Source organism: Perca flavescens, chromosome 4 (genome assembly GCF_004354835.1).
Source record: "Perca flavescens isolate YP-PL-M2 chromosome 4, PFLA_1.0, whole genome shotgun sequence".
Classification (NCBI taxonomy): Eukaryota; Metazoa; Chordata; class Actinopteri; order Perciformes; family Percidae; genus Perca; species Perca flavescens.
This window is the reverse complement of record NC_041334.1, coordinates 19,609,028-19,753,206: the sequence shown is the minus strand read 5'-3', so window position 1 is coordinate 19,753,206 and position 144,179 is coordinate 19,609,028. Positions and strand designations below refer to the sequence as shown.

The 144,179-nt window shown below is 40.0% G+C and overlaps 5 protein-coding genes across 13 annotated transcripts in view; 3 read left to right on the top strand and 2 right to left on the bottom strand.

Moving 5' to 3' along the window:
* The first annotated feature begins 12,278 nt into the window (after positions 1–12,278).
* igsf8 (immunoglobulin superfamily, member 8) lies at positions 12,279–28,745 on the top strand. Of its 4 annotated transcripts, none has more exons than XM_028576879.1 (8): positions 12,279–12,408; positions 13,009–13,170; positions 16,067–16,447; positions 17,901–18,362; positions 22,639–22,817; positions 23,464–23,716; positions 24,033–24,491; positions 26,090–28,745. In XM_028576879.1, exons 2-8 carry the CDS (start codon positions 13,116–13,118, stop codon positions 26,215–26,217), a joined length of 1,917 nt encoding a protein of 638 aa, XP_028432680.1. In that variant the 5' UTR covers positions 12,279–12,408; positions 13,009–13,115; the 3' UTR covers positions 26,218–28,745. The 4 variants fall into 4 exon arrangements, with proteins under 4 accessions (XP_028432680.1, XP_028432678.1, XP_028432679.1 ...); XM_028576877.1 differs by having other exon boundaries at positions 13,005–13,170; XM_028576878.1 differs by lacking the exon at positions 12,279–12,408 and adding an exon at positions 12,605–12,825.
* A 2,850-nt stretch (positions 28,746–31,595) lies between these two features.
* On the bottom strand, positions 31,596–42,589 carry soat2 (sterol O-acyltransferase 2). Its single transcript, XM_028576749.1, has 15 exons — positions 42,511–42,589; positions 41,991–42,049; positions 41,633–41,748; positions 41,450–41,503; positions 40,835–40,942; positions 39,760–40,042; positions 37,902–37,977; positions 36,911–36,995; positions 36,425–36,470; positions 36,038–36,167; positions 35,135–35,232; positions 34,372–34,470; positions 33,996–34,131; positions 33,289–33,434; positions 31,596–31,944 (listed from the first exon to the last, which is right to left on the bottom strand). Exons 1-15 carry the CDS (start codon positions 42,587–42,589, stop codon positions 31,888–31,890), a joined length of 1,572 nt encoding a protein of 523 aa, XP_028432550.1. The 3' UTR covers positions 31,596–31,887.
* A 7,865-nt stretch (positions 42,590–50,454) lies between these two features.
* On the bottom strand, positions 50,455–119,754 carry kif5ab (kinesin family member 5A, b). Of its 4 annotated transcripts, XM_028576141.1 has the most exons (29): positions 119,256–119,754; positions 98,247–98,334; positions 96,336–96,409; positions 95,909–96,013; positions 95,469–95,517; positions 91,837–91,892; positions 90,781–90,868; positions 90,430–90,554; positions 87,769–87,873; positions 86,777–86,925; positions 85,281–85,429; positions 79,472–79,680; positions 78,525–78,593; positions 77,096–77,302; positions 73,054–73,200; positions 69,959–70,147; positions 69,242–69,359; positions 67,724–67,788; positions 65,720–65,829; positions 64,092–64,193; positions 63,549–63,609; positions 63,364–63,435; positions 63,082–63,186; positions 61,509–61,725; positions 59,670–59,913; positions 57,484–57,548; positions 54,876–54,903; positions 54,152–54,264; positions 50,455–51,281 (listed from the first exon to the last, which is right to left on the bottom strand). In XM_028576141.1, exons 1-28 carry the CDS (start codon positions 119,382–119,384, stop codon positions 54,165–54,167), a joined length of 3,225 nt encoding a protein of 1,074 aa, XP_028431942.1. In that variant the 5' UTR covers positions 119,385–119,754; the 3' UTR covers positions 50,455–51,281; positions 54,152–54,164. The 4 variants fall into 4 exon arrangements, 2 of the variants coding, with proteins under 2 accessions (XP_028431942.1, XP_028431941.1); XR_003692408.1 differs by lacking the exons at positions 50,455–51,281; positions 54,152–54,264; positions 54,876–54,903; positions 57,484–57,548; positions 59,670–59,913 and adding an exon at positions 62,104–62,435 and having other exon boundaries at positions 61,644–61,725; XR_003692409.1 differs by lacking the exons at positions 50,455–51,281; positions 54,152–54,264; positions 54,876–54,903; positions 57,484–57,548; positions 59,670–59,913 and adding an exon at positions 62,230–62,435 and having other exon boundaries at positions 61,656–61,725.
* A 1,357-nt stretch (positions 119,755–121,111) lies between these two features.
* dctn2 (dynactin 2 (p50)) lies at positions 121,112–135,077 on the top strand. Of its 2 annotated transcripts, XM_028575638.1 has the most exons (15): positions 121,112–121,451; positions 121,771–121,839; positions 122,680–122,688; positions 125,243–125,339; positions 125,798–125,859; positions 126,036–126,134; positions 128,002–128,162; positions 128,786–128,939; positions 129,190–129,255; positions 129,507–129,545; positions 129,773–129,850; positions 130,248–130,319; positions 131,155–131,257; positions 132,366–132,457; positions 134,276–135,077. In XM_028575638.1, the coding sequence occupies exons 1-15, from the start codon at positions 121,416–121,418 to the stop codon at positions 134,360–134,362; spliced, it is 1,224 nt and encodes a 407-aa protein (XP_028431439.1). In that variant the 5' UTR covers positions 121,112–121,415; the 3' UTR covers positions 134,363–135,077. The 2 variants fall into 2 exon arrangements, with proteins under 2 accessions (XP_028431439.1, XP_028431440.1); XM_028575639.1 differs by lacking the exon at positions 122,680–122,688 and having other exon boundaries at positions 121,116–121,451.
* A 5,456-nt stretch (positions 135,078–140,533) lies between these two features.
* The window catches only part of ddit3 (DNA-damage-inducible transcript 3), a 4,392-nt gene continuing 746 nt past the window's right edge, over positions 140,534–144,179 (top strand). Inside the window, exons 1-4 of one of the 2 annotated variants that reach the window (XM_028575384.1) lie at positions 140,534–140,692; positions 142,165–142,226; positions 142,699–142,907; positions 143,120–144,179. The exon at positions 143,120–144,179 is cut by the window's right edge and continues 746 nt beyond it. In XM_028575384.1, the coding sequence (XP_028431185.1) occupies positions 142,752–142,907; positions 143,120–143,896 (933 nt within the window). In that variant the 5' untranslated portion in view covers positions 140,534–140,692; positions 142,165–142,226; positions 142,699–142,751 and the 3' untranslated portion in view covers positions 143,897–144,179. Of the gene's footprint in view, positions 140,693–142,164; positions 142,227–142,693; positions 142,908–143,119 lie in introns of both variants that reach the window. The other variant, XM_028575383.1, reaches the window with a different exon arrangement.

Genomic DNA, 144,179 nt, shown 5'->3' with positions numbered 1-144,179 from the left:
GTTGACACAAATGTATGCACAGTCACAAACTTCTCCATGTGTTCTTTTTATGAATCCTCCCTCAGAATGACTTATGTATCCACTAAAATATTTTTGTATCATAAAACAATTTCATTCTGGACAGTAGTTTGTTTTTCAAAAGTAAAAGGACCCAAAACCAGTTCTCTGGCTCTTTGTGAGCACCCGTTTAGCCATATCCTAACGTTTGCTTTCTTTATTGCTCTTTTCCTCCCCCTGGGCTGTCACTCCCCCTCAGCTCCTCCTGTTCTATACCATCTACCGTTTCCTGTCTCTTTACTTCTTCCTGTCTTCCATCCCTCCTTCAGTCTCTCCATCCCTACCACCCCCTCTGTCTCTCTCTCCCAGTCTTTCTCCCTCTCAGTTGGACTCATGTGGGACTGATTGAGCTTGAGGATCCAGCCCTCATCAAAGGCTGAGTGTGGTTGAATGCGAGCAAGCCACTGAGGCTCCAATCTCGCACTGGTTAATGAGCCCCCCTCCCCCTTCCTCCTCCTCCTCTTCTTCCTCAACCCAACAGCCCCCCTCCGGAATCCCTCCAGCGGCAAACTCATACAACATTACCCCCCCCCTTCCTTCTCTTTTTCCTTTTTCTCCTCCCTCCTTCCTCCTCCCACCAGCCGCTCCACACTTCAGTATTCTCATATCTCTCTTCTTTGCAGCTGCGTCTCTCTGCTCTTTCAGCTCATTCATTGCTAATTCAGCTTCCTCTATCATTCATCTATATTTCAGCATTTCAATCCCCACATTTTGTCCTTCTTTCCTCTTCTCCCTCGCTCCCTCGTTCCCCAGTCCCTCGCTCCATCAGCCACAGTCCCTCCTCAGGCTCAGTTCCAAACCAAGGCTGGCGTCTGTCTCTCTGTGTCCAACCCCCTCCTCCTCCTCCTCCTCATCCTCTTCTAACCACCACCACCATCACCGCACTGATGATACATACACTCTTTCACTCTCTCGCTGCGGACCCTGACTTTAATCACTGCACGCACTTCAGCCGCACACTTGTGCAAGTGCACATCCAGTGTGCACACACATTTAACAGAAAGCTGTACACAGGTGGGCAACTTGCAAACTGCTACATTTATGCACACGTCCTTGTAAACACACATTGGCATAATTTTGCTTAAGCATACATGAATAATTCATCATTTCCGCCTTCGGTTTTGTTTTTTCCATAGTGAAGCAAGAAAAATGCCACAATAATTTACATGAATATAGTAAGTCAGTGGTACAAAGGAACCACTTTTGATTTTATTCCAGATGGCAACTGGGTTTTTGGTCATTAAAATTCAAAAATGACTTTACTAAACTTTACAGGAAAGCAGTGAAAAGATGGTACAAACTGATTAACTATTATATTATTATAAATAACTGCTGGAGAAGTGAGAAAAGCTTTGGTGGTGAAAAAAGAGATACAGTAGTTTAAACATGAAGAGATAAAGCATCCATAAATTCCAAATATTATATTTCAGTAGGTCAATGTACAATAGCTGAGGCTCAGCAAGCCTTTTAATTACTGTAATGAGTCACACCAGGTTGTGCTGCATGACATTATCACTGTGAGCGAGTAGAACAAGTCAACAGTACAGAAAAGTTCTTATACATTCTTGTTTTTTCACTAATAGTAATAAAATGTTCTCTTGTTTGTGTATTTAGTGTATTGTTATGCACAACTTTAACACATAATTCATCCAGTATTGCAAGGGTTACCACAACTGGTCATAATATGCAACAAAACTAAAAACTGATTGCTTAGAAATATAACAATACATACAAATGTGAAGTGTCCAAAATTTTCATTTAATCATTTAAATTCTTTGTAAATCTTAGATTTCACAAACATGAAGATTCTAAACTTTATAGATGTTTGGAGACAAAGACAGGCTCATATCTCCACAGTGTATCAATCAAACAATGTACAAAGCCTCATATAGAATCACACATTACTACTAGAAATGTAGTTTATTCAGACATTTTTGTGAAGATTTTAGATTTCATATTAATATAGGCCACATTTACGGCTGCAACCTAAACTAGCAACAGGTTGTAACAGCAGAATGTATTTTATTAGAATATACACTGCACATATGTCAGGCTGCATATGTACAATAGTCAGATGCTCTTTAGAAGTTAGTATCACATCCAATAGTCCAAGCAAGTCTAAGAAACAAATGGCATGCATTCTCACACATCATTGCTTCTTTTAATGCAATAAATAACCTGGTTTACCTTTTTGATGATTTTTATAGAAATGGTACAATTTTGAATAATTAATAAATCATGTAAATAATTTAGAAATGAGTCATTTGAAAAATAATGAAATTTAAAAAAGTCAAAAATTACATAATTGGCTGCTGTTTAGTTTGTCTGCATGAGATAACATAATAGACTGATGAGCTACTTCATAGACCCAAATCTCAGAGATTTAAATTTTGGGCTATATAAGCTAAAATATTGATATGGCATTGTTAAAAGGTTTACCTGAGTGACTCCAATCCCTGTCAGTAACATTTGACTACCACCTAACTAGTTTCTATCATATCTTTCCTAGGCATGTTTACCACCACTTTGTGCCTGAAATGATGAGTCGTGATCTAACTGATTCAAAATGTGATGTGTCATTTTCATGCTTATAGATGCAGTTAGATTATTATTGGAGAGACATAACTTTTGACTCACCACTGTCGGTTGTTTTTTGGGACAACAAAAACACACTCCAGTCTGGTGAGTCTTTCTTTAGGGATCCATCTTTGGCAGAAGAAACAGACCGACATCAGCATGCAGAGCACATTTGACAAACAACAGCCAAGGGCTTCATTTTGTAAATTTGGCCAACTCACCAAATTAATTAGTTACAGCTGATGAATCCAATGGCATTCAATGTCATGTATAAATGTGATAGATGTCAAAAAGAATACTTTTCAATGCACAGATGTGTAGCTACAATTATCAGAGTTGATGCATATAAGCACAACCATTTTCCCCTCCATACAATAGTTGTTGTTTTTTTGTTTGGTGTTATTCAGTCATTAAACAATACATACATACCACACTTGAAAAAAAAATATACACAATACACAATGCAAAACCCCAGTTAATACTTCCATGCAATACTGGTCCATTCTGTCATCTGCATTTGTTTAACGTTTGCTAGTTGCCATCTTTCTTCCATAAAATACTGCCAGTCCGCTTCAAAACACTGCCCATGTATCATCACCTTCGCACTCAGGCTCACACCATTTCTGGCCCATCTCCCGTCTTTGTTGTGTGTGGTTGTCTGGATGAGGCAGAGGGGGGAAGACCAGCAGTCAGACCACTGCATATGTTTCCAATTCCCCCCTTGCAGACCTTCCCTCTCCTCTCTTGGCCTCCTAATGCCCTCTCCTCTCCTCTCCTCTCCTCTCCTCTCCTCTCCTCTCCTCTCCTCTCCCTGTGTTTTTTCTTTCTACATTTCCAGCAAATTGCCCATTAGACTTTCTATTTGTCTATCTGCTGGCCTGCCTGTCTGTGGCGTGGCAGCCAGCTAAAACTATCTTCCAGACCATGCCAATTACACCATGGGAGACCACTTCTAACATGTTATACTACATGGCTACTAGAAGCCAACTTCCCACACACACACACACACACACACACACACATGCCTTAGAATAAACTATTTATTGGGATCATGCAACATGCGTATATCTTTGCATTTTTGTAACATCCACAAAATTCACTCCCACGAATAAACTCTACTCTTTTGTGTTGTAAATGGCTTTAGCTGATTTGTACAAATAAATTGTACATATGTGGACAATGAATCTCTTCTGTCCTGCTTTCGGGTTTACATGTTCAGCATGTAGCTGAACAAAACTGTAAAAAGGGTATGACATTACATCTGGTTTTACTGTCATGGAGTCTTACATATATGTTCTAAATGTGTTCTCACTTCTTTTTTTAACGTCTCTTTTAACAGACATTTGAAAAAGAGAAAAGATCTTTATTCCAATAAAAACTGACTGATCAACCTCACACATTTCCAGTCCCAGACAGTGACCAAAAAAAGTCAAACGATGCGGTCAAATGCTTAGCTAAACATTGTTGTTGCATTCTGTAATAAAGAGAGGAAACCTACAAAACCAAAGGCCCTCTGAGAGAAAGTTATTAATATGCTTTCAGCAGTAAATTAGCTCTACGTGTACATGTCCCTGCTCATTCTCTTTGTTTTGTCTTGTAGTCGTTCTTCCATCACCCCCACTGGCTGAGTGTGTGTCCCTTGTAGCGGTGAGACTGAGACAGCATGGTGATAAAACTGCAGACGGAACGGGAGAACAAATGGAGCACATATATAGAACACATGTGTTTGACTTGTGGAAGGATGAGCTATAGTCGGTACCAGGATGGGATTGTATGTACTGTGTCTATATGTGAGGGAAATAAACCAAGGAAGCATTTAGACCATACTAAAAAAACATGGCTGACATGAGACACCAAGAGACAGCAGCAGTGTCTGTCTGTGCCAATGAAAATAATTTCAGTGCCAATCTATGTCTGTACCTACGGTACAATGTGAACCGATGCCACACACAGTGACAGGATCTTCTTGACAGTATGGTGAGGTCCCTCCGATGAGAGGGGTGTTTTCCTGACTGTTGCACAAAGTAATTAGAGACAGTCTCCAGGAGGTCACCGTTTAGTCTGTAGTGGTCTTAAAAGAGACCGAGTGGGAGTAAGTGCGCAAAGAAGAAGGTGAGAAAAAGAACCAGTATGAAAACTGGAAGTAAGACAGATAATTTATCGTGATGGAAGATAGATTCAGCTCACTGGATTAGATAACTAATGTTAAAGGAGCTCAGTCTGATACTGTTAGCTAGACCAGGTGCTTTAACCCCTAGTGACCTGGCTGACGCTCTGCCTAATGTTAACATGCCGCGTAGCGGTTAAGAATCGTCAGATGATGTTGCGTTGCAGAATAATAATACGTTTATTTGGTTTACCATGCAGCATGGAAATGACCATTCTCTCAGTTTTCAGCGTTAAAGCAACACCAAAAATTCTTTTGTACCTTAAAGTAATGTTGCAAAATCATTTCAGTGGTTCATCAACTCGTAACAGGGTGAACGGCACATCTGCATTCGCTTTGCGGCCCTCTATCAGCTATAACCGCACTATGCAAGTTTGCCAGATCAGGTAGCTGATCTGTAGTTCTAATGAGACGTAAGGGTTACGGTAATAGGCAATTCCGCTTCCAACCTGTAGGGGGACCGAAGAGGAAAAGTGCTTTGATGTTGCTTTAAATCCATAAATAATAAGACAACATTTTGCACAAAGGTTTGGCGCCAATGTGCTCCACCATCACAACGTTCAGTGCACTCAGACTTGATGTCTTTCTAAACAATGGATCAAATGACTACATCTAATGTGAATGTGTCTTTTGTAAAGATGAACAAAAAAAGAATAACCAACCGACTCTACAGTTCCCCAACTGTGTTCTTATCAACTTCATTTCCAGCAGCAGCAGGCAGCTGTTCAGCAAAATAAAAAAAGCTGACAAACTTCACAGACAGACAAAGTTACCGACGAGCTGGTGAAGGTAGCCAAACAACCAGCAAGCTAGAGACCCAACCAAAAGATAGCTAAAAAGAAGGTGAATATTTGACTTATTTGTCAGATGGGCAGAAAGAGATCTCCAAATATGTCTGCTGAATGTGTAAATAGGCAATTATTTGCTAAAATGTGTTGCCATAACACCTTTATAAGGTGATAATATGTCAGATAGTGTCAGGGACGGACTGGGCCTAAAAAATCAGCCCTGGACTTTCTCCCAAATAGGCCCATCATCCGGCTATTCGCCCCTAGCCGTGTGCGACAGACACCAGCCAGTGACTATCTGACTTGAGCCGTTTGAAATATTGTGATGTAGAACATCCTGGGACATCCTGGCACTTCCCTGCACTCTCCCTGTCATCTTTTGTGCTGCAACTATCTTCAACCTGAATAAAGAAATTATTTTAAGTTATTAGCTAGTATTGATATATGTGTTGCTTTGTGTTAAAGAATTAGCATTGAATAACCTATTTTATATTTTATCAATGTCATATTACACTTTTGATTCATATTAAGCCTTTAAAATGATGAAAATGACTAGGCCCTATCAATTTTGTCTGTGAAGCGTTCACAACCAACCACCAGTTCCACAATAGTAAACGCAAATATGAAAGACAAGGAAAAACTGCACTCTGATGTAAGACAGACAGAAAGTGCAAGCTAGGATTTTTTGGTTAAACTTTTGGTTAGATTTGGTGAATTATTTAGCCCCCTTCCCTGTTTGTTAGCACGTTTAGAGTGGTACTGCATGCCTGATGTTTTCCCGTTTATTCATAGTCTTCATCCTAGCAGCAAAAGTGAGCTCACTACAACCTCTCATATACAACCAAGTGAAATCGCGGTCAAGATTTATTTCGCGTTTAATGTTTCAAATTAACCTAACAGAAATTATTAAACACTTTAAGTTTAACAGCACTAAATGGCACGATACTTTTCATAATCATGATGCACACCCATGTTGATAGCTGACTATGCAATTCGATAAGATAGAGATAAAGGCAGCCTATTATAATGTGTCCTGTACCAGTATCTCTTGCTGATGTGAAATTAACTCTGCTGTCTGTCCCTCATCATGACCAGGCTGTGGATTGGTGATAGCCAGACATTGTAGCCAGACTAGGCCTACTCTTCTTCCTCTGTTTCTTTTACACGTAGCATATAAGTAAGTGATCGTATTAGCGCCCCCTGCTGTTGGCTGTTAATATCGCTTTATTAGACTTTTTTTGTACCGACGGCCATCGGTTGGACAGCTGTTCTGGACTTCTCCAGAACGCACAGATTGTCAGTCCGTCCCTGGATAATGTGGTATCAGTTGGTGCTGTTGCCCCCAAGTGGCCAGAAAATCAAATAATGTAGCTTTAAGTAAAAGTAGTAATACCGCAATGTAAAAGAGAAAGAAAGAAAGAAAGAAAGAAAAAAACTCAACAATGAATGCTTCAATGCATCATATTTTATATGCTTATAGTAGGTTTTTAAAATTGCCATCTGTAAAGTAATTAGTAACTATAACTGTCAAATAAATGTAGTGGAGTAAAAAGTACAATACTCAGAAATGTGGTGGAATAGAAGTTTAAATAGCAAAATGAAAAAGTAAAAAAGTAAAGTATATATATATATATACTAGTATATATAGTAGTATATACACACCTTAAAATGTTCTTAAGTATAGTACTTTAAATGTACTTAGTTACATTCTGACTGGATATTATACTAATATTAATATAATAACATTTGATAAGCATTAGACAAAGTTAATGTTGGAATTAAACAACTTTAACAGCAGAGTTTGGGATTTTAAGATTGCCTGTCATACATAATACACATACATGTGCACAACAAACAGAGTGGAGCTTTCAGAGGTTTATTTCCCTGGAAGTGAATCAGACTACATCATGCTCTAATTGCCCAACTCTGTTAAAAAAAATGTATATATTGGAGGCCATAAGACTTTACTCTGCACGAGTGCCATCCCTCAGTGCTGGTGTAGGCTCCTGCTGAAGTCTGCATATCCTGCTTGCCGCCTTGTTAACCCAGAATACCCTAATGACTTCCCCTCTCTTGCTGCAGAGCCACACTGTGAAGTCATCCATGTTTCCATGTAGCCTAAAGTGAGGAGAGGATTGAGGAGGAGAGGAAAGGCAACTAGACAGTATGGAGGACAACCGGTACCACTAATGAGGTGTGCTCTGATGGCATAAATCCTCTTTAGAGTAAGCCGCATCTGAGTGGCTTGAGCCACCAATGAACATACATTATAATCATAATAACCATGTAGGAGCATATATCCTGCCCCACTCAGCTGTAATGTTTCTCATATTTTCTACTCTAAATAGCTTTAATATTTCTTCTGACTTCACTTAAAGTGTGGAAAAATAGTTAAATAACTGATTAGACTCAGTTATTGCCTTTTTTTTTAGGGAAACAAAAAAAAAGGAGACAGAGAAGGCGGGAATGTAGCAGCGCTGCCTTTGCAGGCCACAGAAATGTTAGTTGGGTTTTATCGCTGTTTTACATCACTGTCAGCTCGTGAACATTGTTGTTGCAGAAACCTCACATACTGTTTGGATGATTCAGGGTTTAGGAACCAAGAACTAAAAATAGTTGGATATCAATATATAGTATACGTTCACTAAAAGTTGTCTTCATTATCAATCAGTATCTTCATATATTATCATTCTAAGGGTAACACTGTCAGACAGCAAATCTGAAGTAAGTCTTTTTTATATTCTAATGTTTATTATTTTGAAGTAATTACTATGTCCTTAACGTAGATGATTTGAGCTCTCAGTATGGCAATCGGTTGGCGCCATCTTGTGGTTGAATAAAACAGTCTCCAACTGCAATTTTTCATGTCCATGATAAATGAATGCATCACACAAATATGAGCAAGCTTTCAAACACACAAATGTCCAAATACATAAAAACACACAAGGCACGTGTATAAAAAAATACACACAAATATATTCTCCGTGAACCATCACCTTATTGTGGTGGAGAGGTTTGTGTGTCTCTGTGAACCTGAGGGCTGTGTTGTCTGGAGCTTTGTGCTCCTGGTAGGGTCTCCCAAGGCAAAGTGGTCTCAGGTGAGGGGCCAGACAAAGAATGGTTCAAAAACCCTATGGAAAAACAAGGTAGAGATGGAGTGACCCTGCCTGGTGGACGAGAGGGTCGCCTCCCTATGCCTGCGGGTTGTGGGAGGGAAAACTCTGACTGTTGTTTGTGCATATGCACCAAACAGGAGTTCGGAGTATTCAGCCTTCTTGGAGACCTTGAGTGGAGTCCTGCATGGGGCGCCAGTGGGGGACTCCATTGTTCTGCTGGGGGACTTCAACGCACACGTGGGCAATGATGGAGACACCTGGAGAGGCGGGATTGGGAGGAACGGCCTCCCTGATCTAAACCAGAGTGGTTGTTTGTTGTTGGATTTCTGTGCTAGTCATGGATTGTCTATAACGAACACCATGTTCGAACATAGGGATGCTCATAAGTGTACCTGGTACCAGAGCACCCTAGGCCGAAGGTCAATGATCGATTTCATAATCGTTTCATCTGATCTGAGGCCGTATGTTTTGGACACTCGGGTGAAGAGAGGGGCAAAGCTGTCAACCGATCACCATCTGGTGGTGAGTTGGGTCAGGGGGTGGGGGAAGACTCTGGACAGACCTGGTAAGCCAAAACGTGTAGTGCGGGTAAATTGGGAACGTCTGGAGGAGGCCCCTGTCCGACAAACTTTCAACTCACACCTCCGGCGGAGCTTTTTGTGCATCCCTGTGGAGGCTGGGGGCATTGAACCCGAGTGGACAATGTTCAAAGTTTCCATTGCTGAAGCTGCGGCGAGGAGCTGTGGTCTTAGGGTCTTAGGTGCCTCAAGGGGCGGTAACCCACGAACACCGTGGTGGACACCGGTGGTCAGGGAAGGGATATGTTATCCCGGAGGACTCCGGAGGCAGTTGCAGGGTACCGAAGGGCCCGAAGGGCTGCAGCCTCTGCCGTGAAAGAGGCAAAGCAGCGGGTGTGGGAGAAGTTTGGAGAAGACATGGAGAAGGACTTTCGGTCGGCACCAAAGTGCTTCTGGAAAACTGTTTGCCACCTCAGGAGGGGGAAGCGGGGAACCATCCAAGCTGTGTACAGTAAGGATGGGACACTGTTGAACTCAACTGAGGAGGTAATAGGGCGGTGGAAGGAGCACTTTGAGGAACTCCTGAATCCGACTAATACGCCCTATAATAGTCAAACAACTCCACAGTGGCAAAGCCCCGGGGATTGATGAGATCCGTCCAGAAATGCTCAAGGCTCTGGGTGTGGAGGGGCTGTCCTGGTTGACACGCCTCTTCAACATTGCGTGGAAGTCTGGGACGGTGCCAAAGGAGTGGCAGACTGGGGGGGTGGTTCCCCTTTTTAAAAAGGGGGACCAGAGGGTGTGTGCCAATTACAGGGGTATCACACTTCTCAGCCTCCCTGGTAAAGTCTACTCCAAGGTGCTGGAAAGGAGGGTTCGGCTGATAGTCGAACCTCGGGTTGAGGAGGAACAATGCGGATTCTGTCCTGGTTGTGGAACAACGGACCAGCTCTTCACTCTCGCAAGGATCCTGGAGGGAGCCTGGGAGTATGCCCAACCGGTCTACATGTGTTTTGTGGATTTGGAGAAGGCGTGTGACCGGGTCCCCCGGGAGATACTGTGGGAGGTGCTGCGGGAGTATGGGGTGAGGGGGTCTCTACTCAGGGCCATCCAATCTCTTTACGACCAAAGTGAGAGCTGTGTCCGTTTCTCGGTGGTAAGTCGGACTCGTTTCAGGTGAGGGTTGGCCTCCGCCAGGGCTGCGCTTTGTCACCAATACTGTTTGTAATATTTATGGACAGGATATCAAGGCGTAGTCGGGGTGGGGAAGGGTTGCAGTTCGGTGAGCTGGGGATCTCATCGCTGCTCTTTGCAGATGATGTGGTCCTGATGGCATCATCGGCCTGTGACCTTCAGCACTCACTGGATCGGTTCGCAACCGAGTGTGAAGCGGTTGGGATGAGGATCAGCACCTCTAAATCGGAGGCCATGGTTCTCAGCAGGAAACCGATGGAATGCCTTCTCCAGGTAGGGAATGAGTCCTTACCCCAAGTGAAGGAGTTCAAGTACCTTGGGGTTTTGTTCGCGAGTGAGGGGACAATGGAGCGGGAGATTGGTCGGAGAATCGGGCGCAGCGGGTGCGGTATTACATTCAATCTATCGCACCGCCAGGACGAAAAGAGAGCTGAGCCAGAAGGCAAAGCTCTCGATCTACCGGTCAGTTTTCGTTCCTACCCTCACCTATGGTCATGAAGGCTGGGTCATGACCGAAAGAACGAGATCCAGGGTACAAGCGGCCGAAATGGGTTTCCTCAGGAGGGTGGCTGGCGTCTCCCTTAGAGATAGGGTGAGAAGCTCAGTCATCCGTGAGGAGCTCGGAGTAGAGCTGCTGCTCCTTTGCGTCGAAAGGAGCCAGTTTAGGTGGTTCGGGCATCTGGTAAGGATGCCCTCTGGGCGCCTCCCTAGGGAGGTGTTCCAGGCAAATCCAGCTGGGAGGAGGCCTCGGGAAAGACCCAGGACTAGGTGGAGGGATTATATCTCCAACCTGGCCTGGGAACGCCTTGGGATCCCCCAGTCGGAACTGGTTAATATTGCTCGGGAAAGGGAAGTTTGGGGTCCCCTGCTGGAGCTGCTCCCCCGCGACCCGACACCGGATAAGCGGACGAAGATGGATGGATGGATGGACACAAATATAAGAAAAATGCACACTTGCGTGACGGCATACATATACACACAAATACAAAAATAACACATTCACATGCACAGAGCTAACTGTGAGCAACAGGTCTTTTTGTCAGCAGACATTTTTACTTATTATAGAAAGAAAAGCAGGTGTTACTAATAACATTAACAATGGCTTTGTTCTATTGCCCCAGTAAGCCACAACAGTGGGACAGTAAGCCATGCACAACACCAGGACCCTGAAACTGAAGCACCTAAATGGGATTCAGCCATCATTCATTTTGTTATTTAACACCTGTGCTTTGTACTGTACCTACTGTGCCTTTATTTTGGATTGATTATCAATCAGACAGTAGAATAATTTCCTTTGACTTCAGCCAAATGAATATTATGTGTATCCTGCGTACTGGTTTTGATGGGTATAGTGACAGAGCATCTCTTGAACTGCTATTGTCATTTTATTTTTTTATTTGCAATTAGATAAAATCATGCAATTCAAATAGAAAAAAAAACAAGTTTGCATTGTTAGGTAGGTTCTGTCTGCCAATTTGAAAATGACAATGTAAACTCAATTTCCCATTTAATTTCATTATAGAATGGATACACTTGGGAGTAGCTACTCTATTATCCACAGAGTCTCTATTTTAATTTTCAGTTTTGGCAGCAATGATGCCTTTTAAAACATGAATATTTGTATTATATTTCCAGACCTGAAAAGGACAGAGACATTGTTGCAGCTTTAAGCAGTTTCCGTTTTACCGCCAGGAGCAAGTAGAGGCGCCAAACAACAGCTAATTAATACCAGGTGGCGATATTTTTTTCCCCACTATGGCCACGCCAAGACCCGCCCTTCAATAGCTACTATTGGCCAGACCACTCGAGGTGAAATGACTAACCCCAACCAATCAAGCTGCTTCGTAGGGCGGGACTTGGCGTGGCCATAGTGGGATCCGTTTTTGCTAACAGGTGTGCCAGCATTGTGTGCCAGCTGATGCTCCAGACTCGCTTGTCCAGGTGGCTCCTTTCCTGCAGAAAAAGGGCTTTTTTGCAAATACTTCACCATGGTAAAAGTATAGTATATTTGCATGTGCGCCCCCTCGCGGTTTGACGTTACTGTTTCAACCTCTTTACAACACTCTATTATCATTGGTTCAAAATGTCACCGTCGCTTTCTTGACCAATGGCACCAATTTGGCCTTTCTCTCAGGATGGGGCCTTTTTTGCATGCATGCTCCTCCTTTTTTTGGAACCACTCCTACTACTCCTCTTCCTCCTCCTCCTCCACCACCACACACACACACGCGCGCGCGCGCGCACGCCAACCCTTCCGTGGCTGGGCTGGACCAGAGTGATAGAGAAAGATATATCTCTATGGCTCTGGGCTGGACGGAATGCTTGTCGAGGCGGTATAATCTAAAACCAAACCGGGAAACTATGGAGCAGACGGTGTGTTGTCGGAGATGCGAAAGTGCATGAAAAAGGTGATTCAATTTGCAGCGTTGCCCGTTTACACCTACTAATATCCATCCGCCTTGCAGTTATAGCTGATGGCGCTAACTCTCTCCTCTCTGTGTAATCGGTGTATTGCTACTGTTGCACGTTATCATTTATTTTCCTTCACAAAATAATCCGATCATGTCTGTCGTTCCGTTTTTTCAAGACAGTTGGCCTCCGCGGCGGGATGAAGTATGATAGGCGATAAACGCTCAGAGCAACACGGAGAGAGAAATCTGAGTCAACATAATCCATCAGGACATCGTGGAGGGGGGAGATGAGGACCATGATGGCTTCGATGAAAACAGCATTGCTAGTATTTCTACACTGGGGTGAGTACAGCGCGTGCAGTCTGCATTGTACCTGTTTGCTCTGCACACAATGGCTAAAACCGCCTCGCCATCTGTCACATATGGAGATGCATTTGCATGATTGTTTCTTCTGACCGACCAGTCCGACTATTCATTTAGATATCCTTTACAGATTTATTCTCATGAGTTGGACCTTTTTCTGTGCATGTAAACCTAGGGCAGCTTCTATGGGACACGTTATCGCAAGTCTGTGGTCTGCAATTTGATTACATAACAATCCAAATGCAAAAGTGACAGATAGGACAGTCCACTGACTATCAAACAAAAAGCACTGAGGACTACGGGCTATTTGATGGATGTGGAGCTGGTTGTGTTAGAGAAACAGGTGTTTTGGGCCAATAAAAATGAGGTCCTGGTGGCATCCAGGAAGTCCCAAGCAAAAGTGATAACATCAAGGACCGCTATTAAGCTATTTACACAACGCTTTTTTTGTTACCCTTTTTAGTTCCTCTAGTTTTATTGTTTGACTTCTATCATTTTAAGTTTTTATCACTTGTTTTATCTCCTTAGTGTGTTTTGTTTTAGGTTACTTCACCAAAAGCAAATTCCTATCAGCTGTGATTGAAATGGCAATAAAGTGTGGAATGTTGGATACTTTAAAGGGTGACAAAGATGCTGAAAAGGTCAGCACGACTACACAAATAAGACTTTATTTTAGAATATGACACTCAACCATACCAAGCAGAGAAAGATAAAGATGACCTCACATTTTAGATAAATCTTCTTCATTTTTTGACCAAACAGTTTATACATAACATGTGAAATTGAATTTATCTCCCTGCTCACATTAATACTAATTCTATGAATCGTATCTAATAACCAAATAGACAGGGTTCCTTGTATCAGTCCTGTGGTCCAACATGCATCTGGGTTCTTAATAAGAAAATTGGGGCTTCTCCGTTTTGCACAGTTTCTACTCCAGACAGAATTGAGCATTATCACGTGCCGCGGTGTCTCCCAGCCCTATCAGTCTGAGCCCAATGTTAATTAGGACTTGATCCGCTTAAGTCTCCCACTAGTCTCCCATGTCATTATCTATGGGCGTGTTGTTATCGGGCCGTAGCTCAGCCTGTGAGAAAGCTCCAGTTGTTTTTAGGTCTGACTCACACACACTCACACACAGACACACACAGACACAGACAGACAGGCATGGAGTGCCAAAACACACCCATCTAGTATTTCGAGTTGTTCAGGTAGTTTGATCAGCTTTAGGTTAGGGTTTAAAGGGTGTGTGTTAGTTTGGTGCTGATCCTTTCTTCAGTGTCAGTTTGTGGGTGTATGTTTGTTGGCTGTTATGTTGGGATAATTACCTCTTATTTGCATTTTGAGATGATGAGTTTATTTCTCAGCTTTTGGCACCACTTGTAAATTTTTTTTTTTTATGGTTTCTTCCCACAATATGTAATAAGATATTTAAGAGATCAGTTATGTGACCTCTGGCTGGCCGTCCACTTTAATAACTAAATGTCAATACATATCCAGTTATATCAATCTCAACTTGCGTGAGCTATTGGGGTTTTCTAGCTTTGAATTTATTTAATTATCTTACACCATGTTTTTAATAGGAATTCTGATACTCACCTCTGATGTGACCAATCCACAGTAAATACAGTTTCTGTTTTAATGTCCTTATAAAATAATCAGTGTTTCTTCTTTTTGCTTTTTAATTTGGGGGAAAAGAGAGCACTGCTACTTGGTATCAGCTAATGCCCTGAGTTAAGGCATCTGAATCGAAAAAAAGACCATTGCATCCCTAGTTTTTAATGTACACAACTTCCATAGTTTGTTGTAGAGCTACTCTTAAATTCTTCTTTTATCTTATGTCCATTTTGTTATCATTTGGCCTCTTCATCAGTTGGTTAAAATGACCAGAAATGTGTGTATTAAATAATAAATAAATAAATAATAATACAGATCTATAAAGAAATCAAGTCTGTAAAGCCAGTCGAAAAACAATGCTTGATGACGTCTCAGATTACTCTTCTCAGCTTATTACTTTATGTACATACCCTTATCATGAGAGAATAGTAATGGCATGAGAAGTTTCAGTGCCTTTTTCTGAAAGAAGGTTTCAGTATTTCAGTAACCGAGCTCTATAGCTATTTCAGAGGAGTTCCAGGGGAAGTGCGGTATGCTGCCAGACAATGAGACTCAGTGAAATACAATGATGCTTGAACCTGGAAGTTTGGAGATATTAACTTCAGCTCATTCTAAAACAATGCACTCAGTGACCTTCCGTTTTTGCTGTATTTTAACATTTCTAAATACTGTATAATCACACAGCTGCTCACACTAAAACTTGAGGATCTTAAAATGAGCATATCAATATTTTCTGACCTTTTTTATAGACCGATTCATTAATTTTTTGAGAATATAATTGGAATTGGAATCAATAACGAAAATAATTATTGTTATTCACAGCATTAGCACTTTTTGAATGTTATTTTCCCTGTATTGGAGTGAGATACAACCAGTTTCAGCTGAAACTAGCTCAATGTAGCACTGTGAGAGAACAAGCTAGGTTTATTCTGTTTGATAGTGAACTGTTACCCAAATAATAATTTATGCCAGGAATCCAACTAAGAGAATTGTATTTCATTTATAAAAAATGTCATTGTATTCAGATGAAGCTGGCCCACTCCTAGCCCCAGCTTGAGTGTTTTTTCTCCTATGCTGTTTAATGTATTGATTCCCTGTTAGCCGATCATCAGCTCAGGATATTGATCTGTGAGTCTATGTACCAAACATGCTGCACGTTGATACTGTGACCCACAGAAATTGACATTGTTTCCAATTTCTCCTGCCCATTCGTCACCATCTTTCACACTCTTGCTGTCTCTCAATTTTTCTTTCACAGTGCTCCAGTACGCTGTGTGTCGCGATGTATTTGTTCCTGCTGGGACCCTCTACCGCGTCGCAGGGTTCCCCCTCTCCCTGCCCTGCGCTGTATCAGGGTACGAAGGCCCACGTACGCAGGACTTTGAGTGGTTCCTGTACAGGGATGATGCTGCTGGGAGGCAGATGGGAGTGGTGTCCACCAGGGACAAGGGCTTCCCTTACGCCCCTTTCCAGGCCCGGGTGAGGAGTGGGGAGGTGAGGGTGGAGAGGGACTCAGGGGATAAAGTCCGGCTAGTGATCCAGAGGCTCCGGGCTGAAGACCAGGGGAAGTACGAGTGCTACACACCCAGCACAGACAGCACCTACCAGGGAAACTACAGCGCCACAGTGCCTGTCAAAGGTAAGAGAGATATATGTAATAAGTGCAATTGCTCTTCGGGGAATTGTTGGGTTTCTGTAAATGTATATGTGGTATAGATGTACACTATCTAGAAAGTGTCCTGAGATAACTTCTGTTATAATTTGACACTATTAATACAATTGAATGAAATGGAATATATATTGAATAGTTTTGGGGGGAACAATGGAGTTCTATGGCACACAGGAATAAGATGCATCATAATTGTTAGTAAAATCTATTCATTGTTGGTTTTAGTCTTTTTGTGGGATTTGTTGAACATAAAATAAATAGATATCACTACAGAGGGGCCTCTCTGGGATTAGAATTCTCTTTCACAGGAGAGCCAAGATAGCAGCAGCAGCAGCAGCAGTATATAGAACGTATAACAGAGGTCACAAAACATACAACACCGACATAAAATAGATGAAGAAAGTAAGCAGGGATCAGTAATACAGATGAGATCAGAATGATTGAGTAGAATTGATAGAATATTAACAGTCACATTACCTTTAGAAAGATATGAAAACAGAGATACAATAAATATATTAAAATGCATGAAATAAATGTGAACTTATTCTTTGATCAGATCGTTCCTGAGTTAAGTGTATTATTTAGGTTCTTGTACGGCTGCTTATGTTCAAACAACATTCAACATCTGAGAACACTGGTTTCTTTTCTTAATTGAAATTGGTTTTTTTGTAGAAAACATGTAAATATTTATAACACTAATGCATTGGAAAATAATTGTTTAGGTATCGGTACCAAAACCCTTGTATTATATCACCAACTACGACTGCAACTTTTTCAAACAATTCCCAAACCTAGTCCCAAACTCAATCATAGTTCAGTTGTGACGTAAAGTGGAAACCAGCAAACTGTATTCCAGTTCTGTCATGGGGGTTACCGTATGAGAAGATGCTATCAGCAACTCTGCACTATGTCAGCCAGATGGATGACATTTATTAATTATTATTATGTGTTTAACTTGGTGCACAATGACATTCCTAATGTCTGAGCTGTTATTTATACTTGCCATCTGGATCTTTTCTTTCTGTTACTCTTTCTATTTACGAAGATCCATTTGCTCACGCTATCCAACATATTTTGACAATTTTCCACATGGTTACCAACTCTGTTTCTACCTTGTGTACCACTAAGTTTGTGTTTGTAAGATGCTGGGTGTAGGTTTTGCTGCTAAAGTGTGTTATCTTCATCATAGCCAGCTAATCCCCCTTTCTTTGGCAAAGCTAGTGCCCAAATCTAAAGGTGGTAAACTGCTTGCAGTCACTCTCAGCAACCCATTTCATGATTTGCCTTCGTGTTCTAAACATAAATGTCTCAACAGCACACAAGCAATAGAAATTAAATTTGACATATTTTTTCCTCCCATCTGGCTCCTGTAGCCTCTTGTTGTAATGTAATTGTCTGTCTCTGTCTCTTTGTTCACCTGCAGTGATCCCTGACACACTCCAGATTAGCTATTCCCGCGTACTTGCAGGCCAGCCTGTGCCAGAGGGGGTTGAATTAAAGCTGACATGCTCAGCCGGCATCCAATCGGAGCAGCTCACCCATCTGTCAATCATGTTTGGGAAGCGTAGTGATGGAGAGGGTTTGGGAAGTGGAGCAGGAGGGGTGGTCAGCACCGTTAGAGAGATTATCTCCATTGATAAGCTGCTGGGGGTCGTCCCCGGACATTTGTACAAGAAGCGGTACAATGATGAAGAGATCACATTGGAGAAGAGGAACGGGGAGGCTGGACAGGATGTGTACGTGATGAAGATGAGAGCGGTGCAGCCGGACGACACCGGCTCGTATTTCTGTGAGGCCACGCAGTGGATTCTGGACCCTGATCGATCGTGGCAGAAGATAGCACAGAGGACACTGGATATTGGCAACTTGACCGTTCAGCAACTAGGTTAGTGTGACTTTGAAACTGTGCCAGTTATTTAGGCTAACATTTGCCAAAACTATATGACAGCATGTGGCAAATGCCATAGTCATACTGCAACAAGCATATTGCACATTATTTTGTTCAGTGATCATTGTTTAAACAACATACATTTGAAGGATAATGAAGGTAGTAATCAAATCTTACAGCACGCTGTGGAAACACTGTTATCAAATAAAGTTGGTTGCTCCAGTTACAGAATAAACCAGAGACAACAATAGCAAAACAGTCAAAGTTTGGTTTGTACTTGTCAGTTCAAGACTCTATATGCTTTCTCAGTGACGTCAGTCGGCCTGGACTTGTAGTGCAATGTAGTACATTGGACTCTTTCCAGATTTCAGGCTAAAGCCCTGAATGTTTGTGTTACTTACAGCTCAACTGAATGGCTGACAGAGCAGTGTACCAACTAGTTAGGTAGGGGGGCTGATTAAACACGTAACTGGATACACATCTCTAGTCAAGTTGTTGCCTAGTTTGTTGGCTGATTAAGTGCTTTCTGATTAGCTGCCTGGATGGCTGGGTTTGTCCTCCCTTGCTGGGTGAATGGATGGACATCTTACTATTAGAGCTGCAAGTACGATTATTCTCGTTATCGATTCATCTGCTGATTATTTTCTTGATTAATCATTTAATCTTTTTGTCTATAAAACAATGAAAGATGCCCATCACAATACTTAGAGCCCAAGGTGACTTTATCAAATATCTGGTATTGTTGTACTATACAATTTTACTATAATGTAAGACTAAGAAAAACAGCAAATTCTCACATTTGAGAACCTAAAACTATTCTAACTAACTAAATTCAACTCACTTTGTGTTCATGATGTCTGCTGTCAAACCGCTTGACTGAAAAGCTCTCTTGCTGATTATCCAGCTGGATTTGACCGGTCGATAGCTGGCTGCCGCTTGGGTCAATTTAAATTCTAAAGAGCTTGTGTAGATCTGAAGGATTAAGTAATCTTTCCTCCCACCTTGGCTTCTTGTAGCCCGCAAAGAGGATGACTATCTTTCTGTCAGACTGATGTGTCCATTACTGTGAGAACAGCTTCCTAAAATATTTTTTACATCTTGGATAGGAAAGTTAACAGCAGAGACACTTGGCTTCCAGCATAAACCCCGTAACAATAATATGTATGTATGTGTGTGTATGTGTGTGTATGTGTGTGTATATGTGTGTGTATATATATATATATATATATATATATATATATATATATATATATATATATATATATATATATATATATATATATATATATATATATATATATATATGTGTGTGTGTGTGTATGTATGTATGTATATGTGTATGTATGTATGTATATATAATATAATGTATATGTGTGTGTGTATACATACATACAGTACAGGCCAAAAGTTTGGACACACCTTCTCATTTAATGTGTTTCTTTATTTTCATGACTATTTACATTGTAGATTCTCACTGAAGTCATCAAAACTATGAATGAACACATATAGATATATGTACTTAACAAAAAAGTGTGAAATAACTGAAAACATGTCTTATATTTTAGATTCTTCAAAGTAGCCACCCTTTGCTTTTTTGCTAACTCTGCAAACCCTTGGTGTTCTCTCAATGAGCTTCATGAGGTAGTCACCTGAAATGGTTTTCACTTCACAGGAGTGCTTTGTCAGGGTTAATTAGTGGAATTTTTTCCCCTCTATTAATAAAAAAGCAAAGGGTGGCTACTTTGAAGAATCTAAAATATAAGACATGTTTTCAGTTATTTCACACTTTTTTTTGTTAAGTACATAATTCCATATGTGTTCATTCATAGTTTTGATGCCTTCAGTGAAAATCTACAATGTAAATTGTCATGAAAATAAAAAGGAAACGCATTGAATGAGAAGGTGTGTCCAAACCTTTGGCCTGTACTATACATACATACATACATACATACATACATACATACATACATACAGTGCTCAGCATAAGTGAATACACCCATGCTAAAGTTGGCCCACCTAAGGGAAAAAGAGAAATAAAGTTTGCCGAAGCACGGAAGGGAGGAGAGGGGACGGGATGAGGAGGAGGGAGGGGCGAGCTAGTCTCGTTTTGTTTGAAAATACTTTGAACGTCAACAAGAATAATGTCACCCAACATCGCTTAGAGCACCTTTTAAGCACACCAATTTTCTTTGTGAATGAATGATGTATCGTAAATAAATAAATGTTCTTCCTTAAAATACAGGGGGCATAAGTAAGTACACCCCTATGTTAACATACCCTTCACCATACTTAGAGATTGGCATGGGGTGCTTTACATAAAATCATCTCTCAATGCAAATCAAACCAGCTATTAGGCTAACTGAAATTAAACCATGCCAATCTCTAGGTATGGTGAAGGGTATGTGATGATGTGGGGCTACTTTAATTCCAAAGGCCAAGGGAACTTTATCAGGATGCATAGTATCCTGGATCCATGAAATAACTGGCCTTTTAAAAATAAAAATCTGCCTTCCTCTATGGGAATTTAACATAGGGGTGTACTTACTTATGCCCCCTGTATTTTAAAGGGACACTCCACCGTTTGTTGAAATAGGGCTTATCACGGTCTCCCCTAGCTGTAGATAGGTGGGCCAACACACTTTTTGTGCATGCATCGTTTTAGTCCGGTGCAACACCGGCAGCGCCGCCGCTAGTTAGCTTAGCGTAGTGAAGGGAATGTTGCCGGTTAGCATGTTGTGAGTAAAAGTGAGCCAACCAAAGACAAAAAAACAACCTAATTACTTGCACTGAGACAAAAAATGCATTGGCCCACCTATCTACAGCCAGGGTAGACCGTGATAAGCCCTATTTCAACAAACTGTGGCGTATTCCTTTTAAGGAAGAACATTTATTTATTTACGATGCATTATTCATTCACAAAGAAAATTGGGGTCCTTAAAGGTTGAATTTTTCCTCGTTTTTTTTAATTAAGGCATTAAGATCAATTTCCAAAAGATGATTTTATTTATTCCTCTTTTTAGTCAACTTTAGCATGGGTGTATTCACTTATGCTGAGCACTGTATATTTTTAATATGTTTACTCATAGGAAAATACTGTGTGTAAGTTTAATATTGAATTATTGTAACCACATTTTTTTTATAATTATTCTTTTTATGTTGCTGATGAGGTAAAAACAACTTCTTAGTAATAAGTATTGGAACTAAAATGTATTTAGGTCAATTGGTTTCTCTTCTGTAATAAAATTGAAGCAGAAGTTGAAGCATTGAATGTCATTAATGCATGCATTGTTTTTTTCCCGACACTCGCTGACCAGCACTATTTAGTTCTGTATTTTCTGGCCCCTGTTGTCTGACTAATACAATAGTCTGATGAGTCTCCTTTTGTTTCCATAAATAATGTGTCTATTATTCTAGATCGATCTTTGTCTAGAGAAGTGTTAAATGTGACTTCGCTCACACAATGGACCAGTGTTTATATCTTCTAATTATACCAGGTTATTAATATCAAAACCCCTTTAATTAATTACACAAAGTTGCTGTTATGCTTTATTTGTATCTCCACACAGTAATTTCATCAATATGCAAGTCTCTCTTTCATTGATTAATAATAGAAAATTGCAGTACAAGTTTAATATAATTATAATATAATAACATTATTACAATCATAGTGGGAATTCCTGTTATGCTGTATTATAGTTTATGGTTTTTGATTATTTCTCTGTTGTTGTAAAAGTGAGTGTGCATCAGGTTAGTAATATTTTCTTGTGATCGCTCATCACTGATTGCATATAATCTATCTATAGTGTGTCAGTTCAACCAACATGTAATCAAGATTAGAGGAAAGTCTTAAAAAAAGAAAAAAAAGAAAAACTGATGCACACTCACTTTTTTTAGACTAATTGTTAAAGTCTAAAAAGTCCTCAGATTTATTTTTGTAACACTTTTGGGGGTCACTGATCGGGAAAATCTAATACAGTAGGCTATATACAGAAAATATAATTTTTTAATATAATAATTCTTTTTTATTGTGTTCCATTTTGTTACATGCTGTAATAACCAATATCTAATGTTTGCTTTGTGGTTGAGGTGGTAATCCATTTTAACCTGAGCAATACATATGTAATGTACTACAGAGGCCACTCCAGCTTTCCCGATGAAATGATACTCCTTTTATATTGCTTCCTGTGAAGACATTTACTGTGCTCCATGACAGAGGATTTCCTGTACTTTCACTTTTACTAAGCTGTCTCCCGTTACCTCTTTAATTCACCAGCGGAGTCTCTGAGTATAACATCCTCACCCAGAGGGGAGGTGACCCTGCAAGTTGGTTCCCCTCTTATGCTGACCTGTGAGGTGTTGGGGCTGCCGTCTGAAGTAAACTCGGGCCTGCTGGTTCAGTGGATGAAGAGGGGATCAGTAAGCAGCGATGTAACTGGGACCGGGGGAGTTGAGGTACTGTGTCTCATTCTGCTGACTTATTTATATTATATTGCTCAATGTGTGCGATTGTATATAGTGGGACAATGTAGAGGTGTTGGTGTTTGTTTTGCACTGGCACAGTATAACTGAGGCTTAAGTATGTAAGTTAATGCATCAATTGTACAAACACATATCATCGAAAGAGGGAATGTGAAATATTTCAATCAGTTTGTAATACCTATGTTTAAAAAAAAAACAAAAAAAAACTTTCTTAATTTTATTACTTTTTTTTTTAAAATCAGTGCAATATGAAAATCAGTTTGCAAAAGATTTGCGTGGGTAATCCATCACAGTCACCATTAAGTCCAATTTATTCTCTGTCAAAGTTGCATTAAAGATAGATTTCAAATATTTTCATGTGTGGTGCATTCAAGTGCTGGAGGCAAAGTTCTGATAAATGATACTTGAGAATTGGCTTTCAAACAGCAGCAGCAGTCATAAAATTGACGTTATGGTTTTCATGACATTGGCGTTTGATCAACGTTATCATCCTGGCAACACTTTAGGCAACTGTCTGCAATAATGATAAAATATTCACAGTTTCTAGCAAACTGCCTAAAATAAATCACATTTCGATTCACAATCCAACACATACTGACGGATTGTATTTTACATTAAGGTGGAGGTGGCCCGGATGAGCCCAGACGGTGTTGTGAGCTGGGGGGACGACCTCAGCCGAGGTAGCGGGGGCTCTCTGGAGAAAGTGGCTGAGGGGAAGTACTCTCTGAAGCTGTTCTCAGCCAGGCCCTTAGACTCAGGGGTGTATCGGTGTGTGGTCAGTGTGTACGCTGGAACAGGAAACCCTGGCCCCGCTACTCCTGCAACACTCACCCAGAGGTCTGAGGGAGTCACCGTGAACCTCAAGAGCAAAGGTAAGAGGTGTACTCACGTCCTCAGTGACACACAGGCTTCATATATCAGTGATTCCCCTTTTCTCTCTACTGTTGATAACATTTTCTGTTGGTTTGGTCCAAGAAATTCTAGTAAATTTATAAAACTTTCAGTTTTTTCTGAAAAATGCTTTTTTTACCGAAAGCGGAACATCAGGGATAAATAATAAGTTAGTGTAGTATTCCAGTTCTCAAGGTGGACTGCCCAAACTGGAATCTGTGGTTTGATTCTCTTCATATTTATAGAAGTTCAGTTTACCCTCTATAAACAGTTTGAATGTACCACTTCCCTCTACAGATGTGCTAGTTGCAGCTGTGGCTCAGCTCCCTCGAGGCCCCCTGTTAAAAAGAGGCAGCACCATCACCCTGATCTGCAACGCCACCGTGACAACCACAGGTCCCGCCCAGGCACAGGTGCAGTGGCTGCGGTGGCCAATCCCTGAACGAGTTATCAAGAAGGAACAGAGCCCAGCATCTGATGTTACTCTCCCAGACCCCCCTGTGGAAGAAAAACCCAGGCTGGTAGCCAGCCTCAGGTACGATGGTGTTGCAGAAATCTACACCAATGGTAGCGAGGTCAGTGTCGACCGCCTGTCAGCTATCAGCTACAGACTGAGGGTCCACGCAGCAACAATGGATGATCAGGGCATGTATGCGTGTCATGCCCAGGCGTGGGGTCAGGACCCACATGGACTCTGGTACGACACGGGGGCCAAAGCAGAGTCAAATCCAGTGACTGTGTACCTGTATGCTAGAGGTAAGAGTCTCCCAAGGATGTTTTGTAATGATCATATGATTGTGGAGAAATGTAACAGATTAAAAATAGACCCACTTTATGAACTATCCGAGCATGGCTCTCCTTCCCACTCCCACAATTAAACACATTCACATCTGGAAGCTGCCCAGTACAACTACAGGCTGATCTGTCGGCTGTCCACTGGAGCAATTCAGGGTTAAGGGGCAAGTGTTGCTCTTTCACCTTCCCTATTCAGATTTATTTTGGTGGTCCCGGAATCGAACAGGAGGATCGAAATGATGTGCTTAAAGGGATTCTTTGCCGATTTTAAACCAGCACGGTGTCATCTTTGTGTGGGCAGTGTGTTTTTAGATGAACTGTGTTTGGGTGGGGGACCGAAGCGGGAAAAGTTCTCTAGTGTTGCTTTAAGTACATTGTGTTGATAATACTCTATATTTTTATCAAGTGAAATTTTGGATGCAGGACTTTTACTTGTAATGAAATGGAGTATTTTTATACTGTGGTATTACTACTTTTACTTAAGTTAGTGATTTAAATACTTCTTCCACCACTGACCTTAGATCACAAGCTGGAGGGTAGCCTGTGTACTTTTCAAACATTTACTCTCGACCTTGAGAAGTGTCGGTACATTTTATGCAGATTGATTCTTCTCTACATCCTTCCCTAGCAGAAAGCAGGGCATGGTTCCCCTGCGTTTACATCTTAAATATGTACAAATGCACTTTGTCACTTGTTTCTATTCTGCAATTTAATTCGGTTGAATTCTAAACTCAAGGACCCTAAGGACCATTTTCTCAATTGATCTGCTGATTATTTTCTCGATTAATCGTTTAATCTATTATATGTCAAAAAATTGTGAAAAGTGCCCATTAGGATTTCCCCAGTTGTCCAACTAACACTCCAAACCCCAACGCTATTTTATCTTTGGCATTTTTGCTTGACAATTACAATTAATCAATTGTAATAACTTACAATAACTCCTGCATCCCGTACATACAGTTTAACCACCACGCTGAGCAAACAGGGACGAGAAATAACTGGATATAATCTCCTCTCATTCATCTAAAATGCTTGTTGCTTTCATATGTCAACACTTTCACTAACCTTAGGTTGGAGACCTAATTTACCTGTTGGCCAACAGACTAAAGAAAATGACACCACCCAAACCAGCAATAGATTTTTGTGTTAGCGCGACGTCACAGTTAATCAGTCTATAGAACATTTGTCAGAAGCCCAACAGAGATATGTTCAGCGCAGTGATCATCTTTACACTTAAACATGGTAGCAAAGTTAGTTGTGGACTTTCTCTCTCTGTTCTACATCGGTTTCCGACACTAGAGGACTGAATCACCAGAGCAAACTGTGCTTTTAGTTTATCCAGCAGGACAGTCCATTAACTTGCTTTTCATCAATATGTGTGCTGCCTGAATGTTTAAAGTACTATATAAAACGTCTATCTGTATTGTTTTGAACCAATTAACAAATCCAATTTTTTTTCCTAAATGACACTTTTCTACTGAATGTAGCCTAATGCATATATTTCTCTCTTTTCTTTTACAAATTTTTACAAATTTCTCTCTCATTTTTTCTTCTCCCAGCTGCTGACCTCCTCCTCATCCCTTTGGTTATTGGAGTCTCCTCTGCCTTGTTTGTGGGCATCTTCATCATAGCGACAGTAACTTGTTGCTTCATGAAGCGACTGGCAAGGCAGCGCACCCCAAAATAGGTGTCCACTGTCACCGCCTGTCTGAAGTCTGAATGTTCCGCAAAGAGGTGATGCACAGAACACAATGGATGGAAATGCAAAGAAATAACTTCTCAACAAAAATGAAGTGAAAAATGACTGTCAACCTGTTACCTATTTTTCTGTGTTTTGACCTACCTGTTTAACAATCAATGCCAAAAGATTCTGTTTTATATTCTCTCATATTTTTATATCTGAACCTTCTCTGAAAACACACACACGTTAGTGATTGCTGCATCACGCACCAGTAGGCATAATAATCTAGATTTTTTTAATCTCCCATCCAATGAACCCTAGTGGTCAAAGACTTACACATTTTTGGGTCTGTTTCCACCTTAACAGTAAAAGCTTAACCCACCTTTGTCCCAGCCTGTCATTCTGTTTCAAATGGAAAAGGGTAAAGATACACAAGATTCGCAAGATTTTTGTGATGAGGTCAAAAGTAAAGGAGGTACTGCAGGTTTGTTTTGAGTCTCTCAGATGTGAGGAATCCTGTTGATACCATAAAAGTATTGTTTCTATAGAAAAGAAAAGAAAACTGCCCCCTCAGAAGTCATAGTATGATTGTTAAACTATCAAAGTACCAAATGGTTTCATAGGCTGTCAGATGTTTTGTATAATACTGGTAATGCAGACCATCCTACAGTACATAGAGTAATGGTTCTATCTTCACACAAACAATATTCTGTGGTTTTAAAAATCGTTAATATTGTTCCAGTTGTTTCTTCCCTCAAACTGCATGTTTTTCTTTTATTACATGTTTAAATGTCTGTGCATGGTTAAGCCTCTAGCACTACCACCACTGACAGTCACATGAATGCTGATGGCAGCAGTTCAGCCTCCAGAAATGTAATATGAGTAGGGACCTTCCACCACTCTGCATGTTAACAAAGCCGCTGGCTCGGGGCTTTCTGATGCCAAGACCAATTGAGTACCAATTCTAAACAAATGCATTCCTTGCCTGGGATGCCTCACGCTGAAGTGAGATTTCTATACGGACTTTAGATTTGACAAAGAGAAATGGAAGAGATATCCATTATGCACTGAGCTAAAATGTAAATATTGTATGGAGTTTAGCTGTTTTATTTTTCTTAATGTGAGCAAGACTATGCTGTCTTTGGCAAAGCACCTTTTGTTTAACATTCTGCAGCAGTCTGTTCTCCTCTTTTGAAGCACTTGGACAGAAATGGGACTGGGACCAAAGCCCCTCGGCATCCTTCTTTGACTTGATTTTATTCCAGCTTAAAAGTCACTTCTTTGCTGTACTTGAGTGAATACTTTTGTGTGTGTTTTTTCTCTTTTGTGCGATTTATGGTTTCTTTGCTCTTGTGACTGAGACAGAAAAACAATACTGTGAAAAAGAATCCCCTGTTTGTTACACTAAGTAACAGAAAAACTGTTATTGTTCACACTGTTTGGGTTACTTATCCCCAAGGTGAAAATCTCCTAAGCAGCGCATATGACCTGATCGTTTAGTCAAGTCTCACTATCATAGTCATGTGGTTCAAGCCACATATTTCTGCAGCCAAGACTTATTATGACTATAGCCCCTGCTGCTAGCCCACAGAAATCTGTTGGACAGATTTACTGTGTCTACTCTCTGATGAGTGAAATCCATCCTCCTTTTCCTGTCCAAAGTAACACTTAAAAAAAGTTTGGTCATGTGAGCGTGCCCACATTGTGTGATCCCTTAAAGTTAGATACATGTTCGTGGAAAGGAGAAAGAAAGTAACATTTGTTGTATTCAGCTTTTGGCTCTAACGTGCAATTATTCCAGGTCATTTTTTCTGCTATGCTGTACTTACTTACATATGGTATCAGTCTGTCTTTGCTGTCTGTCTCTGTGTCCTGGTGGGTTTTCGATTTGAGAGTCCCTCTAAATCTGCCTGTCCTCCCCAAACCTGTGCGCTCTAACCCCCGATTATAAATGTTCACGAACATTAGGGAATAAAATCACAACTCTGCTTGCTTCCTGAGCCACTTTGTTCCAGATCAACTACTCAAAGCTGATTTGTTCCCCCACATACCCACCAACCACATGATTACACATTTGCACACAGATGCATGTGCACACACAGCACAGGCACAGCAGTAGCAGCAGCACAGTGCTGGCTGGCTGGTATTTCAGATGAAAGTAAGTAGGTATCTGCGTGTTCATCTCTAATCCCTGTTTATGGCTGCAGTCTCTGCCCTTCCCCCTCTCTCATTTTCTAACTGAGTAAGTGTGGCTTGCATTCGATTCTTTTCAATTTCTGTTTCCTGAAAAATTCAGCCAGCTGTTGAAAAATGTAAAAGCTGCTGTCTAAGTAGTGCTTATGTTTGAGGATATATTAAACCCTTTCATGAAGGTGTTATGTTTTGTTTGGACTGTTTACTCATGCTTTAGTACCACTGTTACTGAATACATCTTGCTGCCATCGAAATATAAAGAGGCGGTCTAATGCTCATCGTTTCTTATGGTGCTTCGGCGAACCTGCCAGTTAATAAACCACTCTGGATTAATAATGTCACTTTGGTTTTATTTATTACTTTATTTTCTACTGCTAAAGACAAGTCTGTTTTCAGCATAGTACCTCGAAATCTGGAGACAGCTGAGGTATTGCAGGACATTCTGTGTGGAGGGAAATAATCCAGTCTGTCTGAAGTGTTCATGTGCTATTTGAGCATATTTTCCATCTATCTAGTATGAAAAAAACAAAACACAACATATCTTGTGGTTGCTGCAGTTTCCAAGTTAGGACCAGCCAAGCAGAGGTTTGTATTTCAGCTCAAGTTGATTGATTCTCAGCACTTTGTGATGCAGTTATGGACAGTTTAACAGGCAGAACAATTGTCCAGGTCCTAATAAATATATTGTACATGGCTCTTGTTGGGGGGAGAAATTCCTGATAGAAATACTGCACAAAAAGAAGAAAACATGATCTCACCCGGAACAAAAACACTGGACACTTAAACTGCAAGACTAAGCCAAAGTCCATCCATCCATCCATCTTCGTCCGCTTATCCGGTGTCGGGTCGCGGGGGGAGCAGCTCCAGCAGGGGACCCCAAACTTCCCTTTCCCGAGCAACATTAACCAGCTCCGACTGGGGGATCCCGAGGCGTTCCCAGGCCAGGTTGGAGATATAATCCCTCCACCTAGTCCTGGGTCTTCCCCGAGGCCTCCTCCCAGCTGAGCCAAAGTCATGGAGGCTTTTACAGTATAGTGAGAAAGCCTGATGGTTGAGCAATAATCTTGATGCATCTATACTGGCTTCATTACATGCTCAATATCGCATATGACCGCTTTCATTTAATTCATTTATTGTGTAATTCACCAATTAACATGTAATTTAAAGTGCATCACAGCTGCAGAATCAATTAACAAATGAAAATATATTTCTACCATCAGTATACCGACTAAACATTTTTGAATCTGTTGCTGGATGATTCAGTTCCATTTGCAAAGCTAAATTAAAGCTGCAATAATCAATATTTTAATATTGACAGTGAATCAAATTTATAAAGTAACAGGGTTCACTCTGCCCCTTTTAACACATGCAGTCTTTCCCTGAAATGTGTAGGGACATTTCCCGCATGGTGTCATGTGTGAATGGGAGCAGGGATCGATATGCAGGGAAATCTGTCCCACCAATGTTTCACCTCAGGACCTAATAACATTACAGGGACAATGCTGATATGGCTGTGGTGAGGTTGCAAGCAGAAATATTGCAGGGATAAGCACTGTTGGGCTGTCCTATCCCCCATCTATTCTGGCATTGCCATGGCAAGTGTGAAAAGGTGCAAGGCAGAAATGTTCCTGAATGTGGGAACTGTGAAAATCACTACCGGTGCCTGAAAGGTTATTTTAGTAATTTAGCAGGAACTATGTGTGGAAGAGGCTGACAAACCAACAGATAACTATCCCCCGACTTTGCAGTTTACCTTCAGCTCTACAGTGTTTTAGCATATTTCAGCTCATTGTTTTGGTTTACTCTCACTGCTCTCATCAACCTTCTTTCTAGCCACAGCAGAGCTGTTTTCAGCTAAGAAGCCACAGTGTGCTACTTGCCCAGCACCAAACAGCAGACAGACAAAGTTGGCCACTAGCTAGTTAACACAGTGGAGCATTTAGCCTTTATAATTGTCAGATGGCCAGAAACCGAACTCCAAATGAATTACAATGTTGCTCCATGTCTACTGGGTGTGTGAAAAGGCTAAATTCTGCTTTAATGAGGGGGCATTAAGTAATGTACATTTTGCATTCATCCAGCAAAGATATAATTTCAAATTGGAGAAGAAGATGGAGAAGTTGGCTCAATAATGGCTAACATAGACAACTGCATCCATCAAAGAAAGAAGCACTTTATTTATGAATACCTCAATGAAGAAATTCAATTTTTAAAACATGATAGCTCCTTTTATGTAGAATTTAAAAGAAAGCTGGAGATAAAAAAGATGTCTAACAAAATGTAAAATGAAAAAAATAAAAATACAAGAAACAGGTGATTTCATTTTCAAGTATAACATTTGATTAACTATGTCAAATGGAAACACAACTATATGAAATTCTACTATTAACACTGTATCTGTCCTGCTGTGCCTCTTTGAGCTGCCTTGGTATTACAGTATATCAGTTTACAGAGCATTACGTCACTAATGCAAACACTGTACCAATGTTAATCCTCTTCTTCCTGTATGACTTTAGAGGGACGTGGCAGGCAGACAAACAGAGGCTTTGTGGCAGACTGATAAGACGCTGCGCTGCCTGTGGTTGGTTGGTACCAACATACCTTCCCTCCCAACCAATCCCTGACAGCTGAACCAACGCTGGGCCAAGGCAGGATTAAACATGCAACACACACTGCAGGCCCTTACTGTGGCAAAGCTTGTTCGAAGTTGTCACTGATTTCACCTGTCTTCTGGGAAACATTTTCTACAACCATGACCAACTTTGATATAAATAATTCTATAAAATGCAATTATACATTTTATTTACAGTGTTCCGAGTTCCTGGGGGCTTATTATTACAACATTTAAATACATTTAATATTTCAAAGAATTGGCTTCAGTAAAATAGCATATAACTTGTGAAAAATATATACAGTACATACTGTATTTTCCCCCTATTGATTATGTTGTGCATTACCTAGAAGCCGGGAGGTGTGTAGCCTAGCTTAGCATTAAGACTGGTAACGGGGAAACAGCTAGCCTGTCAGGACTCTGCCTACCAGAACCTATTAAGCTCAAATGTCAAATCTTGTTAGTTTGATCCGTACACAGAAAATGGACACATTTGCTCAAAACTTTGCACATAGAGACTTTGTCTGCCAATACATTTTATTAATGTGCAACAGTTTACAGTACAATATTCTATCAGCCAATTACAATAATCTTTAAAGGACATTTTACACAGCCTGAATTATTAAAGAGTATTACTACTACAGTGCAAATAGGAATAATTCAGAGGTGATAGACTTGTGGATAACATCACACCTAAATAACAACATAAAGACAAAGGTAAGGACAAAGAAATCTTTGCACACTAAAAACAGAAAACCTTATATATTTACATGTCTTCCAAGTTCCTTGCTCTCTCCTGTGTTCAGTCAATCATGGTTTTCAGATCTTCATCCTTTCATCATTTATCCCTTCAGCCCAGGAGAAAAACAGCATTATCTCTGGTAGCTGCAGAACCATGATCGAGGCGTCACCAACTCCCAGAAGCTATTCTGTTGAGACAGAGTAGAAGAATTGGTCTAAATATGGTAACATTATCTGTAACCCTTTTATACATTGCATCTGTATGATGTAAACATCCATTTATCATCACTTAATCTAATTGACCGGATGTCACCTCTATTTTTAGAATGCAGTTATATGTGTTAAGCCATTGTGTGTGTGTGTGAATGACGCCACTGGCTTTAGAGGATGCCTTAGCTGGTAGTTCATAGTGGAATAAGTATGTTAAGTACATCTGTGCCCATCTGTCAGGCTAATCCTTTACATCTGTGACTTCATCAAACACTTTGGGAATGAAGGGCAGCTTTTTAAAGGTAAAATATATGTCAGATCTTTTACAAACGTGCTGTTACTCAAAACAAGCGGCTTACCTACAAGGGCTTATGTATGTGAATTGGGTGTGTCGTCTCTTTAAGAACAAGTTTATGCACTTATGTGTGTCTACATAAGCACATAGTCTGTGTAGTAACAGATGCTCATGAATGACTGGACATGAGAACAGATAGCAAAGCCAGGATGATGAGACAGTGAAAGGAGTTATGGTCAGATTCATTTGGTTACTGGACTCTGTATGATGTCCAACATAAAAGTACTCAAGCACCAGTCATGTTTTAGGTAGTATTTATCTTTTTTTCTAGTCTTTTAGTCTATTTATTTGTATTTTAAGTTTATTCACCCGCTGGCCTTTTTTCCATTAAAGTACCTCAGAAACTGGGGTTCAAAGTGCTATTCAATGAGGTCATTGTAGTGCAGCACACTATAAATAAACTGCTGTTTCTTTTAAAATCCTCATACATGCGGTCACATGTATCTGTTTATGTATCTGTAGCTCTGTCTATTTTTGATCTTTTTCAATCATGCAGCTTCTCACTGAGCCTAAATCCAGTCCAGTGGGATAGTTTTTCAAGCCTACAAACACCATAATAAATCTCTCAGAGGAATGTCACAGTTTAGTTACATATGTTTTTATATCTTCTGCTGATACATTTTTTTAACTTTCTGTCAGGTTTAATTGATTTTATTTTAAGAAAAATCTCTGTTTCTGTTGCCAAGAAAACCACAAGTTTAATAAAACCTGAGAGAGAAAGCATGTTTGTGTCACTATAAAATAGAGTGATGTCTGTCTTGTGGAGCTTTTTGAAGGCCTGACTGATTGACCCACTGGACATGTGCAAGCCTACGAAGAAGCAGGTCTGGTATCATAAAAAGTAGAGCTATATGAAAGAGTAGAATCAACATCATCCAGATATGAAGAAATGAGTTAAACAAGTATAAGTCTGTTCATAGCATGGCCTCATCAGTACTAGCAGTACACATGTAGGTGGAGTACGTACCCCTGTCCGAGGGCAGTGTATCTGGGCGTACCACTCCTGGCAGTACAAACACACCTGGACGCCCTGACCAAGGAAGAGACACGCCCACATGATGACGTTAAACACAGGGCTCTGTCGCTTGTCGTTCATGGTAAAGTTGAACATCACTAAGAGAGGATGAGATGATGGAATGTTGTTGTTGATGACTGTTTTTTGTGTATGAAGGAATAAATCTGTAGTTAAATAGTAAGTATGTGAGGCTGCTAGTACATGTAACAGGGCCAGTGGCAAACAGTAAGATCATGAAAAGTGAAAAAAATTCAACATTTTGTCAGATTGACAACCCATAGGAAAAGGACACAATGCACAAGTGTACTCTATTTAAATATAATGACAGTCGTCCTCTGAAAACAGCTACTCAATGGGTGTTGGAGTGAATAATTACTGATTTTAACTTTGAAGGCTTGAAGGCACAGTCCAGAATGTAGAAGGGGAAATTTACATATTTTTAACAAGCCATTAAATTCAGAGACAGTGTTTTAATTTTAGCAATGGCAATGAGGTTGACTTTCAATATGTTTCTCTCTTTGCTGTCTCCTCTTCCTTTATTTGAAAGGCATGTATGTTATCAAATGTTTTCCAGCAGCCAGGTCAGAGCACCGGATACCAATAATTTCTGTGTTTATTATTGTGAAGATTGTTCCCTGAATAATGAGTACAACCCTCACCTCCAAAGAGGGCAAAGAGACAGAACATGACGGGATAGAAGAAGCCGAAGCCAATGGCCAAGGCGTACTCATGGACGACAGCAGAGACGATGAACACAGAGAGCATGGCAGCTGTTCGGAATTTCCTATTTGACAGCTGCAGGGATCAGAGGAAGAACAGGGAGAGGGTTTGGCTCAGAGTTCATAGGTCAGGCTGCTTTAGTAGGGAATTTGTGTGACAAGAATTACAGGACAAGTTAAACTACTATCTGCACTTTATCATGTAACGTGCTGCTTTGGAAATACAGATGAAATTTACTGGGACATTACGTCATTGTTTTGTTTAATATTATTCATTGTATGTAATTATAGTTTACTGTAATGGAACTCTACTCACCCAGAGGAAGTCTCTGTATCCGTAGTAATAAAGCCAGTCATGAACCACTACATTCCAGGTACGGTAATAGTTGGCGAAAGACGTCGAGTTCCACCAGTCCTAAAAAATCACAGTAAAATGAGATGACTGCTGTTAAATAATTCATAATGATTTTTATAAGTTAAACTGGTGTGAGCCAAACTTGTATGATCTTCTTAAATTTAATATGGCCATCATCAACTAGATTTTTAGAGTTTGTAGCGCTGATAGCATACAGTGCTTACAACTACTTTTGAGGTAAAAAGTTTGGACTCAAAGTTAGAGGGAGTCTTTTAAAGATCTCATTCGTTTGTAATGCAGAAAAACACAATCTCTTTTAAACAGATAAGTGGTGTCAGGTGCACATAATCATAAAGATACAGTAGGGCACCTAGAGCAGTGGCCACGGTGTGGCCACATTATCATCACAGAAAAATAAATAAATATACAGCAAATGAAAGCTTCAAAAGACTACTTCTTTGTTCACAACTTCGGACTTTCAGAAACACATCAGTCATCAGTCAAAGCAGTAAGTCACAGAAGTAAGTAATTGCTTGTTCAAGAGCAAACTGTATCAACAGAATCTAATGATGGAAATGTTAAACTATTTTGGGACCATCAGGCCACCCTGCTGTAATCTCACTTGTCATTAATCAAAATGTCCCCATCTGGAAAAGCAAGCATATCTGAAAGTAATGGGTTCACAGGAGATATGATGCCACACAAAATGAGCCATGCCACACACCTTGTAAAACATTCTGTCAGCAAAACACAGCAGCTCTCCGAAGAGGTTGAGCCAGCAGTGCAGGAAGGCAAAGAAACACAACAGAAGGAGCATTATACCTGAGACAGAAGAGAGAGAGAGAGAGAGAGAGAGAGAGAGAGAGAGAGAGAGAGAGAGAGAGAGAGAAATTTTATGAGGAACACTTTTATTCTGGGCATTGCTCCCAGCTTTCTCATAAGAACTGCAATTTGACACTGATGCTCTTATATCAGCTCCTACTCAGAAAGCTATTCACTTAAGGGGAGTAATAAATATGCCAGACTTTAATACCTGTATCTGATTACATAATAGCATCTTTAATCTTATCACTGACTTCAAAACACTAGAGACATGTTTCCTCTATTTTCATATTAAGCAATACATTAACCAGCACTGACTCATGCTGATAAGAGATTGTAGAGGTTGTAAGTAGAAGTGATGTTACAAATAAAGATGAACTGCAAGTTACTGGCTATGTTAGCCTTATGCTCACTCTGCATTTGTATTTGTTCATATATTTATCTACAATGTAGATTTTATATTATCCATAGTAATCATTATTCTTGCAGTGTTTTTACTTTTTTAATTACTTTTTAATCAACTTAGATTTGCACTACCTCTATTAGTACATACTGTTTACTCTATTATAGTGACAGCTCTCTGTTTTCGTTTTAGTGGCTAGACTATAATTTCACGGCTGTGTTTTTATCCTTATGTTTCTATTCTTTATTCCTATGAGTATCAGTGTTTTGTTTATGTGTCGTATAAGCTACTGGATGCCTAAATTTCCCCCGTGATCAATCGATCGATCAATTGATCAATCAATCAATCAATCAATCAATAAATCAATCAAGCAATCAGTCTAAAGAGTAGAAAGTAGAGTACCTGGTAATATTGAGTTGAACACCGCCAGAACCATTGATCGTTTACTCAGAGGCATGTTGGTCTCAGGTCTGAAGACGGGCACACAAAGACGGACCAAGATGAAGTAGCCGTAAAACAGGCATCCTAAGATCTGCAAATTGAGCATTACCGTAGAAGGAAAAGGAAATGAAATATGGAGCAAACTTGAGAATCAGCACTAGAAAACCAAAGATAGTGGTGTGATCTGAGATATCGGAGATTAAAGCTGTTACGTTATCACACGAGTGCTGTGAACAATTTAGGTCAGATCTTTTCTAAAAGCTAGGTCATTAACCCCACGTAGAGCTTTGTTTTCTTACTCAATCCGAATGATAGGTAAGAACTGTAAAAGTAAAAATGAACTCATACCATGCCAAGTGTGATGCCAACATACTTCCATCTTATGTGGGTATTCCTGCGAAGAACAGAGAGGATATCATGTGAAATTAGCTGTAATTGCCCACTCAGTATAAAAAATAGGCCTTTTTTTAGCAAATATTTTGGCTTGTCATAGCAGGAAAAGAAAAGGTGTTACTCATAACATTAACAATGGCTCTGTTCTTTTCAAGTGTCCCCATAAACTGTAAAATAACAGTGTGATAGTGAGCCCACATGCACAATACCAGGATCCTGAAACAGAAACAGCTAAAAGGAATTCAGTCATTATGAATCTTTCTCTGCGACATGCCAATGTCTTACTTGAAAAAGGCCTAAAATGCCACCAGCCCATTGTTGGTTTGTGGAACAAAGTTAATAGGACACTGGTACATGTCAGTTGCACTCACATTAATAGTATCACTAATTAGAATAATATAAAGAAGGATAAGCCAAAGGAATCCAGGTCAAAGGTCTTACCGAGGGTATGATTCCCTGTAGATAAGTGTTGGACAGAAGAGGAAGTACAAATAGCTGGAAAATGTTGGGAATCTGGGACTTTGTCCTGAAAAGCAAAGACATTTCAGTGAGTAAGACCATCAAAGTGGATGGGTCCAGTTTTGAGTCCTAAAATCTGGCAGTAAAATATCTTATTAGCAGTCACAAGTTGTCTTGAATGATTTAAAAAAAAAAGGGGTTCAGTAAAAAATAGCTCACTTATGGCCTGTGGTTCATACATAAGCTTCTCATTGTATTTTTCTTGTTTCATTATGTAGCATAATACCATTGCCTTTAAAAGCTTTAGTTTTACCATTGCGTTTAACACCAGTTACACTAAAGCTTAACTGTGCCCTAATGTAGGGACCTTCTAACAAATGGCTGCCTTTAAAATTAAACAACAGTGGGTTTATCACAAAATCATTAAGCCATTATGTGAAGGTGTGTGCCGTAAAGCCTCTAATCTCTTTCGCTGAGTTATTAGCTGTACTTCAGTCAAGCTTCAACTTTTTAGTAATGACATTTAAAAAATGGTTTTAAAAAAAAGTTATGCAATGTTTTGTAAAAATGTTATCTTAACAAGACACTGTAAATCTGTGTTTAAAAAAAAAGAACTAATATCCAACTCATTCCAAAACTACATTCAAACCATGGACACACATGGACATAAAAACTGTATTATTCAGGACTATACAGTTTTTTTTATTTACGTTCATTACAACAGTCAAAGGAGAGACACATTCTTCACCACAAACAGACTTTTACAATAGAATCTCGAGAGGCTGCACATTCTCGAGGTTATTTATTGCATGGGTTAATTCATTGTTAGTTTAACTTCAGCATGAATCATGTGGTGGTAACCTGCTGAGGTCTGTTTTACTCATTTTTCTCTGGTGTCTGGGAGTGTCACCGTGAGTAATGGTACTACCTGAGGAGTAAATATACCTGACATCAATACAATACAGCACAGTACCTTCCTTTGCTGTATTCTTCATAATAACAGGAGCGGTTTCTCTCATGAATGAGTAGCTCTTCATCAGGAATCGAATCTGGGGGAAATTGATACAATTATTATGTGAAGTTAGACGCAATGTATCAATGCTAACAGCTTCAATGTCTGTCTTTATTGCATGAATTGAGAGGTGTCTGAAGGGAACAACCAACATCTTTTTGGCCTCAATCTCATGTTTCTGTGTTTGTATGCATTGACCCAATGATGCATTATTTAGCTTACTTCTGTAATAAATCGGGAGGAAGTACAACAATGGAAAACTGTATATCATGACAGAAACACAGTTGGAGAACTGGTTTATCATTTTAGCCTGTCAAAAACTGCAGTTCAGACATGATGCGTCATCAATCTGCATACAGCAGAGAACCACTTTCTCTTTCTGGGAAATTTAGTAAAGGAAACACATTCAATTACGCATTTAAAATCAATAAAATACACTTTACTTATGAGACGGACAGCATCAGAATTACAAATATATATAAATAAATATAAATATAAAAAATAATATAAATTTTGTGGAACCAAGTCAGACGGGGATCAGGACTGTGTTTCCCAAAAGCATCTAAGCACTGAGATTAATTCACTCCAATGGTGCTAAACTCATTTTCCTAAGATGGTTTTAGGAGACCGGGGCCGGTGTGATAAAGAGGATGAGGAGGTATTACAATGTTGGCTACATTGAGATCTACTGTCTCTTTTGGTGCCCTTCCAGTTCACAATGTTCTTGCTGATGGCACTTAAGGGCTGCATTTATAATTTAGGTTGTTTTCTTTTTTTATTATATTTAGTTTATTGGATTTTTATGCTGAGCAGCAGTAAACACTTTAATTATACTGCAGGAGTTATTAATTAAAAGAAATGTGACACTATTGGAAGTCTAAACAACCTTTAAACAACCTACATTTGCTTAGGAGAACTGTTCAGTGTCAGCTGTTTCATTCATATTTATTGTCATAGGGTGGCCTTTACAATCTGTCAGTTCTCACTTTTACTCTGCTTGCTGCCACAGCTCCCTCTAGTCCTCCAAAACCCAAACCTCCTCCTTATGTGATTTAAGCTTGGCATTGCTGTCTTGCTAAGCTCTAAACATCAAGTGTGTTAACAGCTATCTCTGATTCTGTACCATTACTGTATCATGTGTTAAAATTTAATATCTAGGCCTCATCGCTATATGATACTACTGTATCTTTTCCCTAGAGGGAAGGGAAGACTCAGAGGCTTCAGGCAGAGGAAACAGGTGGAGGTGGGGCTTTTGCAATGCTGTATGAACAGAAGTAACGGCTGCATCAAGCGACAGAGTGAACAGAGCACTGATGGCTTAAGTACACAGTTAAAAGGGTGCGTTGGATATATGTTTCTGTGAGAGGAGTATGCCATGTGGATCTTACTATTCTAGTCACTGATGTGATGTCTCACACATTTGACTACAGTAGGTAATCAGTGCACCTGTGCATACTGTAGTTCATGTATTTAGTGTGGTAACGAAGAATTGTGACTAAGATTTGTCTACAGCAGGACATTTTGCAGTTAAACAATAGTGCGCTCTGATGGACAAATGAAATTGAGACATGGTTTTTAAATTAGAAAAAATGTGTGCAAAACAAATTCCCCTCGGGGCAATAAAGGTTTCATTCATTCATTCATTTTTTACAAAGCAGCAAACACCAATCCCAATACATTACATCTGTGATACATGCTGATGAATGAGTAAGGCTCTAATGTGGATGGCATTTTCACTTTATGCAGCTTGCGGAATTCCAAAACATTTGCACCCTGTTCTCAATAAATGACAGCATTTACTACTCAAACACTTACTCACCTGCTCCAGTATCACAATGAACCGTGAGGCTGGTGGAAGCTGGTAGTGCACAGCCACATAGATAGGGAACAGTCCCAGTACGCAGGTCTGCACTACAGACAGGACCAGGCCCGTGCCGAGAGAGAGCCCCAATTTAGAGGGGAAGCTGTGATACAAAGATCCCCAAAACACCAGGGTGTAGTAGGGAACAAGCAGGGTGTAGACAAACATCACAAACCAGGCACAGGTGACCGTCCCCAGCTTCCCAAAGGCGAAGAACAACAGGTCAAACTCCAAGACCAACCTGAGATTGCATAAAGAAATACAAAGTATTAATCATTACATGAAAGCAATGGTTATTATATGTAATTCCTAATAATTAATTAGTTTTATTAGGAAGAAATTAACCAAATAAAATTAAGTTGAAATTATAGACATTCATGATGCGCTCCATTAGCACCTTTGGTTTGTTTTAGTTTTGAACAGGGTTTTGAATAACCATTTTAATTGTATTAAAGCATGACTGGCATAGTTCAACGCCTTAAATATCTTCCCCATTACTTTCTCTGAAAAGACCCCTCTGGTGATAAGAATAACAAATTTAAAATGCCCACTCATGCAGCATGTCAAAGGGTATGTCTAATTTAACATGGCCACTTGAATATTATTATTTTTCCATTCCATTAATTTTCTCCATATTAAAATTAAAATTAACTGTGGGTGGATGTATCGAGTAATTTGCAATTTGTCGTGTTTCCCGTTGGAGAAACATATGAATTAAACTCACAATCCAACCGAATCATTACTGAGCTGCCCAAAGCAACAGCAGGAATACTCAGAGGGATTGATTGCTCTACTGTATCTTTCTGCTGCCAGATGAGCAGAGAGGCAGGGAGAGAAGGATGGAGGGACCCCATAAGGAAGAAAAGGAAGATAAGAAGTTTTTAAAGGCTTTGGGGTAATTGAGTTTTTATTAGATTTAGTTCAGGGTCATAGAGTTTGAGAGGTGTCATCGTTGTAAACATACACACCTCTATACACACACACACACACACACACACACACAAACACACATAATTGCACATGTCACACTGACCTGCCCTGGTCGATGTAGTCGACAGCCAGCGTGCTCAGACAGAAGATGAGGAGTACGGCGATGAACATGTGGTAGATGGTCCTGATGTGGTTGATCTCAAACAGCTCACTGATGAAGAGGAGGATAACTGTCATTAAAACAGCTCTATGTGGTATTCATGTAAATATCTCTTACGCCGTATACATGTTAGAGGTTTATTCATATAAAATACACACAAACATGCCCACTGGAATATCTGAATGATCTGTATTTGTGTCATGTATACAGTATGCAGACCACATAACCATAGATCTCTGTTGTAGATTTAGATTGTCTGTTAGCAAGTTGCATGACTCCTCTCCAACATACCATGCATATATCTGCATTTCTCAAACATGTTCAGCTATTTTGCCCTCATCAGGTTGGTATATACTGTAAATATGAGGTTGTTTGTAGATTCTTTATATACAATCTGTTGTTTAGTGACTTTAAAAGAGAAATTTGAAGGACAATAAATACAGAACATACAAAATTCCAAATGCATACAAAAATTGCATTTGGAAAAAAGATTTTGTAAAGATACTGCCCTGATCTTTAGGTATGGTACATTGGAGACGACTTGTCTTTCACACTTACTCCAGCAGTGACGGTCTTTCCATAAACACCTTGCCGTCATCCATTCTCTGAGATCTAAAACAATTGACACGGAATAATGGACAAACATTTTAGTGCAGTTAATGAGAGGATAAATATATCTCCCAGATCAATAAGGAATAATAAGTGTGCTAGTAAAAGTTGCCGCCTCCTCCTTTTCCTTACCTGGATGGCATTTTTTTCTGTATTTGGGTAACAGGCTGGACTGACTCAGTCAGAGCTTTGTCAAGTAAATCACTGAGCTGATCATGGACCTGCTCCAAGATCTTCTCCTTCACCTTCTACAGGACACACAGGAGAAAATGTAGTTTTAGCTTTTTCAACTTAAAGCCTACTCTATTTGTTTACCCCAAGTACAGTATAAGTTGCATCCCATATTTTGAAATATCTCTTTATGCTGTACCCTGTTTACTCTGCACAACCTTGGCTTCTGTATTTTCTCTGAGTAAGACAGAGGAAGGACAGCATAATTGAGGAACTGTGGCAAGTTAAGATACTGGGTGGAAGTGGAGTTATGTGTTACCTGTGCATGTTTCTGCCACTGTCTTAGATCTTCTTCATTTTGTACTTTATGACCCCCAACTGCAGAGAGAAGAACATACGCTGCATATGATTATTAACCAGTACAATATATATGAATATATTGAACTTGAATTTATATTCAGTGCAAAACGAAGAAAAGAGTTAACTTGGAATCTCACACTCTGCACATATGTATTATATATAACTAATATATATCTACAATATTCCTACATATAGCAACTTCAGAAAATCAAACAATGATTCCATCTTGGTCCAGCTACTACTACTGTGGAAGTCTACAGTAAATGTTCTTGTTTTTATTCTTACCACCTATCAAAAACAATGACTGTATATATGGAACTTTAAATTTGTCTGCAAGCAATTACTCAAACAATTATGCAAAAAGACCACTAAATATGCAATTACTTACTATAACACAGCAAAACCCAATACAACTTAATATCACACATTAAAACATTTTCCATAAATGGGTGGGGAAATAAATATATTATTAACCATACCATGGCCGGAGGTCTCATCTGACTGACGGGCCTTGATGTTTCGGTGCCACAGTCCATTAGGTTGCTCCGCAGTCGTCATGTTTACTACCAGACCACGCCACAACACTTAGGACTATCTACTGAGACTCAAGTGGACAATCCTGTGCATATCAAAGTTGTATGTTAGTCTTTCATACACATTATCTTGCTTCCCTGAGGATAAATCCATACTGGATCACTTAGAACTAAAACACGCTGGTTCATGGCCCTCTATAGACAGAGAGACCCCAATAAGTGATCATGTTTTCAGCTGCGAAAGAGCTATGACATCACAGGACAGAAGTGCAACATGATCGAAACTTTCTACCCATGGAGGGTTTTTACCCTATGTAATTTACTGTGAATTTACCCTTTGTTGAGGCTTGACGATGTCGACTAGAGAATCTTCCACTATAAATTGAGAGATTAAATAAGGTCACAGACTCCTTGCTGGCAGGTTGCCTCATGCAAAAAAGCATTAATATTCCTGATGAGTCTTAGCCCCGACAAGGTGAGCTTTCTCGTGTGAATCCCAAACTGAAAAAGTGCACAAACTATTGGTCTTTTGGGTGGTGGTGATGGCGCAATGGATATGACACATTCGATACATCTGCGATACATCAACCGATGTGTCCCTGAGCAAGATACATAACCCTAGTTGCTCCAGAGTTGTGCGACCTCTGACATATGTAGCAATTGTAAGTCACTTTGGATAAAAGCATCAGCTAAATGACATGTAATGTAATGACTGCAGAATAATGTAGTGGGTCAGAGGTTTTGAACTGTAGTTACCTAGAGTGCTCTTCCATTACAAGAATGTTATCACCAGTCATTTAAACTCAAGCAAACAATGTAAACACATGATAAAGCTGGTCTACCTGTGTAAGTTCACATACACTATAGATAAGATACACAGAAGACTGACGGAGAGGTAAGAGACACAGAGTAACCTCATTTTCTAATCAAAGCTGTTTGATCATTCCTCAGAAGACAACACAGCAGAAAAGCTTTGCTCAAAGACAGATTATACATTATCTCATTACCTTAGATGATGAGATGGAAGAGAAAGAGATGAAGAGAAACACGTTTTTGCCCACTTGCAGCCTGACTTTCCTCTCATGTACTAATAATGAGAGACTTTACCATTAAAGGGGCTACAGTATATACAACATTCAGAGCCTGGGCCAGGATTGTCCAATATGGTCTGCACACAGTTCTCAATTCTGTCGTCACAGCCACGCTAATAGTGCTAAAAGCCACTAACAGTGCTACCAGAGGCCAAGCAATCGACCCGTTCCTAACAGGCCCTTTTTGAACGGGCACTGCACTAGTAACGTTGAGGATGACTAACATCAATATTTCAGATGGATTACCAGAGAAATGAAAGCTACGGTGAAATAAATTAATTTTGTCAGTAAGATAAAAAAGACAATTTATTCATATTATGCTAATCAGATGTCACAGCTGTATTGAAGTATTAACTGAATGATTACAATAAATGCTGTCGATGCACATTATCAGTCATCTTGAGGTCAACTGTGGTTATTGGAAGTCACATTTCAGAAATGAACCTTTGAAACAGCTCCCTTGTGTTTTGTTTATAGTTGAGTGGTTTACAACCTATAAGGAGAATTAATCAGTCTGTAAAGTCGATATTGGACATTCACAAACTAAATCATGCCTTCCCTTCAGTGATCAGAAAATCAGAAAACTTGAAACCTGGTCATGATCTTTTACTTATCAATACATATGCAACTTTTGTTTTATCACTTTCTGTTTGCAGTGTCTACATTTGGAGAACATACTACTAAACTACTATGATATTTCAGCAGTCATGAAGTTCACTCTATTCTGTATTTTTGTCATTTTATAAAACTATAACTTCTTTACTTATACAAAATTGTAGATAGAAGAAACTGTGGAATTAAAATTATAAAGGTGACAGATGTCAGATACACGTCAGGCAGACATCCATGTGTCAGACTTATACTCACAGTCTTCCAGCCTCGGGCTCAGTCAGAGGTCCACAGGCTGAGAGGCAGTGTTTCAATCGATGATACCTGCTAAGAGAGAGCTGCTGGATTGTTTTTAAGTAAGCCTGTGTCACAGTTCCTGTAATCTGTGTCCTCTCCTTTCCTCGGCTGCTATTTTGCACTTTGCCCTTTTGGCTCCTGGCCCTGGGTAGGACAGGTCCCCCCTTCACCTCCTCTCCTGGACGTATGAGGTTATGCAGTAGAACAGTGGAGTTTGTCCCGAAGCTTCGTCTAGTCACAGAAAATGACTTGTCGCAAAACGTATTCATAGCATGTATTTCATTTTTGTGTTCTTCTGTGCACAGTTTAAAACGAGTACATACGAGATGAGACATATTTTGATATTCACAGATGCTGGATTTTTAATGGAGAAGGAGAAGATGTAATTATAAGAATGTTTAACACAACTCATTAATGAAAGCAGAGTATTTCTATACTGTATGTCTTAAAACATGTGCTGAGAGGATTGATAAAGATGACCTTCCAGTGGAAATAAACCTATTTGTTAACTTTCCTCTTTGTGGAAACATTATTTCTCATTGATCATATCAGCAATATATGTACCTCATAAAGCTACAACTTCGACAAATACAGGAAGACTAGTCATGCATGATGGTATGCGTAATAAAACTAGGTGAGCAGAGTGATAGCAGAGGTCATTAACTCTGAGGCCAAATACACAGTGTTTGACACATTTGAATACACAGTGTCCTGTGATGTCCAAAATAAAAATAAAAAGTTTGTTTTTAGCAGCTTGTCCCAAACATACAGTACAAACGTACAATCAGTTTGTGTTGAGCAAACTAAAGAAAATGTACATTCAGAAATTACAGTTAACACAGAAAATCATCAACAGTATTATTTCTTTACAACATGTGATATATGTTTAAGTAAACAGTTAACTAATGAGCAGCCTAATGTTTCATGGACACAAGAATGTAAATGATCAGTTTAGTGACCGAGTGGGCTCAAACTCACAATACATCATCATCACGTCAACCTTAATCTTATGTCATTTGCACAAAAACTGTATTAACTTATACTGATTATGCGACTGATTAATAAAATCAAAGCCACAGCAGAAAGCAAAGCAAATCGTAGCTTCTGTCAGAGGGCTGCCTGAGAGCACTTCCCCCTCTGGGTCCTGAGTTGCTCTACTTATCAATTTGTTTTGGTTGTCACTGTCTCACTGTTGGCTCATGTGTTTTTCTCTCCTTTTCACAGTAATTCAAAGCCTACGAATTGCAATCTTAATAGAAGAAAGTTCAAGCAAATAAATATCTAGTTTTTCTTTTACAGTTTCTAGATAACACTGACCCCTCTGTTACAGATGTTTTTTACAGCTGTGTTTTCTCTCCTGGTTCCTTGTCAACCTGTATCTGGATTTACTGACATCATACTGTACCATTTGGATGTGTTTTTCTGAGGTAAAGGACTGTAGAAGAGGGAGGAGGGGGGATATATATCATTTTATGAAAAAGCAGGACCCTCCCGAGCATTGGTGATATTTTCATATTAAATTAGAAGAAACTGCAATACCCAATATCTTAAGTCTATATATTTATAGCAACTATACACTCTCTCTCTAATTTCTCTTCAATACATTGTAACTTCAGTATTTTTTACTTTACTGTGAGTAAGTGCTTAAAGGGTAAAAATATCACACAATTAGAGTTGCAGAGTAATAACAGTTTAATAATGATATGTACACAGAATCATCTTTATTGAAAGTAGTGTCATGAGATACAACACTACTGTTTCTCAGCAGTTACAGAAGAAAGTACTGCATGCACTAAATCACACGCCATAAACAAACCAACCAACGCACACATGTACAAACAAACGAACACAGACATTTTGCATCTGATTTTTTCTTCTTTAAACCACCCTAGCATTCTTGTCATAGTTATATTTCTGCATATTGAGGCTACAGTATCACATATTATTTTTCCTTGCCAGAAAATTTTCAATTCGGCTACAATTACTGTAAGACAAAACAGAACAATAAGTTCCACACTCATCCAAACATTCACAGCTCAGTATACAACCATACTGTAGTGCATGTCAGAGGAATAGTTGTTTTCTTTGTGGTTTTGATTGACTAACAGCAAATTGACGACAAAAGAAAGGCCATTCACATTTCAAAGCATGGTTTCTATAGGTTATGTAAACACACTCTATATGCTAAATGATAATGAAAGGGTTCTCAAGTTCAATGACATTTTTTTACCCTTTGAGAAAGCCAAACTGAAATACTGCAGTATTAGATACTCAGTGTAAAGTCTTGTGATAAGGAACAAAGACAGAAACCATAAAGAAAATAATGTGATAAAGTGCTTCATGCATTTCTGATTAGCATTAAAATGATGAGAAGTGAGGGTCTGCCTGTAACGCTTGAGATTACAGCTCGCAATTTATGTAACATAATAATTTAGTATTTACAGGGTATCAGTAAAATACTTACTGGGTAACTTTAAGAGACAGATATGGGAAAGAAAGTACAGGGAAAGAAGACAAGATGTTAAAGTATAAGGGGGTAACAACTTTGTGTTTAATTGGAAAACAGGACAACAGTGCCAATAATACAATAACATTTTTAGTCATAATTTATTTTAAAATGATAATATATTAACAAAGACTATTTAGTTTGGGGAATTATATTGTAAAAATAATTTAAATACAAAGTACTTATTATTATAAATATGGTGTGGATTATGTGTCACTAGCTAGGCAACAAAACTTTAGGCTTTACAGCCATTACAGCTGTAGCTATAAAATAACGATGTATATGTTTTTAAAAAATACTGAAGAACAGTAGCTTTGGAATCCAGAAACAATTGTGGAGCCATTGAGAAAGATACTGAAGTTTTGTTGAAAAAGATACAGTATAAAGTACAATGTGATGAGCTACTCCCCCTTTTCAGGTGTGTGCACTATGAAAGTCTATATATAAATCATATTTGATGCTTATTATAAAAGTACTTTTATACTATGTTAAAGGGCCAAACAAAGTTTAGCCCCTTTTCATGACACAGTTATTGTAAAACAACATACTGTATGTGCTAAGTCTGATGGTCCCCTGTCTGTATATTTCCAGGTCCCCCCTAAACACAAATTTGTAACTCTCTTATGTAGGCCTACTTCTCCCCTTGTGCCTACTCAGTAAATAGTCCATAAGTATTACAAAATCTCTACATTATAATTTGCAGGCTGTAATCTAAAGCATTACTGGTCTGTTTTGTTAAAAGGATTGCAAAAAGTCAAAGAGTGAGATACTCTGCTAAGAAGAAACAGCCCCTGTTCTCTCAAAATAAACACATAAACACACACACACACACACACACACACACACACACACACACACACACATGCATATACAGTCTGTCTACTGTACCCTTGACTCTCTCATCCTGACTGGCTGATCAGGAGGTCACTGACAGAGTTTAAAGGGCGCTGTGACTAGGGTTGCACAGGGTTGGAACATTTTCAGTAAATTTCCATTAGAAATTAAGCTTGGGAATTTTGGATGTTTGTGCACAATTTCAATTAAAAAAGTCCTACCTTTTAATATTGAACTTATTTGGGTTCAGTTCATTTAACTGAATTGTAACCATGCAGTGCATTCAGCAGCACACTTTCCCATCACATGTACAGATCATTTGCCAAAGTACTTTTCCCAACAGATTATTTCTGGTCATGATAAATAATGGTTGGTTTTCAATCTGCATATGAGATGATGAATTTAGCCTAAGCAGATAACCCCTATATTTCCATTTTATTCCCATTATTTACCATACATTCCAGGTAATTCCCATGAAAAGTTTCCACTTTGAATAATCCTGGAATTTTGCAACCCTAGGCATGGCCATCGGTGTGTGTGTGTGTGTGTGTGTGTGTGTGTGTGTGTGTGTGTGTGTGTGTGTGTGTGTGTGTGTGCAGACAGTCAATCAACTTATCTGCTCAGATAACTCAGACTGCACCCAAGTAACACAGGATATGTAATAAATCTGTATGTTGGGGTCAAAGGTCAAACACCTCATTGGCTGATGAGGTCAATAAATGAGAAAATGACTCATTACAATCAGGGCTTTGGTTTATAACTGAGGTGGTTGCTAAAGAACGGTAGGTTTAGTCATCTCCTAAACAAATTCATATCGGAAGGGCAGCTGCACACATGCACACATTTTCCTTCAATGACAAAATGTTGGACATCTGAAATCCAAAACATTCAAAGCACACATCAAAACAAATGCAAACGCTTCACATTCAACAACTGCTGTAAATTAAGATTACGTAGCAAATACATAACATTTAAAATAGAGCAAATGATAAATTATATATATATATATATATATATATATTTCTTTAAATTAGCACTAGCAGTATAAAAATAGTTGCTACGCAATTATTCTTTTCCACACTGGCACTGCCATGCTTTTGGATGACATGACAATGACTGAATATCTCGACGATCCCTGACAGGCAGTTTTTTTGTAATTTACAGCTTAAAATTGTAAAATTGTAAATTCTATTGTATTGTTATACTGTACACTTAACAGTATTTTTTTTATATTTGTTACTGTCATCTCTGTTTTTATTCTTTATATGTTAAGTGAGTGTTGTACTTTGAGAGCAAAGATTAACCAGAGTCAAATTCCTTGTTTGTTTATGCAAACCTGGCCAATAAAGCTTATTCTGATTCTGATTAAAGGTCTCTCTACCACAACACAGTCAGTCTTTTAAAAACAATCAGGATATTGTGTTTTGGACTTTACTTGTGGGTCAGACAAAGTTGCTTTTCAGAAACCAGTGCAGTGTACCAAAAGCCAGACATGCTGTGGTGACTGATGTTAAACTCTGAATATTTGAGTGTTTTATTTTAAACAATGTTCTAACCAACTTTCTCATTTAGCACAATGAAGAACCATTGTGCTAAATGAGGAAGTGTGCTTGGTGAGATGATGCCGCTATCAGAGCCATCTGAAGCTTTGACATTGAAAATGTCTTTACGAAAAGTGTGATCTAAAAACTTGCTAGACTGTATATGGATATAGGGGTTATTTGGTAAACTATTTCTCTTAATCTAACAAGAGAAAAACTTTTTATTATGGAATGTAAGTATCTGAAATATATCCTCCAAGGGTACCAAAATACAAAACTGTTGTGTCTTGAAGAGTATTTAGGAGTTAAAGACTGTACTGTATATATAAACTTAATATCCTTTGTTTAATTTGAGTAAAAAAGGTCAAATGTGAGAAATTGTCTAAATTAAGGCTTGGCCAAGTTTCAACAGTGGCAGGTGTGCGTATGTGTATTTTAGTTTAGTGTGTGCTGGTCTACCTACATGGCAACAGTAGTCGACAAAACATAATGGACTATATTGTTACTATGACTACTGACAATCATTCAAAAATCCAGACAGTATTGTAAGTAGCCTGGTGTTTTGGGGATGGAAGGATAATATTCACAAATTAGCAATATTGCTTTCACTTTTGACTGAAACTTTCAAATGTTTCACGTTGAAGGAGAAGTCTGGTGATATTCTATATGTTTCTTATTGTCAACAAATCCCATGAAAAGAAACAAACCAACAATACGTGTGGTCTCTAAAGCCTGATATAAAGTAGTTTTTTTCACTGTGCCAACGGCCTCCGTTGTTTACAAAAAATACATCAATGAACCACACTGCTGCATTGGATTGCATGAATCTTCCTTACTATGAATATAGCCACTGCAGTTTAGTTTTCCCTGCTGCTGTGAAAACTCACTAGAACACCAAATGTGTATTAGTCTACAGCTGAAAATAGTCCCCAACAACACTATTTACTCCTGTTTTAGTAGTGATTGCTAAAAACTACAGTGCCTTATGTTGTTTTTTTACTGAGCCTTTTAGTACAAATTAAACAATATATTTAAGGCCTGTTTTTTAGGGTGTATGTCTTCAATTGGCTTTGGACTGAGAGCCACAGGCAGGCTGGGCAAGTCGGAAAATACTAAGACAGTAACGCATTGTAACGCAATAACAAAAATATTGAATAATACCAACCTTATCCTTACAAAAAAAGACTGAATTCCCCATTGACATTGACTTACAGTGCAATTTTAGACTGAAACATTTCATAGTAATCCTCCACTTTCTCTCTTTCTCTACCTCATGTATTTTCCGAGAAAAGCTGAAAACCAACATCAAAAATCATCATGCACAGTCAAAAGTGTAATTAGTAAAGTGAGCTCAAGGTTCACCTTTTTCATGTTGTTTTCATGTAGTTTAACTTGGAGTTTTCAGATCCATACATGTTAAATAATAGTAATAATTATGAAGACTAACCTCAGCTTGAATGTACTGGGTTTATGTCCACTGTGATACACTCTCTGAGACAAACAGCACACCCTAGTGGCTACCTACTGTACTGCAGCTTCTCTTTCCCACCTACTATTTATGGTCCCTTTGTTTTCATGAGTGTGTGCAGCAATATGGGTGTCAGCTGCCATTTGAGATGCAGTGCTTGCTATGGATTTTACTGATACCCACATACACCCCACATTATTGTAAAGGAAGGAGAAGGGATTGAAGAGGAGCAAGCAGGGAAAGGAAAGGGGACACGAGAGAGATAGAGGTCTGTTTACAGCAGATGAGGGTGAGAGAGGAAGGGGAGGCTCGGAGGACAGTGACCAGCTGCATGCAGATTTACAGAGGATGCCTCAGAAAAAAACGTCTGCCTGGAAAGAGAGACACACAGAGAAACAGAAAATAAGAGCAACAGTCAGATTCATTTGAGAGAAACAGGGAGAGCGAGACAGCCGCCAGTGAGTCATGCTAACATTGCCAGAAGGAACACGTCTTGAATCATTTTATTTCTTGTGTCTTCACTGAGAGCTAGCTGTGTTTGGAAACTGCATGGAACACTCTGGGGCCATATTTACACTTTATAGGATGTAAACTTTGACAGCTCTGTGCAAAACTTGCTTTGCACCATATAACATAGCACTTCTGAGTCTGCGGGTTGAGTGTTTTATAGTGTCAGCACTTTACAGATTACTAGCTTTACCTAAAGAAGAAAATGATATGGGTTTGAATTAAATTACAGCACCAGTTCTGCAAATTAGGTCTTACATTTCCAAATTAATTTACTGATGTAACGGTGACAAGTGGTGTTGAATATTATTAACTTGAACATACGTACATGAAAATTTAACCAAAATAAAGCCTGTAAAAGTAAAAACCCAGAGTTGGTTATGATTTAATTCCCCTTTCTCATATGGGGTCTTTCCCAGAGAAATAATTATATGTTACTATATAATCTTTAACCCTCGGCTGGGATTTATAAAAAATAAATAAATAAGAGTGCCAAGACAGATGCTCAGTGAGTGTAGTTATTTTTAGTGTGGAAGGCCCCACAAATAAAAACTCCTGTACAGCACCTGATAGCCAAGACACAATAACCTCTAAAGTCATAATGATGTTTCATAAGACAGGGTCTGCTCCATATCCAATAAATCTATTCTATAAAAGTATACATTATATTAGAAAAAATTATTCAAGTAATGTTGGCTGAGCAGCAGGGCTGTTTTATTTAATGCCCAGGGGTCCGTTTCAACACTGCAACTTGCAACATTATGATTATTTCTTTTCTGGTTATTTTTTACATGTTTTAATAATCAAAACAAATGTCAAACTTGCGATTCCATTCAGGTATGTAGCATGCAGGAGCCCTGTAGGAGTCACACATTATTTGCAACTTGCAATCAATCATGTGTGGGATTTGTGAGTCCTCATGTAAGCAGTTCATGAAATAGCTTTTGTGACTCACATATCTATAGAACGGCAAGGTCTTCAGCTTTCCATCGGTGCATTTCTCTTTTCATTAGCAGTACAATTGACAGAGATATCCCTGGATGAAGTTCAGGGTCACCGGTGTGATACTGAACTTTGTTTGGTAGAACTTTGGGTTGTTTTGTTAACTAGCCATCAGTTAGCTAGCATATCAGCATGATATATGCCCAACTCAAGGTATAGGTTGTAATCAGTTGCTCCTATGATCAGATATGATTGGTTAGGTTTTTTCTCTCTCTCTAGTCACTCCAATTGCTAGCAAAAGAGGTCAGGTCTCTAAATCACACTTGGAGCATATACATGAACTTTTATAAAGCAAATTCTACAAACATGTAAAAATGTGAGTTCTGTTGCATACAATTAATCGCTTATTTATAATTTTTAGTAAAGGTACAGTACTATTTTCTTACCAAAGATGCAGTTATATGCAAGCCACCACTCCATTTGTCCTCTCTGTCTCCATGCAGCCACGAGGAGGCTGATAGTGGGATAGTACTACATGTTTCACAGCCATCAGACAATACTGATTTGTATTGTTAATTCAGATGTTCTTGTGCTAGCTGTTTCTGTGGTGCAAAGTCTTAAATTAGGTTCAGAACTTTGGCTTGCATTCGGAAGACAAACATTTTACAGACCCTGCAGCACATGATATTTTGAAAGGGCCTTGGATCTGAAAAGGCATGTGCACTCCCATTGTTCCATGCTCACACTGGGTATGTCCAGCTTTGTTGGTCATAGCCGTTTTCTATATTATACAACTCTACAAAATGTACATATTTTTAAAAAAGCAATGGGAGTGAATAGAGAAAGAATTATAGCTGCTCCACAACAATGGTCGGGGCAGAGCATTCTGAGCAGGAAAAGAAAAAGGCGGTGGATGGAGAAGAGGAGAAAAATGGCTTGATTTTTGATATACAGTATTTAAAAAAAAAGGTCAATTTGTGGGGGATAGTCTGGAGATGAAATTCCCAGAGTTTGGTGTCAATAGAGCCACAAATGTGGGAGGAGATAGGCTTAAGAAGTTTTGCAGTTTTTGCAAAAAGTAAAGTGATGGACTTGAAAATTGCTAATGGGTAAAAGCAGGCACAAGTTTCTGCTCTATTGGGGCTACAGTTTGACTAAGTTGCAACATTGTAACATGTACGGTTGATTTGTTAGTCTGGAATTTAGGATGGCAATAGCCATTGATGACGATTTTTCCTAGTTGGGCATATATCATGGCTAGATAGCAAAACAACCCAAAGTTCTATCAAAGTTTAGTATCTCTTTAACTGTGGTTAGACCGGTGATCCTAAACTTAATCCAGCAGTATCTCTATTGTACTGCTGATAAAAAGAGAAATGCATTGATGGAAAGCTGAAGACCTTGCCGTTCTGAGTCATTCAAGTTTGAACCTGAAGTGGCCATGCTCCTTTTATTTGGATTCTGGGTTGGGTTAGGGTGTTGCCATTTGAGGCTAGAGTTTTAGGCAATACATGTGTTTATATGTAGTATTGAAGCACATTCTAAAAGCACCCTACTGTATGGTAATTAAAAAAAACTGATCAAAATCATTTATATGATTGTTGTACAACTTTACTCACAGTCACAATGTTTAAATCAACCATTCAAAAGCTTTCAGGTTTTCACAACATTTGGTCATTTATGGATGTAAGTCCATAAGTTTAGTAGAAATAGAACAATTAAAACTAATAACTGATGGAGGAAAGCTGCTCAATGTGATCTGTAGTACAAAGTGGAGGAGTTGTGTTCTTACCTGCTCAGGACTATTAGCTGGCTGAGGTCTCCGGCTGCAGACTGTAGAGTTTGGCTGGGTCCTGATTGTCACAGACGTCAGTTCTGGACACAGAATTCACATTCAGACACATGCTATCCAGCACACCAGAATCCAGGTGGCCGCAGCACCATCACCAGATTCATCAGCAGCAGCAGCATCCACAGCAGCAGCAGTAGCGGTGACAGCAACAAGGGGGCAGCGATGGAGCAGAGAGACACAGCAGTGAGGGAAGCAAATCAGTGAGGTTATACACTAAATGGTCTTAAAACCCAGGAGGGGTCGGTGCATGCAAGGTGAATGTGGCAATGCCATATTTCCACATGTTCTTTGCCTATAACTATTACCAAACATGCTAGAGATATTTAATGAATTACTTCTCACTCTACTTTTGCCATTAATTCTGAGATTTTTGAGACAGCTGATTATCTCCTATTAAAATATTTCAGTAGCCTCAGTTGAAGCGTGTGTTTTGCAGTGATTAAAGAGCAGAGGTGTCAATTCCAGGTCCAGAGAGTAAAAGTCCTGCCATGTGTTTATTCCACCAATGAACTCAGCCAGCTGATTTTACTAATTAGCAGCTGATTTCACTAATTAGTAGTGAAATCAGCTGGCTGAGTTCATTGGTGGAATAAACACATGGCAGGACTTTTACTTTCTGGACCTGGAATTGACACCTCTGTTAAAGAGGGTGCAGCAGTCTTACCTGTTGTCATTGATATCTGTGGTGTTTCCTGCGGACAGAAAGAGGTGCATAAGGAGGCAGGCAGGTGCACAGTGAGAGGGTTGTGGTGGTGTGTAAATTAGAGAAGAAGTGGGTCACAGACACATTTGGGTTTAATTGAAACGGCCCAAAGCCATTGGTGAAAGATGGCTTTTGAACAAGCAGCTGCATAACGTGTTAGTTCTAAATCAACAAGTCGTTATTCACAAATACCTAAATAGGCATTTGTGAATAAGGACTGAGTCATTTAAAAAAAAAGACTCATGATCTGCATTTTACTGATCTTGTGACCCACTCAGCTCTGAGAAGACACATTTTACATTTTACAAGCAACTGAAACTATGTGGTTAAGGTGAGAGACAGATGGTGGTCATGGCCATTAAATCACTGTTCACATACAGTTACATTTGTACAAGTAAAATAAAGTAAAAACAAGTCAAATCATTTTTTTTTAAGTTTAGAAAAGGATGGTGGTGATGGTTTCAAGAAAGCAACGTTGACTGTTTGTTGGAGTCTTTGTACCCTTTGTAACCAACAATCCACCACCACCTTCTGAAGAGCTCGCTCAGTGAATTTATGCTACTAAACATAGGCAAATTCACATTTGAACAAATGACCAATGCTGTTGTTATTCTAGAGAGGTTTTTATTTGCATGACTGCCAGAGCTTGCTTGTCAGAAAAATGTAAACATGATTCATTTTACACTGTTTGAACAAACAACCAATTCTGTCGTGTTTCTGATTAGGACAGTCATTATACTACCAACACAGCTAATAATAACATAACTCTCCCACCCAGAAAAACGTTGTTGCATAAAAGCACAAGGCCCATATTAACTGTCCTCACAGGTCGACCAACAGTGCCATATAACAAAAACTGGACCTTTATGATGGCTCTATTTATAGTTCCTGGATCATTACATTCTGTGGATTATCTGCATGAATATTCCAGGTTTTTTAATGACAAGTGCGATGTCAAATGTCCTCCTACTCCTAGCAGCTACTGTCGAACTACAAGCCTTAGAGGTCTCTGCTTTCCCTGAACCTTCCTGACAGGGATTAATCTCACAAAATATTTACATGGCATTTTATGTGGCAAAACATATTGACCAAATGTATCAAGATGCTTCAGTCTTTTGTCAATCTCCAGATATTAGGAAGTCTATGTGCATTTATTCATTGTTAAGTTTACTTAATTTGTGTGCTTCAGTTTGATAACTTGGCTATTATCAAGGAACCTCATGCGTGACTGGATTATAAAGCTGCTCAGTTTAATCTCTTTGAAAAAAGGTTTGGCAAAAATCTTACCTTTACAGGAGCTGTCAAGGCTACACCTCAACAGACTCAAAGTACATAAAAAAGTAAGACATTCAGGGTCCAGGCCTTGCAGAGATATTTGGTTTTGCATTTCACACTTTCCCATAAGCTCTTATTTAAATTCATGACACTGAGTAGAATTATATCCCAGAGTTAAAATTACTATTAATGGATCAGAAGTAAATTTACCTTCGAGTTTGACTTCAGAATATATTACAGGGCACAAGCACCTTCATTCCAAAAATGCCTTTTGTATATTTTGGGGAAAAATACTAAATAAAATATTGAAAATGAAATAAAACTGATAAAAAAATAAAAAAAATAAAAGGTTTCACAGTAATAATATCCTTAACAGTCCAACTATTTACAAATATCTTGAAATGACTCATAGCATCTGAACAGCTGCTTGTATTAAGCCTGAGTATTTTTGTGCCAAAAAGAGACAAATACTGTATCAGTGTTTTTCGCAGTATGTTCTTGTTGGCAGAGTTAAAAACCCTTTGAAACAGGATCATGAGAAGCAAAAACTAAAGCCAGCATGATTACATTTTTAAGGGGTTCTCTGGAAAACATCACTGATATCTGCTATTTAATAAAAGGCAGGTACTGTTGCAACAGATTGATATGCTGGCTCTGTGACCCAGTTTCTGACTTTTATTGATATGCCTGGAGAATCGAAGAGGGGTGTTGTTGTTACACAAGTCTACAACTGTCATCACTGGGTCAGAGGCTGAGGTGGGCACTACGCCTGTCTGGCCGGCTATCTGTCTGGCTGAGTAATGACACTGCAAGCCTAATCTATCTCCTCCAGAGTCTGCTGCTGATCAGAGCAGACACACAAACATGGAGGTGCAGAAAAGCCTCAAGTAGCAGCAGCAGTATCATGTAATAAACTAAGCGAATTTCCTTAGTGAATTTTTAAGATGAGGCTATATTCCATAAATTTATAGAAGTTTTATCAAAAGGCCGACGACCTATATGAAACCCTTCTCCACGCTCACCAATGGCTCTAAATAACAGTTAAGACTGCTGACTACGAGCCCATTAAATGAAGATTCTGAAAAATTCTTATTATAGCAGTAGGGCAATCACTGTAAACCTTTTTTACAGCCACCATTCTGTAAGACTATATAAAACAACATTCAAACATAACAGCCGGTATGATAGTATAATGGCAACCACTAAAAAATAAGAGGGAATGGAATTTACCCCCGCTGATCTTGATTATAATATTTCAAATTATCTTAACAGGCGTCATCTGAAGAGGGCTCACCATTTTCTGAATCAAGCATCTCTGCAGTGTTCTTGTCTCCTTGGCTTGGTGGTTCAGCTGGAAGGCTGCAAACAAGAGGAAAGAGATGTTTATGCAAACGTACCTGTGGGATTTGTGTTTCAAAATCTTGATCTCTAGATCGATATGGTCGGTATGATAAGTAAAAAAAAAAAAGTTATAAAAAAAAATAACTTAAATGATCACTCAGTCACTAAAATTCCTGGAGATTGGAAATCCGCAGCAGTCGTCCCTCTCTTCGAAGGGGGAAGACACCCTCGACCCAAACTGCTATAGACCCATATCTATCTTGCCCTGTCTTTCGAAAGTCTTCGAAAGCTTAGTCAATAAACAGATCACCTACCATCTCGAATCCCACTGTGTCCTTTTCGCCATACAATCTGGCTTCTGTGCTGGTGATGGCTGCACCACAGCCACCCTCAAGGTCATAAACAACATCACAGTTGCCATCGACAAAAAGTATTACTGTGCAGCCGTTTACATTGATCTGTCCAAGGAATTTTACTCTGTTAACCATCATATTCTCATCGACAGACTCAACAAGCTTGGGTTTTCCCATGACTGCCTCGCGTGGTTCAGTAACCACTTTTCTGATAGGGTCCAGTGCGTTAAATCTGAGGGCCTGTTGTCTGGACCTAAGACTGTTTTCATGGGGGTGCCACAAGGTTCGATTCTCGGACCGACACTTTTCTCCCTTTACATCAGTGACGTAGCTCTTGCTGCAGGGCCCTCACAAATCCACCTCTATGCAGACAACACCATCCTGTACACATCTGGCCCCTCACTCACGCTGCCAAACTCATTTTGGTGAAAATGACAAGCTTACCAATTCTCGATTTCAGGGATGTTATTTACAGAATCGCCTCAAACTGTCTCCTAAAAACATTGGATGTTCTCTATCACAGTGCCCTACGTTTTGTGACCAGAGCCCATTATAAAACCCACCACTGCAAACTCTATGCTTTAATTGGCTCGCCCTCGTTACACACTCGACACCTAACCCACTATTACCAACTAATTTACAAGTCCGTGCTAGGCAAAGCCCCGCTGTACCTACGCTCACTGGTCACTAAAGCTTTACCCACCCGCAGCCTTTGCTCAAGCAGTTACATTTCCTTGGTCACTCCAAAAGCCCACACCTACTGTATACTGTGTTATTACTGATCTTGATTACTACCTAGGCCACACTTTGCTCTAACTGTACTCTGACTCTTTACTTCATCTCAGCATTTATATAGACAGTCTATTCTTGCATATTGTATAATTCCTGATCTACATCATTTAATAGACCGCAACTTGCACTAACTGTATATTGACTCTTCACTACACTTCAGCATTTATCTAGACTGTCTATTCATATACATTGTGTTATAACTGATCTACTTCACTAACTAGACCACTAGACTAACTGTTTATTGACTCTTTACACTATCGACTCTTTACACCATCTCAGCAGTGATATAGACTCTTTGTTCATGTATATTGCATAGCCATCGACTTACTTACACCTCACTACGTGCCAGCATTTGTAATGCCCATTTATTCTGCAGTTTATGTAGCATATTGTATTCTGTATTCTTGTACTGTATTGAATGTGAAACTATTTGTTGTCTTGCACGCCTACGCTTTTCTTGGCCAGGTCGCCGTTGCAAATGAGAACCTGTTCTCAACGGCCTACCTGGTTAAATAAAGGTTAAATAAAAATAAAAATAAAATAAATCAATGTCAAAACAGATTAAAGCAAAATGCGTGTGCTACGCATACATCTACACTACACTGTAGAATGCTGGATTGTTTAAGCTTTTTAAAAGTAGTTTCAAGGCAGATATTATTTGATAGATGCTGTACAATTGTTATTAAAAAAATAATTACTTTTCTCTGAGCGTGAATATTTATTGTTGATCTTAGCAAAAGTAGTTTGACAAAATAATCTTGACTCCAGATCCACTTTCTAGCTGTTTCTGGACAACGCATTCTCAGGTTCTGGAGCATTTAACTGCATTTCACAGTCTTCATCAACAGATTATTTTCATGACAACTGTACTGCAATTGAAAGCTCCCTGAAAAAGCTAGTAAGTGGATCTTGAGTTTAGTAGGCCAAATATGTGTGGTGTCATAAGCACTGGCAGTTTGTTAGTCATGATGTTATTGATTGTGGATTTACTCACATGTTGTCCTGAGCGTTGTTTTGGGAGTTGAGGTGTTTGGTGGGGCTGTTCTGTTTGGAGTTGGTCTCGGGTAACCTGGGCTCACCCTCTGGTGTTGCAGGAGCAGCAGGAGCAGCAGCGTGTTGGTTGTTGCTGTTGTGGAAATCAGCTTTGTAGAAGGCAATGGGGTGATCACTGTAGCCTCGGATGAAGAAGGGATTGGTGGGAGAGCATGCTGGGTAGTGGCCAGCACGCACAGGCTTGGCTGTTAAGGATAAAACAGAATTGATCAATTAATCTATTATCCATAAAAATACAAAAACATCATATTCATACTGCCCTTAAGGGATAGGGCTACACTGTTGTCTGTAGCACAAAATAATAGATTTTAATGTAACTGGAATATATATAAGTCCAAACTTTAGTTTCATGATAGTTTTCTACGTAGACAGAGACCTTGTTTCCATACAGCCAATCAAATCTTACACAAGTACGCAGTAACGTCACTATTCTATCTGCCTGCTATACAACACAAGAGCCACACATTAGGTCTTGTCCTGCACCACTAACAACACGCTCTCTGCCCATGACATGTAGGCTACAGCACTTTGTCTCTTATTAACTACGGTGTAACACCAACACTCTGGCAGCCTGCCAGCTGCTGTCAATCACACACAGACACTGACACTTTCCTCCAGCCAGCTGAAGGAAATTACTATTTCCTCAAAGACCTTTTTTCTTCTTTTAAATTTAATAATGAAAAAACTCTCAACAATACACTAAAAAATACATTGACAAGGGATGACGAAATGTGATTTCAGTTGGATTTTAATATACACCACAATATCACAGCTATTCTCAGTTGCTTTAGTATGATCCTCTAATGAAAATCATTATTCTAAAAACACTCTCAAATCAATAGCTAATTTTCACACAGCAGCATAGGCATCTCTCATTTCTTTCACAGAATTCCAACCCATCAGTGCAATTATCTTCAATAGACACAAAGATGAAGTCTTAAAATTGAGTACACTGCTTTTTTAATACATTGTATTTATCTCAGAAGATCTCATTGTGTAAATTCTTACATGCAAAATATTCCAGCCACATCACACCATTATCCATCTGATATATATATATATATATATATATATATATATATATATATATATAGAGAGAGAGAGAGAGAGAGAGAGAGAGAGAGAGAGAGAGAGAGAGAGAGAGAGAGATATACATATCAATATATATATAAGATATGAAGCAGATTATTAGTGTGGCCAGATAGTGAAGTGTGTTTACGTGTGCAACATAATTTCACTGGACTCATATTGACATATACTTAGACATATGCTGCCTTTGTTTTAGCAATGAGGACGCATTGAAATGCACTGGCTGAATTCACTTAATTTCAACATATGAGTTGGGGCTATTTGCAGGTGTTGTGCTACACAGTATAAACTACTGTGGTGATTGAACTTATTGTTTTGAGAAGAAATTTAAAAAAACATACTCGTATAAACTTTACATGTATATAAACTGAAATGGAAAGGCTTGTAGACATAAAAGCAGTTGTGTGTGATTTGATTGCAGACGGAATTAGATTAGATTCAGCTTCATTGTCATTCCACAGACAAGTACTGAGACAACAAAATGCAGTTGTGAGAATTATAAGGAAGCTATTAATGTCCTAAACAGGAAGGTAATTGTAACACTGGAATATTGCATGTTATCATGCTAATACCCGCAGATCAAATATTAATGGAGGGATGCAATGGATCACTGCCTACCTACAGATTAGAAGGCCATTTTATCTGATTACATAGCTTCTACTGAAATGACACATGCAGCCACATGTGTTACCTATCTGTGCAGCATGGGGCCGGCGGAAGGGATTGCGAGCCCTCATCACATCTTTGATACGCTCCACCTCCTGCTGGTAGTGGTGGCGGTCCTTCATGGCTCCTTCCTTCGCCTCCTTCAGCGCACCCTCCAGCGCCTTAACTCGCTCAGCTGTAGACCGAAGACGTTTCTCCAGTTTTGGAAGCTCACAGCGAAGATCTGCATTGTCACGTACCAGCTGTCACACACACACACACACACACACACACACACACACACACACACACACACACACACACACACACACACACACACACACACACACACACACACACACACACACACACACACACACACACACACACACAAAGTAAGCCCAGGCATTGACTTTTATGTTGAGGAAACATGCTTAACAGCTACCTCAAATTGAAGGCTAGCTCACCTGAAAAATACGGTAAACACACTTTGCACCAAACTGCCAGCTAGCTACTTTGAGTTAACAGTAGTTAAACACAGAGAATCTGCTGCTATGTAATCATCCAAACTAATCCTCATTCTGCAGAGATACTGAGGGTTTAGCGAGCAGGCAAAGGATTCAGGAATTCAATAGACCCACCAGAATTTTTATTGTTTGGTGGTGAGTCATTTTAAAGAAAGAAAACAAAAACCTGGAGGCAGGACTTTCACAGGAGGTGTGTGAATGACAGGCAGACATTACTACATCTGTACAAGGGCAGAGAACCTCATACATAGCCCCAGTGCACTTTCCACTGTCTGTCTTTGGGAGTCTTATCACTTTCCACTGGGAGCTTGCTGATTTATGACCATGACTTTCATCTTCCATTCCCACAGTATCAGCAGGTGGTGGATGGGATGGAGTTTCCCAGCAGTCACTTTAGGATTGGTTTTCTGCCTGACACTGCTGCAGTGCAGCTCTCACCAATCTGCCTGCATGAGTATATGTGCCAGTCAGTACAACGTTTAGAACATCAACACTTAGTCTACTTCTGTAGTCCATTTAGGAATATTAAAAGAAAGGTGTAAAGTGTGTGTGTGTGTGTGTGTGTGTGTTGGCTAATCATTAAGCATGAGGTTGGTTTTGAAAGTTTTTGCGCATCATCTAGCAAAACAGGGAAAGACTGAGCATATTTGTATGCACCTGCATTAGAAATTAATTTGTGTTAATCAAATCTGAGTAACTATTTTATGCTGTGTGCCTTCCTTTTCCTGAAAACAGCGTGGTGTAACACCTCCTGCTGCTCTGTTTTCAAGGAGACTGTCATGTGAAGTTGCAGTAGTAAGATGATTGATGATACTAGCGTTACTTTTGCCCATAGGAAAACAATGACAGCAGTGCACACTGCTATGTATTTTAATTTGACTCGCTCTTTTTGTCCTCCTTACATATTCTATCCAACAAAGAGGTTTCTGCTAAGAGGTTTTGCTGTGCTACGGCACAGTGATAATCAGACTTCCAGGCCAAGGGAAACCAAATGATTTGTCCTAATTTTTAAAGAAACGGTGGACGGGTAAAATGTTATTTTCTGTCTCCTTTAACATAATTTATAGTTTTATATCTGCTGCTCATTGTTACCTGTTTGTGAACTTTTGTAAGCTGGTCCAGGTTGTTTTCAAGAAAGGAAATCTTCTGCTTCTGGGTCATATATCCCCCACTATCATCAGGCTCCATCTGTGCACTCTGTTGACAGAAACAATGGAGATCTTTTACTGTATCTATCATCGCAAATACTGCAGTTTCAAAACTTTAATTTGCATACAGTCTAGGTAGCGCCACATGATTATATGTGAGGAAATAAAGATTTTAAGTGTAATATTGTTAAGCATGTCGTGTGTAGTTGAGTTGTGTCTTGCTTACCTTTCTAACTCGAGATGTGAGGTCTTGAACAAAAAGCTTGCGGAGGTTGTGCAGGGTGTAGAGCTCACGAGCCTTCAGTATGAAGAGAGAGGGGAAATAGTGCCGTTAAAGCAGTTAGAGAGTATTTAGTGGATCAGTAGCCTCTGAGGGAGCCAAGTGAATCGTGACAGCAAATAATGACTTACAACAGTCTCCTCCAGCCCTTTGAGGTCCCGCTTTGACTGTTCATGCCGCTCATGGAGAAATCTATAGATACACAGGTAGATAGTCAGACAGATTTTTACCTCAAATGAGTACCACGTTCTTGACAGAATACTTCATGAATAAAGAACAAAGCATAGACTGGCTGCCCCAACGTGGGATGTTTCTCCTCTGCAATCTGATGCAATACGCTGCTAAGGTCAGTGCAGAAAGAGGGCCTATTAGCAGACAGCTGCTTCTTTATTGCAAATCTCCATAAGGGAGTAAAGAGTAAAGAGTTACACAGAAAAAAAGAGAGAAAGAGGTATAGAGATAGTAAAAGGGTTAATTTTAGCCACAAACTGTATGACATGTACTGTAAATAAGATGAAAGAACTGCAGAGCAAGAGGAAAACAAATAGACAAAGGGAAGAGACATGACAGAGAGAAATGGAAGACGTGAATCCAAAGAGGCAGCTCGCCCCCGGGCCTCCATATGGTTTGAAAAGTGTTTGAAAGCTGGCCAGGACAGTAAAGCAGAGACTCACGTCAGTTCCTCCAGCTGCCGGCTCTTGTGATGCTCTTGGCTCCTGAGACGTTCAAAGTCACAGTGCAGTTGCTCCAACTCCAGCTGCTGCTTCTGGTTACAACTGAAAATGGTGAATAATGGCTCATCAGGGATTCAATGGATAGGTTCAAAATGTTTTAATAAAACGTAACTTGTTTCTCTCTCCTAAAGGAAGTCTAAGAATTTAGCGTGTTGGTGAAATGCTAAAAATGTGAATCTGTAATACAATTAATGCAATCTGGAAGTATAGGTCAGCTCCACAAAATCACATTTGGAAACCTTCCCTTTTTTATTTAACTTCTATTAACTTAATGCCCATTTTAGATTTGTACTACTACTGTCTTAGCTATTTTACATTAGATATCAGAGAGGTTTAATAGTGTTTTTTTTTTACCTGGTAAAGGAATGCTATTTAATAGGATTATTACTTGTATTGTGATTTTGGCCTTGGAGTAGCTTGACAGCCAACTCACTGTCACATGAGAAAAATCAATTGTCTTTTCTGAGTCTGAGGAGAGATACCATTTTTGTATGCAGGGTAAGGATGTATTTTTTCCTTAAAGTCACATCTGAGCTGTATAGCAAGACAGGCATTTGGGCTGAGTGGGCCAAGTGCATCATCAGGTAAAAACTGCCAATTTACATTGAGGTACAGATATTTCTTGTTTTTAAAACAAAAGTGGCATTTCATTTGGCAAAAAACTGCACATCTGTACATGCCACTGAGTGTCCCATCAATTTAAACCATTTTCTGATCCCCTGTTCTGATCATTAGAAGAACATTTATTGTATATACCCACTTTTCCCGCTCTGCTTCAAGGATCTGAAGGGCTAAACTGCTCCTATTAGCTTTCTACCCCACTGACATCCCTCCATCAATCCATTTTTCAAGCTGCTTATCCAAATCACGTCATGCTAGCAGCACAAGCAGAGCAGCCCCAAATGTGTTTTCATTCAGAAAATCTCTGTAGCTGCTCCTTGGGTGTTAGCAGACACTGCCCAGGCCTGCTGGGAAATGTACTTTAGTTCCTTAAGAGGGTCTGCCCTGCAATCTGCTCCCAGACGGTCATGTCTGGTACAGAACGTCTTCGTAATGAGGAACCTGAAAGGGCATGTTTTCAAACAAGCCCAGTGGCTCCTTACAGTAGGGTTCAGCAGCAACTTGGCTCTAAAGTCCTCCCACGCTGCAGTTTCCTCAACATATCAGCCACCCACACATATTGAATTCAGCCCCTTATGCAGCTAGATCCAGGCTTAAGACTTTTTTGAGAACTCAACTACTGAGACGATGTATCCCCAATTTTAGCATTTGCACACTGCTTATGAGGATAGAATTGAATTTCAGATTTGAGCCCACAGACAGTTGAAAGAGTGGGTAAGCTGTCTGCTTCTGGAACCATGTACGACCTGCATTGTATAGTGCCACACAGTCCAGTCTCAAAGACAGAAGTAAATATGCCTTCTCCATGACATTTTTCTGTCCTTGATTGATTGATCTTTTACTCATGTACAAGTTAAGTTAAGTTCTAAAGTCCTAAGTGGACTCTTGATTTAGAAAGCCTGATTCAGTATATCGGAGGAGGTTAAGAATTATAAATAAGCACTGACTCGGTTAAGTCATCGATGATCTTCTGCTTCTCATTCATCTCGTCTCGCAGGCGGCCAAGCTGTTTGCTGTGCGACTCACGGTGTGACTCCATCTGCTGCTCCAAAGCCATCTGAGGTATGGGCAACAAGAGGGGGTGAGAGACATACATATACAGTATAATAAGAGAGAGAGAAAGAGAGAGAGAGCGTTCCGAGGGGTGGAAACAAAAGGAAAACTAAATGATTAAATAACGAGAGAATAGAATTACACACACCAGTGCACATGTGGACATAGAAGGCCACATGGGCATTAAACACACACGCAGAGCAGGCTGTGTCATACGCTGCCACTGAGTATGAAGTGAGACAAGGATATTGAAACTGGTATGTGTCAAACACACTGACATGCAAAAACAAACCTCATGAACATGTGCACAAATACAGCACAGGGCAGATAATAAAAAAATACAAATACTGCCAACCATACAGGTGTTGCATATTTACTTACAGGCTGGATTACCAGCTGGGCAAAGCGAACAAATGCCCCGGCGCCCCAGCCCTCCACTGGCCTCAAAAGCCTAAGCTTCACTGTGTGTCAGTTGCTTTTAGGTTTTTTGATGTTGTATTTTGATATTGTTTGGGACTAAAGATGAGACTTACCTTTATTGATCCCCAGAGGGGAAAATTCAGGAGGAGACATTCAGAATTTGCACCACTAAAGTACAACATGAACTGGATCCTGCACTCCCTTATCTGAAAAGGGGCCTTTTCGTGTATCAAATTATTATTATTTCAGAGTATATTGTGCACATGGTAAATTTTCCTAAATAAAGTTGTCGTTCATCAAGTTACTACAAACTAACTGACATACAGAAAACCAGAAGCCTGGTAGTATTCCAGTATACTGGTGTGTTTCTTTGCAAAATACAATAAAGCTGCTGGCTTTAGTGCACTTTGTACACCAGGAGCTTGGAGGTAACAGAGGCTCAATAGCAAATGTTTGACCTGGGGCCCCCAAAAAGGTTAATCCGGGCATCTTAGTGCTGAAACGATTTGTCGAAAATTTGATTATCGATTAATTCATTTATCAATGAAAAATACCTAACATTGTTTTCAACATCTCAAATGTGAGGATTTGCTTCTTTTCTCTATTTTGTTTCACTGTAAATGAAATATTTTTGGATTTTGGACTGTTGCCTTGACATAAGGTATTTCAAGATCTAGCATTAGGCTCTGGCAAACTGTGATGGGCATATTTTTTGAAATTCTTATGACATTGAAGGAATAGATCAACATTATGGGAAATTTCTTTCTTGCCAAAAGCTAGATGACAAAATTGATACTTAGCATAAACACTGGAAATGGGGAAAGTGTTAGCCCGGCTCTGTCCAAAGATAACAAAATATGTCTACCAGCACCTCTTAAGTTCACTAATTAGGAATTAATATCATGCTTGATTAAAATGTCAAATTGGCTGAGACAAAGTTGCAAGGCAGCGAGCAAACAAGACTCCAGGAAGTCATGTGTCCCGACCAATAAACAGTTAGACACATAAACCTCCCTGTTAAATAGCAAATTTTACATTACAATTTTGTTACCTTGGACTGAACCAGGCTAACGGTTTCCAGTCTTTATGCTAAGCTAAGCTAACTGGCTGCTGACTCCAGCTTCATATTTATCATACAGATGTGTGAGTGGCATGGATCTTCTCATCTAACCATCAGGAAAATAAGCAAATAAGCATATTTCCCAAAATATCAAACGATCTTTTAAAACAAGTTGACAGATTCATCTATAATGGTAAATAACTGTTAGTTGCAGCCCTTATGACCAGACTCATGATCTGATGTACAAGCACAGACACGGTATGCTGCTGACACATGAATGCACACACACACACACACACACACACACACACACACACACACACACACACACACACACACACACACACACACACACACACACACCTGCAGTTAGCTGAGTGCTAAGGCTGTGTGAGAAACTCGCTGTAGTCATGGTTACCTTTATATAACAGGAATCCTGGACAGACGACAGATTCTCCCCGCTGGTCACCTGTGACATGCTCTCTGAAACAAACACACAAATTTAAGAGAATGGCAGTGAGAGAAACCAAAAGAGACAGAGAGAGAGAGAAAAAAACAAGTGGAAGAGAAAAGCAGGCAGTGAAAGATACTGATGTAGATGAAAGAAGTGACAGTGACCTGACTTTGACAGCACAGCAGTACCATCGCTTCATGTTGACAGCGAGGTCAGTGTGATCTAAATCATGCCTCAGGTGTAATAATATCTATTATTGAAAATGACAGTTATATCAGGCTGATCTGATCTGTTATTAACTCATTGCTGTTCCTGGTGTCTGATGATGAAATAATCGAGCTCTCTACCTTGCAGCAGGCTGTGTGATCAACACGACCTGCAGCACTTTGTATTTATTTACTTCTGTAATGACTCGGGGACCGCTTGGCTCAGGTGTGGAGTAAGTCCAAAATTGATTTCCCTGCCCTAAAATCCTTCAGTTATTTAATGCAGTTCTGTGGGAACTCCTCAGTAAGAGTGACTTGAGAATTGTGTCCTGGGAGTTTCTGCAGTTAGATGGACCTCGCACAAATTTCAAATGTACCATTAATCTATATGTGCTGGTGCTGTAAATATCTTTGGGAGCCTAAGCTGTCGGTCAGTGTTTACCCTGGTTTTTCTTATTCTTGACAGGACAAAAAGACCTCTGGCACAGACTAAAACTCTCAATTGAAGCCAATAAAATTGTTTTAAGTGGCACTTCCTCCCAGTTCCAGTTGGGTGGCACTTTTCTTGTTTTTTTATGTTTTACTTTGTCCAGACATTGTAATGTTTCGCTGTGTCAGAACATTAACCTTATATTCGACTTTGGCTTCTAACGTCAGCAATTTAGCTTAAGATTTACAATGTAGCTCAATCAACATATTGTCCTTCACTGTGCAGTGAGTAAGAAAGTCTCAGATCATCATTTATCATTTTATTTCCTTAAGCACAATGTCATCTTAAAAACGTGTGCTCTCTATTGCAGTATGTTTGGATTTATTGAGCATAGATCTATTTTGCTGACTGTTTTGAATGGATTTGCTCTTGGAGCTTTGTATTTTGTGTGATTTAGCAACTATAAATCTGTTGTTTTGCTTGTCTGACCACATTGATATTTCCCTTCTTTCCTAAGAGTCTGAATACATATTAAACACTTTCACTGTTCCTGGTTTGTTATTTCGATCACGTAGGTAAAATATTTAGACCTGAGCCCGGAGCAAAGACATTTTTATTACAAATACAGAACCTGTACATTTTATATGTGCTGCACTGACCGTGTTTATTCACTATTGATCCTTACGTTAGCATTTAGCTCAAAGCACCGCTGTGCTGAAGTAAAGCCAAGAATGCATGTAGATGTACGTCTTGTTTGTTGGCTGGGTGACTACATTGAGGAAGCCACTGTTGTACTTCAATTATGGTGGATTTAATTTACTATATTGATACATTACATTAGTCTACCTTGAGCTTGGAGTTTGGCCAACTCCTCGCTCAGAGAGTCATAGCTGTCCTCCAGCTTCCTCCTCTTCAGCTCCACATTATGCATGTAGTCCGTCAGAGAGCGGATCTTTGCCTCGTGCTGAAAGTCAGAACACAGCGTCTCAGATGCAGAAAGTATACTGATGAGCATAGGACTTCGACCCAAGACAACACTCTACACCAGGGATAAAACATACTTTTTACTCACTGTAAAATGGATATGATCTACATTGAATATTTATGATGTTTCAAAATTCATTAGGGAAATTAATTTAAACACCAACAGCAAAACTCACAGCATGATGGCTTCAGTCAACCACATCAACACAAAAAATACAAAACATGCAATCCTTTGAAAGAATCAGGACAGTTTGCACAATTAAAGCTTCTGATGTGTTGTTGCCACAAACAGTTGAGTGACGTTTCGAGCACACTGCTCTTCATCAGAGTAATTAATATCAAACAAAGGCCCACGTTAGTATTTGTGATGTTAATTAGTTTGATGAAGACGAGTGCGCTTGAAACGTCGATCACTCATTTGTGGTGATGATTAAAATTTTGCACTGGGAGGTTTCAGTGTAGATTGTCCTACTTTTTCCACATCAACACCAAAAGTTCCTGCTGGAGTGACAGACGTACTAACCTTTTTCCGACACAGGATGTTTTCAGATGTTGCTAATTCCTCCATTAGTCCCTCACCTGTGAAATTAGGAGGTGACATGAGGACAGCTCTCTGCCCGTTTCCTCCATCTTGCGGTGACAATCCATCTGAAGGTTCTCCAAGTGGCGGCAGCGCTTCACCATTGACTTCACCTCTGACTTTATCTTACTGATGTAGAGCCGGGCCACTGTGAACTCCTCCTCGATCGCACCAGTGATCTCCATGGGCTGGAGACAAATGAGGAAGAGAGGAGGAGAGACTGTTAAATGAATAGTGGAGACGTTTGGTAAAGATTGAGTGGGGAAGATTTAAAGACAGCTGGGAAGTTAAAGAGGGAGGGAGGCATCTTAGAAACTCTTTCTGCCATTTTGTAGGCACATCCATTAGGTAAGAAGTATCATTTAGCAGATGCTGTGCTCAGATGCTCTGAAATGAACTGTGGAGGATACATCCACATATCAAAATCTATCTAAATATTACAGCCAAGATATGTCAGCGGATTTGTCTATTAGAGTACCTATCCTCAGGGTATACATATACTGACTATGTTGTATAATGTGTGGCCCTTCAGCTGGGTCACACACAGCCACAAACACATCAACATTCATGAATTCCCATAGATGTCAAACATGTCAGGTTGTATTAGAGAGAAGAATGTATAAAATTATGCACGAGACATTTTGAATTTTCCACTCTGTCTTGGGTATTAATATTTCACTCAGTGCATGTGTGATAAAGCTTTACTAAAGATCTTGAACAATCAGACACAAAATGTACACATGCATACTGTACAGTACAGGCCAAAAGTTTGGACACACCTTCTCATTCAATGTGTTTCTTTATTTTCATGACTATTTACATTGTAGATTCTCACTGAAGGCATCAAAACTATGAATGAACACATATGGAATCATGTACTTAACAAAAAAGTGTGAAATAACTGAAAACATGTCTTATATTTTAGATTCTTCAAAGTAGCCACCCTTTGCTTTTTTGCTAACTCTGCAAACCCTTGGTGTTCTCTCAATGAGCTTCATGAGGTAGTCACCTGAAATGGTTTTCACTTCACAGGTGTGCTTTGTCAGGGTTAATTAGTGGAATTTTTTTCCTTATTAATAAAAAAAGCAAAGGGTGGCTACTTTGAAGAATCTAAAATATAAGACATGTTTTCAGTTATTTCACACTTTTTTGTTAAGTACATAATTCCATATGTGTTCATTCATAGTTTTGATGCCTTCAGTGAGAATCTACAATGTAAATAGTCATGAAAATAAATAAAGAAATGCATTGAATGAGAAGGTGTGTCCAAATTTTTGGCCTGTACTGTATATATTTGACATTGCTGTTGCAGAAGAAAATGAATTACCCAACAGTTTTAGTCTCATTTTATCCTGATATACTCTTTCCTGTTATTTAACCTGATCGACAACTTTTATTGTCTCCTGATTTAATTAAGTATGTCTGCCTTTGCTTTAGTTTAGTGTTAAAACAAAGCATTTGCTTGATCACTGTGAGTGAGACCAGAAACTGACACCTATACTAACCAAAGCACTTTTCATCAGTTGAAGCAGACAGTATTGAGTCTGTGCAAATCTACTCAGACAGACATGTGAGTTGGATGTCTTCTCAGCTTCTGTTTATTCTGTTTTTTTCCTGTAACCTATTATAAAAGTCTGGCTAGAAACTCATTCTGGTCAGAGAGAATCCTTATCCTTCAGCTGCTTGTGAGCTTCTTGTGAGCATCTTTCTCCACTGCACAGTAACTAAAACTCATCTGAACCAGCCACTGAATTGGACCTGAGAGAACCTTTTCTTCCACACTGTACACGGTGTGAACATTTTAATTCTTATCTGTTTTTGCTTGGCTTTTTTCTCCTATATTTACAGGCTACATGTCTATATCCATATATCCATATGTTGTTATTTTCAGAATTAGTTAGGATATTCAGTTGTGTCACAATTTGGCATGTGAGTGGTACTATACATGTTGCAAAACAGTGGTTTCCTTTTTTTATGTACACCCACGATGAGCTCAACTTGTCCAACCACCCTCTGGGGTACAAGTAACCTTGTTTGGGAATCCCTGTTGTGGGACACATGAAATGAGATTTTTTTTTTTTTACACAATTTGAAATTGTCTGGGTTTCTGCCTGTATGTCCACAGGTTTTTAAGAAAGAATAAAACAATAAATAAAAAGAAAAAGAAATCAACCAGTCAGGATGCAGATAACATCCATGTGTGTCCAGACTCATGTAATACATGTAGTCATAATTGGTGTAGGAATTATTGAGTCATGGTCAAAAACGCATTTTATAAGGTCACAGACCTTGAGCTTTGACTTTTAACCACCAAAATATAATCAGTTCATCCTTGACTGCAAGTAGATGTTTTTGTCAAATATGACAAAATTCCCTCCAGGGGGTCCTAAAATATTGCATTCACAAGAATGTGACGAACACATTGAAACACTGAGAAATATCAAAAATGTCACTGCATGCGCTTGTTAATAAATGTCTCATTGCTTGTATTAAATGTGTCATCGTTTGTCAGAGACACTATCTGTTTTGTTTTAAAGTGCTCATATTACGCTCATTTTCAGGTTCATAATTGTATTTAGAGGTTGTACCAGAATAGGTTTATGTGGTTTAATTTTCAGAAAACACCATACGTATATTTGTTGTACTGAACATTGCTGTAGCTCCTCTTTTCACCCTGTCTGTTGAGCTCTCCGTTTTAGCTACAGAATGAGACATCTCACTTCTGTTCCATTTTGTTGGGAGTCGCACATGCTCAGTAAGTACTGCTAGCTTGTCAATTGCAGAGTATGAGGGAGTGCCATGCAGCAGCTAGGCGAGCATTATAACATGCATTACAAAGTGACGCACGTTCATCACGGAAGTAAAAGCTGGACTACAACAGAGCTGTTTGCAGCAGTTTGTTTTCTCTGGAAGATGGTAAGTCCCTTTGGGATAGAGTTTGGGCTTTTTCACTTTGGAAACCTATAATGTGCACAAAAAGATATATAACACAATAAAGGAAAAGGGAAAAGCCAAAAAGCACAATATGAGCCCTTTAAACATCTTTGGGAAGTGAAGACAATGTCTCCAAGCCTGCATTTTGCGTCCCACTTACCAGCTTGATGTCCCCGTTTCCAACGATGGTGCTGAACTCACTCAGGTCCCTCATCAGGGCGTTGAGAATCTCAGTGATGCGTTTCCTTTGGTGGCTGCTCACTTCCTGGATACGGGACAGCTCCGCCTCTAAACCCATTAGGTGAGCCTGTGGGAGGAGAGGAGGGAATCGACAGAATGAACACAGAGGAAGATGACAAAGGAGAGGAGTACAGGGGAGTGAGGAAAAAAAGATGACGAAGAGAAGATTGAGAGGGTGAGGGTGGGGGGGGTGTACCTTTAACCTGTGAGCACATACAGCTGCGAGACACACTTAAACCCCTGACTTCATTCTCATCCAAGAAATGCGAGTACCAAAAACATAATGGCAGCTAAATTACAAATCAATAAACTACTGAGATAGGGGCTGATGGCGTTGGATGAAAGAATCTGGGAGAGCGAATGATGGAGCTTACTTTATCCTTCTCTATTTTGTACAGCAGACAGCTTCTAAACAATGCTGTAACCCAATGGCTCGAACACAATTAAACAATTTGGGTTGAATTGATACTATGCAGGGCTGAAGAAATAAAGTAAATTCAGTCCTGCAAAACTTAGAATTAAATTTTCAAAATAATGAACATAAGGAACACATGATTGAGACAGAGAAACCTGTTGTTGGTGGTCAGGGCTGTAGCCAGGATTTTAAAAGTGATGAGCTAAAATTCCACCAACCCCATTCCCCCAAGACATGCTTCACTAGCCATAATAAAAAATGTAAAAACTATAGATTCTCCACAGTGACAGGATCAAATTTTGGTGGAGAAATACTAAATCCGTAATTTTAATTAATTTAATAGTGGGGATTTTTGCCTAGAAATAGCAAAAAATAAAATATTGTCTTGTCAATTTTTTTTAAATCTGCCTTCTACTGCTTCATTTATTTGTATAATAGCAGCATGTAAAACTACTCCTCCTCAAGTGGCCTAAACCCCCACATTTCCCCCCCAAAATTAGAAGAAATTATTAGAAATGATTCTAGGGGGATCATCTATTTTTTCACAGAAATAATGGACTTATGCTCTTTTTTTAATGGCACATTTTAGTTTATTGCCGCCATGGATCACCAGTCAAGTGAAAGCACCATTAACCACCTTCTGAAATACAGGAACATTTACTCTTTTATCAAACTCTCCATCTTCATCTCCTTCATTAACTTCAAGTACCCGTGATCATTTTCCAGGTCACTTCCCATGTCAAAACATTGACTTAGCATAAAAAGCAGTAAATTATTAACCAGTAGGCCTAAGTAAAACAATGGAGAAGAGAGATCAATGAAAAATGCTTAGTTAGTTGAAGAAAGACTTATGAAGACATATCGAAGAGATGGTTTGTCGAAAGATGAATGGAGTTAATCATAATGATAGAAAGGGGCTTAAACGGACGGATGGATTAAAGACGGTGTTTAAAAGAGCAGAGGAATGGCAGTGACAGGGAGCAATGGCATGGCCTCCTGCGGAAGAAGACAGCTGAGAAGAGACGGTGGGCTAAAGACAGTGATGAATGTACTCCATTGGACCATTTTTCTAGGTCAACGCTGTTCCGTTTCTACTGTAGATATGGTACATTTTAATAAAACCGCAACACTGCACATTAGCGTAACAGCTGGGATGCAGAAAGTGGCGAATTAGAACTAAAGAGTCAGGGGGGATGGAGCTGGAAAAGGCCCTGAGAGGCTAGAATAATGGGTTTCTTTTTTTTAATCACTGTATGTTTTTTTGTATTCAGTTTCACATCTTCTCAGACTGTTAGTCCCTGAGAGGACGTTGTACCACGTGAGAGGTCAGGGCAGACAGACTGAAACGTCCACAGAGAAGGCGCACTAAGTGAGATGACTGGGGAAAGAAAGAGGTTCCAGCTGGCTTTAAGCAGACTAAACTGTGCAGTGAGTAGTTATATTGTCAGCTCCTTTCATCAATTTCTGGACAGATTCTGAGAGAGACAGCGAGGGAGGAGAGGACAACGGGGCAGGTTGTAAAACGGTGCATGAAATATTGAATTGTTTTAGGAAGGTGAATAATGGTCCACTCTGTCCACTGAGCCAGTCACAATAACTTCATTAACGACTGACCAGCTCTTCCAAGGGTCTTTCTTTTACTGTTGTCTCTGTGCACATACAAACCTTCATCAAAACATACTGTAAGTAGAGCTGTACTATTTCAAAAATATGCTTCTCTGATGAACTAATCTCACATTTTACAGTCCCCGAAAACTCTTCTTAATTATTTCTCAATAACACTTAATACTCATGATTAAGTAAGCAACAATTAAAGTTTAAAAAAGTTGGTAACACTTTACTTGAAGTTTTCTACATAAGAGTGACATGACACAGTCATGAAACATGAACCCTAACCTAACCATAACCATAACTTGTCATGAAAAAATCGAATGACACTTACTAAAAGAAGCATTATGTCATAACCGTTTATGACATATGTCACTCTTATGTAGAAAACTTCAAGTAAAGTGTAACCAAAAAGTTTAACGGTAAAAAATACACTTTCATAAATGAGACAGAACTCGCCCACAAACCAGTAAGAAGAGCACACAGGAAAACATACAGAAATCTCTAAAGTGAAATAACCAAAACTGTTCAAACTTTGGTAGATATAATGTTCATGTAGGACCTTAACACTCATACTAAGAAGCTGTAATAGGAAAAAGTTTTCAGTGCATTCAAGCTCTCATTACTTCAGAAATAAAACATCTTCAGACCACTAATTGAAAATGCAATTTTTAAGACTTTTCACAACCTTAAAGCCGACATGAATATATGACTGGTGCTATACACAGTGAATGAAAGGATTGTCTTAATAAAAGTAGAATACCATTTATAATTACATTTTACAGGTTTTTGCTGATAAACTATGCCAGATTTAATTAACTGCAATGTATTCTTTGTCAACATTGAATGTTGTCTGAAGTACATTTATGAGATTACTTTGCAGTTTTGAAGTTTATTTGTAGTCATAGTGTAGTTATACAACATAGTCAGTATATGTATACCCTGAGGATAGGTACTCTAATAGACAAATCCGCTGACATATCTTGGCTGTAATATTTAGATAGATTTTGATATGTGGATGTATCCTCCACAGTTCATTTCAGAGCATCTGAGCACAGCATCTGCTAAATGATACTTCTTACCTAATGGATGTGCCTACAAAATGGCAGAAAGAGTTTCTAAGATGCCCCCCTCCCTCTTTAACTTCCCAGCTGTCTTTAAATCTTCCCCACTCAATCTTTACCAAACGTCTCCACTATTCATTTAACAGTCTCTCCTCCTCTCTTCCTCATTTGTCTCCAGCCCATGGAGATCACTGGTGCGATCGAGGAGGAGTTCACAGTGGCCCGGCTCTACATCAGTAAGATAAAGTCAGAGGTGAAGTCAATGGTGAAGCGCTGCCGCCACTTGGAGAACCTTCAGATGGATTGTCACCGCAAGATGGAGGAAACGGGCAGAGAGCTGTCCTCATGTCACCTCCTAATTTCACAGGTGAGGGACTAATGGAGGAATTAGCAACAACCAACCACGTCTCAGGAAATTAATAATTCATAGCTTTTGTTGTTGACTTATGTCAAGTTGTTCATTAATGTCTGGAGTGATTAATAAAATAAAAAATACCCTGTTCATGGCTGCTTGCTGCACAATTTATCAGAATTCTCTCTTATCTTTCCTTTCACACTGCTCTCTAATTGCACTCTCTAATTGCATTTTAACCAGTAGTGCTACATATTCTTGAAAGACAGGGACTTAAATGGATAGATTATTTTATACATAAATGCTCCTTTTATCTATTTTTTTCAAAAGTGCTTTCTTACTATATAGCACGGGCAGACATGTCCATGCCTTTATCAGCTAATCCTTCTCTGTTACTGCCCCTTTACTGCCCCTTTTTCTCTTCATCATACTTTCTCTTTTTCTTGTTCGATCATTTTCAGCGGCAATGTTTTTTTTCACCTATAAATGCATGAAACTGAGCCTCCAGAAATCAAAAACCCACCATTTTTTTTGCAAGCTCTTCAGCCAGCAGCTTGTTCTGCACGCTCTTCTCCTCGACCTCCAGGCTCTTCTGGTCGTAGTTGACCGCGAGCTCCTCCAGGGCCTGGAGGACCTCCTTCACCTCGGCTTTAGCACATTCATTCTCTGTCTGCAGCCTGCCGAGCTCTGACTGCACCTTCTCGCTGTCACCCCTGGATGATGCTAGAAGCTGAGGGACACAGAGATTTAACTTAATATAAACTGTAAATACAGAAATATTTGATTTAAAAAGGGAACAGCGAAATGTAACTTTATAGGAGCATTGTGTACAGCAGTGTCTTCATTATTCACAAGCCAGAGCTGCTGGGTTTTATTAAAACATAATTGTGGTGTTTATCTTGTTCTCTTGGTAATAACAGATAAGCACACGCATAAACCCTTGTACACAATATGATGCAATTTATCAGATGAAACACTAAATATTTATCTTAGAATATCACTTGAAGCTGTAAGAGCTTCCATTATTTTGACACCATGGTGTTTGCTTGCTTGTGCACTGTTGCAGCCCACTGTGGGTCATTTTACTGAATGGATGTCATTAAACGTAGATGTTGCTCTACCCAGGGTGCCTGCTTGTTTGCACTAAAACATACAGCTTCTGTTTGGCCAAATGGATGTAAAATAATGTTAATGTACACAAAGCTAAGGTTGGCTGGTTACCATCATGTCAGCTCAACCCACAGCAGGCCCATTTTGGGATATGAATGACCTAATTTTGCAAATGTGGAGTATTTTACATGCCAAACGCTTGGTTCAGGCTGTTTAGCCCACTGGTTTAACCACTGTTATGAATAAATGCTGTAAATACTGTTTGTAATTGCATTTTAATGGAGTCTTTTAATTGTTGTTCTTCCTACAATAGTAGCATATACAGTCAGACAAACCTGTTAACTGTAGATTGGTGTGAGGAAAGGTTGTTAACAATTTTCTACTACATAAAAGGTCTCCAAATTCACAAAAATGGTGGAGGTGGCTCAACCACAGCATTTTAAATCACACATCAGATCAACAAAGGGCATTTGGTTGTTTGCTTATCAGCTACAATGTTAGCCATGCTGAAAAAAATAGGCAACAATGGACTTTCCCTTCTCACACATAAATCTTTGTATTGATCATTCTCTCCAATAATTTGTGTCTGAGCAGTCACTGAAATCTATTCTATTCTATTCTAAACTGCCGTTAACATGCAGGTACACTTACGATTAAACAATAATGCTTTATGTTCTTTAAGTGCTTTCTGGCACCTGGAAAAAATAATCTCATCCATCTCAAGGGATATAAACCTCACGCGGCTGAATTCTATTCAAAGTGTGGTATTGATTGCTACATGCAGCCTACCGTTACACATTTAAGCAAACTGATGAAAAGGATGTAAAACCAAAGTCTTTTACCTCCTCCTGGTTCAGCATCTGCTCCTTCAGTTTCTCCACCATCTGGCTCTGGTGGTTTATCTCATCATCCTTCAGTGGCAAAGAGACATGTGGAGTAGAAACAGTGCATTTACTGTTATGTATTACACACACTGGTACAGTACAGATACTTTGGACACTGGATTCTTGTGTACTTTGGGTTCGATGTCCAACCACAATTATAAGTTTTGAGCTTGCACTTAACAGTATAAATGGCAGATATATATCTCATATGTTAACTGATCATGCATACCATAGTGGAAAAAGAAAGCTCTCTTAATAAGGTGGAGGGGTGGGGGTGTGGCCTTGACCAACTGCCACTTTGCTTGTTTGCAAGCCATTATGTCTCTGTCTTTCTCATGGACGGGCCAAATTCTCTGAGCGGACAAAGCAGAGAAAGGGGAGGTAACCTTGCTCCTTATGACCTCATAAGGAGCATATTCCAGATCGGCCCATCTGAGCTTTCATTTTCTCAAAGGCAGAGCAGGATACCCAGGGCTCAGTTTACACCTATCACCATTTCTAGCCACTGGCGGACCATAGACAGGCTGGGGGAACTCAAATTAATGTTAAAAAAAAACCTCATAAAGTGAGATTTTCATGCCATGGGACCTTTAATAAAAGCAATAAGAATTCACACTATAGCACCGTGGAGAACAGCATACATGAGCACATATGATGTGTTAAATAAATTAAAGCTTTAATGCCTCTCAATGTAGAACATTACCATTTCCCCAATGACATCTTTTCCTAAGAGTTGCTACATTAGTCACTACTATGTCGGATCCTGAACTCATTCATATGAATAATATATGCCTTTTGTGTTAATGTGTGAATACTGCATATCATTACAAAAATCTAATTCATTGTGTGTACACAGATCTACATTCATGCACACAAATGGTCCTGATGCGGCATTTGTTCAACACCTTATCATCCAGCTGTTTGTAAAGCTTGCGGATCTCCTCCTCATACTTCTGCCGTTCCTCCTCAGAGATGTGAACCACAATGGAGGAAGCAACTGAGCAAGGGCTGCAAGGGCTGCAGATGTCGAGTAGCGGATCCTCAGATTCGGGAGGCCCCAAGGGGATGTCCTCTGATCCAGGACTCAGATGCTCAAACGCAACAACATCCTCACCTAAAGATGTAAGACAAAATATTGGATTTTTTTTGTAAATGTGCTCTTATCGCAGGCAAATCCTCTACTATGGATTAATGCAAAAAAATGTGTGGGAGCTAATCTTTAACATATTTTCCTTTCCTTACTCCTGAAGACATTTAAATCTCGGGTTTAAGGTACTGTATGTCTGTGCCACAAATGAGCTTACTTTTCTACGGACTCAACAGCAGTACAAAATACCAGACCCTTATATCAGTTGTCTTGTGTCTGGCTGTGGCTCAGATTCTCTGAGTTGTTCACAAAGAAAAAAGTAGTAGAGCTGCTGAATGCAAGAAAGTGAGAAAATTCAGCATGCTAATTGTGCACAACTGCAGGCACTTAATGCCATGGAAAACAAAGAAAAATACTTGGACTGACAGCTATTTTGGATTTGAAGGCATTATAATTGTAATGCTCTTCCTCGGGCAGCATCAAGAGGGTTTATGCTGACTGGTTTTTGTGTGACTCCAGTAAGTCACAGCTCTGACTTGACTGGTATAATGTAGCTGGAAAGAAAAGGATCAATTGGGAAATTTAGTGGTTTGCCCCTTTAGGTCAAAGTAATCCATAGTTAAGACAATAAACCCAGCTGACAACTTTCACTGATAAGGTCTTCTTGTCTAGTTGAATCAATAAAAAACATCTGCCTAACCTGTAGATCAACCCTATGGGAAGCTATTCAAGGCCAGATTATCTCCTACTTGTCTAACGTCAAGAAACAGGAGGTTTCTAAATTCAAAGAGCTGTCACAGGCTATCCTGAGGCTCGGTGAACAGTATGCTGTTCCCTGATATGTATAAGGAAAGGCTACGTCTTCAAACTGAAGACAATCTACTATCCACAATAAAGGAAGAATGATTGCTATTAAAAACATGGAGAGAAAGCTAGCAAGCTTTTAGCATCTCAAGCTCGACAATCCATCTCTTCCCGACTGATATGTCAGATAACCCACATTAAATCCACCCTGAGTATTTAAACCAACCACAAAGACATTTATGATTGTTTTTTCTACATTTTACTATATTCATGCCAAATGACAAATTAGCAAGTCCACTTAGGCACAGTGGTGCTTTGCTCCTTCACCGATCCCTGATTGACGCCTTCTTAATTAACAGAATAAGTATCAGTTGGGGACCAACTCAATCATAGCTATGCAGAGTGGGAAAACCCAATGTCCTCATGGATTTCCTGCTGAAATTGTTAAGACGTTTTCCACATTACTATCACCTCTACTTCTAGTCATGTTTACTGAATCCTTTGACCATGGCTCTTTTCCCACAACACTAACCAAGCGTCAATGTCCCTGTTAGCCAAAGAAGATGAAGATCCAACCAACCCACTGTGAATCTTACATACCTATGTTGCTTCTAGATGTAGATTTCAAAATCCTAGCCAAGGCTCTTGCTCTTCAGATGGAGACAGACCTTCAATTAATTTCCTCAGCTCATCAAACTGGTTTTATTCAGGGGCGTAACTCTTTTCATAATCTGCAATGGCTATTTAATATCATTTATACACCCTCCCCACCTGAAACTTAAGAAATAATTGTCGCTTTTAATGCTGAGAAAGCATTTGACCAGGTTGACTGTAAATACCTCTTTGTCACTATGCAAAGATTTTGCCTTTCACCTGAATTTTTGTCCTGGGTGAAGATGCTGTATTCATCACCTCCAGCCTCCATCTGCTCCAACAATATTCACTCTCCTTATTTTCAGCTCCAACGGGGTACGAGACGCTGCCCACTTTCCCCTCTTTTATTTGTGATAGCTATTGAGCTGCTAGCCATATACTTACGACATTCCCCATACCAAATTATTCAAAAAGGCACTGAGAATAAGGTCTAATTACATGCAAATGATTTACTTTGTTACTTTTCCAACCCTATTTCTTCTGTTCTGAATATTCTTACTATTCAGCAGAATGTTGATGAATTTTCAGGTTGTAAAACTCAATTTGTTTAAAAGTAAATACTGTCCTATCCTATCAATCCATCAGCTAACCCGCCAACTCCATCAGTCAACAAAAGTCCATTAGTCGATGCAACATAATCCTGAAAACACATGATTAACTAATAGGAGATCTCCACTCTAGACTGTAGAGGCAGGAGATGGGGTGGAATTTATGGTATGAGACTGCTGCTGGAGGTCAACAGCTTTCGTCTTAGAGAGTTTCTGGCCTGAGGTTGGCAACAATATGGGGAGCAACAACGGGGAAGGGTGAGGGCAACAATGTTGTCAAAATGATCCATTAGTAAATTAAAAATACTAAATTGTGAGAAAGAAACAGAAAGAGTGGAGGGAGGTGTGTGTGTGTGTGTGTGTGTGTGTGTGTGTGTGTGTGTGTGTGCGTGCGTGCATGCGTGCGTGAAGGAGAGTAACTGAGAGGGATGAAGCAGTAAAAAGAATAATTTTCACTGATACTGACGGTGTTCAATGAAGATGTGTTACAGCATTGATTAATTTCAGGTCAAGCACAGAGGGAAGGCTCTCCAAGAAAAACATCAGGATCCATTCAAATGACTGGATTCATTACGCAGCTCGAATACCAACCGATCACTACGATTGAGTGCACTGACATTTGAATTGACCTACAGCCCAGCAGAAGAGGATGCCTAGAAGTGTGTGTGTGTGTGTGTGTGTGTGTGTGTGTGTGTGTGTGTGTGTGTGTGTGTGTGTGTGTGTGTGTGTGTGTGTGCATGTAACTAAGAGTGAAGGTTTGTGGGTTTAGTGCTTTAGTGCTTGTGTTTTTGCATGTGCACTGGCACAGGAGTGTGTTTGTGTGTGCTGACATGGAAGAATACAGACATAAGTTACGACTTCTCTGTAGAAGTGATTAGCCCAGGGACGGACTGACAATCTGTGCGTTCGGGAAAAGTCCAGAACAGCTGTCCAACCGACGGCCGTCAGCACAAAAAAAGTCTAATAAAGCGATATTAACAGCCAACATCAAGGGGCGCTAATACGATCACTTATATGCTAAGTTTAAAAAAAACTGAAGAAGAAGAGTAGGCCTACGTGACTGGTCATGATGAGGGACAGACAGCAGAGTTAATTTCACATCAGCAAAAGGTACTGATAAGTGCCAGGAGCAGTACACATTATAATAGGCTGCCTTTATCCGTATCTTAGCAAATTGCATAGTCAGCTATCAACATGGGTGTGCGTCATGATTAATAAAATTATCGTGCCATTTAGTGTGTTTCATAATTTCTGTTAGGTTAATTTGAAACATTAAACGCGTTAGAAATGAATCACGGGTTGACCGCGATCTCACTTGGTTGTATATGAGAGGTTGTAGTGAGCTTACAGTTGCTGCTAGGATGAAGACTATGGTATTGAATTAAATGGGAAAACATCAGGCATGCAGTACCACTCTAAATGTGCTAACAAACAGGGAAGGGGGTTAAATAAAACACCAAATTTAACCAAAAGTTTAACCAAAAAATCCTAGCTTGCACTTTCTGTCTGTCTTCCATCAGAGTGCAGTTTTTCCTTGTCTTTCATGTTTGCGTTTACTATTGTGGAACTGGCAAAGACCTGGTGGTTGGTTGTGAAAGCTTCACAGACAAAATTGATAGGGCCTAGTCATTTTCATCATTTCACAGCCTTAATATGAATCAAAAGTGTAATATGACATTGACAAAATATTAAATAGGTTATTCAATGCTAATTCTTTAACACAAAGCAAAATCATTTGTTTATTCAGGTTGAAGATAGTTGCAGCACAAAAGATGACAGGGAGAGTGCAGGGAAGTGCCAGGATGTCCCAGGATGCTCTACATCACAATATTTCAAACAGCCCAAGTCAGATAGTCACAGCCTGGAACAATTTTTTGCTTACTACCCTCAGCAAAAGCCTAAAAACCTGTTTTTAGTTTGTGTAATTTGGGGTCAGAAAGTCCAGGGCTGTTTTTTAGCCCCAGTCCGTCCCTGGTTTAGCCCTTGTTGCAGAGGGGAATACTAATACATAAAGATTCATAAAACATAAAGCTAATAGAGGGCCTTCAGCACAATGAGAGGGGAATCCAATTATACAAAGTGTAAAAGTCTTAATAATATGCAACAGAAGTAGCCAGAAAAGGGATTTTTAAGTGTTTTGGGCACAAGTCCAGCTAGTCTGTTTGGCTGCTCTCCTCCCGAATCTCCACTGGCATGTATTCAGATGATATCAAATGAGGTTAAATCTGCACTTACGTGGACTGAAAAACAATGTCTGCAGGCTAGCAGGCTGGTAACATTTTCATTCCTGTTAGTAAGTGCTCTTCCATGCATGAAAAGGGAATGGAACAAGGAGATGTACTGTAGAGATTTTCTACAGTAAGCGACAATATAGAGGCTCTATTCTCTCCAGCACAATATGCTTCTTACCTGCAAATGCCACATTTCTAATCTTTTACTATATAGTAGGAAGCTGACCTTTTTCACCAAACCTTTAAAGACAATGATGTAGGGTCCTGGTTAACAATAATTTTCTTAAAACTGGAATGAAATTGAATTTTTTTTGTATTTATTACAGTAATTTAAAGCTACAGTGCGCAACTAACGTCCGTAACATTAAAGCCATTGCCAAATGAGTTGCTACAAAGCAAATTAAGCCTATGAGCTCCATAAAACTCTCTCTGTATGTCTCAGTATGGCTATGTTTAGAAAATGGTGTAGTTTGGTGACATTCAGGTGCAGAAGCTAGAGTGATTTTATTTTACCGCTGAGAAAAGACAACAGCAGCATATAGCTTTGGCGACGAAGAGTACATAAAAATTACAAGATAATTACCTCTTCTGAAAAGTCCATCATGCTTTTTTTAATCCTCCATGTCGGGATGGAGGTGGTGCACGATCACTGAAGGCTTGTGTCATGTGGATGCGCCGACAGTGTTGTTTTCATTACTTAGAATTCCTCATGGGGGTGACAGAAACTACCCACTATAGCTTTAACAAGACTAAGAGTCTACAGCCACGCTTACAGCTCTGTGAGGCTGCCCAGCTGTGCTTTGAGCTAAAAGCTAACATTATCATGCTAACATGTTCAGGTAACATGCTGATGCTTGCTTGGTATAACGTTTAGCACGTTCACCCTTCTTAGTTTCCTTCTGTAAGCATGCTAATATTTGCTAATTAGCAATAAGCACAAACTACAGCTAAGAATGACAGGAATAATTTACACTATTTTTAGTATTGCAGGTATTCGGTCACAAACCCAAGTATTGGACAAAAATAAAAAGATGAAATCAGGTATTCATCCTGAGGGGATTATGAATGTGTGTACCAAATTTCATGCCAACCCACCCACACAATTCACTCAAAACCTTGTGCTAGATGAAAAGTCAGAGGATCACCAAAGTCAATAGGATTCATCCTCTGGGAACCATGAACGTACAAAATATCATGGCTAATAGTGGCTGAGATATTTCAGTCTGGACCAAAGTGGTGGGCTGGCCAACCACCTGGTGTGGCTAAAAATATAAACTTCTTATTAAAGTCAATATGCATGGGAAATAATTTGCACAGTTCTTCCCTGGAAGAAGACTTAGATATTCAATGTTTTTGTGAGCTGCCAGTGTGATATCAGTGTGAGTAATACCATTCCTCCAGCGGTTCAGCTCAACCTCCAGTCTTTGAACAGTCTCCTTCAATGACCTGTTCTTCTCCTTTTCCTTTTCGTACTTCTTCTTCCACTGCTCTGCTGTGAGCTCCAGGTTCACTGACACAGTATTTCTTATGGTCTTGGCTCTAATTGAAGGGATGCAGGGACAAACGAAAGAGCAGAAGAAGAAAAGAAGAGAATGAAACAGTGTAAGGGTAGAAGGGTGAGAGGAAAAGAGGGAAAAAAGAAAGTGTGAGAGAGCAGCAGAGAACAGAAGAACTGTCAACAAGGGTATTTCAGCCCTGGCTGCTCAATGGAAATGGAATAGCATCTCATTAATTGGTATGCAAATTGGCTTTCTGCCAACTGTGTTTTATGGTGCATGCAGGGAGAGGGAGGCAAGAATTCAAAATGTAAAAACCCTTCAGACCTCTTAAAACAGTCACAACTAAATATAGCAATCATACATTTCATAAGAGGATAGAGTACTGTATGTGACTATTAATTATTGCTTAATCATGACGCAAATGATACTAAAAATTGTATTCATGATACTACCACAGCACTCAGCTATGGCTGTAGTTTTCACAACAGTGGCTATCACTTAATTTCACACTTCAGTAAGAAAACACTGTTGTTATTCATTTATTCCCTGATATTAGGACGACACACAGCCCTATCTAAAGTTGTCTCATTTAATAAACACTTTATTTGGGTAGTGAATGATGAATCAAACATCAGGTGACAATAAACTTGTTGGCTAATGCTTTGCCTTGCATCTATGCACTATGTACCCAAATTCAGTCTGACCATAGACCTGCACAAAAACCTTTATTTTTCTGAAACAATATCATCCCTTGATATGTTGATAACACTGAAATATCCAAATAAAGTGTGACAAATATTTGTTTAATATCATGTCATACTATTTTTGATGGCATATTGATTTTAAGAAAGAGATTAATCATGGTGTTAAACAGCTATTCTGGCTGACAGAGGGAGATAAGATGCCACATCTTCTGTTGAGTAAAATTCAAATATCTGCTTTGGATTTTGTCACTCCCTTAGCTCGGTCATGCATTATTTATTTCAACCAAAAATCTTGTGTCCGTCACTATTCAAGGAATTTATTGGTAGCGGAAAAAGGCTGGAGATGGCTAAGGAAACTTGTTCAGGATCTTTCTATCTGTGAGTTTCTTTAGTTCACATGAGCAATAGGAGCGGAAAGCTGGCAAGCAAACCAAATCTCTGCTTCTATGAGTGCAGCTTACCCTTAAAATAAAAAAGAGCGGTTTAAGCAATCCCAGCACGATCGGAAACTACAAACAAAACCTGCCTCCAAAACGGGGTGTTGGTCGTCAAAAGAAACGTCGGAGGCAATAATATGTGAACAGCATATCTGAGTTGAACACATTTCAGCAGAAAAACATCCCAACAGCTGCAGCTGAGCGAGACAGAGGTGCACAGTGCAGCAGCCCATGGAAGCATGTTACCGTTGGCCAAACATCAAAGTGGATTTGGTCTCTGTATCATTGTAGCTGGAGGGAGAGCAACAGATGAACATGGTGGTGCGACAGTTCCCGCCCAGCGAGTCCTGTAAGATGCGAGTCATTTTGCTGTCACGGTACGGCACATGAGATTTCTACAAAGATATAAAGAGAGGAAGGAAGAAAGGCATAAAAAAGATTAAAAACAGATAAAAGAAGACTAAAAGACTGTTGAGGGCATTCTGAATTGCTGTACCCCCATGCACATGCCTTTCATCTTTAAAACTAAAAAAGATGTGCTGTAAGCATTAGCACAGAACAAAGAAAGAAGAGGTTTCTCTCCGTCTGCTGCGTCATTCACAGTATTACCTTTCACACCTCTGGAGCACCGTCAAAAAGACTGTGTCCTTGCTCAATGCCGGTAGATAAATGAAAGATTTGCGAGGCATTTCCAGTCTGTGAGATTTTCCATTACATTCCCTTAGCCTTCCAAGTTATATAATAAGAGATGGTGAATATTTTAATTACGATGATGGAGCTTGGAAGGACTATAGAGTGGGCAGAATACATGGGTCAATTTGCTGGTTGAGTTTGGTGAAATACGGAAATATTTTACCAGCTGTAAGCGTTGGATTATGGAAGAGGGGGACAGAAATCTAGCTAACATGTCACTGCAGCTTTCATTCAATCCAACTGCATGACAAGAATGTCTATATGGGAGGATTCTGCAAAACCCCTTAAATGTAGGGCTGGGGTAAAGGGACACTGGGCTGATTAATTTGACTATGTGATTTGGCTTTGAGTTGACTGTTGATGTAATTTGATACTAAACTAGCTGAAGACATTAAAGACATTTAGGTTGTTCTAATCGAAAATGCTCAACTAATGCTTTGCTGCAACCTAGACTCGATTTTGTTGTGGCAGCAAGTATTAGGTATATGTCAAAAACAAACAAGCCTGATTAATAAGAAAGACTGTGGAGAATTTCCCCACCGTACCGTTCCCTCAGCCAAGGCTGAGATGACGTTCCCCAGGGCCGACAGAGACTTGTTGATGTTCTTGGCCTCATCCAGCACTGATCCCTCTGCACCTGTCTTACTGACCTGACACAGATACACACATAGGAGGAATAAGTTCTTGAAGTACACTGTCAGCATAAAAATGTCAGTGGGGAAACTGAGTTTGTTTTCCTGTAATGCTTTATTTAAAGTAGCTATTTGTAACTTTCAGTTTGTGTTGATTCTAGCGGCTGCTTTGGACAAAAACGGCAGTTTTTACCACACCTGCTGTCGTAAAGGTCTTTTCTTTACGGTGCTGTATTACTGAGTTAGCGCTACCGGGAGGTCATATAGTAGCGATGAATGTTTTGCTCTGACAGAAAATCATTCATTTACACTAAGAGAATACGTTACAGATGCATCGTTGCATTTCAAGTGTTTCATACGGTAACATAGCCTACTCTGGATGTATCGTGAGCTAAACCTGCGCTAAATGGAAGGGTTTTGCCTGTCGTCTGGCTTTCCCTTTTAGCTTTTAGTTGTTCTTCGTTTAATTTCCTTTTTTCCTGTGATGGCCCTGCCCCAATATCAGCCATAACTACAGCAGATAACTTCTAAAATAAAATCAGAATACAATTAGGCCTATTTAAAGATATCTTCTTATACCTTACCTTATACCTGGCTGCATAGGCTTTTACAGCGTTACAAAGAAATCTGTGACCCGTCAGAATGTGTTACTGTAGAGCCGTTCTAACCTGCCGAAAATCATTTTGTGACTTTGCGGGAAAAATCGGACCCGGGCAAAGGCATTAATAAAATCTATATAAAAATAGTGTTCTTTTAACTGTTAATCAGTTAACTGTCACAGGTCATTTATGATCAAATTACAAAGTTTCAGTAACATCAATTAGTTACATATAGTAACTTTAACTTGTAGTTTTGTTTAATTCCTTACAAACCAAATTATCTGAAACTGTAAATTTATAAGAAAATTCATAACTATGTAATTTGGTACTAGACAAGTGTTCAGTTGTTAGACTTACAAATGATCAGTAATAATTAATTGCCAGTTTAACCAAGAGAGTCTTTAAATCAGTGCACAGCAAGTCAGTTTAGCATGCAGAAATGTGAAACTTGTATACAGGCAAGCTTACAGCTACTGGAGCTCCTACTGTAAAAAATCTTTCACCCCCTTAACTGACACCATGACAATACCGCGTGACTACTGCGGCAATCACATAAAATAAAACCTGTGACATTTGTATAATTCAACATATCTGGTGAAGTAAAATCCTTGTGAAATTTCATTTAAACTCAACACAACCAAGAAACTCAAATAAATGAAAAGTTTTCTGTATTGTCCGGATAATGAGTACCAAAAATTACATTTTTCTTTCTGGGAAAGAGAAGGAATGAAGAAAATTACAGACCTGTAAAATAAGACTGTATGCACTGTATGAAGGTTTCAGAACGTTATGCCAGACATCCTTTAATAGGAAAGTCACACCATATTGTCTCATAATCGTCATGGGATGCAATTATTTACAGCAACATAATGAGGAGCTTAATTATAGAGGAGAGCAAGTTGTCCTATCAAAGCCTTCTGTAGAACATTCATAAGAAGTTGTTGGAGCAGAACTGTTTCCTCCTTCGTTCCCCAGGGATGACCAAGACAACTTACAGATGCAGCATCAGCATTATTAGCAACAAACCACTGCCATCAGCATCTATCCAGACTGTATGGCCATCTACTACTCTAAGCGCACATTATTCTATATTTTGCATCAATACCATTAACACCAGACTGCAGCCAGAAGCCAAAGGTCATGTTCAAGCCCCTCTGTAATGTATTTTGTGTCTGCTTTTATAGATGCAGGTATCCTGGAAATAAATTGTTTTATAGGTGGTGCGATGATGCAAGCTGTCTCCATGAAACAATTGGACAATTAGTTGTGTGTGGTTTTCCTGACATTTGTCTCGGCTGAAACCCCTTTTAGAGTTTATCTGAACTGGCAATGGCCGACATTTTGGCTAATCTCTATAAACGGATATCTGCATATATAAATGCAGATAAATATAAAAAAACTAACAAAAAGCTATATCGTCTTCAAACGATAGCCGATGGGTTTTGAGATTGCATTACAGCCAATGCGTTCCGCCTCTTTTGCTCTCCACATGGTGACCTGCATGCAACCAAGGCCTGCTCAAACATGGTTGGTCAATACTACTCTGACTACAAACAGATTGCATCCGATACCAAATTCTAGTCTTGCCTAAAGATTCTGCATTCATATGCAGATATCTGTATGTCTCTGTATAGTGATTACCATCAGCCGAACCGATTGGATTTTTCAAAATGAGCAAACACTAACGCTGATATTGCATCAGCGACCGACTAAACCGATCCCTCTGAGACAGATTCTTTATAATGTTGAATTTAATGAAAACTCAGTGCAGTGCCATAAAGTAAGTGCTTTAAAATGCTTTGAGAGTGAAGTTCAGAGCTTTAATGCATTGTTTATCTGCTTCTTTGATGTCTGAAAACACCTTTTGTGAGAAAAAGCGTCTGGTCCCAGGGTTACAAAATCCTGCTGACAGTGAATGTTGAGAGTTTATAGGTCTACTTTTAATGTTTTTAGAGTAAATTCCCATTCATCCTACCTTCTCACTCCCAGCTAGGTCGACCAAGTACAGTTTCCCACACAGCTTCTGCTCTGTCTCCACGTTTTCTTGTTTGATGTTTATCAGGAAGATGCTGTGACTGCGGGAACTGTGCTCATTCATGTCTGAAGAATAAAGAGAGGAGAGACCGTAATTCAGACTCCTTATATATAACGTCATTCAATTCATTATTTCCCATAGACGGAGTTGTTGAGCTAGATATTTATTTTGCACCTCATGCATTCCTCACCTATGCACCTTGGAATTGTTAACTGTGGGGGAAAAAATCTGACATGAAACGTCTGACAGAGTGAGTGTCAGGACATAACGAAGATCAACATCGTGACTCACTGGTGACAGCAACATGACGGTTGGCCTTCCCTTCATCTATCACATCCATCACTTCCTCTGGACTCGTGACAAAGCGCTCCGTGCAGCCCTTAGTGAAAGAAATACACGTGCAAACATTAATTTGTGCTGTGAAGAAATAAACCATCTATATATACAGCACATGCACCAACAAACTGACTGTATGAACGCTCCCATATGCACAGTCATTTTAAGTTGCACAATAGCCTTGCACAAATATGTTTATGTCTGCACAAATACAGACACAAAATCAAGCAAAGATGACAAAAGTTTGCCATTTGTTTTAATTCAAATCATTATCCTTAAACCTTAAAGCAAAAGTTCGTCATTTTGGCAAATGTGCACATTTGCTTTCGAGTTATGTTAGCTTGATGAGAAAATTGACACCCCTCAGCAGCCGGTTAGCCAAAGCTTAGCACAAAAACTACAAGGGAGAAGAGCTAATCTGGCTCTATGAAACGGTAACAAAACCCACTTACCAACATATTATATTTGTTTTTTTAATCCATACAAAAACCATAGTGTGAAAACTACAATTCATCACTTTATCGAGGGTTGTCTCTGGCTATGTCTTGGCTCGAACAGTTGCAGCCAGCAAGGGAAGCTACTAGTCGCACCAAGAAATAGCTCAGCTCATAACCCCCTGTTGTTATTTTTTACTTTGTTTTTGTGTGTGGATTAAACAAATAAGATATTACGTATATAGTTAATATATATTTAAGATATAGTTAATTAATTACCTTAACAAGTGCAGGCTGACAAGTGCTGGTAGGTGGATTTTGACAGAGCCAGGCTAGCTGTTTCGTGCTATTTCCAGTGTTGGTGCTAAGCTAATCACCGGCTGGCTAGAGCCTTAGTTATATAAAGACAAATATGGATATATTGATGTCAATCATCTCATCAAATTTAAAGCGAATACGCATATTACCCAAAATATTGAACTATGGATTCTTTAAACATACACTCATATCACAAACTACATCTACATAAAAAAGAAGAGAAATCAAACAGAATCATGTCAAACTGCTGATGTCTCACCTTCACATAAGGAACTCTGTATTTGTCTTCATGCACTGACAGGTTGGTTTTTGTCACTAGGGTGGGAGGGAAAGAGATCATCACAAGAGTGTGTGTGTGTGTGTGTGTGTGTGTGTGTGTGTGTGTGTGTGTGTGTGTGTGTGTGTGCGTGCGTGTGTGTGTGTGTGTGTGTGTGTGTGCGCAAATGAGCATCTGCATGTGAATGTCATGTGTTTTTAATTTTTACTTTAACTTGACTGGTAAGGACTGGTAATCCAGTCATGGATTGTCTATAACGAACACCATGTTCGAACATAGGGATGCTCATAAGTGTACCTGGTACCAGAGCACCCTAGGCCGAAGGTCAATGATCGATTTCATAATCGTTTCATCTGATCTGAGGCCGTATGTTTTGGACACTCGGGTGAAGAGAGGGGCAGAGCTGTCAACCGATCACCATCTGGTGGTGAGTTGGGTCAGGGGGTGGGGGAAGACTCTGGACAGACCTGGTAAGCCCAAACGTGTAGTGCGGGTAAATTGGGAACGTCTGGAGGAGGCCCCTGTCCGACAGACTTTCAACTCACACCTCCGGGCGGAGCTTTTCGTGCATCCCTGTGGAGGCTGGGGGCATTGAACCCGAGTGGACAATGTTCAAAGTTTCCATTGCTGAAGCTGGGCGAGGAGCTGTGGTCTTAGGATCTTAGGTGCCTCAAGGGGCGGTAACCCACGAACACCGTGGTGGACACCGGTGGTCAGGGAAGCCGTCCGACTGAAGAAGGAGTCCTTCCGGGATATGTTATCTCGGAGGACTCCGGAGGCAGTTGCAGGGTACCGAAGGGCCCGAAGGGCTGCAGCCTCTGCCGTGAAAGAGGCAAAGCAGCGGGTGTGGGAGAAGTTTGGAGAAGACATGGAGAAGGACTTTCGGTCGGCACCAAAGTGCTTCTGGAAAACTGTTCGCCACCTCAGGGGGGCGGGGAACCATCCAAGCTGTGTACAGTAAGGATGGGACACTGTTGACCTCCACTGAGGAGGTAATAGGGCGGTGGAAGGAGCACTTTGAGGAACTCCTGAATCCGACTAATACGCCCTCTATGTTAGAGGCAGAGCTGGAGGATAACGGGGATTGTCGCCGATTTCCCAGGCGGAAGTCACTGATGTAGTCAAACAACTACACAGGGGCAAAGCCCCGGGATTGATGAGATCCGTCCAGAAATGCTCAAGGCTCTGGGTGTGGAGGGGCTGTCCTGGTTGACACGCCTCTTCAACATTGCGTGGAAGTCTGGGGACGGTGCCAAAGGAGTGGCAGACTGGGGTGGTGGTTCCCCTTTTAAAAAGGGGGACCAGAGAGTGTGTGCCAATTATAGGGGTATCACACTTCTCAGCCTCCCTGGTAAAGTCTACTCCAAGGTGCTGGAAAGGAGGGTTCGGCCGATAGTCGAACCTCGGGTTGAAGAGGAACAACAATGCGGATTCCGTCCTGGTCGTGGAACAACGGACCAGCTCTTCTCTCGCAAGGATCCTGGAGGGAGCCTGGGAGTATGCCCAACCGGGTCTACATGTGTTTTGTGGATTTGGAGAAGGCGTATGACCGGGTCCCCCGGGAGATACTGTGGGAGGTGCTGCGGGAGTATGGGGTGAGGGGGTCTCTACTCAGGGCCATCCAATCTCTGTATGACCAAAGTGAGAGCTGTGTCCGGGTTCTCGGTAGTAAGTCGGACTCGTTTCAGGTGAGGGTTGGCCTCCGCCAGGGCTGCGCTTTGTCACCAATCCTGTTTGTAATATTTATGGACAGGATATCGAGGCGTAGTCGGGGTGGGGAGGGGTTGCAGTTTGGTGGGCTGGGGATCTCATCGCTACTCTTTGCAGATGATGTGGTCCTGATGGCATCATCGGCCTGCGACCTTCAGCACTCACTGGATCGGTTCGCAAACCGAGTGTGAAGCGGTTGGGATGAGGATCAGCACCTCTAAATCGGAGGCCATGGTTCTCAGCAGGAAACCGATGGAATGCCTTCTCCAGGTAGGGAATGAGTCCTTACCCCAAGTGAAGGAGTTCAAGTACCTTGGGGTTTTGTTCGCGAGTGAGGGGACAATGGAGCGGGAGATTGGTCGGAGAATCGGCGCAGCGGGTGCGGTATTGCATTCAATCTATCGCACCGTTAGACGAAAAAGAGAGCTGAGCCAGAAGGCAAAGCTCTCGATCTACCGGTCAGTTTTCGTTCCTACCCTCACCTATGGTCATGAAGGCTGGGTCATGACCGAAAGAACGAGATCCAGGGTACAAGCGTCCGAAATGGGTTTCCTCAGGAGGGTGGCTGGCGTCTCCCTTAGAGATAGGGTGAGAAGCTCAGTCATCCGTGAGGAGCTCGGAGTAGAGCCGCTGCTCCTTTGCGTCGAAAGGAGCCAGTTGAGGTGGTTCAGGCACGTCCAGCTGGGAGGAGGCCTCGGGGAAGACCCAGGACTAGGTGGAGGGATTATATCTCCAACCTGGCCTGGGAACGCCTCAGGATCCCCCAGTCGGAGCTGGTTAATGTTGCTCGGGAAAGGGAAGTTTGGGGTCCCCTGCTGGAGCTGCTCCCCCCGCGACCCGACACCGGATAAGCGGACGAAGATGGATGGATGGATGGATGGACTTTAACTTGCTAATGCGGTGTGGGGGGAAAACACATGTCTTGTTATCAATGTTTTTAATGGCACTGAACTATTTTTGCCAAAGTCGTTGAGAGGTCAAGCAGATGTGTTTCATGTCTAATGTCAGCAAAATAGGCTACAAATTTGGCCAAGCCATTTATTGGCCCAAATTCCTACATTAGTCATTTCACATTTGAACGTCTTATCTTGTTGATGATGATTACATTTCCCCTGGATTGTGGAGGCTGTTTTTTTCCCTTGGCTACTGTGTCCGTGTTTGCATGTTTTATTACCCTACAGCCACTTTTTCTCTTTGCAGATACCTCCACAGGGTGTTGTTCCCTGTGCTGCCTCGATTCATCTCGCTTGTTGTCGACTCTTTTTTTTTGTTCATAGCTTTAAATGTTCCTCAGCTGCTGCAAACTCCCCTGCATACAAATGGGGGATTTCTCCACTGTCTATGGCTCGATTAAAAGTGTAATCACGAGGATGCTCCCTATAGCTCCTTGTCCGGGCCTCTCCATCATTTTACACTTGCTATACCTCAGTGATAAGACTATGAACTGCAATGTTGTGGCGCTTCTGTGTGTATAATGTGCAAAACCACAACACTTTATTGTCTGAAGCAGAAAAGTATAAAGAAAAGGGATCAACATATAATAATAAATATTGTTCTTTCCATAATAGAAATCTTAAGATGCTAAACTCAGTATTGTTAATGCACTAAACCTACTTGGTGAGGCACTCGCTACTGCATGGCAATATTTTTTCTGAACTCTTTTCATCAATCTTTTCATTGGCAGCAAGACAGTAAGAGGAAAATAGGATTTTAAAAAGTGAAATGCTCCCCCATCCCTAGAGGAAATTACACCCTTGATTACAACGTTACAATTTATCCTCATGTACCTAGGTGTTGTTATAAAAGGTTGAATGTCCAATTGTGAACTGAAAGAAAACTGTACAGTATTAACAAATGTTGTGTTTTCACAGTTTCAAAGTCATGTGTTCAGTGCAATAACACACCATCCAGCAGGTCCCGTATTTTATCCATGTAGATCTCAAAGTAGGAGACCTGCAGAAGAACAAAAAACATGTGGCAGGTAATCTTTGGAAAAAAAGGGGAGCGACAGAAATAGGAAGTGATACAGAGAAAGGGTGTAAGGGATGCTTATTGTGCAAATGATGTTGCAGTAATCTGTCCTCCGATGGGTCTAGCAAAAAGGTATTATCCTCTATTAGAAGACTGTTGTGTGAAAGGAAAAAAAGCACAACAAATGTAGGATTATTCAGATTTATATATCATGATTTATTGGTGCTTGGCTGCTTCCACCATCCATGTGAGGATTACATCAGAAGTCCCAGCTGAATTCCCTCTGTGTCATAGAGTAAAATTGAGCACATCCCTGTGTGACAACTGCAGAAATGCCACACATGAACAGACCTATATGGAAAATCACACCAACCTTTATGTGGAATTCTAGGTTCTCATCCATAGCAAATATATGTTCAAAAATGTCCTCTGCGATCCGGGGGATGATTCCCATTCCCTGGGGATCATGAAGGTTCCCCTATAAGAAGAAAGAGATGAGATAAGAACATGTGAGTGAAGAGCAGTATAAATGCAGGCCCTGGGATGTATTAAGTGGAGAGAATAGTAAAAGAAAGGAGAGAGGCGTTTGACTTGAAAAGGAACAGGGTTGTTTACCAGAGGGAGTTGTAAACGAGGTTAGTTCCCACAGAAGGCTAGAAAAGGGATATAGTGAGCGATGGCAGTGATGGAGGGAGATGTACTGTTAGAGGAGAGCAGAGGAGGATATACTCTATGTCTGTGTGCATGTGTGTGCACCACAGCAAGAGGGCTACCTTTTGAATTATTTAGTGATACTGTACCTCCATGGTGTGTGTTTTTCCAGAGGAAGTCTGCCCATAAGCAAAGATAGTCCCATTGTATCCACCCAGTACATCTATAATGAGAAAAGAAGTCACAAAAAGGATTTTAAAGAAAGAAGAAAACAATGTGAAGAATGGCAGTAAGAGTGCCAAACAAACAAAAAAATCCGACAGAATGACACGTCAACCAGCCAGGCAATAGGCAATTTGAGGGGGGATACGGTGGGGGGCATCCCACTTGTTAGCAAAATGAGTAAAATGCCATCCCTCTCCATCCCCCCACCACAAGGTCTTATCCGGACACGGAGCGTTTCTATTTTAACTGGCACAGCATTTCTAGCCTTTATGCCACTGGTTTAGCAGCCCAGGAAACTCACAGGCCAACTGTATGTGTTGTAAATCATCTCACATGATGCTACTCAGCCAATCAAATCTGTGCATAGAGCTTTTAGTTTACAATGGACTGACTCTTACATGATTCTTTCTACGGGCAGTTCAAAACCAGTATGTCTCATATTAGTAGGCAAAGGTCTGTCAAAGATCAGACTGTGCCACATTCAGTAAAGCTTGTGTGCACTGAGAGGTAGATGGTATTTAAGCTTGGTTAGGTGCAGAATGACCTCTGTGGCTTCACACAATAAACAACATCATACCTGCAGCGTTAAAGTGACCAGGAGGAACTCAGTGAAGTAACAAGCGAGTTTAGATATATTATTCTCTTTCCATTCATCTGATAGAAGCCACAGTGAAAACAACGCATCCTCACCAGTCAAGGTTATAAAGCCTCAAACTGCTGAATTTCGTATTGCTTACAGTCTGATAAACCCCTGTAGTAAAAGTCAAACATCAATGAAGAAAAACACGTCACCCTGAAAGGCCTGCTGCCACGGGTTAGCTGACCACAGACTAATCCAAAAGGCTCTCAGCTGAAACACTGAGGCACCCTTCCTCCCCCCTTCTCCTTTCCTCTATTGCTTTTACTCTTGCTGCAACATGTCTTCCTCTGCCTCCGTGCTGGCCATCGTGGGACCGAAACAGAGCATGGCAAATAATAGAATAAAGACTCTGTCTCTGAACGTAAATATGGCCAGCCAGAGATAAGATTGCTAAACAACAGAGACCACCACAAAGTGAAACAGAAGAGAAGAGACAGAGAGGAAAGACAGCATGAGTGGAAGAGAAAGACAGAAAAGGGAAAAGAAAGAAGCAGAAAAACAGAGAGAAACTGATAAAAAATACAGAAAAGAGGGAAAGTGTAAACATGGACATCTCCCAAACCAGCTTTCTCTGGCCTTGCTTGCCCTCTCTGTTGCCCTTTTCCCCTGACACATTTCAAATCTCACTTTTCATCTCATTCCTTCATTTTTCTAAATCCCTAACCTTGAATTTTTCCAACCCTGCACTGTGATAAATCTTTCTTCTTTATTTTGTCTTTCCTCGGCCTACTTGGTAATCTCACACTCTGTAAGTAATCTCGCCCACCAAATCAATCTCTTTTTCATTCCATCTAGAGCTAGCTCAATCGAGTTCCACACTTGCTTTAAAGGTGGCACAGAAACGAGACCGAAACAGGGGGAAAAAAGAGGCAGACTGGGGGAGGGGTAAAGGAAAGAAGATTCGACTCTCATCTGGTTCGTTTGATCTAGGGACTTCTGGATAAACCAGTCCCGCCGTGCTGTGATAAGCATGCAATTTGGGCATGTGGATGCTCATACCTGTAAATCGTGTGACCACAACATGTCATAGAAATTGGTTTTCTCACTGCTTGTCAGGAGTCAGTGATTAGAGCGTTAACGGACAAAGCTGATAAGGAGAACCCAACGATATTGTGAGTCAAGGTGTATTGGCTTCCTCCCTCATCTCATGCATTGCGAAAGAAAAAAGGGCAAGCTATTTGTTTACGTGACTCACCTTTGACAATCTGCTTGGCGCAGGTGTTGTAGACCTGTATCTGCGTGGTGTTAGTGGGGAACACCTGGTCAAACACGTACGACTTCCCCTGTGAAAGCCAACACAAACAGAGAGTTGCTTTAGATTATTGTCAACACCTCATCCTCCCCTGTGACTCCCTGTTAAAATCCACTCTGGGAAGTTTGTGAAGCAGAACTCAAGAGTGTGTGTGAGAGAGAGGGAGACTTCACACATCATGTTTATCACTAAAACATTATGTAAAGCCATATTGCCACCACATCAATATTTCCTTTACACACAGTGCACATGCTTTATGGACACTGTGTCCATCTGTTTGTATTAGGCATGAATAGCAGCGCATCGATCACATTAAGAGTCCCATCTGTCTCTTTTGAGTGGAATGCATCCTGTGTTTGTGTCTGATTTAATTTGTGTGTATTTTGCGCTATTGAGAGCCAGTGGGTGTTTTGAATGAGCGCAGTGCAGCATAAAGCTTTGAGCAAAAGGCTGTGTGATCCCAGGAGAGACAAAGAAAGACATCACATCTTAGGTGAAGCCATTAGAGGTAGCGTTCAAGGACTAGGAGAGTAAAGTGATGCAGTGGAGAGGAGGAATGGAGTGGAGGAGTAGAGCAGAGTAGTGGAAATGCAGAGAGGGCACAAGTAGATGACCTTAAACCAGTGACAGCATGGGAGAGAGGCAGCACGAGATAAAAAGTCAGTTTTTTTATACTGAAACAGGCTGTCTGAGTGAAGTGAAGAACCAAACAAGTCAGCCAAACCAGCTAACTAACATCCAAATAAAGTCACACAGCCAACGAGAGATCCACTACACACAGTGGCTGTGGCTCAGGTGTAGGACGGTCACCTACCAATTGGAAGGTTGGTGTTTCGAACCCTGGTCCTGCAGTCCCATGTCGAAGTGAGCAAGACACAAATTGCTCCCATGAGAATGTGTGTGAATGTTTATGTGATTGCACCAGAATGGTGAGTGGTTCCTGTACTATGCGAATGTGCTTTAAATAGTTGTTAAGACTAGTGGTGTGCAATACTGTGAAATTTGGTATCTAATACCAAGTAAATACAGCACCACTATTGCTGATATGATATTGATGCATCTTAATAATTAAGGTGGATTCATCATCAAATTGGATTATCATCCTTTGGATTATTAATAAATTAAAACCCAGGACAGAATTTCCATATGCTCGTATAGATTTGTTGTGTTAACACTTTATCAAACAGTCTTTTTACAAATGACATAGCTTGCCGTTTTTTGGCCTGAAAATATAGCCACACAGTGCTCCTCTCACTCTGCCATTCTTCTGCTCCGTCTCTGTCCTGCTTGTGTGTGTGTGCTGCTGGCCGATGCCGGGCCTGGCTGGGTGCTTGCTTGCTTGTTTGCCTGGCGCCGCTGAGTCACGTGACGGTACAACATCAAATCACAAGAGGGGGGAGGAGGAGCAAATTGTGCCTGCTCTGCGCTGGCACACTGAAGCAGCAGCACTTGAAAGCAGCAGCACTTACCAAGACAGACAGCAGGTCGCCTCTTTGATGAAACCGCAGAAGTGCATACTGGAGAGAAACTAAAACTAAAGTATCGATCTCATTACACTGGTATTGATCAATATCATTACAACCACTAGTTAAGACTAGAAAAGCTCTACAGACCATTTACATTTACACATAACAGACTTGGGCCGACCATTAATTCATTAATTCATTCATCATTCAGCTAAAAAGACAGTTCACACAGATATTCAATCAACCACTCCGATCAGCCAAATTCTGGTGATGAAGACTGCAGTCTAGTGTTTTTCATAAACCATGCCTGACTGCATGCCTGACTGTATGTATGTATGTATGTATGTATGTGTGTATGTATGTATGTATGTATTAGGGCTGCACAATTAATCGCAATGTTATCGAAATCGCAATATGAACTTGTGCAATACCAAATCGCAGGGGGGCACAATATAAGGCAAAATATGTCAAACCATTCTAAAATAAAGTATTGTGGTGCTGCAGAGACATCCTGGCCTACAAATCATATCCTACAGACTAAGAAAAAAAAAAAAATCTTTGTTTGGTACAGATCCTCGCAAAAATCACACTCCAATCATTTCTTCTTTTCTTTTCTTCTTTTTTTATAATGAGACAAAAATGATCATTCCCTCCAATATCGTGAATCATATTGCAATCGCAATCACTCAAAATAATCGCAATTAGATAGTTTCCTAATATCATGCAGTGTGTGGGTGGGTATAGGGATGAATATACTGAAAATGTGTATAACATTTACAGCTGCACTGTGTGCAACTGTAAAAGCCTGGACCACCCACAAACCTTGCAGACACCCACTGTGAGAAGCAGGAACACTGTAAGGGAGGTTGTCTAACAGTCACATTTTTTACTCTGCACTTTGTGTTGCATTGGTTGCACGACTAAGATTTTGAGCATTGATGGTTTGGTACATACTAAACTCAATCAGTCAATTTTTATTTGTCAATTGTGAAATTGTACGAGGTACAATTCCAGTGAAATGTAAACTGTTTGGTATGCTGGCTTTAATGGTGTAACATTTCTACAAGCTTTCTAAACTTTTCCATGCAAGTTAGTGACCTGTATTTAACTCTTTACTTTCTATTTTAATGATATTCTGTTTTGTCTTTGTTTAAGTGGTTTGACAGTAAAGACAGACAGAAAAAACATGATGTAATCAGTTGAGATCAGTTAATGACATGCAACAAAAGTTCCCAGCCACATCAGGACTGCCACATAACCAGCCGGACATCCCAATTTATTTGTTTAATCGTCGGAATGTGCATTGCATCAAATTGCATCATTTCAAGTAAGACTTCTTAAAAGTGTGTTGACCTAATGCAACCAGTGATGGGAGTCATCTTTGGTCTTAGCTTATAATTAACAATAGAAAAGTGACTCAGCTATGTCTCTTTCAAGCCTGCAGAAAGGCTGCAGACTTCTCAAAGGGTACTTCATCTTATGACTGGCAATAAAGGTTTCTTATGTAATGTGGATAACTTCTATAATGGACAGCTTTATATTCTATCCTTATTGTCAACAGGGTTGTAGTGAGAAGTTATTGAAGCCATACAAGCTCCATGAGTCTTGTTCTATTCATGCCCATGTACAAGGAGGGAAAGGATAATGTTCCTATGGGGGAAACACATTATTACCTCCGCCAAAGCAGGATTACAGAAAAACTAATTGCCCAATGTTCATGAAACTTGGTCAAAGGCTGTAACATTAGCCTAGGAAGAACCCATTACATTTTGGAGGGGATCTAAATCACAGGGCAGATACACAAATTATTTTTTTACTTTCGTTAACATTGCGAATTAGGGCATGGCCTTGGCCGAGCTCTGCACACTCTGAGTGCCCTTCTAGTTATTGCTATTATTATTTAGATAAAATAAAATGCATTGATCCCACAGGGAAAAACATTAAGGAGAAAAAAATTAGGGATTAAAACAATTTAGACATGGAAAAGAGAGAAAGAAAGTGAGAGCTGCTCCAACATGCTGCCACACACGTTGCATCCTGCACACGCCATGCAAATGTTTTTTTACTGTTACATAATCTACTATAAGGAAAATGAAATTTTTCTGCCCTTTACTCAAAGCCATACAACTCGGGAGGATGCTCTAACCTGTGATTATGTCTGCACCAGCGGTCTGGGATAAAAAACACCAATAATCCCCTGCACCTCCGAGTATTATATATGGGCCCTGCGGCTTCTCAGCCTTTTTTAATGACACATTCAACAACAAGCTTGACACAAAATCCCAGTGCACACAAATATATCAGTGACTTGAATAATAAATTCTGTTACAGGCTTTAAATGATGGATTATTTTGTAGTTTAACTCACAAAACACCATGTTCCTTTTTTAGTTCATACGCACATATTATGTTGGTTTTCTAGTTACATTCAATTTTAACACTATTTTAACACCATAGGGACTACACATTTGTCATATTAAAGATGTTATTGTTTATATGGTCAATAATGAATTATGGGAAGTGATGATGAATGAATGAAAACTCTTTTATTCAAGTCGAGTCAATATTTTACGCAGAGCAGTAACAACTCAACCAGGGGGAAAAAAGAATTTGAAGGATTTTTAGTCAAACAAAATGTGTTCACCTCTATTTTGTAGTCCCATACTGTAAGTTGATTTTTCAAAAGTTACACATGTCTATGTCATAATATTCTTTTATATTATAAAACAGGTTAAATAGTCAGATTCTGATTGGTTTTAACTCAGTTGTTTTAGCTCATAGGGCTATACATGATTTTAGTTGACTTATTATACCACTTGATGAAATGTGTTAGTTCAACGTTTCAATGTAGTACATGCATTTTCATCTGACTGAAAAAGATTAAATTAGATATACTCTTATAGACAGTTGGTCATAATCCCTTTTTCAGTTGCCATGGTTTAACATGCAGAATACTGCTGGATCAGTTATGTACACTGACTGAAACAGTAACATAAATTACATCAAGAAAAAGAGTATTTAAATAGTTCACTCTTGTGATTTTTTTTTCCACACTTTCTTAAGTAAATATTTTGAGACCAATATATTGAGAGAAGATGAGACTTGCTATTTTGGTCTGCCAATAGAATCTTAATGTTTTTCTCTTGCCACTCAGTGCTTCTGTTCAGCCTATTTTGTAAAGTAAAGCCACTAAGGAAAAGGAAAATAATGGAATTTTTGCCACTCCCAAGAGCTGAAAATAAGGCAGCATTACTGCAGTGTAAGACGTTGAGTGAGAACATTTCCACAATTACCTCCCACTCTAAAGTGTTAGCTTTGCATAAAATAATTTGTTTGTGACAGTTTGGCAGAATCCAAGCTTCAATTTTATGTGCTATTTCTCTTCTATTTCTTAATAGGATTAACTGTTTAGCTATTGTTTTTAAGTGCTTTCATCACAGCTGCAGGTACAAGCAAGCTTCCTATCAGAACTGATTAAGGCTAAATCTGCTTCCAATGAGCCATCTGTCATGCTACACAGTTCACAGATGTAAACCACACCAAAGACAGGGAGGGAGGGAGAAATCATGATGTGGTCTGCATTGGGGTGAATAAAATGAGTCAGTTATATAAGCTGGAAGAAAAACAGCCCTTTGCCAATCATTTGTTCCGCTGGCTTCACTGTTACAACCCTAATCACTATTCTTTCACTATTTTTTTTCTGCAGCAGAAATATGATAATAACATAAATGTAGGCCTACTAAACATTCTGTAAGATCTCTATCTGAGCGTCCATCTCTCGGCCCGTCGTTCCGACAGCAATAGAAACACTTACTTGTTTGTTTGTATAATTTAACAGTTGTCTTTTCAATTATGTGCATGCACACCGATGTCTAAAGCAGGAATGGGAAGCAAAAGAATTGTGTGTGTGTGTGTGTGTGTGTGTGTACACACATGCAAATAATATAACAAATTATGCTTGTGCATGCAGACATTGTGCATTGCCCTCAGCTTTGTGTGTGATGTCAAACACCCACATGCCCTGTCCAGCCTACAATCTGCTGCTGTCTGCTAGGAGACAAAGAGGTAGTGGGTTGCAGGCAGAGAGAGAGAGAGACAGACAAACAGACAGAATTAAAAACTGCAATAATCAACAGAAACCGTGAGAACCATTGGCAATGGGTAAAGAATAGCCAAAATAAAAGCCTGAGATGAACAGAACCAATACAAGGAGAAAATAATCAGTGAGTAGAAAGTTCAAGACATATATTCAGTATAGACAGCAACAAAATGAGAGAAAAAGAGAGTGAAATACAACCAAGATCAACAATGACAGCAGAGGGAGGTGGAGAACATATAAGAACAAGAGAGGCAAGAACAATTAGTTAACAAGAGGCAGTAAAAGAAAAAGAAGAGGGAGGAAGGGTTTCAGCAGGAGCTGTTGGATTTAGATGGAGGCCTTCTGGTACACAGGGTTTAAAGAGGTGACAGAATGCATAACCGATTTTACCATAAGTAGTTGAATAATGACAGTTCTGTGGGTAAATAGGACATACATATAAGCTCAAAATCCCATTGACACCCCTTTACTATGAAAATCTCATATTTTGAAACTGCCGCTGAAAACGGGCAAATCTCAATAAAGCTAGTTGCTTACGTAAGCATCTCAAAACCTGTACCTTTGTCACGCCCATGGGTGTATTAAGAGAACGGTCACGCCCCAACATTTACATAGGCTACACAACTGACCTGAGATCAGGTAGTCTTCTGAATCTAGGTTGCGCAGATCTCTGCTATTCCATTACAAACTTCACTTCTGAAACTTTTTTATGCGAGAAATCAACCATGTAAAGCTCAAATATGGGCCGTTTTACGAAAATGGATGGCTAATTGCAAATTTTGTCCGACTGTCTGTCGGAGTTCAGCGGCCAACACAGTCAGCGGCCGGTGCTGCCTGGGTTGCTACGTCGCCGCCCTGCCTGTGCTAGATTGAGCTCGGCCGGCGGCCCGGTGCTCAATACCTGCGCGAACTTACCCTTGCCCTGACAGAGCTGCAGGGCCTGCAGCTCGCTGTTCTCCCTCCCCTCTTCCTGCTACCGGCCGGCCGGTGAGTGACTGAGAGCGCGGTCAGCAAGCTTGTTACGCCCGCAATCTCTTACCGCAGCCCGCAGGTTCCAGTTAATCTTATAGTGGATATGTATGTTGAGTTATTTAAACAAACAATCGGGGAAATAAACCCCTCTTGTCCGCAAGTCTCATTGATAGAGCCGCGGTGAGCTGGAGTCCTCCTCCTAACTCTGACATTCACAAAAATGCATTCAATTGAAATCCAAAATCGGACAAGTGTTAGCTAAGCTTTGTAAGACCTTGGGCTAGATGTTATATAAGTGGCGTGACGAAATTCAAACTGTAAATATACTATAGTTATGCCTAAAGTGTAGCTAGCTAGCTGCGCTATTTCCCCATTGTATTGAATGGGACATATAGCTAGCTAGCTAGCCTGAGTTCATAAAAATCTAATGTGTGTGTATTGAGGATTCACTCAACCAATCAGCGCGCGTCTCTAATGTGTGCGTATAGCAATTCGCTCAACCAATCAGCACGCAGCTCATCTAAATATTCATGAACATACCATATTTGGAAGAAAAGCTCTTGTTACAAATAGGGCCAAAACACAGGGATGCATAAGGGCCAATAAAATATCAACTAGGCCATTTTCAGCCCAACCAATGTTACATACCCCATTAGGAGACCTTAAGGAACAGTGTGAAATACCCTATATAATCATTCTATCACCCCTTTGATACCCTTGGGACCAAAGAGGCCTCTCTCTAACCAGAGGACTTGGCAAGGGTCGAAACAGACACATACATCACACATACAGCATACAGCATACAGACACATCTAAATCTTGCACATATGTCTGTATGCAAACAATAACTTGCCATGAAGGTACTAGTCTCGCTTTGCCTGACCATCCACACGCTATGGAGTCGAGAAGGGTCTGGCTACTCCACAGAGCATTCTGGGATGGGAGAAAAACGTGCTCTGGATTATTGGCATTTCTTTAAACCAATCACAATCGTCATGGGCGGTGCTAAGCTCCGCATGGAGCTGCTGCAAAATAGTCATGCGAGAGAAAACTCAGATTGGACAGACACTCTAGCTAGCTGTCTCAATTCACCACGCAGAGATCTGTGGACCAGTTAACCATAGTCCTCATAAATCCAACAAAAAGAAAGCGGAAGAACATGGAAATCGGTGAAAATACTGGCATCCGGCGGAATTTCCTGCAGCAGCGGAGCAATCCCGGAAGAGGAACAACAAGGATATAGACTATGAAGGTACTAACAAGTCTAATGAGCTTGAGACTTAACATGCTCTTTCTTGGTGCAGGCAGAAACACATATGATGTCAAAACAAGAGTCTAATCCTGGTGGGTCTATTAGGCTGTACATTCTGAAAATTTTGTAGTGTACAATATGTAAATGACATCAGCTGACAGGAAGTAAATAAGTTATTGTAAACAAACATTGTGATTGGGTCTATAGATTATATCTATCAGTTGTATTAGCTTTTTATGCATGCATTTACTGTTATAATTAAATGAAAAACCTGTGTCAAATGACAATTATTTAGCCTTTTGCCTTTAATAAAACAGAAAACAAAGTGAAAAGGTGTATTGCATTTCAGAGTTATCCAGCAGGGACAGCCGTCCAACAATAGTTGAGATATTTCAATCTAGACCAAAGTGGTGGACCGACATTGTCATCCTTTCAGCCATGGCACTAGTGTGGCTAAAAATGTTACATATGACTGTTTCATCTGCCAACTCGATGATTATGGTCTGTTCAGCTTTAGGCTACTAAAACTACTTGTTTAAAAAGGTACCCTTAGCGTTGTTTCTACCACTACCAGTAAAGAAATGTAACAACATGCTAGGAAAGTCAAGAAAGAAGAAGATTGCTACAATAGCCTGCAAAGATGGATGTAAACAATGCAGACGTGTTAGGCATCAAGGATATATTTTATGTGTTTTATTGAGAACTAATGAATGTAAACATAACTTTGTTTACAAGAACACTCCACAGTGCACCTTTAAGGGTTAGGAGAGATCATCATCATCATCGTTAAAAGTCCAATGACATGGTGCTCTTTGGATGCTTTTATATAGACCTTAGTGGTCCCCTAATACTGTATCTGAAGTCCCACAATGAGCTTTCCTTAGGATGTGCCATTTCTGTGTCTGTAGCTATTGAGGAGGGTGGGGGTGTGGCCTTGACCAACTGCCACTTTGCTCATTTGAAAGCCATGATGTCTCTCTCTTTCTCATGGGCGGGCCAAATTCTCTGGGTGGGCAAAGCAGAGAAAGGGGAGGTAACCTTGCTCCTTATGACCTCATAAACAGCAAGATTCCAGATCGGCCCATCTAAGCTTTCATTTTCTCAAAGGCAGAGCAGGATACCCAAGGCTCGGTTTACACCTATTGCCATTTCTAGCCACTGGGGGACCATAGGCAGGCTGGGGGAACTCATATTAATGTTAAAAAACTTCATAAAGTGAAATGTTCATACCATGGGACCTTTAAAACAAATCAGTCGTGGTAACGAAACAAACACTTTTGTGTTATTCCCCCCCCATCGACCCCGACCTCCCTAAAAGGTTTTGCGGCACTATAATTACCTCATGCTACATCCACCTTTGCTTGTGACAGACAACAGGTATTACTCACACGGCCACACAAGGTCGCTTGTCAGGAAAATGTAAACATAGCTTATTTTAAGTGTTTGAACAATTTACCACTGCCTTTATACTTCTGTTGGGGACAGTAATGAAGGTACCAATAGCCACACAAAAAGGCTAACACACAAAACAACTCCCCCTGCATCTGGTGAATATTTGGTGACTGCCAAAGCTTGCTGCGAGGGAACAATACTTTTCAACGGCACATTTTGATCCCATTAGTGAGGTTTCATTTCTGTCACATTTTTCTTCTCCATCTAGTTTCACACCACAGCATCTCTACCACTATCCAGGAGAAATATTTCAAAAGCAGAGTTGAAGGACATAATAAGAAGATTAGACATGTGTCCCTCCTCCTCCTAAACACTGGTGGGCTGCAAAGTCAGGAAGGCAGAAAGGCAGGTGGCTGCTCACTTTTTGCTCAATGGGTCCTTTACAGTGGTTTGGTGTTGGTGTGTGAGCTTGACTAAGTGTAGAGGAGAAAAGCAGGAGTGGTTCTATTTTCACTTATCAGACTGTGTGTGTGTGTGTGTGTGTGTGTGTGTGTGTGTGTATATCAGTCTCCCCCCAACTAGGCCTAGGCAATATATCGATATTATATGAACATGGACATATGAGGCTAGATATCGTCTTAAATTTTGGATATCGTAATATCGTTAAGTGTTGTCTTTTCCTGGTTTTAACGGCTGCATAACAGTAAAGTGATGTAATTTTCTGAACTTACCAGACTTACTAGCTGTTTTATTATTTGTCTTTACCCACTAAGTAATTGTATCAACATTATTGTTGATTATTTATCAAAATTCTCATTATGTTAATATTTTGTAAAAGCAAAAAACTACCCAACAATATCGCGACAATATTGGCATTGATGTATTTGGTCACAAATATTGTGATATTTGATTTTTTCCATATCGCCCAGCTCTGCCCCCAACCTCACAAACTTGTCTCTCTCCTCACACAGATAAATGCACATGCAAGCACAGAGAGACTGACAGGAGAGAGGAGTTCATGCTGCCAATGTCTGCTCCATTCGTCAAGCTAATCAGGCTTCGAGCTCTAGATAACAGCATCATTAGTGATTCTTTTGACAATAGAAAACTCCTTGCAACTGCAAACGCTCCAGTCACACAATATTACCAAACATTACTATATTTCCTAATTCACACTGCTGACAAGTCTAAGCAGAATCAACTGGGGAAAAGGGAAAAGTGGCTCTCACTGTTGACTGAATGCTGAGACGCAATAGTGGAACTATCATTTTTGAGTTGTCTTGCAGCTATCTTGTAGTAATCATAGCATTTTTTTTATAGCTGTTTTACTTAATCGCTAGCTTAGGGAACCAAAGTTTACCACCCAGCATTACATTGTTAACACTGGTAATAATTTCACATAGTTCCCTGCGTCAAGTTGTTTATTAAAGATCCACACATTGAAGTGGAGCAATTAGTCCCCCATCAAAGTGAAATACGCTGCATAAATTATCAGGATGAGTGAGGGAAACAGGAGACAGAGGAGTGGAGAACAGAGGGAAGATTGGGCTACGTTCACCGAGTTTCAGACCAGAAAATAGGAGCAATATCAACCTCCCTATAGACATTAGTGGAGTGGGAAACAAAGAGATTTGGAGAACATCCAGTTGAGGAGAGAGAGACAGAGAAAGACAGAGTAACTGATTGTTAGAATGTAAACCACGACAGATGAACTAAGATGCCGGCCAGACATTTGCAGAAAATATAGAGTCAGAGAAGACAGCAATAAACATGCTGATGTGTATTCCTTTATTTGATTCTGAGTGTGTCTGGAAAATGACACACCCTCTCCTGAAGTCCTACCACAACTCGACCTACCTGTCGGTTAGGAAGGAATATTATGCTGCGGTACAGACCACAATGTGCCCGCATCACAGAAAGTATCAGAAACTGTCAAGTACAGAAATCTTGTTTACTTCTTTTCGATCAGATAGTTCCTGATTTATATCCAAATGTTGACAGTTGAGTTTCAAAGTTGATTCTTGACTTTGAAAAAACAGTTGACAAAACAATCTCACCTCCATTCAGTGGCTGTCCATTAAAGCAACATTATATAACATTGATATTTTTTGCAATTTGGAGCCCCTACAGAGTGCAATTGACTTCTACACCGCTGTCATAAATATGGACAGCTGTACCCGTGCATTTCTTATGATTGCATTACTTATAATAAAAAACTAGCGCGGTTAAAACTTTGCTAACACAGCCAAACATCAAGCAATTGCAACAACACAAGAAATAGCAAGCCAGCTAACGTACACTAACAGTGCTCCGTGCCCTTTAGCACATGTCAGCGATCCTCTGTTGTTAAGAGCCAGACAAGCAAGTTTGTGTGCTCATTCTCCGGGGGAATAGCCATTGAATTTATTGATGAAATGAAGGTACAAAAGCTTCCAGAATCATGAGGCAGGAAGGGCAGGATGTGACACAAAGTATTCCTTTAAAGTGCAAAGAAAAATGTCAATTTGAAAATGTACAATTACATGGTAACTGAGCCAATTCCATCTGCTGATGAAGATCATGTGCAAAGACAAAAATAATCTACTAAATGGACTTTGAGGTGAGATTGTGTGGTCATCTTGACAGTTTTACTTGGACAAAGTTTATATACACCAGCTTATGTTTAAAAAAATGTAAGGTTTCAGAACTCTGGCTAATAATGTTAAACGAGAAAAAAGGGTTTTTATAGAAAGACATGTTCATACTTCTCAAAGTAATGTATGGATTAAAGTATCATTTTGGCATCTGCATTGAAAATCGAGTATTATATCGTTGATATGCTCCACTAGGATCCCAAAACTTAAAATAATACAGCCCTACTGTCTTTTGCGGTGAAAAGGGCTAAAGCACACATAGGAGAGCCCAGAAGAATCTCTACCAGCAAAGCACACTGAAAATTATACCCAGTTCAAATAGACTGCCAATGCAGAAACTGCAGAGGCTGAGAGAATAAAATAGATTGAAAGAGAGGGAGAGTGAAGAAAAGGGCAAGAAGAGAGGAAAACACTTGTCAGAGATGACGAAGACGCCTTATCATTGAAGTGACACTTTGACTGTTCCTGCGCTCGCCTGCAATGTCACGTTCGATTGGGCCTCCAGCCTTCACATGCCTTCCAGTTATTTACATTATAGATTTATAGAAATCATACAATAAAATAGAAATTAACCTTGAGAAAGAAACGAGCTGTTTAACATCAATTTGGACCAGCGACCTCAGCCTGGAGCGAAGAGCTTCGATCACAACCTGAGACAGTCTGAGAATGTTTGATGTCAAAGGAAAGATCTGAGGTCTTGTGGATTACTCTACCTTATTTCAGCCAACAGCCACATGCATTCAGGTCAACCTGTGTATAAGTAAATTGAGTCAAAATGAATTCACACAAGGTACAAGATTAATCCCGACAGCAGCTTTGTCTTTGTCTCTGTCTGTGCTGCTTTGGCACAAAAGGGTAAAAAGCCAAACACATTTAGCATTTAATAAGAAAAAAAAGGAGAAAATCTTGTTTTTCCGGTTGCAAGCTTCCCTTAAAATAGCATCATGCCTAAGTGCTAATATAGCTCTGAATGTGTAAAATAATCTAATCAACACTTACTGTGAGAATAGACAGTGTGTCAGTTTATCACAAGCATCATTTTATCTTAATGTTTTCTTGTTAAAAAGAGGGGCTAATGTACCATGTGTGAGAGGGAATAACAATTTAATAAAAACTTGCACTAATGCTCCTCTCTTCTTGAGAGTGAAGCCATGTTAAGAAAGAAAGCTCTTAACGGAGCCATTGATTCCTCTATACCAGTAATTCAATTAGTACATAAACCTGTGAGCCAACTGTATTGACTGAATTTAGGCGAGAAGTGATGCCCCAATGAAATAATAATGCCGCCAACTTATAATGCAGACATTCCTAGCTCTGTGCCAAATTGAAATAGAGATTTTGTGTGGTCCTTGTACACAGTTCCAATTAAGTCTGAATCCAAAGCCTCGACACTGTGACTGATCCTCAAAAGCACAACTGCCAGAATAAGACACATGCAGTATTCCACATATGCCATCGAGCTACTTTGCACCATTTGTATGAGCCCTGTTAATGACCACATGCATTGCTGAGTATGAATAATAATGGAAGAAGTCCTAGAAATGTAGCAACATAAGTACACTATCAACCTGTGTTCCCTGGCAATTGAAGTACAGGAAATAGCTGAGTGGAAATTTAAGCAATCCATGAAGTAGTAGCAAGCAATGACTTACATTTGCTGTAAAAATCAACAACACAGTTAAAGTGAGGTAATTTGGATAAAAAAAGGCCTCCAGAAATAAAAAATGTGAATGGTATTAGAAGTTTGCATAAAATGGATTTAATTAGACACTCGTAAAAGAGAAAAAAAAGATGTATGTGATTACCAATGTACCTACTGAGAGCCACAAAGAATCAGCTTCATGGTATTGCAGCCGGGAGAAGTGTTTTTAAAAGGTATGCGCTGGGACCAATTCAGAGCCATGCAAAGATTAAAATAAGCCTAAAATGTATGTTTGCCAATATTTTCCAAGTCTCTGTTATGTAATGTGGTGTGAATAAAATACTAAATTAGATAACCTAGATCAAAAACAGTAAAGGAAAATGTGTTGAAAGCATGGCTTGCCTGAGAAAGGAAGAAAACAATGACCCAGGATAGATATCAGAGTCCTCTAGTGTCAGATCAATAAACTGAACTGTGATTAATTGAAGGAAACAGAGAACCTGGGCATGCAGAGAGCAGGGATGCTCCTCTCGTCTCCTTGGTATTTCCTTTCTGTCCTACTACAAGGCTAATATAGCACCAAATGCCTTGGGGGTCTTGGCAGTACACACACGTGCGTGAGCATGTGCAGCTGGTTTACCATGTGCTGCCCACTAATGCCGAGGGCAGACATGGAGACCAGGCAGCATCCTGGGCAGGGCCGTGGCTAATCAGGAGAGGATGCCCCATTAGCGCTCCACGGAGCTAAAAGGCTGGTAGTCACAGCCCACTTCTGTCATAAAGGGAGAGAAATGGGCAGGAAATGTGTTGACGAACTGGCACAAGCTTATCTAACCCTGGCATGTGTGCACGCTGAGTAAAAATACAGATGATGTGAAAGAACTGGCAGCTAATATGCTGTTGAGTGTGGCTGCTGACTAAATTGGTTTCAGTATAATGTTAATATTAAGGAAAAGATGAGATGGAGAGCTGGCAGCCCTTGTTGATATAGGTTGTGGGAAAAAAGATTAGACACTCTACAGTTCAAAATGTAGAAGTTAAAGTAGTGGTGATTAGAATATTTATTTTTCTCTTGAAATACAGCAAAATTAATCTGTTTCTAATTTTGTGGATTCTCACATCTCTGGGCTCACTGGAGTGAAATAAATAACCTCACCAAAGTAAACTCCTGACTGACAGGAGCTTTCCCATTGACACCATTAAAATCTACTAGAAACCTCTCTACCTAACTTAATGAGATGACAGACGAGGCTGAGCTTCTTCTCTCGCATCTTCCCAAAACTGCTGCAGGAAAGAAAATGAGCCACAGAATCATTACACCATGAAACACAGCTAGACTGTAAAGAATGCAGTGAAGAAGTGTGTATTGAGAAGGAGAGAAAGGAAAAGAGGAGGGAGAAGATGAGGTCTGATCCCAAGTGGTAGCTGCTCTGAACGCAGCATCCAGCGGGAGAATTGAGTGCAGATCTTGACCCTACAGCAATCCCATTACACTGCCTAATTGGATAGGGTGTGTGCACTGCAGTGATAGAATTAGAGCACTAAAGTGTGCAGGGTGGGGATGACGGTAACCCTTTGGACCTCCATTTCTGCCTCTGTTTGGTTTGCAGACAGTTAAAGCCAGTGCAAAGAAATATCCTATGGAGAAAACAGCTCTAATGAAACAATAAATAACAAAAGGTACGAGGCAGGTAGATGACTTTACTGTGCGCCCGACATGCACTATCAACAGTTTGATTCCACAGCAGCTGTTTTCCCATCTTGGTGTCTTATCAAGAAAGGGATAGGAGAAGAAAAGAGAATCCGCTCTCAGCCGAGCACGACAGGAAAAGAGCCGCAGCTCCATCAGAACAGACATATTAGAGTGACTATATCATGAATAATCGGTTAATTTTAATGATATTATACATGCCTATTTTCTGCAACAGTAGCACACAATATAATCCTAATTCATTTTCAAAAATCTTAGAAAAAGCTTTCAGGAGAAAATAAATGCCTCATTGTGGGAAAGAGTAAAGCCCATAATTAGAGCCTTAGTGGAGAATATTCTCCATCTCTGTGAACCTTTTGACAGTTCTTATCCTCTATTCTTCCATAACAGGTAAACAAGGTGTATTTCTCAGCTGTTATTACAGCAGCCTTTAAACCCCTGGAGTTTCTATAGTAGACTTGTAAGCACACAGGGGAACATCAGCCAGGGATCCATAGAATTATAAATGGTGTGCAGAAAATAGAGAATCAATAGTTCTTTAATGTGCTCATTTCAATTGGACTCGCACGTGTGGAGGGACTTACTTCACTACATCCTCAGTATCTATCATGGCCAACAACAAAGAAATAATAATGAAAAATAAAATAGCTGCGTATGACAATGACAGGGAGGACCGTGTAGAGGTTGGGGACTTTGATATAATAAGTGCTTTAAACTATAGCTATGACTCAGTATATACATACATGCACACGCTCACACAGCGAGGTTAAGTCTGACAGGATGATGGCTGACAGTTTGGGTAACAAACATGAAGAGGAAGGAGACTTTTTCAGTTTTTTCGCTAAAAAACAGTCAGGCCATGCTCCAGGATGCAGGCTCATTAAAACTGTAGCTGTAATCTTGTAAATGATGATAAAAGGGACTCACAGTTTCAGACACAACAACCTTTACAGTAGTTGAAGAGGTGCTTCAGAGTAAAATCTATTGTTAAGCATTTCCTCTTGCGTGTTAAAAATATTTAGATATAGAGAGGGATCTAATGATCGGTGTTCACAAGTTATGTCATACAACATTACCCTCTTGAGTTAACCTCAACCCAAGCATGCAGCTAAAAATATTCACAAGGGTTTACAACAACATCAACTAAATGAACCATAAAATTATTTTATTTTTGGACAAACGGAATGGAAATGATGTGAACAATCACAGAGTGAATAGCACCGGTATGCAATGGCAGTTATTATTTCATATAGCCTGCAAATCTTATCATCATATACTGTATACTGCCACTGGTATGATGCATATATGCATACAATGCATCTTTAATAAGTCCAGCCTGCGTACAACTCATATGGCACTAGCATGTTATATCTACTGTATATGTCACTGTCTCTGAGCAAGAGAAAAAAAATCCATATCTTGCTGCTTCGGAGGCGGCTGTGATTATTTAACTATTCATAGAACTGAATCCAAAGCATGATTCATTGTGGCTGTCTTTTACGCCTGCCAGAAGATTAGGAGGGACAATCTGGCCCCTGTGACGCCACATTATTCCAGACAGTGAAATACTAGAGACAGCTGTGTCACTCCACTGTGGAGCAAACACAAAGGCCGAGCCTTTGGGGCAGTACAGGCTGGGTATGGTTATTACTGTCACACGGCCACTGAGTGCTGCAGGGCTCCACAGGTGGCATGTGAGATGAAAAAAGACACTATAAAAAAACTAACAATCAACACATCAATTGTTGTGTCGCACAGGTAGGTGATGTGACATTCAAATGACTTGTGGTGGGAAAAATTGGGTTGCAATGTCTGAAAGTGTTTCAAGGAACTGCTCAGAAACCTGTCTGACTGTCTAACTTCAGGATGTGCAGCAAAAACGTTTTACCTATTCTACAAATGTAATGAGTTTCTTTTATGATCCAACATTTACTGTATTACTGGTTTCAGGGCTTAATGAGTCTGAGTACTCTTGTGTTTGTGCTTGTTGCACTACTGTTGCAATGCTGCTCCGCACTTCTGAAAAACAGCACTGATTCCTCACTAATGGAGCTTAGCATAGGGAAGACTCTCTAATGTTACTCACTCATTCTTATTCACCTCACTCTCCCTCTCCCCTTATCAGCTAATTAGGAGTGTTTAGTCTTTTAGTAAAACCAACCAGATTTAGCCACAATCTCTATCAGCCAATCACATAATTGCTGTCAATATTTAAATGTTCTCCTCTCTGTTGCTGTCAGCTCTCATTTCAGCGAGAATCGTCCTCCTCCCCGTTGACCTCCAGTTCATAATTTCCAATGCCCAGGTCTGAGCTCACCAGAGCTCGCTCTCTCTTCTCATTCATCCAGATCTCAGCATCCGCTTCATTCATCACGATCACCAGTGTCTAGACTCCATCGGGGGGTATCCTACAATACTCATGGCTTCTCAACCCCCTTTGAAATATGATGACCTCACGATGGGGTCTAATCGCCAAAAACTTTTCTCATTCATCATTTTATTGTGCACAGATCAATAAATAATTGTTTTTCCTGAACTAATGTCAAGTGGATGCAGAATAGGACATCTTACGTTATGGCAGTAAAGTCACAAAATCGGAAGTTGAAATCAAGTCTTAAGTGTCACTGAGGTGACATCTGAGTCGCATCTAGACGGTTGACGAGTCAAGTCGAGTTCTTACTACTCACGTTTTCTTAGTACTCACGTGCCTGGGTAATCAGCTTGAGTTTAAAGCTACACTTATCAAATTTCTATATTAGCAATGAATCAAATGACTATGTAATGTGACAGGGGTTACTCATTAACCACTATTACCGGACTCTCCAGTTTCGCTCAGTTCTATAGAGCATTTTAGCATTGTTCAGCTCAATATTTTAGTTTTTACAGTCTGCAACTTTATTGTTTTGTTTCAGTTTTACCAATCTTATCAACATTGATTACAGCCGCAAAAGGCAGCTGTTTTCATTCATAAACTCACTGTGGGCTACTTGCCGAATAGAAAACAGCAGACAGGCATGAACATAGTGGAGCATTTAGCAGCTAAAGAGCCAGATATTTCCCCTGGGAGTTGGTGGAGACCAAAACACATTGGACTTAGCAGCTGAAATCAATTCTTGCTTTTAAGCATGATTATGTAATTCATGAAAGGAGAAATAACACAATATTTCTCTTACAATTGAAAAGTTGAATATGGATAACCTGACGTGCCACAACAATCTGAGAAGCTGTCATTGGAAACTGTTTGGAAAATGGCAGGCACTTTAAAAAAATATACCTGGCAGGTGATTGGAATAACCATCAGTCTATCATGTCCGCCATTGTTGTTTTAAACGAACGGTTGCGGCCAACTATCCATCCATGCGCCACACACCCCTAAACCACGCCTGTAGCTGCCAGTAGCTCCTCACCGGAAGCTGATTGGTTTGGTCCGCTGCTGTTCAGACTCAAACGCATTAACTTGAAGCCTAATAAGATGGATTTCCGTTTGATATTTGATCAGATGCTTGACAGTTGCATATATTAGAATTCAGGGTGATGCTTAAAAAAAATGCGAATTGATGTGTCAAGTTTAAGTGCAAGTCTGAGTTCAAGTTACATTCAACTTCACTCGGTCCCCAAATGTTTTGAGGCCCTGGAGACTTTCCTTCATCAATGTAGAGCACACCAACACGCCATCCTCCCCCGAGCTTTAATCTCTCCAAGTCTCCGCCATTCACCATTAGGAGCAACTGAGCCATCACTCAGCACCTCAAATCATTGCCTTGTCATTTAACAAGTTCTGGAAGGAGCCTTCCTCAAACAGACAAATGTGGGGCCATCAGCGCTGCCCAGATGCCAATTCCTTTTATCAACTGTTAGAATGGGAGTGCTTAGTTGTCGCTACAGGGTTCCTGCAGCATGCTGGCTAGCCTGATATCATAAAATCAGATCCAATCTGATGGCCGCAGCTCTCAGAAGGCATATATATATATTCTTTTTTTACAACTTAAAAGTATTCCAGAGCTACAAGAGAGATGCAACACAAGGAAAATACACACTTTGAATACATTTGCACACCTAAAAACTCTTCGCATTCCACACGCCTCCAAAGCAATTACATTCAGAAAGATGGAAACTGTGTGCATGCTTTTGTGATTGTAGTCATCTGAACAGAAGTGAATTTATGCACACTTCTGTTTCCAGACATTATCAGTTTTGAAGGCTCCTGATGCCATACAGAAGTCTTGGCAGTGTATATGTTTTCTTCTCATAATGACAGATCACAGTTCTCTTAATTGGTTAACATAATTTCACTTCATTTCTGCACAAACTGTTTCCAACTGTCCTCATTTGCAGACTAAATTTGAAGTATGCAATTCCTCTGACGAACAACACACTACAGCCTGAATGTAACAGAAGAACTGACATCAAATAAATCATTTAAAGACAGCGATTCAAAATACTGAGATGGTTAACATAACCCCATAATCTACAAGAAAGGACAAGAGAATTCATTTTTTCTTCTGCTGCCTTCAAACACACCCTGAATACATTTAGGTAAATACAGTTACCAAGATTGACACAGGAAGGAATGACTTCAAGCTGTTATAATGACAACCTGCCATTCCCAAATAGCATCGGAATAATGTGATAATGAGCATTCAATTTGCTTGAGGAAGTCATCCTGCTGCTACAACAACCAACATGAAAGTGTTGCAGGGATATCTACAGATGCTTTCTTGCATTTCAATGTGTGTGTGTGTGTGTGTGTGTGTGTGTGTGTGTGTGTGTGTGTGTGTGTGTGTGTGTGTGTGTGTGTGTGTGTGCATGCACACGCGTGCGTGCGTGCATGTGTGTGTTTGACAACAGAGTAAGCCGATAGGGATAGGGATGCTGTCTTCATCATCATCAACCCTCAGGCCAGATGTGTGTGGATATCTCTCTTTCTGTGTGTCTGTGTGTGTGTGTGCGTGCGTGCGTGCGTGCATGCGTGTGTGTGCGTGTGTGTGCGTGTGTGTGTGTGTGTGTGTTAGCCTTGGCCCAGATGTGCTTAACATCTAAACAACGGGACCATTTGCATTTAGAGCACTCTTAATCTCCCACTGTGTACGTATATGCACAAATGTTACATAGCTTGGTTCATTTCCATGTGCTGCTTGAAAGCAGTGACAGTAATCATCAGCTGCTATTCAAATACATTCACTGCAGGACAACCTACAGAGCATAGCCTTATTATGACTCTTGTTAGATTTGCAGCACCTATGCATTTAAGGCTAACTGCAGAATACATAAAAAACAATCAATAAATTAATCCTGCATGATCTTCTGAGACAGGAAACCAAAATCCAGCAGATCAATACCACAGAAGAAGCAAATAATTAAGCAGTGTGGGATCACAGAGGTGGGGTCAGATGGATTTTCAGAAAATGATGAGTTTTTAACTTCTTCACAACGCTGACAAAGCTCAATCTTGTAAAGTATATTAATACTTAATTTAAACAAGAAAGGGATGATTTCGGAAAATCATCTGAAGACATGACATGAGAGGCTATTCATCAATTTGCTTTTTTTCTGCAAGGCTTAGCTTACCTTATTGGTCTTTAATGGCAGCAACGCACACCTAAATGATGCAACATGCTGATCAGAATATTGATAGGGGCTATACTTAGTTTGATCCCTGTCAGAAGCCTTTAAGCCTGGCCAGCAGCTATCAGATGTGGGTGCGAGATGAAGTGTAAGCCCTAGCGGTAGCGTACACCGACTGCATGGAAAGGTGACAAAAAGGAAGATCGTTAGAGATAACTTACCCCGAGAATGACAGTGTCTTCTCCTTGAAATATTGGGATGAACTTATCTCCGCGGATAATTTCGGACTTGTTCAGAGGACGAAATCGACACAAAACCTTGATATTGCATTCTGCGTTAGCATCAGCCATTGTGGGGAGAGAAAAAAAAATAGTGGACGTGCTTCCAAAAGATAAAAATGTCTTTATCTAAATTAAAGATCAAATATTCCCTGTGCAACCTTTTCCCGTAAACCACCTGGACGCAGGGCTGAAACCACCGGCTAACCCCACATGCAAAGCACTGGCAGGCGAAGCATGTGGAAGAATGGTCAACTACGAGTTTTGGGAGAGACTAGCCTATATTCTAATTCATTTAAGAAATGTAAATCAAAAGCAAAAAAAAAAAAAACAAAGAACCTGTTTGAGAGAGTTTCTTGTATTAAATGCTCTCTAACCAAACTCGGATGCAGTTGAGCGGTGGAAAACAGATAGAGAGTTGTAAATGGGGAGTATATTCCAAACTGGTCCGGTCGGCAGCGTTTGGATACGCTTGCTTCCCTGTCATCCCTGCTCTCTCACTGGGGGCGGGGCGTGGTAAAGTGGCGACTCAAATCCTTTCTCATCAGCACCACTGAGCAGAGGGACCAGGGAGAGGAGCTCCAACTCTGCCTCTTATTCACGCAACCACAACTAGCAGTGGCCTCGACGGAAAAGTTCACTTCCACTTTTAACCATTCAGGTGGAGCAATTTGCACAAAAATGTGAAGGTGTTGCTTTGTTGCATCTGGTGATACATTCTCTGTAGGCTACCCAGTTGTTTTTGAGGAGAGCATTTTAGGTCTGCACCAGACTGGTCGTCATGGAAATCCTGGTTTGCATGACAAGATGAGTAGTCATGGGGGAACCAAAGGTTCCATCATTTTTGCCCAGAGATTATTTCCTTGATGTAGCACTGTACTTCCATCAAGTTGGAAAAATTGAGAGAGAGTCAGATTACAATAAAGAATGGTCGATGTTGAAGCAGCTAAAATATCCTGACTTTGAGTCCCTATGTGGTCAAGCCCCAAAAACGTAGGATAGGCCTACATTTCCCAAAGTGCTACTCAATTGTATTGATTTACACCATCTCCGCCTAGTAGCCTATGTTATTTGCCATTGTGCACTGGATGACAAAGCCATAAGCGGCTGTGTATCTTTTGCTGTAGATTGGGCCTACAGATGAAGCTTAATCATATAGGCCAATCATCACCAATCATGTAGTTGGCTGACACTAAGGGTGCCACTTTATATTATATATCTAGTAGCCAGATGTGAAATAATGGTGACAGTATTGGAGACAGGTGATAATATGAAAACAAACATGCATTACTAGAACATACTCTTATGTAAATATAAGACTTTTCCTTATATGTGATATAAAAATAAATAAATAAATAAAAAAGTTGGTAGGTCTACGTACAACATTGTAGCACAAATGATTTGTTAATTCAAACAAGAAACATAAAAAAAATCATTATTCATTTGTGCAGCCTACTTTACAAACACTTTAGATAAGGGGGATCATTGTTTCTGACAGAGTGAAACATCTTCTCAAGCGACTGTCTTTGTGCCGTTGATTGAGTTGTTTCCTCGTAGCTTTAACGCCACCGTGTGACGACTCTGCAGCAATTGAACAACATTATTTATTTATTTTAAATAAAGACAGAATCATGGCGTTCTTGAAGCAAATTAGCTGTTATATATTCTGAGTTCGACAGCAAATACTGTATTTGATGGATAAATCCAATAAAACGATGCTAAACGACAGAAAGGGTTAGCTCGTATTGGTCAAACCGAGCGCATGCGTAAATCCGCTCGACTTTCTCGGGAGCGTTTGTTTTGTTGGTTTTGGTAGGCCGTTGAATTCTTTCCCATCGTTGTAGACATTCTTTGGTTGTAGCGAACGCATCACCGCCCCTTCGCCTGCGCCTGCATGAAACCCAACGTACACGCTGTCATATCAAGCAAGTGACTACATCAGCCTGGAAGCCTCCACCGGCTGAGAGACTGCTGGCTCATCTATCGTTAGCTTTTGTTACAATTTAATTCGGTTCATCGATCATACACATCATTACACGTTTAAAGCAACTGTTATTATTTTCTAGCGTAGTTTGTTGGTCTCGTCTTTGCTTCCCGCTGACAATGGCTGATCCTAAATACGCAAACTTGCCAGGAATTGTAAGTGGCCAATGCTAGCAGACAGGTTAGCTAGCTAGATTGCTAACTGTAGCTCCAATATCCGACAGCTAACGTTAAGTTAACTAACATTCCTGCTGTTTACGCTGTCGTCTGCTTATTGTTTGCTATTACTATACAACTAGCGTTAGTAATTGTAGAGTCTTAGTTGGTAAGTTTTCAGTTAATGTTGAATTCTTGTAATATAAAGCAATGGCTAGCATATACGTGTTGTTGAATGGGCCGGGGCGTTGGCCAGGCTAATCACAATAAACGGGATATCTGATAAGTTGATATATTGTTTACCTCATTATTTTATTAGGCCTTTAATGAGCCGGACGTGTACGAGACCGGTGACCTTCCAGAAGATGACCAGGCTCAGTTTGAGTCGGTAAGTTGACATTTTGTAGTCAATACTGTCCGTTTGCAGACACCAATATCCTGTTTGCTGGATTTTAAGATAAGAGGTGTTTACACTTTATATAGTTTCGCATTGCCAGACTTTATATAACTGAGAAAGCAATTATTTCTTCATTGTGATAAGTGTGCAATATCCCTGCCACGATGAAACACCTAACCACGCAATTACTTTTACTGTGAATGAATCTGTTACTGCATTTGTGCTGTCCTTACTAACTGGGTAAGGCAAATAAATGTTATCCACGAAAAGTTTTAAGATGACACCTATGACCACCTCTTTCCTTTATTTATGCTTAATACATAATTTCACATTTCAATGCAAAGCGTATGTTTCTTAAAATATATATATTGTTCATATTTCATTGATAGGTTACTGTTTAACTTGTCTTCCATATATTATAAATAATAGTAGGCTATATCTGTTCATTTATACATGTAGAGAAGTAAGTAAGGGAAGACAACTTTGAAATGGATGAAAATCCAAAAACAAGCACCATTATCTATTAAAATGTCAGGGAACACAATATACTATTTATAACTGTGTCATGAATATGGTCTTGTGACTCTTAGAAATGTCTATTCTCACTGCCATCCAACCTTAACATTGGGCAGAGTTATAGTGGCATTGCTAGATTACGCTCTGTAAGCAGTTGAGGGATGATGGTCTGACATTGCTTTTAAACATGTCTAAACAGTTTACTGACCGGCTGAGTGAATCCTAATTGCCAGTATGCCTTCTATGTTTCCACATTCATTCTTCTCATACCCTTGCCCTTGTTTTGACTCTTCCCCACCCCTCCTGGGACCCTAGTTTGTACAAGTAAGACTGGCTCCATTTTACTCTGTGAGCTTAATGCCATGCTTTGTATGCATGTTTTTTAATCTCATATTCATTTTTCCTAGCTCTTTTGATTGGGATAAAATGAAAAATCAATCAATGAAGTGACTCTTTTTGTGCTCTTTATAATTAATCAATTTCTGTTTTGAAGTGCAAGAAATCAATTATTTTCCTCCTGTGTGTGTTGCTCATTTTAACTCTCTTTTAAGCAAATGATGATGATGGGTCTTCAGAAGCACTTTAATTAGAAAAGTGTGTGTCTATTTGTTTGAGAAATTTCCTCATCATGTTCTAACAGTTGCTTCCTGCCTAAACACACTATTTTGACTAACTGGACATTTTAAAGCCCCCTATACACTGTGTGATAACATATTGAAGGTTCATTGCATGTCAGGCTTGGATATAAATGATTATAATATAATAAAATTTGTGCTGGACTGTACGTTATCTGTACGTAGCTTGATGAATCCTAGCATTGATGAAAAATGCAATCAGAAACATGCATTAACTTGCGCAATCCATCTGGTCCGCTCTCGTGTTTTGAAAATGCAGCCAAACAAAAAACCATCTTTGGCAGTGATGCTGGCACTTCTATGTTCCAAAAGATGTCCATCTTTGCCAAAGTTCCACAAACTCATTTTACCTGCCTTTGTGGTTTATGCCTATTACTTTATTCAATATGTTGTGTTGACCAGTGTATTCTACATAATTGCATCTAGGTATGCATTGGATTGGTATCTACACCGACCTTACTTAATAATACGTACCTTTATTAAATGGTCTACCTTGAGATGTTTTATACTGTCACAGCAGGCAGCAAGCTCACCTTGTATTACCTCCATGCTACTTCACAAAAAAGAGGAATTGGATCACTCTATCCCTAGTTTTATGCCTTATTCCGATTGGTTGTTTTGTAGATGTTGGTCTTAGCAGATGTCATATTAAGAATTTGGTCCCAAATTTTGCACCATGTCAGACCTTAGACAAAGACTCTCTTTGGTCACCAATGCTATAAATCAGCCATCGGTGGACATGTCTTGCAGTGTGATCTGAGACTTCCATCTTGGATTGATGACCGCAGATATCATTACGTTTGTCTGGGACAGCGTATAGGGGCCTTAACTTGCATATACTTCATTAACAGCTTTGGTTTAGTCCAGCAAATTAATTTCGGATGAACAGCATCTTATTAAGAAATAACTCGACCCGATGAATGATTTAGGATAGATTGCAATTTCTATAAGCCTTTTTAAGTTTCTTGACTTCTTTTAAGCACCCTTAAACCACCCGTTTCCCTTCATTCTGAGAACACCAACCCCCTGCATCCATAGAAAAATGTTGTGAGACCTACAATGCCCTCCAAGAGAGCATATGGTCACACTGCATTATAAAGTGAAATATGGTATCAAAGGAGAAAGTAACTTGTTAGTGTTAACGGACCATCTTACCACCCTGAATCGGGAAGGAGAGAAAGAACTGGAGACATCCTAAGCAGCAGTCCGTGTCTCCAGGGTGTTTTAGCAGCAACCCTCAGAACACCGCTTTCTTTCTTATCTTTCCCAGACCCTGGCCAACTGTTCCTGTTGTGTGCATGGCATGTGATAACCACATTAATCTGTGTTGTCTCTCTCTCTCTCTCCCCTACTTTTTTCTCTCCCTCTGCTCTTCCGTTACTTTCTCTAACTCTCTTTGGAAACCCAAGGAGCTGGTAAGAGCCTGACTAACTCTCCTCCTCACTCTTCCTCCTCCTCCCTACATCTGTGTAACTGTCTTGTGTTGTGTGTTTTGTTGGTCTGTCTTTAAAAAAAATCCAAATCTGTTGTGAGCCCGGACTCATGTCATCTAGCTGTATGTGTCAGTGGTGTTTTAATCTTACCCATAGCCTATAGTTCATCATAATTGATCACTAGGAAGTTTTGATCAAATGATGCACCCTTTTTATTTATTTTTTGTGCTCCCCAGAATCACTAATCAAAGAACCGTCCTTTAGAAAAGAAAGTGTTAGCGGCTTCCAGCTTTTCATCCACGTAACATTGATTTTTACCATAGTAGACTTATACCACACGAATGACACATTTTTATAAAAGTTAAACCTTTTTAAAGTCTTAAGAGTCTACAATCAGGCCGAGGTAAAGCTATGGCTGTGATATGCGTAGCTAATTTTGCACATTTTTGTCTCTTGCCTGCTGGTACTCTAAATTATGTTGAAATGATCTGGTTCTCGACTGCCCCAAATTATGGCTGTGAAGCTCTTGTAGATTTTAATGATTCATGGCTACAAATGGCACACTTGTTGACTTGACCGCATAATTTGTTATTTTTAAATCATATTTTGGGGAATGATCAAGCATATAATTTCCTTTTTAGATCTCCTGTCAACATATTTCAAGTCTACCTTGGGCTTCGAGACTTTTGGCTCACTGGCTCAGTAAGCCAAGGCTCACTTTTAAGTCTTTGCTGTCTGTCTAGTCTAACGTGCTCTTTTAAGATTTTGTTTATGTTCATCTGACTTTATTTGCTGGTATTTCAATGACAGGAGGAGCTCTGCAGTGACAGCGTGGAGAGGATTGTGGTCAACCCCAACGCAGCCTATGACAAGTTCAAAGACAAGCACGTCAACACCAAGGGGCTTGGTCAGTTCTTAGTGGATTATAAATATTGCTGTGTAACAATAAGTGTTAATAATTGTATTTGCTTTATCAAGGAGGTTTCTGAGATTGTTTCCGATATACAGTCATAGTTCAGTCTTGTGACCATTAATCACCACAAAGTATAAAAAAACATTACCGTCATCTTTTTAGAATAGCTTTTACAAAACACAATATTTACTTTTAACGGATAAAGACATGTACAAGATAAAGATAAATGACCATTAATACATGACATACAACAGTAAAAACAACTTTTTGGTGCTGTTGCGTCAGGATGTCCCTCTTCTGTTACAGGTGTAACAAGTCCAGCATTTTGTTGATTTCAAACCCCATAGCTTGTTCTGGTTCAGACTGGGCTTTAAAAAGACAACCAGCTTTTTCGTTCTTTTAAAAAAAAAAAAAAAAAATTCTTTCACAACCCATTTGTCTCCTTTTCCCAGACTTCTCAGACAGAATCAGTAGAAGCAGAAGAGTGGGCTATGAGTCAGGAGAATTTGAAATCGTGAGTACATTCTGTTCAGCAGAAATGAAATACTTCTTTTAGAAAGTGTTCCATATTAGGGTAACAACACCATTAGGATTTGTATTTCACTTTGTAGATACATGTGTTTTCTGACAAAGTTAAGTCTTTATCTTGTCAAATATTCATACAATTTCTGTGCTCTCATCTTTGTTTAGCTTGGAGAGGGCTGTGGAGTGAAGGAGACGCCCCAGCAGAAGTACCAGCGCCTGGTGAACGAGATCCAGGAACTCACTCAGGAGGTGGATGCCATCCAGGTGAACTAACAGCGAGACGCACACATGCGCTCAAGCACACCTCTCCCTTGCCAATAGGACGGTACACTGTGATTATCCAGCCTTGATCTTTCTGCCTGCACACAAATTCTGATGCCTCTCACAGAGGGACTTTCCTCCACTCTGCTTCTTGACAACGTCATGTATTTATTCCGTGGAGTGCAACCTTTTAGTTTGAATAATTTCAGAGGTGGAATATTGTCCAGTTCTTACTAGACACCTGAGCTTTGTATGGTGTGTGTGTGCACCAAAGCCTTAAATTAACCCTGAAAATGAGTTGATTAAAACTAGTGCAAGAAACTGCTTTTTCAGACTTTCAAAGACCCCTCAACCCAGAAACTAATCAAACCTTGGTTGTCATTAACTTGGTTACACACAGAGCAGGGTTTGCTGCTCTGTGGGTCCAACACCATATTCAACCTGTGAATTGGCTGTTTTTTGTGAATAATCCGTGGTTTTTAGCTCATGCAGGTCATGTTGGCAGAATGTGTGTCCATTCATCTGGGTAAATGTAGTGAATGGAAAAAGTCAAATGCTGCACGCATGGGTGAGAAGAACATGCTGCAGTTTACTTATAGACCAGATTAAGTGAGAAATAAGGAAATGCCTGACAACTATAGATAATCATGTCATAAACTAACTACTGTTTTTTTCAACCTGGACCCTATTTTTCTATGTTTTGTGTATAAGTCACTGATGGGAACATCAATCTTTGAAATTTGTCCAGTATTAAGCGAGATTGCTGCAGTCGGCAGTGGAGAAACAAGCTACAATTTAAGTTAATAGGCCAATTGTCCAGCTTGTATTTACCTTCACAAAAGTGCTCGTTTTGCCACTGATAGGCTCAGGTTATTATTCTAACTGTCTGACAACATAATGGAAAGGATTTCTAAGGAGGTCGATCTTTCTGTTAAAGAGTAAGATCCTTTTTTTAAACATAAAAACATCCGGGAAATTGCGTTCGCTAAACCCACCAGACTCCATGTAAATAAACATCTTTTGGAACATAGAAGTGCCAGCATCACTGCAAAAGATGTTTTTTTGTTTGGCTGCATTTTCAAAACACGAGAGCGGAGCAGATGGATCGCGCAAGTTAATGCATGTTTCTGATTGCATTTAGCATCGTAAAATACACTTCATTCAACAATCGACAGAAACAAAATAAAACTATGAAAAGCCGTTTTGGGTCGTCTTTCCACTTTTCCAACCATCACAGCTGTAAGTATTGCTTTTTTAATTGGAGTCTGGTGGGTTTAGCGCTAGTAACTTCAGAGCTGTTTCTGGTTAAAGAGAAAGGTCTCAAAGAGGTTTTAAAGGTCTATCTCTGAAGGGATCCTTTCCATAATTTTATCAGAAACTTAGAATAATAACCTGAGCCTGTCAGTGGCAAAAACAGCACTTTTGTGAAGATAAATACAAGCTGGACAATTGGCCTATTAACTTACATTGTAGCTTGTTTCGCCGCTGCCAACTGCAGCGATCTCTCTTAATACTGGAGCAATGTCAAAGATTGTTGTTCCCATCAGTCACTTACACACAAAAACATAGTAAAATAGGGTTGGAAAAAAAACGTTACTCTTTAAGGAAAGATTTTTATATTTTTCAAGCTTATGCTCATAATTGAGGCTGTTTTGACAATGAGTTGAAATAATTTTGCACCCACCACGTCTGTTGTAGAGATTCAGGAAACATGACTCCAGAAAAAGATTGTATATCGGGTAAACCAGTGCCTTTTTTTTTTTTTTTTTTTTAAAGCTTTCCTAAACAAAAATCAAAAGTAAACACAGAATTTGCCCTCTGCTGTGGAGAACTCAGTTACTCAATGATGTCGGTGTCTCTCTGCTTCCAGGCTACCACAAAGGACAGCAGTGCAGAGGAGCGCCTGACCCCGGTGGTACTAGCCCAGCAGGCCGCCCAGCTCAAACAACAGCTGGTTTCGGCCCATCTCGACTCACTGCTGGGACCACACGCACACATCAACCTGGCTGACCCAGATGGAGCGCTGGCCAGGTGAGCCGATGGGTAGGGTGACAAGACAATAAAGAGGACAAGCATCTGGAATCTGAGACCTGACGCAACAACCTATCAGACCCTGACAGAGTGATGAGGTAGTAGGCAGGGAATGGATGGAAAGAGGGAGAGGAAAAAGGGTAGCTTGAAGATATAGAGGAAATCGACGGTTTGAGGGAAGAGCAGGGGAATTGATTTCACTGAGCCTACTATAACCTAAATATAAGGAGTGGGAGGGTTACAATGGTAATGTAGTACAGCTGGTATCAATTGTCCACAGAAACCCCACTGATCTCAGTGGAGCACTACCTGGGGAGAACAAGAACTGATGGACAGATGATTGAGGAAGGGAAATAAAAACTATAGAGGGAGTAGGGATTAACAGAGAGAAGCCATAGAGATAATAAAAGCATACTGTGGTGAGATGTCAGACCACAACTCTGAACTGAAGACAGCTAGGGAAAGAGACAAGTGACAGAAGGGGAACAAAACGTGATAAACAGCTCTTTCAAGTTTACAACAAAGCTTGGTAGCAAGAGGGAGGGGGGCACAGCAGCACATGGAGCTGATAACCATATTGAACACATAATCCTTTTGTGTCTCCTTTTTCCTCCTTCCCCCAGGCGTCTGCTCACCCAGCTGGAAGTGGTCAAGGGCAGCCGTGTCAGCGCTGCAGGAGACGGCAAGCCGACGGCATCGGCTAAGGGCCCAGATGGAGTAGTACTCTACGAGCTGCACAGCAGACCAGAGCAGGAAAAATTCAATGAGTCTGCCAAGGTAAAGTGGGAGGGGAGGTGAAGGGAAGCAGAGTCAAGTGTCTGGGATGAATGCACTCGTGAAATGAGCAAATGTTGATCTGCTAGACGTGTTTTTTGTTTTCATTCTCATGAGAGAAATGTCAGAATATTTGCTGGCAAATAAAGGGGAAAAAAGGCAGGAAGGTATGTGCGTGAGGGTTTGTGTGTCCGCGTCTTGTGGGATGCTGTTGTCACTGCCAGCCATGTGTTGCCTTGTTCTGTCCCTGTAGATTGCGGAACTGGAGAAGCGTCTCGCTGAGCTGGAGATGGCTGTTGGCTCAGGATCAGACAAGCAGGTACACACACACACACACACACACACACACACACACACACACACACACACACACACACACACACACACACACACCCTATCTAATGCTTCACACTAATTCTGTTTATCGCCTTCTCTGTTCTTCTTCATGCTCCTTTACTGAGTAACCATCCACTAAGTAAAACTGAAAGAAAATCTTTCCCTTGATTTATGTAAATTACCGGGGTAGCTTCTTATTATGATTTATTTTCCCACATTGTGTTTATGTTGCAGGGACCTCTGAGTGCTGGCGTACAAGGAGCCAGTTTGATGGTAAGAAGTCAACTATTTGTTTTGGAACACTGTATCGAGATTGTGTCTGTATTCATAACTCTGTGTATCTGATGTGCAGCCAGAGAACTGGGTCAAACTTCAAAGATGAATGACATCAGTTCCTCCACGTTTGGTTATTGTTGCTGTTCAGCAGTAAGAGCAAGAACACAACAAGTTTTGTGCTCAAGCGTGTATATAATTTGTGCGTGTGTGCTTGTTTGAATCAGGCCACCATAGAGCTCCTGCAGGCAAGGGTCAGCGCACTGGACTCCGCTACTCTGGATCAAGTGGAGGCCAGACTGCAGGTAACTAAACCACGCACAGCATACAGCACAGGGTTAGGGGGAAATGGATGATTGTAATATAAATGTCAACTACAATTTCATTATATTCTTATTTATACTAGGGATGAAAATTCTTGGCCGATTAAAATGAAAAACGTATTATTATAGCCAAATAACCAAACATGTATTTTTCCACGTTTTCCATTTATTTTGCCAATTTTTTCACCATTGCATAAATTAAATATTCAAAATGTGCTTTTTACTATAGTCTTGTTTTTCAAAGAAAAAAAACATCATTGTAATAAGTACTTGTCTAATTAAATTTTCTTTTATCTAACTTTCTTCTTATTTGAATGCCTCTGAAACGGTATCACTCGCACAAAATGAATAAATGACTCTTTGTCTCTCTCCCATTTAGAGTGTCCTCGGGAAGATGAATGAGATTGCTAAACACAAGGCAGCGATTGAGGACGCTGAGACACAGAACAAGGTTTGTAATCCCTGCACATCCATCAGTGCAAACTTAGTGCTGTAATTATCTCAGATGCTTTCACGCAAAGTTACAAAGCACTTTAAGATGGGAAAACTCTGCTGGAAGATTCCTACAATCAGGAAGTTGTCTGGCGCTATACGTTGGAATGCAGGGCTGTCTTTAACAAACAGCTGGCACAGCCTGTAAGCAGTCAGAGCCAAACAAATGTTTTATCACCAGGTTTTCTGATAGTTTGGAAATTTTGAATCAGTAATGAAATAAACTTTCTTTAAGTTTTCATGTTAGATTCAGCTATGAGATATGCATGATTTCCAGGCAAAAAATGTTGGGTGTCTTCGGCATCGACTGTTCTAAATTGGTGTACGCTTAAAAGGCCAGTAGAGGGTAGGGCATGTTAATTATGTCATCAGTGAATGACAACGGTTATTATGTACAGTGTACATGGTACATTGCTGTTTGATGCTATGAGACTGTAATACACTGTTACCTATGTACTGCACTTGTAAAAGAAAGACTTGAAAAAGTACAAAAGCATGCTTTTAATGTGAGATGATGTATAATAAAATCATTGCACCCACAATAACCTGGCCTCTGTCTTCAGCCATAAAATAGAGTGGGAATTGGAAAAGGCCAAATCTCAAGCCGCATTTCTAGCATTTGCTACCACAGCGCCGCAAAATAAATAAATGCAGGTATCATTTACAGTTCAATCATTATTACATCAGGAAACTAAGGGGAAAGCTGGGAACTTGGGTAAAACAAACGTATATGTTGTTTTAGCTGGCAGGCTTTATCGTGGTACTAAATGGGCCTGTATGTGTTTACCTGCCAGGTGTCGCAGCTTTATGACGTGGTGCAGAAGTGGGATGCCGTGTCCACTTCTGTACCTCAGGTGGTGCAGAGGCTTGTCGCTGTCAAGGAGTTGCACGAGCAAGGTAACGCACGGGAAAGGAAACTTGTTTACAAGGTGGCGGCCCAAGACTTTGTGTAACTCTCTCAGCCACAAGACAATATTATTTGTTGAAGTCTTTACTCTACCCACTTACAACATACTATCATCTACAATATCATATACATGTGGTGGTGTTGAGTAATTGGTTCATATTGCAAATATTGTAATAATATTGCTCTAGGGGCAGATTTCACCCCAGTAAGGATCATAACAATGAAAACTTTGATAATTTATGTTCTATTCTTACATGTGAGGGGAGAAGAACCTTGATATGACACCCATGAGAGTTCAAGGAGAGGATGTATGTAGGTTAGTGGGGGGTAGGGAGTGGCATTAAAGATTCAAAATATGTAGAATGTAGCTACAGAACATAACTGGGTGTGAACCCGGATCACGTTTCAGGCGGCATCTGTGCTGGGAAGGGATACTTGGCCTGAAAGATTTGCATTTACAATGGGAAGATCGGAGTGTGAGACAAAAGAAGAAAACTAAGCGAAAATGGGATTCAACCGGATAATGGAATTAGCCTAAACCATGCCATTCTATTACAACAAAGGGCAAGAAATCACTGAAAGGGAGACTCAAAATGGTAATAGAATTAGACTAAATCTAGCAATACTGTTAAACACCCCCTCAGGGAGAAAGAGATGCATAATATTATATATCACATCATCTTTTTATTATTTAGCACATGAAAGCAGAACCTTGGCATTAATAGATTATATTGATAATGAATTTGTGAGAGCTGAAAGAGGTCATTTATCATCGAGACTCTTTGCACCAATCTGTCACAGTCTGCAGCGAAAGGGTTCTTAGCTCCATGGCGTTTATTTTTCTCTCCTGATCTTTCTTTAAACCGACGACGGCAAACAACAAAAATATTCTCACAAGCAGTCACTCATCAGTTTCAGATTACAGTTGTCTTTACTCCCCTTCACTTTGGCTACAAGCACTTTTTTCTTTTTTTTTCTTTTTTTTAAACCACACCTTTATAAATTTGGGAACTAATACTACATCTGATTTCTTCTTCTGTCTCCCTCTCTCTTCTCTTGCCTCTCGATTTGATTTCATCCAACCCCGCCTGCTCACAGCCATGCAGTTTGGCCAGCTGCTGACCCACCTGGACACCACTCAGCAGATGATCAACAACTCTCTGAAGGACAATAACACTCTGCTAACACAGGTAGGAAGTTAAAGATCCATGGAACAATTGGGACAACCTACTGTAAATCACTTCTAACACTGCAGGAGTGTGGAACTTAACCTCAACAGTGTTGAATGTTCACACCTCGTGTGAGCTATTACAACCATAGGACCGTTGGACTTAATGAGGCCAGTAGAAATGCATGCCCGTCCTACTGGCGGGTCCACACAAAAGATGTCAAACAATAAATCAATTGCTGTCGTTTTATATGAACGAATCCTTTCTGTCACACGACTGAACTGCATCTTTCAAGGTAGAATCCTAGTGAAACCTTGTTCTAGCTTCTTGTCTACAGAAGCTTTTTCACAGATTTGAAAATGTTGCATTCATTAAAAAATAACTTGACAAGCTCAACCACTTGGCAATAACCTCGTATGTGGAATGAATGAGTGTTAAAAAAAAAAAAAAATCTGTCCTTAAACAAAAGTTAGGGGGCTTTTACACCTGCATCATTTAGTTCGGTTGAATCGCTCTAGAGTTCGTTTCCCGAACGCGGCTGGACCTGCAAACTGTAGCAGCTTACAATGTTTCTCTCACAGAAATAGACTGTTGTCACTCGCATCTCCGTGGTCAAACGGTCAGCCGCCGCTTAAGGTGGAGACAGACGCCGGCAGAGCAGGGCGAAGTCTCGGTGACCAGAGCAGACATAGTGACATCGCTCGCGAAACAATGTTTGATTATTTAAATGGAATGAGCTGGCTCGACCATGGAGATGCAAGAAGCGTGCTCTAGTCCAGAACACAGGACCTTCTTCCTGGATTTACTTTCTTGCTCCCGCCCCAGACACATCTGACCAATAAGCAGAGTGAACGTCGTTGCGTGGTTTTGTAATGACGCATTTTGATACGTTTGGATTTTTTAACTCAACTGATTTGGACCAGACCAAAGGAACTATAGGTGTGAAACCACAAGGTGTGTTGTAAAGACCAGTGTGTTCGTGCCCAAAAGTAAGAATCAAACAAAGTGCAGCTCTCTAAAGCCTCAGTCAGTACTCACGGCTTCTCAGTTCAAAGCTCCTGGTTGGATTGACAAAGCAGTGCCTTGTCAAGTAAAGCTTTTCTTTTTTGATGATTTTTGTTGAAACTTTGAAGTCAGAAAAGTTGTGCTGGGACTTTTATAGACTTACACGCATTGCGTTCTCGAAGTGAAGTGTCCTTTGGCTTTTAGAAGGTTATTGAATAGAAGGTTACGTTACTTTCCCAGAAAGCCAGCAGTTACTTGATAGCCTCCTGGAACAACATGACCCTATAATGTTGGCTTTCAGTAGCATTTTCAGTAATTACGCCTTTCAACTCCCTGTTAAATTTACCTTACACATTAATGACAGAGTTATGTTAATGTAAAGGGTGTCAACTAATAATTATTTTTATTATCAGTTAACCTGTTGATTATTTTAATTGTTTAGTCCATGACATTTTAACGATGTCCCTGTTTTTGAGGGAATACAATAGCATTTTCAAATAGCTTGTTTGGTCTGACCAAGAGTTAAAACTGAAAGATGTTGCATTTAAAATGATACATTTTCTGTCGATCAACTCAATAATTCATTGACTATTTGTTTTAACTCTAATATTTAAGTAACCAGTAGGCCTGTAATTTAATTCCCAGACCCCAAGTTGATGTCTTCAAATGTCTTGTTTTGTCCGATTCATTCAAGTTTTTTCCACATTTGTAACCAGGTTCTCCCCCCTTTGCTTGTTTTCTCTAACTGCCTCTAAAAAATGCTGCCTATTTAGAGATTTTTTAATTTATTTATTTTTTAATCAACATCCACTCTCTCGCCCCCCCCCACCCCAGGTCCAACAGACAATGAAGGAAAATCTGGTGACTGTAGAAGAGAACTTTGCTACGCTAGATCAGAGGATGAAGAATCTCTCCAAGTAAATGGTGGTGGAGTTTGGACCGGCCCAAGAGAAGAGTATAGAACATGGACAAATATGAGCTGGCTAGAGAGCACAGAGGGAGGGGGGGTTAACTCTGTCCTTTCTAGCCATCCCTCTCTTGCTCTCTACTTTGTCTCTGCCTTTTTTCACTAAGTGGAATGTTGAAAGAGAAAGTTGGAAAAGAAAGAAAAAAGGAGACCAAATGTTCTTGTCCACCCTCCTTTCCTGTTCCCTGTTCTCTTCCATCACATTGATATCAACTGAAAACACATTTTTCCATTCTATACATGCCACTGATTGCAGTCCCCTGTTAAGCTTAATGAGTTTTAGACTGAATTGTTTTTATAATTATTAGTATTAAACATAAGAAATTCCTCCATTTCTTTCGGAACCTCACTCTTATGGATTTGTACTGTATACTCTGGTCAAATTAAATGGATCACAGTAATGGAGGGTTGATGGATGACACACAAAATATCCAGATCTAGTGTCTTCTAGTGTTGTGCGAGTGTCAGGGCTAAGTCACGGAAGGAATGCTTGTAAATATGCCTGCGTACCTTATTGTTCTCTTCATGCTCAGTCGCTTGTAACTATATTATTATGACTGAGACCAGACACCACAGACAAACTTTTAATCTGCTTTGTCATTGCCTACAAGTCAACTGTATTGTACATCTGTGGTCATGGAAACGGATCAATAAAACAAAGTGCGATAGGCTTGCCTCCTTTTTATATCATGAGATGAATATTTTTTTTTTTTTTGTATTGGAACAAGTTAAAGTATATGTTTCTGTTTTAAAGAGCATGTGGACATGTCTTGGCAGATGCCTGAAAAGAAAAACCAATGAATTTAGGGGCTGAGGCAAGGTTACATACTGACTTTTGATAAACGGTATGAGCACAAAAACAAGTTCCTGGTAATGAGTCATCAGCTGTTGGTATTGCAAATAAGATACATCGTCAAGTAAAACACGATAGCGTGACAAATTTGAAAACTGTTTGCCTTTTTATTTAATTCTAATGTTGGTATTCAAAATCCTGAGAAAATACTGGTTTCTTTAATATAAGGAATTGTTATACCCATCTATAAGCAATAGGTGGCAGCATAGCATCTAATAAAAAAAGGTCAAAGTCGCATTGTATGTTATTCAGCTTTCAAAAGGTACTAGACTCCATGTGAGAAAATTATTCTGCCAAACTTTAACATTTCTGTGCTGTCAAATTTCCCTGTAGAAATAATTCTATTACACATAAAAAGTTGAGTCAATTACAATCCAGACTGTATTTGCATTGGTAATCCCTAAAAGAAGAGTGACTTGACAATCTTGACCAACTGGATCTGAAGTAGATAGAAAGAGCTCATTTGAAAAATGTAATTTCCCTTATGGGATTAACAAAGTTCTTTTTTCGTTTCCTTTGTGAACACAATATATATCTATACAGTGAATGAAGACATGCGTAACGGAAATGTTGCAGAAATTTTAAAGCATCCAGTCCAGTAATATCACATTGGTGGTTTTAAATGTATCAGAACTAGTCTGATACTTTGTCATTTGTAGAGGAAATGAATACAAGGCACTCTGGGAATTTCTCCGAGGTCAACCTTAAATCCACCTGGCATTAGGAGCTTTACAAAATGCATTTAAACGAAAAGCTGCCTCATGCTTGATGTCAGGTAACATACAGTAGGGCAAGGATCAGGTGTTTCGTCTGGTTTCTGATGAGTCATTCATGCAAAGCTGCTCATGTGCGTTAAGGGAACAAGATCCACAGCTCCAACTTAGAAGGGAATGCTCCAGATGAGCACAGAGACATACCGTGTACTATATATCATGTTGTACTGCATTTGTCCTTCTATTTTGGGTGTAATGGATTGGGTAAGCCCAGTCCCATCTGTTAAGACTCATTTATAAACAATTACAAACTGAAGTTTACTAAGAAGTCAGCCCAAAATGCTGTTAACAACGCGTATTACAATATTATTTTAGGCAATAGCTCTCTGCGTGGCCCTGAATATGAATGAGGATAAAAGGACAATGAATGAAGGAAGAGAAGCCGAATCGACTCGGAAATGATTTTAGCGGTGGGGTATAAATCTAAACAAAAATCCTAGAGGGTTTTTGGTAACATTTAAGCTCCAGTCGTTCTTAACACTAATATCTCCTCTATTTTGACAAACAATAGTAAAATTACTAGTAATAACAATTCTGAAAACATGAAATGGAGGCAGGGAAAAGTAGAAGCAGAGAAAGAAATGGCATCAGAAAGCGACTTTGAGTTGGTGAAAAGCGCTATATAAATTCAATCTATTATTGTTATAATTAGAAATAAAAAAATTTAAAAAAGCTACGGAGAAGAGAAAGCAAATCACACAAGGGCATCTGCATCAGTTTGTCAAATTTTCCTGATTGGGTCTGGATAGGTGAGGCGTCTGTGGTGAAGCAGAGAGGACAGAAGAAGTGGGCGGAGGTAAGCAGAGTAAAATAGGATGGATACCGTTGTGGGGCAGATGAGAGGCTTGGAGCGAATAAGAAAAAGAGAAGACAGAGACTGTAGTGTTTAGAGAGGTGAGGTGCAGACGTAAACAGGGTTTTAACAGACTAATACGATTGTGAGAAAAGTCGTCCTAAAGCTGCAAGCAGAAATCTCAACAAGTGGATGTGACATCTAGCTGTTAAATCTGGACGGGATAAGATGGGATTGAGTTGATAACTTAAAAAAAAAAAAAGTTTTCTGCTTCATGTGACTGCTGGACATCTTACTTGTACAGGAGGGGGATAGACGAGGAACCTTCTGGGGAAATAAAATGCAAATGAGTTGATCAATAGGCATCATCAAGACAATAAAGAAGTGCAATATTGGCCTCAGATGAGATAGGCATTGGCAAAAACAGATGGATGTAGTACAAATGGGGACCTAAAGATTAAAGACAAAGCGCTGGAAGTAATCATTGTTGACAAAATATCTCATTTATATTGCCTTAGAATCTCACCCATGTATCACTGCCACTTTCTAGTTTTACATTTCATTCCACATAAACACACAACTAGAGATTTTTTAAATACCCACTAGGCCAGAATGGCTGATAAGATGAGGAGGTCTTTATGCTGGTTGTCTTGGACCCAGAAAAAAAGTTAAGACACATGATGAGAAAGGGCAAGCCAAGAGAGAGAAAAAGGATTTACTGTTTCACCAGTACATGTTAACAGCTGTATCAGTTGGTCTCAATTCAGAGAGGGGAAGGATTCCGACAGCTGGTGTGTGTGTGTGTGTGTGTGTGTGTGTGTGTGTGTGTATTGGGGGGGGACTGGGTGTGGAGCCTTGACCAAGGGCACAGGACAGAGAGAAGGGAGTGTGGTGGCTGAAAATTCCCCAGACTCTTCCTGTCTGTGAAACAAAAGAAAACAATAGCCAAAATTTGATAAAAACTCCAAACTATAACAAACACTACAGTCGATCTTTTTCTTTTTTCATTGTTGAATGTTGGTTAAACTCAAAAACACCAGCATTTGTTCTACATAAATGTGGCAGCCAACAAAGAAAGGGCAAAATGATAAGAAAAAAAAAATCCCTCTGTCCACACTTAAACACAGTTTTTACATTTTAATTCTCAGTCATTATCATTGTGAATGTTGATGGTTGTTTCACTGGTTTTGTGTTTATAATAAATATATTTGAACTCACACTGTTATTTTATTACACTCTGGTAGTAATGTGGGCATAACGGGATTTTCTTGTTTTGTCTGCTAACAAATATAATATAATAATGACAGTTGTGTGTAGGCATTATGTAGGGCTGCTAAAAATATGAATTAAAAAGAAGAATTATACTCAGTTTTTTTATGAGCAGACAAAAAGATATTAAGTGAGATTAGGCTATAACAAGTAAAACATTACAGCAACGCCGTAACAACTGATATCTCCAAATACAATCCGTAATGCCATGTAATGTAAATCTCATCTAAAAGCTGAACCGGTTATCAGTTAGGAGCGCTTGTTTTAAACTCTGTCAGCTCAGTGGCATACGATAATAACAGAAAAGAGGGAACATAATATATTTTTAATCATAACATAATGTGTCTTTATTTTAGTTGTTGTTGTTTTTATTATAGAGGGTGTCAATCAATCGGGAAACAGGGACCGTCATCGTCAGACTAGGTTGAAAACCAGAAAAAGAGGCACCCTACATACATCTGGGGTTGTAAACAGTTTTAGAATGAATACAACACAGACGAAGGGACTGACAAAATAAACAGACGGCAGGGGTGGAGAGGGAGGGGAGCAGAGAAAGTATGCTGAACTACTCAGCAACAGCCACTCAAGTCGTGACGTGTTCACGGTGCTTCCTGCAGCGCTTTAACCCGGTCCTAGAGACAGTATTTGAGCTTTCTATTCGCTACTTGGCGCTGTTGCTATGGGGCTGTGCATGTTGAGCCGTGCGCGTTGCACCGTGCATGGAAAACAGTTTGTGTGTGCTGAGTTTGGGATTAGGGCAGAAAGTGTCAGGAGAGGGCTGAGCAGCCCGCAACATGATGAAACGTGCTTTTATTTTGTTGTCACTTTTTGCTGTTGTTGTTGTCATCGTTGTTTACCTTATTAATGGGTCGTCACCCAACACTATAACTATAAAAGGATAACATGTACGGTCTGGCTTCTTGTCTAAAACAGTGACCTTGTTGAACTTTGCAGTTTTAATCTCAGATTTTATCACTATACATTTTTTTAAAGAGTTGTATTGTAGGTGTCAGTTTATTTGACTTGATCAATTCTATAATGTTCGTAAACGGATTTAGGTTGACAATATGAGTCTATGAGTGCGACTTCTTCAACAACGCTTCAATATCTATCTAGAAACACAATCATAGTGACTTTATCGATTATGTGGGGTCACAAAGCTGTGTTAGTGTGAACCTTCTAAATAGACACAATAGGGACTAAAGTTGATCAATGTGAATTATATTATATTAAAACTAACATTGTAATAGGAATCTACCTCCCCCCAATATCTGTTATAAACACCATATTGCATAGCGTGTCGATGTTGCTCTGTGGTGTTTTTGAGCGTTTTTATCAGCTATAATCTATCACAACACTGATATGAAATTATTGTTCTGGAGTGATGTGTCATATCCTGTATTAATAATGTAAAAAAAATGCAACCTTGTATCAGTAATTTAAGCGGAGCCAAATAAATCATATATAATGAAAGTGATAACACCTCAGAAACAAAAACAGGAATCAAGTTTTTTTTTTTTTTTTTTCACGGAAGAATGCTGCTGAATTGCATCACCAAAAGGGGGACAGTCTGCTGTTGGATCACACCCAGCACCGCTCAGCTCGCGCCACATACGCTCCATCGGCCGGCCGTGTGTTTTGATATCTCGCGGAGCTGCAACAGAGCGCGCGGTATGAAATGAATGAGAATACGACACCATGTGTGCTCAGAGTCCGGTCTGCGGCATATTACAAATACCTGAAAAGTAGGCTAAAAGACACGTGTCTTCCAGAATCACACTGGCCCGGTAGAAAAGTGAGGTTTCAAGGGGAGGGCCGGTAAATATAGGTTATTATTGTTCCCCTCTCGTGGCTTATGGAGGGGGTGTGTGCAATGGCAGTCACTGACAAATTTAAGACAAGCACATGTAATCAAAAGTCTGTTGAAAACAAGCGAGTGGCAATACAATGAATAGGCTACAAAAACAGAAAGAAAGCGATAAAATAATTGGTGGAAAAATCGATTAAGCTTTTGTGTTCCAGAAACAAACAATTCTTCGACATTAGATATCCATGCATATATGTATATTTTTAGATTTTAGTTAGAGCCAACACTGTTTAATAAAACATGTTCTGATTCTGCTGGTGTTATCCCCAGCTAGAAATTGGTTGCCAAGCATTGCATCATTCCTTTCATGTGACTCCCATACGCCCCAAATTCGTCCTGGCCGTCTTATGACTGCATCACAATTGCTGCTCGTACAAACTATACAGGCTAGCGAAAGAACCAGCAGCTGAGACGACACCAGACCCCGCCTCAGTGCTGATAACGGGTCACCCTATTGGATGTCGTTAAGGAAAATATCTTAACTCCGCTCTTCTGATTGGTACGTTGAGACGTCAGTTGTCGCCCGAAGATAGGTTGTGATGGATCTATCTTCCCATGCATAGTTCGGTTGGCCTCTCTCTCAATATAAACACCGCCGGGAGTTTCCGAAGAATCACATTCAGCTGTCAAGACTGAACAATGGTTAACATGAGCTATCACCAATTTTTACTAAAATATCCACATTCGAGTTCAAGACAGTCGAGAAGGCGAGCGAATAAAAGAAAAAGGGTAAGTGCTTCTTAATAGTTTGGCTACTAGTAAGCAGAGTTTTTTTTCAGTCTTTCGGGGAGTAATGGCTACTTAACTTCAAGTGGTCTAACGTTAGTCTACTGGAAAGAAAAAAACATGTTTTGGCAGATATCCCAGTGCCATTTTTAGAATAACAGTTGTCTTAATCCATCACAATTTACATGGAGTTGTTTTTATGTGCTGTCTGCCTACTGTCTGACAAGTTGTCGAAGCTCGCACGGACATAAGTTTTTTTAGAAGGGGTTTGACCATGAAGTGTGCCAAACATTTTACAATTATTTTGTGTATTTTGTAGCTACTATATATATATATATATATATATATATATATATATATATATATATATATATATATATATATATATATATATATATACTCTATAGCCTACGTTTGTTTTTTAATAAGTGTCATTTCATTTGAATAGAATAAATATTAGCCTATCCGTTTGACAGTTATTGGTGGCCCGTTGATTAACAGAACGACTTTTATTTTTGACAGCTAGCTAGGCTATTTGTTTTTCCCACTTTTTTTTTCCAACCCACTCTTTTCCTTTCTTCGTACGTTTCCTTTTGTTTCGCCCATTCCTCCTGCTGGACTTACATTTCCATGACGTAATTGTCTGGCTTACAGTGGACATGCAGCCCTACTAAAGAAGAAAATATTACAATTTAGAATATAAAATAATTAAATGAGAAAATAATAATTTTTACGTTTTATTTACCAAACCAGCATTTTAATTTCAACGCTCACACAGAAAGTGTAATTTGACATCAAGTTAAAGAGGATTTCTTTATTCTCTATCACATTCTCTGTCATTTATTTATTCACGTCACTGCCAACGCTACATTTTTGTAAGAATGTTGTTTTAATTTTTTTTTATATTTGCACATTAAAAAGGTGAAAAGCGGAAATCATTATTTAAATTAAATTCTTAGGTAACGAACTTTGTCTACAATGATCATAGTTATTATGATGGCTTTTGTTTAGTAATTTTTGGTTTGGACAGCTTTAAGTAATTAATACAAGCAGAATACGTGACTGTCAGGCCGTGTGAGACCAATGTAAGGATCTACTCGTCGTTTAAATCACCTTGTTTATCGATCTCAACGTGTTGTGAGGACCGTAGAAGGCAGGGGGCGCAGTAGAGAACATTTTGGTCTTTGTTTATAAGAATGAAGTAACAGGAATTTTATTTACTCCATCCTTGCTGATCATTTCAACAATCATTGACGAGTTATTTGTTTTATCATTATTTAAATGTTTACTAATTTTCCAAAGCGGCCATCAATGTTTAATTTAGGGCACATTTTGTCCCCTCACTAAGCTTGCTCTGTATTTGTGCCAATCATCACTTTGATTCTGAAATCTCAGCAAATTTCAGCAGAAAGAAGAAGCATTTTTCACATTTTTTAAGACTAACCTACCAAATGCTTTTCTTTTTTTTATTTCAGAATTGTTGGGATAAGCTAGATCCAACAAATTGGCAGACTTGATTAACAGAGACTTTCTAAAGGTAAATTCTCATATTTGACATTCTGAATGCTGCATGTTTGTGAAGTTAAGATTTTGATTTAATCTGTTTATTAATTTTAATATTAACCTAATGAAACTATTCAACTACATATTTTGTATTTCATCTTAATCAGCCATTTTAGTGCAGTACCGTCATTTCCTCACTTAGTGTCACTGTTATTCTATTTCCCAATTAAGGGGAATTACACAATACACTGTACTTTGGTGTAGTTTTCTTTCTTATGGTGTAAATTATTATATAGATAAGGTCTTCTTGCAGTATTCTCAGTAATGATACACGCCATCCTTTATCACTGTATACCTACATACTAAAACTCAACCAGTTGCAGAACAGTAAAAAACGAAGAAGGTGGAGTTTCTGTGACGTCAGCCATCTAACGTGCTGCACTCTTCCCTTTATCTCCCTCGTTCTCCCATCCCTCCTGTGTCTGGCAACCCCTCCCTCAGCTCAGGTCCAGTGTGAACCGTGTGGCCGAGTACCTGTGTGTTGCGACTGACTGGCGAGATGACTGCCGAGTGGCTACACCTGCCCCCGCCGTACACCCCTGGCGTGGGGCCGCTGTGTGGTGCAGAGCTGGAGGCGTGGTATGAGGACCTGCAGGATATTCTGGGCTCCGACACGGGAGGGGCAAAACTGGCACGTGCCCCCACATGTACCGAGGTCAGTAGCTTGAAGAATGAAATGGCTATCACACCCACAATGAGTGTGAGTGTTTTTCGTCCATTGTATTTTCGTTAATATTTCTCTTTTTTTTTTTAGGTGTGTTTTACAGATTTGTGAAACAATTCCATTCACATACCAAGTGATGTGAAATGTACTCTGATATTTGACATGTTTTGGCAGGTGTTGACGTTTCCGTTTTGCATTTGTAGAAAGAGCCAGAGTTTCTGGATGTTCTGGAGAGTTGTTCTCTGACGTGGCTGACGGATGGAGGCCAGACGAGGGGCGAGAGTGTCCAGAGGGCAACAGAGGGGATCCAAAACGCCCAGCCTCTGCATCACACCTCATCATCATCCTCCTCTTCCTCCTCCTCCTGTATGAGTCCAGCTGTTGCAGAAGAGCAGCGGGCGGAGGCTGACAGTGGGAGAAGTGGAGATAACTTGGCAGGAGGCGGCAGTGATCTGCTGCCTCCTGAGTTTTTCGAGTTGCTGAGTGAAGGAGGAGTGGGAATGGTGGATCCGAGCGGAGCGGTGATCAGCAGTGGCTATTATTACCACCACCATCAACACCACCAAGCTAATATTGTCCATCCTGCGTCTCCCTCAGCCAGCGAGGAGGAACTGCCCTGTGTCCCCGATTCTCCATCCTGCTCCTCCTCAGCCTCCCAGTCGCCATCTCAAAATTGTTCTTCTCCCTCCTCACCTGTCTCTTCTCCCTCTGTCTACCCATCCTCTTGCCTGGGAAAACGCAAGAGGACCACCAGCGAGAGGGCCAACAGTGCCTTGTCCTCTTTTGCCTCCTCCACGCAGCACACATCCTCATCATCTGCCAAAAAGAGTCGCAAAGAAAGAGAGCAGGAGAACGAGAGGAAGGTACAGGAGCTGACGGAGCAGAACGAGCGCTTAAAAGCGGAGATTGAAAGGCTGGGAGAGGAGGTACAGAGGACACGTAGAGCTCTGATAGAGAGACTAGTCAACACCAGGAAATGAGGAAAAAAAAAAAAAAAAAATCAAAGACGGGATAAAAGTCAGGAATAAATGACAGGTCCAAGAGAATTGGAATAAGCAGTGGTGGGGAAAGGTGTGATATGGTGGTCGTGAAATGCCTCTTAGACCGAAAAGGATGGAAACCAAAGATTTTTGGATTTTTTGAGGATTTTTGGAAAACACAGAGCTTAAAATGGCCAGAAATAGGAAAGTGATGAAAGAGAAAAGGCATAGAGAGAAGGGGCTGCAACAGCAATGCGGCAAATAAAAAGACACAGCATGTATA

Coding starts and splice junctions, on each gene's coding strand:
- dctn2 (XM_028575638.1), top strand. CDS start 121,416: ATGGCTGATCCTAAATACGCAAACTTGCCAGGAATT. Junction 129,546..129,772: donor TACAAGGAGCCAGTTTGATG/GTAAGAAGTCAA, acceptor TGTTTGAATCAG/GCCACCATAGAGCTCCTGCA. Junction 129,851..130,247: donor AAGTGGAGGCCAGACTGCAG/GTAACTAAACCA, acceptor TCTCCCATTTAG/AGTGTCCTCGGGAAGATGAA.
- soat2 (XM_028576749.1), bottom strand. CDS start 42,589: ATGACGACTGCGGAGCAACCTAATGGACTGTGGCACCGAAACATCAAG. Junction 40,943..41,449: donor GAAAGACCGTCACTGCTGGA/GTAAGTGTGAAA, acceptor CCTCTTCATCAG/TGAGCTGTTTGAGATCAACC. Junction 36,996..37,901: donor GAAGAATACAGCAAAGGAAG/GTACTGTGCTGT, acceptor TTTGCTTTTCAG/GACAAAGTCCCAGATTCCCA.
- igsf8 (XM_028576879.1), top strand. CDS start 13,116: ATGAGGACCATGATGGCTTCGATGAAAACAGCATTGCTAGTATTTCTA. Junction 16,448..17,900: donor CGCCACAGTGCCTGTCAAAG/GTAAGAGAGATA, acceptor GTTCACCTGCAG/TGATCCCTGACACACTCCAG. Junction 24,492..26,089: donor TGTGTACCTGTATGCTAGAG/GTAAGAGTCTCC, acceptor TTCTTCTCCCAG/CTGCTGACCTCCTCCTCATC.
- kif5ab (XM_028576141.1), bottom strand. CDS start 119,384: ATGGCTGATGCTAACGCAGAATGCAATATCAAGGTTTTGTGTCGATTT. Junction 95,518..95,908: donor ACCTAGAATTCCACATAAAG/GTTGGTGTGATT, acceptor GTTCTTCTGCAG/GTCTCCTACTTTGAGATCTA. Junction 59,914..61,508: donor GCCCCATGCTGCACAGATAG/GTAACACATGTG, acceptor TATCCTTAACAG/CCAAGCCTGTGCGTGCTGGC.